The 138521-nt window shown below is 30.4% G+C and overlaps 8 protein-coding genes and 1 long non-coding RNA gene across 12 annotated transcripts; 3 read left to right on the forward strand and 6 right to left on the reverse strand.

The window, feature by feature from the left end:
• Nucleotides 1–17303: 17303 nt before the first annotated feature.
• On the reverse strand, nt 17304–21655 carry LOC114424678 (anaphase-promoting complex subunit 4-like). Of its 3 annotated transcripts, none has more exons than XM_028391537.1 (6): nt 20761–21655; nt 20423–20639; nt 20248–20342; nt 20095–20169; nt 19535–19655; nt 17304–18136 (listed from the first exon to the last, which is right to left on the reverse strand). In XM_028391537.1, the coding sequence occupies exons 2-6, from the start codon at nt 20472–20474 to the stop codon at nt 18120–18122; spliced, it is 360 nt and encodes a 119-aa protein (XP_028247338.1). In that variant the 5' UTR covers nt 20475–20639; nt 20761–21655; the 3' UTR covers nt 17304–18119. The 3 variants fall into 3 exon arrangements, with proteins under 3 accessions (XP_028247338.1, XP_028247337.1, XP_028247336.1); XM_028391536.1 differs by lacking the exon at nt 17304–18136 and adding an exon at nt 18243–18581; XM_028391535.1 differs by lacking the exon at nt 17304–18136 and having other exon boundaries at nt 18919–19655.
• On the reverse strand, nt 20481–21237 carry LOC114424165. The gene is made up of 2 exons (XM_028391019.1): nt 20794–21237; nt 20481–20639 (listed from the first exon to the last, which is right to left on the reverse strand). The coding sequence occupies exons 1-2, from the start codon at nt 21235–21237 to the stop codon at nt 20481–20483; spliced, it is 603 nt and encodes a 200-aa protein (XP_028246820.1).
• A 16882-nt stretch (nt 21656–38537) lies between the features above and the next one.
• Nucleotides 38538–48835, forward strand: LOC114423109 (protein DETOXIFICATION 29-like). The gene is made up of 7 exons (XM_028389733.1): nt 38538–38895; nt 39903–40444; nt 42505–42591; nt 45918–45974; nt 46637–46994; nt 48235–48321; nt 48582–48835. Exons 1-7 carry the CDS (start codon nt 38584–38586, stop codon nt 48633–48635), a joined length of 1497 nt encoding a protein of 498 aa, XP_028245534.1. The 5' UTR covers nt 38538–38583; the 3' UTR covers nt 48636–48835.
• A 15417-nt stretch (nt 48836–64252) lies between these two features.
• LOC114423112 (copper methylamine oxidase-like) lies at nt 64253–72615 on the forward strand. Of its 2 annotated transcripts, none has more exons than XM_028389735.1 (12): nt 64253–64713; nt 65988–66097; nt 66243–66548; nt 67480–67592; nt 67691–68021; nt 68112–68327; nt 68430–68666; nt 69081–69266; nt 70124–70264; nt 70982–71250; nt 71856–71937; nt 72284–72615. In XM_028389735.1, the coding sequence occupies exons 1-12, from the start codon at nt 64527–64529 to the stop codon at nt 72404–72406; spliced, it is 2301 nt and encodes a 766-aa protein (XP_028245536.1). In that variant the 5' UTR covers nt 64253–64526; the 3' UTR covers nt 72407–72615. The 2 variants fall into 2 exon arrangements, with proteins under 2 accessions (XP_028245536.1, XP_028245537.1); XM_028389736.1 differs by lacking the exon at nt 64253–64713 and adding an exon at nt 65041–65180 and having other exon boundaries at nt 72284–72406.
• Nucleotides 72616–89718: 17103 nt separating this feature from the next.
• LOC114423113 (cyclin-dependent protein kinase inhibitor SMR6-like) lies at nt 89719–91701 on the reverse strand. The gene is made up of 2 exons (XM_028389737.1): nt 90768–91701; nt 89719–90104 (listed from the first exon to the last, which is right to left on the reverse strand). The coding sequence occupies exon 1, from the start codon at nt 91186–91188 to the stop codon at nt 90790–90792; it is 399 nt and encodes a 132-aa protein (XP_028245538.1). The 5' UTR covers nt 91189–91701; the 3' UTR covers nt 89719–90104; nt 90768–90789.
• Nucleotides 91702–94320: 2619 nt separating this feature from the next.
• On the reverse strand, nt 94321–95364 carry LOC114423999. Its single transcript, XR_003668960.1, has 3 exons — nt 95229–95364; nt 95068–95143; nt 94321–94528 (listed from the first exon to the last, which is right to left on the reverse strand). It is a non-coding gene; the product is annotated as an uncharacterized LOC114423999 (long non-coding RNA).
• Nucleotides 95365–97850: 2486 nt separating this feature from the next.
• Nucleotides 97851–107117, reverse strand: LOC114423115 (anthranilate phosphoribosyltransferase). Its single transcript, XM_028389738.1, has 10 exons — nt 106537–107117; nt 104979–105461; nt 104730–104887; nt 104420–104503; nt 104259–104311; nt 102682–102763; nt 100189–100296; nt 99651–99774; nt 99358–99443; nt 97851–98362 (listed from the first exon to the last, which is right to left on the reverse strand). Exons 1-10 carry the CDS (start codon nt 106883–106885, stop codon nt 98141–98143), a joined length of 1749 nt encoding a protein of 582 aa, XP_028245539.1. The 5' UTR covers nt 106886–107117; the 3' UTR covers nt 97851–98140.
• Nucleotides 107118–124528: 17411 nt separating this feature from the next.
• LOC114424483 (WAT1-related protein At1g68170-like) lies at nt 124529–126496 on the reverse strand. Its single transcript, XM_028391338.1, has 3 exons — nt 125459–126496; nt 125221–125372; nt 124529–125071 (listed from the first exon to the last, which is right to left on the reverse strand). Exons 1-3 carry the CDS (start codon nt 125609–125611, stop codon nt 124885–124887), a joined length of 492 nt encoding a protein of 163 aa, XP_028247139.1. The 5' UTR covers nt 125612–126496; the 3' UTR covers nt 124529–124884.
• A 4050-nt stretch (nt 126497–130546) lies between these two features.
• Nucleotides 130547–133149, forward strand: LOC114424166 (DNA damage-repair/toleration protein DRT100-like). Its single transcript, XM_028391020.1, has 2 exons — nt 130547–130556; nt 132719–133149. Exons 1-2 carry the CDS (start codon nt 130547–130549, stop codon nt 133147–133149), a joined length of 441 nt encoding a protein of 146 aa, XP_028246821.1.
• The last annotated feature ends 5372 nt before the right edge of the window (nt 133150–138521 follow it).

Here is a 138521-nt window from a genome sequence, read left to right on the forward strand (position 1 = left end):
TATCCTAGAAATTCCACATGCACCTTAATTGGATATTCTAATTTAGACTTTGCCGGTTCTAAAATAGATAGAAAGAGCACAAGTGGAACTTGTCAATTCATTGGATCTGCTCTAGTTTCTTGGCATAGTAAGAAACAAAATAGTGTTGATTTATCCACTGTAGAAGCGGAATATATTTCTGTTGGCAGTTGTTGTGCACAAATCTTATGGATGAAGCAACAACTTTCTGACTATGAAATCCTTCTTAACCATATACCTATTAGATGTGATAATACAAGTGCAATTAATCTTTCCAAAAATCCAGTTCAACACTCTAGAACTAAACATATAGAAATTAGGCACCATTTTCTAAGAGATCATGTTCTAAAGGGAGATTGTGTATTAGAGTTTGTTGATACAAAGAATCAACTTGCTGATATTTTCACAAAACCTCTCCCCAAAGAAACATTCTTCTCTATTAGAAGGGAATTAGGCCTCTTAGATGTTAGTGATTTAGATAAATAAGAATTGATTGATTTATTTATTTTTATGATTGATTGTTTGTGTTAAGTACGTTACTTTGCTTGATTTTGTTTAAATTCTTGTTATTATGATAGGCTTTATGCATTATTGTGTGTTTGATGTTTGAATGATTGAATTAAATGCATTAGTAGTGATGATTGATAGTATTAGATGTATTTAGCATAGACATAGGTAATTTTTAGAGAAACTAGCCTAGTTTATGCTCTGGTAATCGATTACCATTCAGTGTAATCGATTACACAAGAACAGGCAGCCTGTAATCGATTACAACATCCTGTAATCGATTACCAGAAGGATTACTACTCCTGTAATCGATTACCATACCTTATAATTGATTACACCTCGTCCTTCTCTATAAACACCTTCGAAACCAGTCACGCTGCGCAGCCTCACTCTCGTTTTCATGCCTCCTTCATCCCTAATCTTCAAATTCTCATATCTTCCTCAATTCTTTACCAGAACACGTCCCGTAAAGCCCAGTCTTCCTCATTTTCACTCATCTTTCGATTCCACCGATTGAAATTCACTAAAACTTCCTCAAATGGCAGAATCATCGAAGAAGAGAAAGGGATCATCCTCCACCACCGCTGCTGCTGGCCATCGCCGCCACGGACCATCAGAAGCACCCACAACACCTATCCATCCTCCCTTATCATCTCCAAGATCATCCACTCTGTTTTCTTCCGATGATCAACGTCTACAGTACCTTTCTCAATTCTCTTCTAGGATCATCTTAGACCCTAAGTACCTAGACATAGATTTCTTCAATGATGAGACATTTGATTGTTATCAAGTGTTTCAAAATTCTGGCTTGGTTGATTTCATGTCTTTAAAATTGCCTTATTATCCTGAACTTTTCAAAATCTTTTACTGCAATTTAAAAATTCAGGATGGCATTATTTCTTCTGAGGTACATGGTATTTCCATGATCATTGATCAATCATTGTTCTTTTCTTTGACTAAATTACCCAGTCAAGGTGCACCTTTTGAGGGCACCATTGTTGATGACTGGAAATTTGATTATTCTAGTCATGATGCTCACCGTATGGTTTGTAATGACCAGGCTGAAATGACCGGTAGATTGCTAGTCGGATCATTGACCTTTGATAATCGCATCATGCACTACATTATTGTTAGAATTTTGCTTCCCCAGTCTTCAAATTTGGCTTAAGCCTCTGAGGAGGACTAGATTTTGATGTGGGCTTTCCTTACCGGTCGTCAGATCAACTGGGCTCACTTGGTTCGGTACCGAATGCATAAGGCATTATGGGCCAATGCACCTTTCCCTTACCCTCAATTGGTCACTCTGTTTCTCCGTCATTTTCAAATTTCTCTTGATGATGAACCATTTGTTCAAGTCAAGCGTTCCTTTGCTATTGGTGTTGGTGCAGTCACTTCTTTTGGATACCGTAAGGATCGGAATGGTCAATGGCTGAAGAAAGATGCACTTCCTCCACAAGATGAGCGTACTCCTTCTCCTCCTCCTTAGCGAGATGATTCAGCCCTCATGACTGAAGTTCTTTCCGAGTCACGGGGTCTTCGTACTTATGTTGGAGAATGTTTTGATTCATTGGATAATCGCTTTGCCAAAATAGATATCCATCTCACATAGCTTGAAGAAGATGTGGGTTATATTCGTCAGAGCTTCGATCTTCCACCACCACCTCCACCTTCTTAGAGTTTAGTTTATAATTTTCTTTTTAAGCCGTGTATTTTGGCTAAGGTATTTAAGTTATCATTTTCTGCACTTTATTTATCTTTTGGTATTTGGAGTTTAGTCTTTTATGATTGGATTTTATGTGTTTTTGAATTATGACTGTTTGGATTATATTTTGGTTATGACTTATTTATGATTTTGGTTGGTTATGACTTATGATTGATCTTTGTCCACTTTATTATATTATCTATATTGATTCCCATGAACTTTGGCTTTTTTATGTTGCCAAAGGGGGAGAAAAATGGGGTGGTAGAGAAGCTTAGAAATCAAGTGATCATCAATTCCAAAACATAGGGGGAGTGAACGCAATATATTATGCATATACATTGCTTGCTTGTATCTTGATTTCAGGACTTATATTGTCATCATCAAAAAGGGGAGATTGTAGAAGCAAATGACTTTGATGTTTTGATGATGATCATGATGATTTGATGCAAATGCGCTTTTCAAGTTTAATTCAAGACAATGATTCAAAAATATAAGACACAACATCAAGATGATCACTAGTATTTTAGGAAGGGAATTCCTAATTGAAATAGAAAAAAGTTTGGCCAAGTAATTTAAGTTAAAAAGTCTTTTTCAAGAGATTTACTTTCTGGTAATCGATTATCAGAGGATGTAATCGATTACCAGTGGCCAAAAATGGTTTACAACAGCTATTAAAAATTTGAATTCAAATTTTAGACTATGTAATCGATTACACAATATTGGTAATCGATTACCAGCAGTTAATAAATGTTTTAATTCAAATTTTAAAACCTGTAATCGATTACACAAATTCTGTAATCGATTACCAGAGGAGATTTTCAGAAAATTATTTTTAAGAGTCACATCTTTTCAAATGGTTTTTACATGGCCACCAAAGGTCTATATATATGTGACTTGAAACACGAATTTGCTCAGAGTTTTTCATAACAAAAAGTCTTATTCTCTCAAAGAGCAAAAGCATTTCATCCTCTTAAGAATTCCTTGGCCAATACACTTGCAATTCAATAAGGAATTAATTGAGTGCTCAGATTGTAAAATCTATCTCTTTCAAGAGAGATTTATTCTTCTATTCTCTCTAAATTCTCAAAGGGGATTGAGAGACTGAGGGTCTCTTGTTGTAAAGAAATCTGAACACAAAGGAAGGATTGTCCTTGTGTGTTCAGAACTTGTAAAAGGATTTTACAAGATAGTGGAACTCTCAAGCGGGTTGCTTGAGAACTGGATGTAGGCACAAGGGTGTGGCCGAACCAGTATAAATCCGAGTTTGCACTTTCTCTTCCCTTAAACTTGTTTATTTATTATTGATTTATATTTATATTCAGATTGTTCTATTTGAATCATTATTTCAAAGTTCATTTTTAAGGTAACTTGCAACTTGCATTGAAATTGAAATAGAATTTTTAATTGGGGAAATAGTTTGCAATATCTTAATTCAACCCCCCTTCTTAAGATATCTGAGGCCACTTGTCTAACACTTATATAACAAGGAACCACTGCGGTCTTCATCACTATCTAACATAACTAAGTCATAATGATCACCATTGTTACTTATACTTGATGACATAGCTCAAATATGGATAAGCGACATGAAAATAACATGTAATGTGATCTTACTCATGTTCATTTACAACTAGTCCAAACTTTATTCTTTATAGAGATCAATCCAAACACAACATAAATATTGCAAACAAAACAAGCTCAGAATGAAATGATAAACTTCAACTTTATTTCTACAGAAAATCCAAACAATACAAATATACGAAAAACATATAATATAGAACACAAATGAGACTCTCACTAAAATAAGGTACTATTAGGAATTACACCCATATGAATAATGTGCTCATGAAAAACTTTAGGTACCAACCCTTTAGTAAGTGGGTCAGTTAGCATGGAATCAGTCCTTATGTGTTCTATGAAAATTTGTCTATTCTGAACTCTTTCCTTAACAACCAAAAACTTGATATCAATGAATTTTGACTTGGTTGTACTCCTATTGCTATTGGAGTATTGAACTGTTGATTCATTATCACAATAAATCCTCAATGACCTTTCAATGCCATCGACTTCACACAAACCAGTGACAAAATTTCTCAGCCATATCCCATGGTTGGATGACTCAAAACAAGCCATGAACTTTGTGGCCATGGTCAAAGAAGCTACGAGAGTCTGTTTAGCATACTTCCAAGAGATAACTCTTCCAGCCAACATATGTATCCAGATGTGGAATGTTTGTTGTCCTTACATCCAGCAAAATCAAAACCTGAGTACCCAATGATCTCCAAATTCTTAGACTTCTGATAAGTGAGTGTGAATCCTTTTGTTCTCTTCATACGCATCACACATTTTGTTGCTTTCCAATGTTGTATTCTAGGATTACTCAAATATCTGCCCAGGACTCCTACCACAAATGCTATATCGGGATGAGTGCAAACTTGAGTGTACATTAGACTTCCTACTATTGACGCATAAGGAATCCTTTGCATATTTGTTCTTTCAAGGTCATTATTAGGGACATTGCTTAAGACTAAATTTGTCTCTTTTGGCTATCGGGGTATATCCTGGTTTACTATCTTTCATGCCGAATTTATCTAGGACTTTATCGATATAACTCTCTTGTGACAACCTTAGGATACCTTGAGAGCGATCTCTTAATATCTTAACACTTAACACAAAAGAGGCTTCCCCAAGATCTTTCATTTCAAAAATATTCGTCAGAAATTTTTTAGTCTTTTGTAAGAAGCCTATATTGCTGCTAGCAAGCATTATATCATTGACATATAATACTAAGAATAAGTATTTACTCCCAATGAACTTATGATATACACAATCGTCAATTGCATTTGCCAAAACCATACGAGGTAATGACTTGATGGAACTTGTGATACCGTTGATGGAAAGTTTGTTTCAGATCATAGATGGATTTATTTAGTTTGCAAACCATGGACTTTGAGTTGCCTGATTCAAAGTTTTCTGGTTGCACCATATAAATCGTTTCTTCAATGTCACCATTTAGAAACATAGTCTTAACATCCATATTATGTATCTCTAAATCATAATGAGCTACCAATGCCATTATTGTTCTAAAAGAATCCTTCGAAGATACTGGAGAAAATGTTTCTTTATAGTCAATGCCCTCATTTTGAGTAAAACCTTTAGCGACTAGATGAGTCTTATGTCTCTCGGCATTGCCCTTTGAATCCCTTTTGGTTTTAAATATCCATTTACAACCAATAGGTTTCATGCCTTTAGGCAATTCAACAAGATTCCAAACGTCATTTTCTTGCATAGATTTAATCTCATCCTTCATGGCATTAATCCAATTTTAAGAGTTAGAACTATGTATAGCTTGACAGAAGTTGATTGGATCATCTTCTGTTAAACCAATGTCATCCTTATGTTCTTGGAGAAAGATGATATAATCATCTGAGATTGAACTTCTCTTCTCTCTACAGATCTCCTTGATGACACTTCTTGAGGTTGTTAAAGTTGTTTGTATAGGTATTTGAAGGAGAACCTCATTGTTGTATTGTTCTTGAGCAATGTCATCAACAATAATTAGAACATTATTTTCTATTACTAGATTTATTTCTAGAACAGTATTAGGTATGAGGACTTGAGCACTGTCAATAACATGTTCTTCCCCAAAGACAATATTCCTTATGTTCTCTTCCTTCCCAAACTCCACTTACTCAAGAAATCTAGCATTTCCCGTTTCAAAAAAGGATCTTAAAGTGGGATCATAAAACTTATAGTCTCGAGAGTGTTCGTCATAGCCAACAAAATAACAACTAATTTTTCTTGAATCTAACTTTCTTTCATGCGGCCTATAAGGTCGTGCCTTAGTCAGACAACCCAAATATGAAAGTGTTTAATGCTTGGCCTTTTGCCAGTCCAAAGTTCATAAGGGATGTTGTTAACTGCTTTAGTTGGGACCCTATTAAGGATGTAAGTTGTGGTCTTCAAGGCTTCTCCCTAAAAAGACTCTAGCAAAGAAGAATGACTAACTATACTTCTCACCATATCCTTAAGAGTTCAGTTTTGTCATTCTGCTACACCATTCGTGCTAGGTTTGCCTGGCATAGTGTATTTTGGAATAATTCCACACTCTTTGAGAAAAAATGCAAAAGGTCTTGGACATTGTTCTCTTGATCCATCATATTTATCATAGTACTCACCACCACGATCAGATTTGACAGCCTTAATTTTCTTTCCAAGTTGAAGTTTAACTTCAGCCTTCAAACTCTTAAAAATGTGTAAGGATTGGAACTTCTCTTGAATCAAATATACGTAAATTTATCTAGAGTAGCCATCTATGAATGAGATAAAATATTGTTGTTCATTCTAAGAAGGTATTGGAAAAAGACCACAAATGCCCATATGTATTAGTTCCAAGACATCTTTAGCTTTTTCAACATCTAATTTCCTCATGTTTGTTCGTTTTCCCTCTATGCATACAACACAGACTTCAAAGTCTGATAAATCTAAAGGTTCAAGAATTTCATTTGACACAAGTCTCTGAACTCTCTATTTAGAGATATAACCTAAGTGTTTATGTCATAAGGTGACTAAATTCTCATTTAATTTTAGTTTTGTACCATGTGAGTTTGTTTATAGTATTTCATTATAGGAACAAATAACATCTAGCATATATAGATTATCAATTAAAGAATCAGAACCAATTAAATTTTAATTTAGGTAGAGACTAACTATGTTATTTCCAAATAAACAAGAAAAACCAAATTTGTCCAAAATAGAAATTAAAATCAAATTCCATCTAAAAGACAGTATAACAAAAGTCTCAAATAAATCCAAATAAAATCCAATTTTCAACTATAATCTAAAAGTTCCTATAGTTTCCACTGTAACCCTTTTTTCCTCACCCACAAATATGAATCTTTCATCATCATTCGGCAGTTGACTCCAGGCAACCTTGCATGGTTACACTTATATGAGTAATAGCATCAGAATCCACCCACCAAGTATCTTTAGGTACAAAAGCTAAATTAACTTCAGAACAAACAAGAATAAGAGATTTACCTTTCTTTACATGAGACTTACCTTTCTCTACATGTCATGCAGTGTACTTTGGACACTCTTCCTTCATGTGTCTAGACTTATTGTAGTAACAAGTAAATTCTTCATCTTTCTCTTCTTTTGCTGAGAATACCCTTCCGCAACACCCTTAGTTTTCTTTTTCTTTCTAATAGGTTAAGCTTAACTAAGCACTTTCATATTTGTCTTTCTGCCGCCTCTCTTCCTTCTGCATACAATGATACAATGAGATATAAGCTCATTAAGGGACTGACATACCCTAATTTCGTCCGGGGACTATCGTTCATTGATCTTTTGATCCTTGCTAGTCAGCTTACGGTGTTGAACGCTGATTATAGTGCGAAATAGAGGATCATTCTGTGTTTTAATCAAGAATGCAAAAATACCAAAAAAAAAAAGGGACCAAAAGGGTCTTTTCCTTGGTTTTCCTGGACCCTAGCTCGCCTGGGCCACCAAATAACTTCATGGTGAAGAAACCAGCTCACCTGGGCAAGCTGCCATAGTCCCAAATGCCTCCATTTCCTATAAATAGGCATGAGGGAGGCTGAGGAAGGGGTTGGACATTTAGTATTAAAAGGATTTTGAGAGAAATCAGAGAGAAGAAGAAGAAGAAAGAAGAGAAAAATGAGGCTAAGGCACTACCGAATTGTGATTGTAATCAACTTCTACATCGTTCTTCGTTCAATGTTCTTCGTTCGTCATCCAGATAGTTTGTGTTTTAAGGATTTGGATATGATCTATGCATCCTTAGGGGTCCTCTTTGTTGTTTTGTGCATCTTCATCTCCTTCTTTTATCATCAGTAATATCTTTTCTTCTTGTAAAATAAATTTCAACTGATCGTTTGTGCCGTAAATAATCTTTTTAAAGAGATTGAAAGTTAATGAATAAAACCAAGATAAAATCAACATACAACTGATTTTTCTCCATTAAAGTCACTTGAGATAGTTCAAGGTCCAACGCCTTAACAGTCTCTTTTGTTCTTGTTAGTTAAAAAATAAATCTTTCAAAAGCCTAAAATCAACTCGGCACACGACTTTCTCGCTTTAAAGAACTACATAGGTCTGAATTCCTCATCGCACCTGAGGATATGTAGGAGCAAGGACAACACCCTTGTCGATCCCAAAAAATAAAGAAACATAAAAAGGGAAAATAAATAATATTGAAGTCACGTTTTTACACACTCAATTAAAGGTTGTCGTCCCTGGGCGCATTGGATGCTAATACCTTTCCCATGCGTAAACAACTCCCGAAACCTTATTTTCAAAATTCGCAGACCTCTTTTTGGTTTTTTCTAACGTTTTCCTCGAATAAACATTGGTGGTGACTCCCACATGTTTTCCTTTTTGGAATACGCTCTTTTGGCTTTTTGCCTCGCCCTCCTGTCGAAGGGTAGGTTGCAACAGGGACCATTTGTCCTTTTGAGTGTTATAGCTCACTTTGAATTGTAGAAAGTGTGCAGGAAATGAGATCAAAACTAAATGCACGAGCATTTTTCAATTTCTTCAAGAAATTTCTTTGCATTTTCACCCTCAGAAATAACACTTATGACCATAATGCACATTCGATTGGAACGATCTTATTTCTCAATTTTTGCCTCATTAGAGGTTTCTGAAGTGAAAGTGAGTTCTTCCTTCAGTGCCAAATCCAAATCCATACCACAAAAATAATTTCTACGACTTCCTTCCGGACCTTAAAATTTGTCTCATTCAATATTGGGAGACAATTCACTTGAGCAGATAGACTTGCAGCACTAGCAATATATGCTCACAAAAAAAAGCAAGTAGTCATGTCATATATGATATATAACAAGACAAGACGTGTAAATATTTTGCAGAATAGACCAATCACAAGATACCTAGAACAACGTTAATTTCTAGTCTTTGGATAAAGAAATTAAGTTGTAATTGGTACTCTTAAGGCAATGATCAAATATTGACAATAGATTATGTCAAAGAATAGTCTTTCTTTGGACCAACTATTATTCACATAAAAACATCTCTTATAATTGTCACACATTTATCACATATACAATATTATTTGGCCAAATTGCGTCTTGGGCCAAACACAATTTACATAAATAATTTCATACTAATATTTATGTAATTTTAATAAAATCAATTTTCACAATAGGAGTTACTTTAGCAATATACTGCGTCAATTAATATAATAAAAAATATACTAGACATACAACTAAATGGGAATGATATGTTACAGCTAAATTTACACCCAATCATAATAGCAAAAAAAATATAAAACATTAATTACGACAAGTAAATATCATATCCTTAAATTATATTTAACGCTATTATTGATTTATACTTAAAATATAATAAGTAAAAATCACATCCATAAATATTATCACAAATTCATGAAAGGAATTAAAAAAAACAATAAATCGTGTATTAATTCCTGAAAGAAATCTTTACGGGTAATCAAAGAAAAGAAAAAAAATATGAAAAAGCAATAATATAATTCACGAAAAATTACATTATTTCCTTAATCCCATAAAGAAAGATGATTTACAAAATTATAATTGATTGACGTTGAACATGCATAAAAAAAAAGGATAGATCTACAATATGTAGCTTTGAACCAAAGACTACGGAGGGAATAAAAATTTTTTTTGTAAAACTCACAAAAAAGGTTACACACCGACACCACTGACCACTTTTTCAACCACTTATGTTTCTTTGACTTTGGCTAGCGTAAGAAAGTTAGAGTTTCTTTTGTAAAAAAAAATACAAATTTGCATTGGTTTCTTTATGTTTTATTTTTGGAAGGGGTTGAGGTATCATATCAATCATAATAATATCCCCAAAATAAAATTAAAATTCATATAATCAAAGAGATTCAAGCTAAGAACTTTAAATCCCAATAATCTAAGAGTAATGGTAGCTCTCATATCACTTGTTGGAATTTTAGGGGATCTTTTTAAAATACCAATAACTACTATGAACACATTACGTTAGATTATTAAGAAGAGTTTTAGGAATACATGAATCCATAATGATTGATCAAACAAACACATATGAATCTCGAGAACAATCATAAATAATTGATTTAATGACCTTCCTCAACCAAATTTCCATATTCCTTATGGGACCTTTATTTTCTCTTCAGATGGGGAGAGAAGAAAATTGTTTTTGATTTGGTGTATAGGGTGTTAGAGATAGGGGAGAAACATGAAGACTTTGCCTTGAAGCTTGAAGAAGTTTTATCTTTTACATGCCTACCTCACTTAAGTGGCATTTGTATTGATTGTTGTATTGTGTGTTGCATCTTAGTCTCTATCCTTTATGTCGCAAGCTACCCTTCGACAGGAGGGCGACGCGAGGCTCACGGGTGCATCTTCCAAGAAAGGAAAATGCGCGGAGTCGTCACCATCGTTTATTTGAGGAAAATGTTGGAAAAACCGAAAAAGTGTGGTCTACGAACTTTAAGTGTGAAAGGTTCGGGAGTTGTTTTTACGCACGGGGAAGGTATTAGCACCCCACGCGTCCGTCACAAAGGACGACAGCTTTTAACCAAGTGTGCAATATCATGTCTTCGATTTGTTTTATTTTCCCTTTTTTACGTTTTTATGTCTTTTTTATGCCTTTTGTATTTTTTATCTTTTTGTGGTCGACAAGGGTGTTTTCCTCGCTCCTACGTATCCTCAATTGCGATGAGGAAATCAGACCTATGTAGTTCTTTGAGAACTAAACGTTGGTTAAGTTGTTTTGATCTTTTTCCGCAAAATCGATTTTAACCGCACAAAAGTCGGTTAAGGCATTGGATCATTTAAACGATCTTTTGATTCTTTTGAAAGGAGAAAAACGTTAAGGTATTGGACCATTAACGATCTCTTTGTTTTTGAAAGGAGAGAAACGTTAAGGCATTGGACCATTAACGATCTCTTGGGGTGGTCGACAAAAGCGGAGCTTTTGCTCCTACATATCCTCAATTGCGATGAGGAAATCAGACCTACGTAATTCTTGCAAAAGTAGTAAAGTTACATGTTGATTTTATGCTTTTGAATGTCCATGTTAACCGATAAAAGCAAAGAGGACCGTTTAAGGCATTGGACCTTCAAATGGTTTTTAGTGATTTTTGCGGACAAAGCTTGATTTGTGAGTTAATTTTAGCTTTAGTTTCACTTTGGTTATTTAGTCAATTCATTCAAGGAAACTTCCAAAGAAAAACGTCCGATTGATTTTTTTTATTATTTTATTCAAAGATATTTTGATTATTTTATTATTATTTTGCCTTTTTTTGGTTTAACCGTGGCTACAGTGCGAACGATCGATTGGTTAGATTTTATTTTAATGGTGATTAAACGAGATTACAACACAAATGATTGGTTGAAATTCATTTTATCATTTATTAGGTGAGAAAATGACTTAAATAAACGGTTAAAAGCTCGTTAAAGCGGAAGAAAAGAAAACTGAAAGTAAGCGAAATTAAAGTGAAAGTACACAAAACAAGTAGAGACCACTAAGGGTGCATAGAATGAATTGAAAGATTCAATTTTGGGAACTTACCGGTTGAATACTGAAGAACGAACGAAGAACAGTGAAGAACGGAAGCAGATTTTGCTCACGAAAACGTCTCGGAAGCACTTCGACTCGATTTTTCTTCATGGAAACGTGTTTTTTTTACCCAAAATAGCCAAAATGCATAGCCTAGGGATCATGAACATTTTGAAATAGCCCCCTCCCCTCCCCTATTTATAGGGAAAAAGGGAGGTGCTTGCCACCCAGAAACTTCTTGAGGAAGATTTCTAAGCGCACCCCAATTACTAAGTTCACCCACCTTTTCGTACTTTACGGAAAAGTTACGGAAGCCTTACGGAAATGTTTTAGATTTGATTTTCATCTTTTTTTTCTCTTCCCTTTCACCAATGTTAAGTGAAATATGCTTACCCAATATTTTCGGAAATTTTACGGAAGCATTACGGAAGCCACGGAAGCCTCGAAAAGCATTTTTCAACAACGTGGAGGAGCTGGCCTCCCAGTTGCTTCCCCCTTAAGCAACCCAACTTCCAAAATGTTCCGGAAGGGCGTAGATTCGAATTTCTATTTACACCCTTATCTTGATAAGTTCACCCCCCCCCCCCAATTTTTGTGTTTTTAGCCATTTTCTTTCTGAAATCTCAGGAAACTTTTCGGATTCCACCGTGATGAGTGTTAAGCCTTCCGAAGCGATCAACAATGGTCCTCAGATGAAATTAGAGTGTAACAATTTATTTACACACACCCCACTTTGCTAAATACACTCCCGTTTTCGTGTTTTTGACCGGTTTCTTCTCGAAACATCTCGGAACTTTACGGATTCCACAACGATGGGTGTTAAACATTTTGAGGTGGTCAAACGAAGGTCGCATGCCGACAAACGATGGTCCCCGGACGAAACTAGGGTATGACACTTTCATATGTGCATCATGCATAATCATGTAGGAGTAAGAAGAAAGTCTCTATCTTCTTTAGTGTTTAAAACTCTTTATTTTAATCGATTACAAGCTAATCGTAATTGATTACACAAGTGTTTGTAGCTTGTAGAGAAGTTTCTCATATCAATTTAATCGATTACAAGGTAATCATAACCGATTACATAGTTTAGTTGAGGCAATGATTGGTTTTTCAGGAGTCTCTACTTTAATCAATTATCAGGTGATTGTAATCGATTACTTCTCTCTTAAAAGTGTTTCAAGAGTAATCAACAATACTTTAATCAATTACATCAAGAATCTAATGGATTACATTATTCTTGAAAGTTTGCTAGGTTTGGGAAGAACATTTTAATCAATTGAAATGATAATATAATCAATTACTTCTTCGAAATAATCGATTACATTGTATATTTAATAGATTACAGGCGATCGTAACTATTTTCTAAATAAATAACCACCTTGTGTTTTAACTTCTAAGTGCAAAAATAGTATGAAAAAGTGTGAGCTGAAGATGTGATACAAAGAGAGAAGATAACATGCTTAGATACAGTGTGACTCGCAACTTCTAAACTTTTTTTATGAAGATCTCATTGTGAAAAATGAGTTGTGAATTTATCTTGAGTTCAAGAAGGCACTCATTCATTCAAGCAAGGTTCTTGCATATGATTGATCAGGTTGTGTCTTACTTTGAATTTGTTTTTCGTGTACATTGTTAGTATATGCATGAATTTCCGAAGGCATGCTAGAATAGGTTTTTCTAGTTTAGGTTAAGGATAGATTTCTCTTAGGTTCTTATTCAGAAAAGACCCTAGGGTTGATACAGTCTCTTTTTCTGGTAGGAATTGAGATTGCTTGTGATCACTTGTAAGAATTTTATATGCATGGTAAAAATATAATTCAGGTTGGATTAGATAATTAGATTAGCTTCTCTAGAAATAGAGAGTGAACCAATATAAAAATTGATGTACATCTTCTCTTGATCTTATCTTTCTTTCTCATTCTGGTCTTGATCAATTTACTAAAAATTAGAGAAAATATCTTTTTAAGAAAGAGCTTTAACAAAAGATTTTGTGTAAATGGTGATTGATTAAATATTGGTTTATCAAAAGTTTGTGATACGATCCTTCAAAAAGAAGTTTTTTTGAACTCTGATTCTTTAAAAGTCTATTTTGATTTAGAAACCAATTCACTCTCCCTTGGTTTGTGAGTTCCATCATCTTTTGTCATGGAGACCATAACTGTGTCTCAAGTTTGTTTTAAACCTATTAGGATTTATATTATCCCCTAACGGGCTAAGCTGATTTCCGCTCATTAAGTCCATATTGATTTTCTGTTGATAGTCTAATAGGCTCACCAAATTATATAACTTATATTGTGCCCATAAAAAAATATAAATAACTAATATAAATGTTATGCTTAATTACTCATTTAGTCTCTATAGTTTTCAAATTTATCCATTTTAATTCATATAGTTAGTAAGTGGATTTTAATTAAAAAAATTTAACGGCAATAACCTTTTGAGAATTAAAATCTAAACTTTAAATACTAAAAAATTTACTTATTAACCACAAAAATTAAAATGAATAAATTTAAAAATTATAGAAATTAAATGAATAATTAAACTTAAATGCTATAATATAATACGGAGCCCACGTTAATTAATTAATTAACAATTATAAAATTCGTAACAGGGGAGGGATATGTATATCGGGATTTATGGAGTGTCAAAGGGAGACACTAGTTTCATGAGGGGAATGAATGGGATTTGCTGGTTAGTAAGTATTTTTGCTGCATTTTTGGAGTAAAAATATCACCTAACCAATATTCTATGGTAGTTGAATGTCAATCATGCAACTCATCCCAAGTAGGCACCGATATCTATCTGTATAATATCATACTTTTTTTGCGGATTTAAAAAAAAATTGTATGGACTAAAACGTATATTTTTATATATAAGAACTATAATATAAAAGTATCATGAGCAGGATGTAGGCTAGGAAATCATCAGGGGTGAATTTTTTTTAAAATTTAATCATTTAAATATTTAACTTCTAACAAACAAATATTTAATAAATAATAAATTTTATATATTTTATTTTATTTTTTATTAACAGTAGTATATATATATATATATATATATATATATATATATATATATTATTAATTGGTATATATTATTATGTACTAACTAGTATATATTATGTTATTTTTACTGAATAGTATATTTATTATTATGTATTATTAATAATATTTTTTGAGGGGGGCTAAAGCCCCAGAGTGCTCCCTGTCAATCGTGAGTATAAAGATTAAATAAGTAATTAAATTTAATAATAATAATAATTTTTTTAAAATAAATTACTCTCGGTGGCCCAAGAGTCATGGATCTGCCACTGGTTATTATGATTGATATCTTTTCTTTTTTCCCTCTAACTCACTTTATTTCTATTATTGTTATTATTATTAGGATGAGAATTGTAGATGGATTTTTCTACTGAACTTGAGATTCTTCATTCCAAGTTTCTTTACTTGTTTTAAGCATGTAGTGTCCTTGTTCCTTTGTCCAAGAGAAAAGGAATGAACATTTATTTTTGAAACTTTCCCTTGCCTTTTCTCTCAGTAGAAATAATTCATCTACAGTATATTAGTATGATATTTGGGCATACTCTGACTGTGTGGAAGGATTGTTATGCTAATTATTTGTTTGATTTACTATTTTCTTTTATTTCATAAACTTTTTTGGATTTAAGCTTTTATTCCTTAATTTAAATTTTGACTGGCTAATGGTTTTAAAATTTGTTTCGTTATTAGTTTTAGTCTTTATATTTAAGTAATAAATTGATAATATAATAGCGATAATTAATCTAAACATACAGGAAACTAAAAGCATGATTTACAAAAAAAAAAAAAAAAAAAAGTTAAACATGTACATAATTATCCGGTCACTCTTCTTAATGATAAGTTATTGGACTACCATTAATATTACAACATTGTTATTATTTCCTTCTGAGGTATAAGAAGAAAATTAATTCACGCCCATTAAAAAAATTAATTAACTTCATTAATGATAAAAAGAGAAAATTGTTGGAAATAAAACTCTAATTAATTTAAGATTTTTTAATATCATATCATTAAATAAGAGAGAGTTAATTAAAATTTATTTATATTTTAATCCATCATACATAAAAATTTTGTGCTTAGATTATAATTTGAAAGAATTATTTAACAAAAAAAACTAAAAATGATAAAAAAAAATATTCAGAGACTTTAACTGACCAAATTTTAAATTAGAGAGTAAATGTTGTAATCTATAAAAGTTTAGGAAAAACATTGGTTATGATTAGATAAAAATAAGAAAAGTATTTTTATGAATTTCAATGTGTATTTTTTAATTTTAATGCATCAAACGAATAAGGAAGATATTATTGTTTTGGAAACAAAAATAATTTTCAATTAACATAAAGTACCAATGATTTCATACGGTGCATTATGTTGAATAAAATTATTGGTTTTTAAAGAAATCATTGTCCATGCACCTGTAATGTGGTGGCTTCTATTTGTCAGGGTAATTTCAATGAGTGATTCCCTGTGTTTATACTTACTAGGTAAACAAATAGATGAATTCGTCTTTTCTTAAAGTATAATATGATGATAAATTGGTTTCTAAAATATGAAAAATATAAATTTAGTCTTTGAATATATAAAAAAATACGATATATTAATCTTATGATTAAATTTATGAGATTATGTTATCATTAAGTTATGATATTTAAGATCAATTTGACAATAAATTGAATTTTTTTAAGAATCAATTTGATATTAAATTAAAAATTTTAGGGATTAATTTATCATTAAATTATTTGTAGGACTAATTTATCATATTTTTTTATACATTTAGAGATTAAATTTAAATTTTTTATCTTTTATAAACTAATTTATTAGTATCTCAAGTTTTATAGACTAATTTGATTATTTAGCCATTTTTTTAACCATCTTCTTTATTTTTGGGCTTTGTTTGATGGATACATAGAATGATTGGACTCCGCTGTTGTTTTCTTCAAATGTTTTCATGAAATAATTTTATAAAGAATGGTTTTAGAAAATGTATTTTTAAGACGATTCTTAGTTGAAAATCGTTTTAAAATGATAGATTTTTTAAAATGATTTTTCAGAAAATCATCTTAAAATATTTTTTTTAATAAATAAATAAAATATATTTAGAATTCTAAGATGATTTTTTAGAAAAATCGTCTTAAAATGTCTACATTCTAAGACGGTTTTTTAGAGAACCGTCTTAGAATGTATTTTTAAAAAATAAAAAAAAAATACATTGTTGATTCTAAGACGATTTTTTAGAAAACCTTCTTAAAATGTAGAGATTCTAAGACGTTTTTCATAAAACCATCTTAAAATGTATTATATATATATATATATATATATATATATATATATATATATATTAAGGATTCTAGAAAACTGTCTTAAAATGTGATTGTTTTTAAAAAAAATTAAAAACCACTACAAATAAATAAAAAAATTAAACTTTGAGAACAACATGTCTAACTCCAAACTAAACCAAATAATTACACTAGTTTACAAAGTTCACAAACCCATAAAAATTTCTCCCATATGTACCACTCTTCTAGAGATATAATAGGAAAATTATTGCACTGAGCAGGGAACAACTCATCGATTTGAGCATGCAAGTGCTGCCAATAATCTTTACATGCGGGCAACTTTTGACAGTATATAGTGAACAAAAAAAAGAACAGTAACTATAGTTAACAAGAAATAAACATGTGCACCAATAAGAGAATAATATCATTTCATAGTGATTAAAATTTCATGAAAGAATAAAGGATAAAAAGACCAATAGTTCTGATTTTAGGGTAAATTACATTCCCTCAAGATATGTTTGGAAATGATGGAAGGAAAGAGAGAGGACAAATGTTTTATTTCCAATAAATACTTTCTAATTAAATAATTTGTTAAAATAAAAAAGAAAATGATAAATTAGCATAAATTTAATGGCCTAATATTTTATACTTATAAATATTATTGAACTCTCTTTAGTTAACAAAAAAAAGTGTCCTCCCTTTTAAAACACACTCTCCAACGTACCCTCATTTTGAGAAATTACACTCTCATCACCTGAGTAATTAATTTGTAATTAATATGTGCTACACTTGGTCAATTTTTTTTATATTTCAAGCAACTAGTGCATTCAATTGGAAACTAATGACTAAAATAATATTAAAGCAAACACAACACTTTATTCAAAGATTCTAGGTTCCCACACAAAAAAGGTACCTTAGCAGCCATGCTCCTAGCTCTTACCCATTTTGAAAGAGTTGTTCCTGATTTACCAGAGTCAAAATTTGACGTGGAACAACAACTAACGGCAGCAATGTCTAAAGCCTTCTTCCACCTATAATTAAGGTTTCAAAGAAAACACTCATTTAGGGACAGACCAGTTAATTGTAAACCTTGATGATTTTATAATAAAAATTACAGTTCATGTAGATTTTGTTTAAAAAGACAGTCCATTGAAAAATATAATTATTTTCACAATTAATACTATAAAAGGAAACAAAAAGATTTACTGAAAGAAAAAATAGCTAATATTTAAATAGATTGGGTCCTGACACTAATCAATGAATTTAAATTGGAGAAAATATTCTATATGTAAAAGTGTAATCTAATCAGAAATAGTTAGATATGATAAGATTATTACTATCTTCCAGTGACTGTATATAAAAATTAGTAAACTCAACACAAATCCCTTAGGCACTTAAAAAAATCATAAACATGGATATTGAACAAACCATAGTTCCTCACAAACAATAGCACAATCTACCAGATTTCTTCGAGTCCTGTATTGAAAGATATAAATGTGAAACTCGCAAAAGGATTTATTAAAATTATATTCCTATTTGAAACATTATAGAAATAATTGTATCTGGGTAAATGATATATGAATTATATTATTAATAATAATTCAAAGGCTTTATCATAGAACTTTTCAAAGGATTTATTAAAGCAATAATGGCAAACCAAGAGATCCTTGATACACGTGACCTTGCATGCTAACCTATATATAATGGGTAGTATAAAGAAAAAACTGAACAACATCATGTGTACTATCTATTATCACTAGTAAAATTTTAAGGAAAAAAATATAACAAACATGAAACAAAGAAGACACTCTTCAAATATCACACTGCTTGCATATTCAATGGTGGATTTCATAGCCATTGATTCATCTACAGTTACGATGATATCAGTAAATATCTATACCATGACACATGTTACTAGTAATAATCACTTTACTTGTATTGTAGCAATTACTTTTACTTTCATCCTATCACGTGTTACTTGCTGAGTTTAGCAATTAATGCCTTGGGTTTAAAGGCTCTGCTTTTAATTGGTTTCACTTTAGAAGCAAACACTTTGCATTCATACCCAAAAGGTAAATAGTGATGTATTTCATATCATTATCCTCTGTATTAATTTCCTAGTTTCTAAGATAGATCTTATACTTGTCTCATGTTTGTTTTCTTTGGAAGAATCCAAATGATATATTTTCCTTATTTCCTTCTTGTATGTCAAGCTAGCACTCAGGATTGATAAATAATTAACTTCAAAGGCTAGTGTTCAAGAAAAGAATAGAGCAACCTGTTTTTAAATGCTATATCATTTTACATTCCAAATTACAAATTGTTTGTCTGACAACAAAGCAAAAATTCTATAAACCTTGAAGATTTCATGATAAGTAATTTTGCTAGACAAGTAATTTTCTCTACTAGAATTTGTACAAGTAGCATACCAGCCTTTTCTGTTGCATTGTTAATAAGTGACTCATCCAAGCCAATGTCGTGATAATGTGCATGCCATCTTGAAAGCCCTCTTAGTTCTCCTATTCTGAATCCAATAACTTCTACAACATGCTGACAAAAAATTAAACTTTCCTATATGAGAGCTTGCAGTGAAGTTTGTTTAAATACTTTAAGTAGATTCAAAAGCAAATGAAGTTCTAATACCATGTCAAGAATGGAAGAGTAAAACTTCAATCGATTACCTGAATGCACATGAATGTTTTATATCTCATAAAAACTTATACAACACACTAGCATACCATAATGCCTACTTTGTTAACACATGATAGGAGTGCAAAAATGGCCTAGCTCAAGCCCACTAATGGGATTGGAATTCAACAAAAATTTATAGCAAAAAGCAAAAAGACCTTAACACAATCTTCATTGATCTAGGGAAAAAAACTAAGACGGGGTGCAATAAGAAGCTATTTGACATGAACATTTTTAAAATATTTGCTTTCAAACAATTACACATTTCTCCTTATCTGCAAATTAGTAAATATTGCTGCACCTGGAGGTGGTCCAAGACAATACATTCAAGTTCTTTGCCTGCATCGGAGAGAACATTTGAAATACGCTTAACACCCTGTAAAGCAACAAAGTTGCTGAATGAAACTGCATTCATATAGAAGGGGAATACACCTAGATAAGGTTGTATATATACCACTTCTCCAACAGTGTTAACGAGAAATTGATGAACTAGTGGGCTTGCACCACCTAAAAGGCTTAGAAACTCCTCTTGAGGTAACAAATCAAGTCCTAGTAATGGAAGATGGAAACAAATGAATTAAAGGGTAATAACCAAAAAATAAATAAACCCATAACTGTTATTGAGTTACCATGATTTATAATCAGAGTAGACAAAGTTGAAGGTTCAATACTTTTCTTCATTAATTCTTAAGCATCTGACATAGGCAATGTCGAGATGATTCGCAAGAATGTTTCTTCCAGTTCCAAGTACAATGATTTGTTGCTGGGTGATATTGGTGTTGCTGAACCATTATCTTTGTATACAACCAGTACCGGTAGCCAATCTTCTACGAGCTTCCCTCTCACCTGAACAGAGCAAAGAAAAAGGCATGAATTAACAAATGCATAGGGTGTTATGGTATTTGGACAAACCTTAAGTGTAGTTCCATAATAAAGCACTTGTAGAATAATAAAGTTCATTTATTACCTATCTAGAAGCAAGTATGGTGCTGGCAGAGACAACATTGGTGAGCCTAAATGTACACCTGAGAATAACAGCAGGAAGGCCAGGCACAATGTTCCTCCATGCATCATCACGAAACGCCCTTTGCAAATCAGCAGTGAAGACAACTTGCTCACTCCATTCTCTAACTGCGACATCAACAACCCTAAGCTCAATCATCCTCTCCACCAGCCATAGAAGATGTTTCCCATTTGTTGAAGCCTTATGCAGATTCAGCCTCTGAATAGCCTTCGTCTCGTTCAGATCCCCTCTGAACACTGGACTCAAATAATCCTCCAACAACTCCTTCACCGTCTTCAAGCTCATCCTAAACACCTTCTCCAACACTCTCTTCGTTGTCTCCCTCAATGACAGATCCCGAAGAATCTTCCCTATGAAAGCCTTCACAAATGTAATGTTGTCGTAACTGTTCATCACTGAGGAAATCAATCCTTGCAGCATCGCATCGCATGAGTCCTCTTTCTCGCTAAGGAAGGGGATTAATTTCACCACTTTCTTCTCTTCCTCCTCCGTCCACGGCACCGCCTCAAGGAAATCCACACACTAGCGCACACACTCCTCGAAGAGTTCCAGCGCCACCAGTAACAGACCTAGCGCCGTCGACGCCCTGTCCACCGCGATGGTGAAGTCGTTCGTGTAGAAAAGCTCCAGGACGATGAAATGCAACTGGATCGAGCCAACGGCGGGAGCCACGCCGAGGTTGAGGTGGAAGAGATCCCTGTTGAAATTTGAGGTTGCGCTGGCCCAGGGTGGTGAAGGAGAGGCCCACCATTACGTTGATCGTGAAGAGGGAGTTCACATTCACCAGGCCGCAACGGTGAAACGAACCCTAAAGGGGGGGATCCAAGAGAGAGAAACACGTACAAGAGAGTGGGACAGAAACCAAATATTTAGAAGAATAAAAAATATTCTAAGATAATTTTTACAAAATAGTCTTAGAATAACAATCTTTTAAGGCGGTTTTCGCGAAACCATCTTAGAAGGATCGTTTCTAAGATCTCATATTTACAAAAATGTCATCGTCTTACATACTAAGACGGTTCTTGAGGAACCGTCATCGTTTTGTTATCGTAAAAAATGCTTTTTTTATTAGTGCATGGACTACAAACATATTTTATTTGTCTCCCTTTCGCTAGAGATACAAATAGAACTTACCTCCAAAAATCAATACTTTTTTAATTTTATTTTAAACTTTGGAAGACTCATTAACCTTAGACCCAAAAATAGTTGAATAAGACACTCAATATATAGTTTCACAATTTAAAAGAAGAATGGAGCCATCATATATAATTAAAGTACATCAATCTTACAACAATGATATATACGTTAATCCAAGAGTTACTCTTCATTCTTATGATTCATTTTTGTTAAATCTAACGAACAAAATTTGATACAGATGATCTTGGTAATACATAAATACAATTCAACGGTTGGATCAATAAAAATTACATTTTGTATTAAGTTATAAAGATAGCGTAATAATTGTTAAAATTATACCAGTGTAATCTAATCTCTCCTTTGTGTTTGTGTTTGCACTTGTGTGTATTTAGTCCCTATAAATTATACTATTTTTTTATAATTTCAAATAATCTTTAACTAATAACAAAGTATTTGATATATATATATATATATATATATATATTGTTAGCACTCCAATTATCAAATACTACCTATGGTCCTTACAAGAAACAAATGAGGATTTTTTTTGTCTCATTATAAGAAACACATTGTCACTTTTAATGTATTAATTGTTAATTTTTTTAATATACTTAATTTATTGTGAAGTTTATTAATGAGATATTGCCTTATGTTTTTTAAAAGAGAAATTATTGGGATATTAACAATATAAATCATACTTATTGGTTGAAAAAATTATTCCTTGCATTATAAGTAATTTTATTAAATATAACTACTACTACTTAAATTATTTAATTCTATGGATATTTTTAGAATAAAATTTAAATTAATATTTTTAAATTTAGTTATTTTTTTATTAATTTTGATGAATCAGATATTTGTTTTGTTATATAGGATCAGAGATGATAACTTGTTATTAATGTTTTAACTATTTTCACTAAGTAACAAATCTTAAAAATGGGTGGACTGTTTGTTACAATATTGCTTTTCACTACTGTATCAAATTATACTTTCTTACATATTTTTCACTTTCAAAACTATATAATTTAAAACATTTTTTTATTGGCTACATGTACAAATTTCTGAAATAAGGTGTACAACTAAAAATATTTAACTCATTTGATACGATACTTTAGAATGTAAAATAATATAGTTTCAATATCATAGTATCTATTTGTATTTCTTACTTCTTTTATGTTTTCATCAAATTAATCCCCTTTGTTTCTTATCTTAAAAAAAAAAAAAAACCCTTTGATTGTCCGTTTGTTTCCTTGTTTGTTTCTTTAAAAATATTTCTTTTGTAACATGTTTTTTGAAAGTAATATTTCTTTTATAACCTGATCATCAGTTAGGTTACAATGTTTTGCTCCTTGAATAGGATTTATTTGTTGCCAACTAACGGTCAATTATATGTACAGTGCATTTTAGTTACTTCAATACAGCCTTAATTTGTCTATGCATCAGTATCACTCAAGTTATATAGAATAAAACTATTCTTAAAAGTTAGTAAAAAAACTTATTAAATTATAAGTATTTGATAAAATTAATTGTCGATATAGTTAAAAAATATAAAATAATATATTTAAAAAATATAATAAAAAAATTGAATAAATATTTTAAGAATAAAAAAGAAAATAAAACATGCAAAGCAGAAGCTAGCATTTTTTAAAAACGTTATTTTCAATTGTTTAAAAAAATGTGAAAAAATACTTAGAAAAAACTTATTCATCAAACATTTAAACAAACTTTTCATCTAATAAAAAAATTTAAAAACTAACTTAATGACTTGTCAAACATAATGGTAATAAATAAAAAGTTTTCGCCCTTAGTCAAATATACATTGTTGGTCATGATACATTAAAATTAACATGTGGAGTTATATATAATATTCACTTGGTGATGGAAGAAACAATGAAAAGAAATAATAATTTTGAATTCATCTCATTATAAAAATTATTAAATTAACATTTAATATTTATCTATACAAAAAATTAAAAGCAATATACATTAATTAATTATTAGACAATGATCAATTCTTTTCTTGTTTAGGGTGACAATTTTGTAATAAAATTATTTTAATCCGTCATCAATGTACTTCGCCAAACATAAGTCAGTATTCTTCGCATTTTGAAGTACGTGCTTTGTTGGATTAGAGTTCATTAACTTAAGTTTGTTAAAATGAATTTACACAATTTGATTTATGTTTTAAACATTTCTTTGTTCAAAAGTATATTCAATGAAATGAAACTTTTAGATAATATAGTAATTAAAAATACTTTTAAATGTGTAATCAATGAAAATGATATATGAAGTTCATTGTGTATTATTAAATATGATTATACTTCTGCAGCTTAAAAAAATAGGATTATATGAATTAGTAATATATTGTTAAAACTTAAAAATAATAAATAAATTATTGAAATATTAATAAACTTTATATGGTTACAAAAGAGTCCCAAAGACAAACATGACTCAAACCAAAAAGACCAAAGCAGCATCGATCTGCACAATACATCAAAATTCAAAAGCCCGTCGAAATTACTATCGCCCAACGTGACCAGCGGTTAAACCGAATACATAACATCATTCAAGCACCCATATCCTGATTACATAAAACCAAGATAAAACTATTTCTTATTGCAGATCAAGCAACTATATTTTATATATATATATATATATATATATATATATATATATATATATATATATATATATATATATATATATATATATATATTACACAATGATCCAATCACAATTTATAGCGTCCATTCTTTTACACACCAACTATTTGTGAATTTACATGTCTAAACAAAATTCAATTCCGCGTCAGTTTCTTCAACCTCTTTTCAAACCAACATGACTGAGGATAATTGAAACTGCAAATTGTTTTAAGCTGACTTCTATAACCAGGATAAGTTAAAGACTTCAATTAAGCTGCAAATACTAATTCAAAAACGAAGGAGACGTGCAGAACTTGGAGAGTTATGCTGAGTGAAGGATAGGGTTAAAATTGGAAGCATATTATCATAAAAAAAAACATGTCCTCACTTGCTTTTAAGATAAAACGTAAGAATGGAGTCAAAAGTAGGTACAATAATTACTTTTAGGGGTCCCAAACATCTGTCCAAACTCAATTTTTGTGCTTTAAAAGCATGTTTTAGGCTTTCCACTGGAGAACCAAGCATGCTCATTGATATCCCTATAATGATGCATTCATTAATTGTCAAGACCAAGTAGATGAAGTTTATAGCTCCAGATCACGTTGTAACGGGTTAGTCAATTTGATCTCACTTGCCAAAATTGTGAGAGGGATATATTTAAGAAACATGAAACATTAAGGTGGTGCTTGAATTCATTTTGAGTGTTTATTTTCTGTTTTTAATTTTTAATTTTTGAAAATATTTTTTTTTAAATTTCCAAGATTTAGAAAATATGTATGGAAAAGAAAATATTCTTAAATATTGATAACGTTGATTTATTATTTTTAATTTTGAGTCTGTTTTTTTAAAATATTTAAAGAAATTTTTTTCTAAATTTTAAACAAATATTTTTTTTTTCAAAAATAAAATTTCAAATTGGCGTGATTAATAGACTCATAATTAAAGTCATTTGGATAAGAGATAGGTTATGTGAGGTGGACTATTGCAAAAGGGGTCGAACAATGAACCTAAAAGTCTAACACCCACCATTAATAATTTTCTTTGAAGTGATAGCCTAATACAAGTAAAATCGACTGGGGGATAGGGGTGGAAATGATTCGAGTCAAACCAAGCTTTACTAGGCTTGAGCTCGGCTTAAGTTGAATACGTAAGGCTTGAGCTTGACTCATTACCTGTTATAGACTTTTTTTTTAAAGGCTCACTCGGCTTACATAAAAGTCTGGTTTGGCTTATGAGCCTATTTAAAAGTCTGCCTAAAGACGTCTTTAACCAATTAATTGTTTTAAAACCTAGTGAAATACTAACTAAAAAAAGAAACTTATAAAATTTCGTATAAGTAACGTACAAATCCAAAAATAATTGATAAACAAAATCATATTGAATTAAAGTTATTAAAATACAAAGTATATCAAAAGAAAATGAAAAAAGAGAGCATAATATTAAAAAATATATGGATTAGAGATGATTTATACTAATATAGCCAAATAAAAATATTTAAATTGTTTGAAAATGTCTTTACAAAATATTTTTTTCTTTGGAACTATTAACCTGGTTGCATTATCCTTTTAACTTGAGTCTTTTTCTTTTTGAAAATTTTCCACATGCAAGTAAACTCTCTAAGCACTTTATGTCACTTCATCCTGTCATTCATAATGACATAAAAATGCTATAGATAATAGTTATTATTATTATTATTATTTTAACAAGCCAGCTTTTCAAGCTTAATAAGATTTTTTTATAGTTTGGTTTTGGCCTTTTTATCTAAAAAAACTTTTTAAAAAGCTTGAGCTTGGCCTTTATAGTAAACAAGTCAAGCCGAGCCGAGCCTTAAATAGGCCGAGCCATAGACCCTTGACAAGCGGCTTGGCTCATTTCCATCCCTAGTGGGGGCATGCCATTGCCACATGAGAGGCGAATCTTTGCTTCAGAAGCTGCCATTCTGCCACTGATTGTGACCAAATTTTAGAACTCTCCAAAAGGTTGTTATTTAATTTAAATCTATTAAATAATGTCATATCGAACTTTTTTTTCTTTACATTAAAATAAGTTCGTTAGTTACAAAATGTAAGTGCGTATATTCAATTTAATTTAAGAAAATTGAGTTGGAATAAAATAAATACGATTTAATTATTGAGTTTAATTTGTAGGACCATTTCACTATTAAAAAAAATTGTTTTAAAGAGGATTTTCTGTGATTTTTTTACCACGATTATTAAACCGTCTTAGATCTTTTCTTTTTACATCAGTTTTTCACAAAATTGTCTTAGATTTTTTTAAAAAAAAAATTAAAACATTAATGTTTTTAAGATGATTTTTCAAAAAATCATATTAGAAAGTTTACTTTCTAAAATGATTTCTTGAAAAAACCATCATAAAAAATTAAAGACTTTCTAAGACGGTTTTTTCGACAACCATTATAGAAAGCATGTTTTTTTTTGTCATACAAGTAGTTTAAAATGAACCAAAATTTCATCAAATTGAAATCAAAATAGAAAAACAAGACATATGATCTTATTGCTTAGTCATATTGGCAAGCAACATGAAAATGTGTTTCAATTTCCAATTTTCCACCACCAATGACAAGCCTAAACAATAATTAAAAGCATTTTTATCTCCCTTTTCATACTCAGCTATTTGTTTCATCTCTCTATTTTCTATCATTTTCTACCAAGAATATCATATGCAATAAATTGTAATCGTATTTTCTACTTGATGGTTGCATTATAAATACGAAAATTGTATAAAACTATAAATTGAATGAATCAGATAAAAAGAAAAATAAAACAAAATAAAAACTCTCTAGAATGATGGATGAATATAAAGAAAATATCCATATGCAATATATGGTTCTGAATAGTGAGCATCTTCAAGATGTGGAGCATTATCATTTGATTGGAATATCAAACAAAATAAAATTAACTGTATAGGTTACAAGTTCAAACCAACAAATAGTTTGTGGAGTATAAGTGCATGTAAACCAATCTAGCTTTAGATAAAAACTGATGGTTAACATACTAATGACAAGCTTCCACACTTGCATGAATGCATTTATATCCGTCTAATGAAAAAGACAAACTATTTATAATTTTATATATAAAGTTGTATGTATAAAAAAAATCTCATTGACTTCAGATATACACGGATGACCAATATTCCCTGGCAAATCATCAAGAAATTAGAAGTTTGTCACTTTATCCCAATTTTGCAATCTTCCCACATAGACTGAAAATAAAAATAGACTAAATCCCTATGTTAAGGTTCTATAAATTTATAAAAGGAACATTCCACACAAAGGGTTCAAATCAATCAAAACAAAACAAAAGCAGTAAAGTATAATAAAAACAACTTTTTCGGTATTCATATCTACTTCACAATTTTTCAGATAAATTTCTACAAGTATGACATAATCAATTGCTAAACTATAGTGGAAACCATGATGATTTGCTTGCTTGGAGTTTAGAAGGAGATAGTTTCCCATGGCTGATGGAGAAAAGAGCATGACCCTACAACCTATATGTCACTCCATCAATACAACAAGATTGGTAATACTTTTTCTCATCTACTAGTTATACTACATCACCAATCCATTCTACTACATGTGAACTATCTGAAGATAATGCAGAGTGTTGTCTAGCTTAGAAATAGACTCAGATTCACACTTAGTTGGCTCAAATAATTTAGGAAGAGACTTAGATTCCAAAATTTCTTTACCAGTCAAAACCTTAGAATTTATTTGTTGAATAGAATTTTCACCTAGCAAGCAAGGGGAAGGACTAGAAGTATCACTAACAGATTTCATAGAGTTATTTGGATCAAGATTCTTATCAATAGCTTACCACATCTTTCTCAATAAGCCCATTCCTTTTCTTGAATTTTGTGAATCTTTTAGCCTGTGCTGAGGATATACTCTACAAAGAAAAATACATAACAAATTTATATTTTGAAAAAAGGCTTAGCTAATATCATATAGATATACAACAGAAAAACAATGTCAAAAGAGATGGTAATATCCATTATGAGAATTCATAATTACAAGGGTATTGATTGAAAAAGAAAACAAACTTTGGCAACAACAAATATAAATGAGTAAATTTGGTTCAGACTTTAGATCATCATATTTTAGTAACTAGTTAGGTTAAGGTATGCATTTAATCATTTATTAGCTCCATATTTTCTTTAGGGTCGCTAACTGATATCCATCACATAAGTTATATAGTAAGCAGCATAAAGACATGATAAAAATTGTGATGTTACAAACAAAAAATAAACTCCATTTCTTTTGACTATTTGAAACAATACCTTCTTGCATCCATTATGATTTCAGCAATTGATTGGTGTATTTTATTTTATATATTCATGAACCTGTTTGAAATAATTAGTTGTTAATTTTCATTTGAAGGAAAAAAAGGAGAAGAAGAAATCAATTTCAAATCTCTTCACTAATAAAAATTAAAAATTAACTACTAACATGCATTTGCCAATTAAAAAAAAATGAATCTCTTTGTCATATCTTACATTAGAATTCAGGAAGGAGGAGGTGACCCTTCAAGTTGATGGCTCCGATGACCATATAATTGTGAAAGGCGAAAGGCAAACAAATGAACAGAAACATGTTCACTTTGAGTTGGCCTTTCCATTCCCACCAGATTCAGATGTGGATAACATATCTGGAAACTTTAACAGGGAAATCCTTCACATGCATGTCCCCAAGCAAGCCTCCAACACACTTGTAAATAGAAATGAACCTTATAATAAATGAATACAATATACTTGATAAAAGAACCTCAAAACTCAATGAACACCAAAAAAGTTCCACCAATGACCTCACATACATCCCATGTAGCTTAGACTTGGTTGCAATTATACCATATCATATAGCTAGCTCCAAAACACAAACTTAACAGATTCAAACAACTAAAACCTCACCTGACATCAAAGCTTCTTTTAATATTCTTTTGTTTTCATCACCTCAAGTTCCTATATTCCTTTCACTTGAAGAATTGAAAACAAAAATGAAACAATGGAGAGAAGAAGTATCATGCTTACAAAGATAGTTAGGGTGAGAAGGCCAAAATGGTCAATTTGAATTTTGAAAACAAAAGGAGAGAAGAATACAAAGTCAATTAACAAGTGATTATAATGTTTACAATAAACATTAATACAAAATATAAATTCTTCCTATATCATCTAAACCTTTCTAAATCGCATGTTTTTAACTTCTAAAAAGTATGTTGCTCATTTCTTGCGAATTTTTTTTTATGGTCTCCATGTCTAATGGTGTTCCATCACCAAACCACTACAAAATATAAAATATACAAATTAGTCACGTATATGTAAAATGATTAAAAAGTGATAGTAAAATAATAATTGAAGCTTGTTAAAGTAAATATACCATGCTCCATTGTGTATGGACTGAGGCTCAAGGAATCCATACACAGAACCATGACCCAACCTTATACTCTGACTCATCCATAAACCTATTTTTAAGATTACAAATGAAAATTGTTAATCATATATATCATAAGGAATATTAATTATTAGTTAATGAAAGTAGACCTTGAAATAGAATTTACTTACATCATCCACAACTGTAGTATAGATATGTTCAAACATTTGACCCATGATATTATTTCATTTACATCAAAATATTTTATGAAAAATGATGCTTCTGCATTCGGAATCCCAAATTTAGCCCCATCCCACAACAACTTAGGAGGTTTCTCATAAAGATCATACAAATTTCTTATCAAATTAACTAAGGGATTAATTCCACCAACAAGAGTGGACATATGAACAGGTTCAACCTATTTCTTTGGACAAATATGTGAATTCTATTTAGTTAATAAACATAATAATTAACCTAATGTAAGTAAAGAGTTTTTAACAATATAAGAATGTCTTAATACTATCAAACAAATAAATACCCCATGTGAAACAGGTTTCACAAGATGTCTTGGCCATGCAATGAATGCGTCAAGGGCCTGCCTCACGTACTAAACCTTTGACGTGGGAAAAGGGACTTGAGCGTTACCATCATAAACTCTTCCAACACTCACCTTGACCACATCATCTGCATAAGGCACATTGTGTATTGTGGACGCCCCCTCATATACTTTTCCCAAGGCCACCAGGCGGGTAGAATGATCATCTTGGATGTACAACCCCATAGTACACATCACATCATCAACATTCCCTTCCCTTGATGGACTGATAGCAGTATTAGCACAGCTTCCCTTTGTGTTGGCATGTGCACCAAATACTTGTATATCAACCTCAATAGGGGGTGAGTGTTGGGATACCATTTGGCTAAAGTCCTTTTTTATGGCCTTCTTCAACTCTTCTTTCGTTTTCTCTAGACTGCGTTTATTATCCTTTTCTAGTTCTCTCTTCCACTCATCCTTAAGGTTTCCTATTATCTCAACCAATTATTGTGGGTTGATCGATGCAAAGGAACTGTTGGAGGCATATGATGTCTGTCCAAAGTGTTGGGTGATTGTCACACCACTTCCCGCAACAGGAACACGACCTGAGTGCTTCGGTCGCTCAATGATAGTATTAAGTATATCCTCATGACTATGGGGAACAAAGTTGCCATGTGTCGTTTGTTCTTGTAATGAATCTTGTAACAACCACGACATGTACATAGATCAAATGAGGTCGTTATTATACAAACCATAAAATACAAAAGAAGAATAAACCTAAGAGATCATCTAGGATACTCTAAAATATTCTTAGATGATATCATACGATATTTCTCATATTTTTAACTAGAAGATTTACAAAATTGGTAGATTAGGGCATTAAGGCTATGCATATTAAAAAAATATTAGAAGTTTCATCTATCATTATGTTTAATCTCTTAAAAATATTCAAATCATTCTGCATAAATCTTTGTCTTTAGATATGAGGGAGGGGGAGGGGGAGGGGGCTTAGTGTTGGTTAATCTTTGGTGTGATTGAAGTTTGAAAATTATGCTTAAAAACTAAGTTGATTTGTGTTTGCTTTTTATTTAGGCCATAGACCTTATTGTTGTTAATACATTTTTGCTCGAATCTCACCCATCTCTGACAAGATTTGATGGTAGAGAGTATGCTTTCTATTCACACACTTAAGTTTTCTTGTTATAGATTTTCCTTTTCTTTTTAACTCCTTATAGTGAACAACATAATTTTTCATCTCTTTTATTTTCCTTCTTTCTATTTTACCATTTTTTTTGGATAAAAGAAGAATGTATTGTTTTTTATGCATAGGAAGAATGTATTGTTAGTGTAATAAGAATATTTCTGAATTTTTTTATTGATTATATAGGGTACAATTACAACTATATATATACACCTAAGGAGACTAATTCAAAATAACCAATCCCTACAATGAAGGGATAGATAATCATTTCCTAATATAAACAGTCCTAATCCTAAATATATGCAAATACATGTTAACAATCAAAAAGGAAGAAGGCAATTACATTTTAGGCGAAAATGGGCAATACTTGAAGAACGCAAAAGAGAAAATAAAGAGGCAACCCTAAGTGTCTAAAAAATGCTACAAATTTGTCTAATCTGTTTGCATATTAGTCATAGAAACTAACCTAAAACAACTAACAACCATAAGCAGGGAATTAAAATAAGCCAAGAATACAGTTCTATCGTATAACAATTTCTGGGGGTTGAACATTGCCATATGTCATGAATCAACAACCAAAAGATTGAGTTATTATTAGTGAAGGAACATGAATGATTTTATATTACTTCTAGCACCATAAGATCACTGCCTAGTTTTACCAGCAAACACTTTTAATGTGTTTAATTAGAAACTGCTTGAAAGTGTAAGGATATACTTCCTTGTAGAACCCCAAACTAGACCCCAAATTCTAACATTATTTGACAATCTTGAAAATATGAAACAATTGAAGTGCCATGCAAACCTATGCCAATAAAGAAATTGATTGAAACAAGATGATGATGATGATGATGGCCACAATAGCACAATGAAAGGAAGACGAAGAAAATGAATAAGACCGAATAATTTAAGTCAAAAGTGCTACTCTATTTGAAACCTATTTTGTTAATACTCTACAAGACAATAGAAAGATCACAATCTCAACAAGTGTGGCTGAGAAATTCTACGAATCTAGTTATAAAAGTTAATACACTCGATATCATCACTATATACTCTCACACAACCATAAGAATTTGATAGAGTTATAAGTCAACAAAGCCCCAAGGAAAATGCAAGAGAGGGGTTCGTTCATACTTTCTAATGATGCTTCTATAGTGGTGGAGGGGTTCACACTTGGACATCGGCGACGACACAATGCTGATGAGAACATGATGGCGATGAAAGCACCACAACAACAACTGTAATAGAGGTAAAGAAAATGAGAAAGCAAGAGAGGTAAGGAGGGCAAGGCACGTGGAGGTTCTACGAGTAAGGGCAAGGCACGGGAGATCTCTAGTGAACTGGAACTGAGGTTTTAATTTTTAGATTGATCATTACAATGACGGTTATCCAAAATTGTCTTTAAACTCATCCTATCTATGACGATTTTCACCAAAATCGTCGTCGTATTGAATGTCTTTACAACAATTTTAGAAAAAACCATCATTCCATAAATTACATAATTGCCATCGGCCAAGATTTGAAGATGATTTTGGTACAATTGTCATTGTCCCAGCATCATTAAAAGCTTTATTTGTAGTAGTGTTTAAATTTAGAAAAATTATATATTTTTAGAATTTATGAAATAAGATTGTTTGTTGAAAATTTTATTCTGTAAAAAGTATATATCATTATTAAGAAACTTTTTTTTTTTACAGAAAACAGGCCTAGACCATTTCATTAATAATAATCAAAGATTGAATCCAATTTGGAACAACTACTAGAGATATAAGTATCAGATTTAGCAGACAGAGCAAGATTATGAGTTACCTATTGGATAAATGGCCTCAATAACTTAAGAGGGGAGGGGTGAATTAAGTTTCAAAATTCCCACTAACATACTTTTAACCCCCTCCCCCCCTTTTAAATTGATAGGCTTAGAATGTATAAGAAGAACAAGAAGTAATCAATTTAACAATGTTCTTTTAAACGTGCAAGGAAAAATTGATTACAATAACATAAATGAGATAAGGGAAAAGAGAAATGCAAATTCGATTTATACTGGTTCGGTCACGCCCTGTGTCTACGTCCAGTCCTCAAGCAACCCACTTGAGATTTTTTACTATCTTTGTAAAAATCCTTTTTACAACTTCCGAACATCCAAGGAATCCCTTTTCCTTGTGCTCAGGAAACTCACAATTCAAGAGACAACCAATCTCTTGATTACAATTGACTTTCTAAGAAGAACAGAAAGACTTCTCTCCTTTAGAGTGGATAAAACAATTCGAAGTTCTTGGATGAACTCTCAATAGATTTGTAAGTGTTTGCCTAAGAGTTGTTGAGAGAGCATTTGACAAAGAAGTTCTTTTAGAATATTTCTCTCTTGCTTTTTGAAGTCAGACACACATATATATGGGTCCTTCGTGCCTTTTCAAAATGGTTTGAAGAGATGTGTCTTTTCAAAAAGCTTTTTCTAAAAAATTTTCACTGGTAATCGATTACAGGTTTCTAGTAATCGATTACACAGTTATATTTTGAAGGATCATGACTTTTCAAATTGAATTTCAAGAGTTATGCTGCTGGTAATCGATTACACATCAGTGGTAATTTATTACACATTCAAAATTCAAATTTCAAACCCTTTTAAGAAGTTGCTTTGCAAACTTGTCTTCTGGTAATCGATTACACTGTCTGGTAATCAATTACCAGAGCCTTGACATGTTGGAAACAATGTGTTTTAAGGAAAAAGTTGATCTTGAATGAATCTTGAAGCAATGCTTGTTTGTTGAAGTAACCTTGTCTTAATCTTGAAGCAATATTTAAACTTTGAATGTTTGTTGAAGTGATCTTAAAAACAATCTTGTTTGATTATTCTTTGACATCATCAAAATCACGTATTCATACATTTACATTATCTCTATACAAACTTTACACTAAAGTTTGGTATATTACAAAAACCTTTTAAACACATTATTTGTTAAAATAAAATTCAACAATCTTATTTCATAATAACCAAATGAATATTTTTTCCTATTTTCTATTATCTAATTTGAAATTCAAAATAAGTTTTGAAACTGGTCTCATTTCAAAACTAATTTTGAACTTTAAACTAATTTTAATCCAAATAGCTAGTTTTAAAATTTGGTTTTAAAACATGAAGTAATTTTCAACCCAATTTAAAACCATAATCATGATATAGTGACTTTCCAAAATCATAGTTTCCAAATCTTTGGAAACCCTAATTTTTTTTATTTAATTTGATTTTTTTTTTTACAATTTGTTAACCCTGAAAATTGCAAACACTTCCGAAAAAGAGTTTATACCTATCCAAACAATAATTTTATTAAGAAATAAATTATTTTTTAAGTATGAGGCATAAAATTTGTATTAATTGTAAGTTCTTTTTTATCAATAAAATAATTATAATTTTAAAGTTAAAAGAATTGTCTAAGTATTAATTAAAATAGCTTTAGTCTCGCTCTTTTTGTTTTCTTATTGTACATCTCGGTTAGACTTTGTTGGTATAGCTTGTACCATTGGTTTCGTTATCAATAATATTGTTTTTGCCTTGTTCATAAAAAAAATATTCATGTTCATTATAATAGTTTTTGTATAAATGGTTTCTATAGTGATTTTAATGCTAACATTTCGGTAGTTATAATTTTTTATAACAATGATTTTAATAGTAATTTCAGTAGAAAGTGAGATTAGATAAAAGTAAAGTTTAGAGATAGAATAAATGGAGATTGAAAACAAATAAAAGTTTAGATAAATGCAGAAAATGTTTAAAGCATTTTAATCCTTATCAAAGTAAATTTTCGTTATTTTTAACTGTCAAAACAAAAAATAATAAATAAAATTAATATCACATCAATATTTAAGGGTGATTTTTAATGGCAAGGACTAAAAATTAACGGAATAAAAGTTAAATGAGTAAAAGTGAGAACTTAAAAAGTTTCAGTAACTAAAAATAAAATTAATCCTAAAGTTATATATATATAATTACTAAAAAATTAATGTACACAAATTATTAAATTCATATATGAATCAGTTATGTTAGTAAAATTATTAAAAATCATTTATTTAAATAATTAGTAAAATGTGAGTCCTTTTTTAACGCTACATATAAAAATTATAAAAAAAAAAGATGAATAAAATGATAAATAACAGTTACATTCCTTTCCCCATATATATCAAAGACAAAATTACAGTTAAATTTCTATTAATTAATAATTAACAATTTGGAGTATTAAATAAATAATATAAGTCCTAATTATTAATTAGTAATTAAATAAATATAAATGATTGCATTTAACTCATATATAAATGCTTTAATTGAGCAAAATAATATAAATTTTAAATTAAAGTATGATTAAATAATAATTAAAAATATTTAATTATTTAATTTATATTAACATATTTTCATAACCCTTAAATTATTTATTTATTTTACAATTAATTATTCAGAATGCTGTTCAATTAAAGTTTTAATTGTAAATTATCTTTAAATAATTAATGACATTTTTTAATTGTATTAAATATATATAATTATTTATTAATATATATTTTCTGATTTAAAAAAATATAATCATAAAATTATATATAATGCATAAAATTAAAAAGTAACCGTTAAAATTATAAGAAAAAATTAAAATCAATAAAAGCATAATATACCTTATACAATATGATCTTCGACAATATGATTAAATAATATTTAAGACAATATTTCCATTTAATTCATATTCAAATATTTTCATAAATTTTTACTTAATATTAATTATATTATTGTATTCCCCCATGAACAACCCAATTGAATGTTGAGTGAAATTATCCCTAGGGTTTGCACCTATAGAAGGCCAGCCCACTTGAAGCATTTCTTCAAAACTGAGTTAGCAAAATAACAAGTGTTTCGCTGATTCATCTTCTTCATGGCAGAAGGAGCAAGAAAAATTCAATCTCAGTAACCCCACATACCCTCTTCCTCAAGTTGCATTTAGATGTAAGTCTATCATGTAGCACCCTCCATGATAGAAATGCCACACTGGATGGAACCTTAATCTGCCACAGCTTCTTAAACAAGGGTACTACTTCCTCCTCCGCACTTCCATTCATGACCACTTAACAAGTTTGAGAGAGATAAACAGTCAAATGAAACGTTATTCGTTTTGGTTTTTTGTTTTTTTTTTTTTTTGCAATGCAAAAGGGTAATTATATTAATATATGTAACTGTAGGTAAACTGTCACAAGAAGTAGCAGCTACCATACATGAGATCAAACGTTATTCGTTATAGTGCTCTGGCGGCTTTTAAGTTTTAGTCCGATAGATTATGACATTTCACTTAACAACATAACATAATGACATTGCTAAATAGAATAACGTACAATCTCGTTTTATTCATCTCTTTAGAATAAGATAAATATAAAATTATTTTTCCAATTCGGCTAAAAAAAAGTAACTCTATCACACGTATTTAAATAATCTTAATAAGGTTTTCTTTTGGTAAATACATTTTTTCTCTCTTATTTTTTTCAATTTACAATTTAATTCTTAATATATACTATTTGGGACTTTCTCTCTTTTTTTAATTTAAAATATTATAAAATATAAGCATTATATTATATAATTTTTTTAATTGATTTTAAAATTACTTATTTATTAAATTAAATTTTATAATTTTGTTTTTTAATTTTTTTAAAGAAAAAATATACACAAGCTATAAAGTGAAAGGTTCGGGTTGTTACTAACATACACAAAATCAATCTTGTTAAAGGTGTGCTTATGAAATTCTAATCAACATATCGTGTATCAAGTCAGATCAAGTTCTAATTGTAGTCAAGTTTATATTTTCTCATGATTTTAAAGACTAAAATAGTAACTAACAAGCTCATAGAAATTAATGAATTAGAGAAGAATGAGATAGAAGAGAAAGAGGGGGAAAAATAGAACTTGAGAGAGAGAACAGACAGGGACGGAGAGAGAGAAAATGCAAAAGGGTAATAAAGATAAGGGGTAAGTTTGGAAGAAAAAACAACTTTAAAAATTTAAGCTCAAGTAAAATTTTTTTAGGACTGGTCTAATTAACCCAAGTCAAAATAAGATTAAATAATTCATCTTCGCCAATAGAATTTAGATCATTATCTTATATTAATTTTATAATTATCATATTTAATATGTTATTTTTTATTTTTTTTCATATCATTTATGTATAATTAAAATTTTAGAATCATTAATTAAATGGTTAATAATTGAAATTATACTAAAATACATAAATATATATAAAAAATTTAAAAAATATTAAAATATTGATAATTATTTTTCATTAATTATAGAATCTATATTCTTTATTCAATTTAGGGAAATATTTATCATAAAAAAATTTAGGTAAATATTTTTTATTTACTTTAACCTTAGAAAAATTAATTTTAATTGATTGAAATATATAAAAATTAAATTTAGGTAAATAGCTCTCATTTTTATAATTAATTAAAAAATATTAATTATTAAGATTTTAATATTTTATAATTTTATTACATATATTAATGTTTTTTGGTATAATTTTTAGTTATTAGTAACTTTAAGTAATTAATAATTATAAAATATTAATTTTATACCAAAATGATTTAAAAGATAATTAATGATATGAAAGAGAAATTAGAAATGACATATCAAATGCGATAATCTACTTCTTTCCGTGTCATTACTCGTAATAACTTCTTTTTTTTTTTTAGTTTTATCTCCTTTTCCGCACCAATGACGGAGGGTGACACTATTACCAATTCGGTAACAGTAAAACACTAAAAGCTGCTCTGAAGGCCCGAACTTTTTCTTTATAAAGAGTTCTAGAATTCTGAATTTCTATGTAGCTCCATTCATATCACGAAATTCACGATGGAGGACCATGACGACCAAACTCACCCACTTCTCACGCGGCGACACCACACACCAGACTCCTCCGCCGTCGTCTTCACGGCGACATCCGATGATATCGCTCCGATAGGCGGCGCCGGCGACTTCGCCAGAGAGTTCTTCGCCGAGTCGAAGAAGCTCTGGTACCTCGCCGGCCCTGCCATCTTCACCTCCGTCTGCCAGTACTCCCTCGGCGGCGTCACCCAAGTCTTCTCCGGCCACGTCAACACCCTCGCCCTCGCCGCCGTCTCTGTCGAAAACTCCGTCATCGCCGGCTTCTGCCTAGGCATCACGGTACGTAATGACACCGAGTTATTATTTACATATACTCATTTGGTCTCTTCACACGTACAATTTCTGCGTTTTAATTCGCCACATGCACTTCTGTAATTCATTGTAGTCTTTAATTTTAAAAGACAGATATTAAAACAGAATAAAAACTACTATATACATAAAAACTAAAACGAATAATTTTTTAGTTTAAAATGGTATAAGTATAGAGATCAAATTAATATAACCAACAAATGTTAAACTAGTTGATAAAAAACTGATTCATATAAAAAAAAAAAGAATGAGTTTAATCTTTGTCATTGATGTAAAAATTTTATTAGTTGATAATCTCTGTAATTACTCTTTTTTTTTTTAATCTTAAGGTTTGCTTGATGAACTATCAGACTTTAACTCATTTAAATTTTCTTTAATAAAAAAAGAGGTCAAATGAATATTGAATGTATTCTACAACATAAAATGTTTTTCTACTCATCATCAAGAATGATTCAAAATTCTGTACTTTACATATTTATACAATTGATTCTTGAGTTTTCAAAATAGTGTAAAGTGTTCCTAATCATTGATATTTGACTCACAGTGTCAACAATCGCAGCAAAATTAACCACAATTGTGATCATAACGGTCTGTAATTTAGAACCACAATAATAAACCTAAAGACTACTTGAATATAATTAAGGCTAAAAGTGTAGTTTTCTTGAGAATTTTTTTACTGAAACAGTAAAAAATTTCTCAAAAACATCTTGTATCCAAACAGGCCTAACACGTACAATTAAACTACTTACTCACTTTTGGATTATTGCAACAAAATTAATCGATCACAACGGTGATCATAAGTGTAATCTAGAACCATGATAATAAACTTTTGGATACAAGATTAAAAATATTTTTGAGAGCTATTCTATTAGAAAAAGTTCTATATTGTCTGTAAAAAAATTCTCAAAAACACCTTATATTCAAAGAGGCCTAACATGTGATTAAACTACTTACCCACTTGTGAACTTACCGCGCAGTTTGGAATGGGAAGCGCGTTGGAAACGCTATGTGGACAAGCTTACGGAGCAGGGCAAGTGCACATGCTGGGAGTGTACATGCAGCGCTCGTGGGTGATTCTGAACGCCACCGCGATCCTGCTGTCGCTCCTCTACATCTTCGCGGGGCATATGCTTAGAGCTATAGGGCAGACGGAGGCGATTTCGGCGGCGGCGGGGGAGTTCGCGTTGTGGATGATCCCGCAGCTGTTCGCGTACGCGGTGAACTACCCGGCGCAGAAGTTCCTGCAGGCGCAAAGCAGGATCATGGTGATGGCGTGGATCGCGGCGGCGGCGCTGGTGCTGCACACTTTGTTCAGCTGGTTGCTCATTCTGGAGTTCGGGTGGGGTCTCGTCGGCGCCGCCGTGGTGCTGAACGCGTCGTGGTGGTTCATCGACATTGCACAGCTCGTTTATATAGTGAGTGGGGCCTGTGGGGAGGCTTGGTCCGGATTTACCTTCAAAGCCTTTCACAATCTCTGGGGCTTCGTTCGTCTCTCTCTTGCCTCTGCTGTCATGCTCTGGTTTGTCAACATTTCTTTTCCCTTTTCTTATTTTCTTTTTCTTTATCGGTAAAAATATGGAATACATAATACTCATATAGTCTGAGTTGAGATGCCTGGTTATTTAAATTATTTTAAATTCTCTTAAACTCCTTTAATATTAATTTTTCATTTATTATATGATAACTATTTCAACATAGAGTATTATAATAGTAATTTTTTTATTTACTCAGAGGATGTTTGTTTTAAAATATAGGTTTAATTATCTATTTAGTTTGTATAGTAGTTTTTAAACTAATTCATTTTAATTCATACAGTTAATAAATATATTTTTTATTCCTAAAATTTATATTTTAATTTTCAAAAAAAATTTATAATTAAATTTTTTTAATCAACGGCAGGGATCTTTCAAAAAATTAAAATATAAATTTTAAAAATTAAAAATTTACTTATTAATTATAAAGACTAAAAAAATAAGTTTAGAAATTATGAGGATTAAATGGATAATTAAACTTAAAATATAATATTGTTATACTGTACTTATACAATTCATATTTTCAAAAAATATTGTGCATAAGAATATTATTTTTACAAAGATATTTGTTTAGTTTACATTTAGTGGTTTTTCTTAAAAATATTTAATTAAAAATTAAGAAAAATAGAAAATAAATGTAAAATAATAAAGTGTAAAGTGGTAGTATTATTCTAAAAAGTAACTTCAATCATAAGTAATAAGAATGTGAGATATATATACTCACGTGTCATCATGGAAATAAAATAAGTTAAATATAAAGATTTTATATTTATAAGAATAAAAATTCTTTTGGATTTCTTCAAAACTTGAATTGAATATGAAAATGTAATATTTTCATGCTCGGTTTTTCAAGAGTCTTTTATAATACTTTCAAACAAATGTCTCCTTAAAAATTAATAATGAATCATTATTTTTTTTTTTAGTGTAATATATGCAATGTTTTTCATAATTTTTATTTTCTTGATTAATATCTTAAGAACAATTAATAAGTTATCTTTTATAAATATCTTAAGAATAAAATCTGCGTAAGTAATACTTTTTTATTTATGAGACTTAAATTAGAAGTAGTGTCTTTTTTTTAAATTTTTGGTAAAGAATTAGAAGTAGTGTTTGTTTCTTAGAAGATTAAATTTATAATATTTCTTGTATTAATTATTTTTAGATTAAATATTTTTAAAAGAAATATTGAATTGATAAACATTCAAAGAGAGAAAAAAAACATTAGTATTTAGTAACAGTGATATTTTTTATAAAAAAAATATAAATTTACAATAAATTTATTGTCTAAAAAATTAAATTAATTATTTTTTTAATCTTTAATGCAGTATTATATTTGATATGATTATTCCTTTTCAATTTGCGCGTGATATGCATTGCTCTAAATGAAATATATTTATCATGTACTATTTATTATCTTCCCCTAAAAAAATCTCTTTATTCCTTACTGCATCATTTATTATTTTCTCTCTCCACTCCTTTATTTGTTGTCCTTATGTTTAGATCTCTATTCCACCCATCTCCCTGACCCTTGTCTTCATGTTTTGCTGCCACTACTCATTTATTCGTTTTATATTCCTCCTTTATTATCTATATTGCACGTCAACAACAATATAATACGTAAGAAAATATCTGTTTCTATCGTCTTTCATTTTTTTTTCTTAAAAAAATATTTTTAATTGTATTAAATGATGTCGTGTGATCTATCATCTATATAACCAATCTCACTTAATAAGGTTTGATTATTGTTGCTGAGAAACTATTTTTGGACTTGGTTAATATTAATCATATCCTACTAATATTGCGTTTACTTGAGTTTAAACTTATTGCATGAGATGTGAATGTTTAGAAGAATTTATGAAAATAAATTATAATTTATATAAAAATAAGTTTAGTTTATTTTTTAATTATAAAAATAAGTTATACACAAACATATATTACTTATATGATAAATACCTCTTTATTAAGTGTTAGGTTAAAGATTTTTATTTTTAATAACTTAAAGATTGATTTAATAAAATATTTTTTTTGGTTGAAAAATCATGTGCAGCCTTGAAGTGTGGTATTTTATGGCCCTGGTCCTCTTCGCTGGATATTTAAAGAATGCAGAAGTTTCGGTCGATGCCTTATCTATCTGGTTAGTAATTGATTATATAAGTAAATATAGCACAGATCTTAGTAAATGATGGCTCACCAGTCCCTCTTAACGTTAATATTGGTCGGTTTGGTTGGATTATGGAATATGAAAAAGGAAAAAAAATTAAGAGAAAATTGAAAAATAAAATATAAATTGGATTTTTGTTTGTTGAAGTCAATTTATTTTTTCTACTTTTTCTCTAATTAAATAAAAAATATTATTATTCATTTTTTTCTACACCCAACTAAGCATATTATCATAACGTACTGCAATTCAAACCCCCAGTTTCATTACCAATTATTAGATATTATATTCTTCGATCGATTTCCTCATGTCTTTCTTCATTTGATCCTTTTTCATACCTCTATTTTTACATTTATTTTATAGAATTTCTTTATATACTTTTCTCCTACATTTTCACTTTTTTCTCTTTTTATTGCCATATATTAAAGATTTCAGAAAATCCTTTATTTTTCATTACTAACTAAAAATCATTCATTCTAGAAAGCTCGATTGAGCGCACAGAACAGCAGAAGCGCTTTAATGACTAGTTGGTGGTGCAGCAGTATCTTAGTTACATATCAATATTTATAAAATACAAATATTTCACTTCACCTAACACTTTAACAAAATTAAAAAATGAATACATTTTAGTTTTTTAATGAAATGAATACATTTAATATATATATAATTTTATTTCAAAGTTACAAGTCAAAATGATGTGAAAAAATAACATGTAAATAAAATTGTAGCCTCAAACCAGCCCAATACTTCTCGATCTCTCACGAAATGTTCAAGTATTCGGAGATTATTTTCCCCAGTTGAATAAATAGCCCTTCATTTTCAGACCCAAAAAAATAAAATTTTGAAAGCCACTCTAGTTATATATTATTCATATAATATATTTTTATGACATTTTTTTTATATATATAACATTATCTATCTTACTTTACATTCTCCCTATTCAGACTCTTTTCCTCTCTCTCTTTTTTATAAATTAAAGTACAAAATTAGAGGACAGCTATTATTTATTTTTCTTGTTAGTTTACACCTACACTTTGTATTCAAAGATTAATCTTCTTATCATGGCTCTAACTTAATTAATTAAATAAAATATGTAAGTATTATAAATCCTTAGTGTTATATTCAATTTTTACATATAAAAAAAAATTAATCTCCTTTTAAGAGCGGAAGCTATAGGGGTTGCATTCCCTAGTAGGTAAATTTTCTTTTGCTTTCTTTTGTTTGTTTTCGCGAACTCTACAAAAAACCTCGAACACTTTCGTAGCACACAGTTAAAAATGAAATGGATAACATCCTTTTGATTTACTGATGTGTCTTTTTCAAACAGACAAATTGGAAAACGCTATTACTTTATTTTCTTATTAAGATATGTTTTGATATAAACTTTATAATTAAGAATAACTTATATATGTATATATATTAATTATATTTAATAATATAAAGTTAATTTTATTAAAATTAATTGTATTTAAATTTATTTTTTCATTTTTTATTTTATCTGTAATTAAAAAAAAATCCACTCTCAATGTTTATCACTTGGTATATAGAACGTCCTTCCTGATCCATATTTTAACGTCAATTTGCTGTCATCCCCTACAAGGCAGCGCCCATAAATGTAGATTTCCAACCAAGGACACGTGTCTAGCACAACTCGTGTCTATATATTATTGGAATTGGAAAGTTGTTTTTTCATCGACATTCGACATCTACATATAACGGCGTGCACATTCATTGTGTGTCAATTTACATTTAATACACCATGTTTGACGTAAATGGGAGTATTTTCTCTTTTTTATTTAAATGATTTAAGATTTGAATTTTAATTAATTTTTATATATGAAATAAATTATACTTGAAGAAAAGTATTTATATTGTGTGACTTAATATTTCTGAAAAAAGATTTATCATTATTTCTAGTGAGAATAATTTTTTATATACATCATGATTAATAAAATAAAATACAAATTACATATAATACAAAAATTCTATTTGACTTTAATTCCCCTTTGTATTTGTAAATTTTGTATGACTAGTCCACTTTAGAGTTTAGACAATAGAGTAGTTGGTACTATGACTTCACTGATTTAGATCAGTGATTCGTACTCCCCGATTTTTGTGGATATAATTCTTTATACACAAGTAAGTTGAATTTTCGTCAAAAGCGAGTCACACGTACGTATTTATAGGTTTTGTATAATTTTATTTTGAATAAACTTCTATCTATATTTTTATTTTCTTTTGAAAACCGAAAACTTAAATCAACCACGGTGCTGACGTTCATATATCAATTATCAACTTATATTATAGCACTAGCTAAAACAAACTACAACAGGCTCATATATATAATCCAAATTATAATAAACGTCTCTACCCTGGGTGGATTAGAGTCAAAATAATAGAGACAAAGATAAAAGATAGATAGAAGAAATAATAGATGTCTCTTAAAAAAAAAATAGATGTAATAAATGATACAATGAAAAAACATGTGATAGACATTAAGAAAATGATGTAGAAATGAGAAGAGAAAATGAGTCTGTATTTACAATTTTTCATTTTTGTTAAAGTTAAAATAAAGTCCTTTGTTATATTAAAAAAATGTTAATAATACTCTCTCTCTCTCTCTCTCTCTCTCTCTCTCTCTCTCTCTCTCTCTCTCTCTCTCTCTCTCTCTCTCTCTCTCTCTCTCTCTCTCTCTATATATATATATATATATATATATATATATATATATATATATATATATATATATATATATATATATATATATATATATACTCTTTTTTATTAAGTGAAATTTATGTGGATCTTATGTAAATCTTATTTTCAAATTAGTGAAATTCCTACATCAATTTCAACTGATGTAAAAGAATGCTTTAGAAATAAAGTGTGCGAAAATAAATTGCTAATTAACACTCCCAATAACATGTGCATGCAATTCACTTCCAAGGGGTTTATTTCTCACTTTATCTTCCACTCATCTCTTATCCCCTTCCTACTCCTAAATTATAATGTTGTGGGCTTGCGACTATGATTTCAGGAAAGATAATTTTTTTCAAGTAAAAAACACCCATTATTGTGTAATGAGTGTATGGTGGGTCTAGCTCTTCCAAGTAGAATTTTATTTCACACACAATTTATGTTTAAAGTCTTACTTAAGAAATCAAACATGTATAATGTATCATATGAACAAACCATTATATATATATATATATATATATATATATGATGCAAGAATTCCTAATGTAAATTTGATAAAAAAAAAAATCTTGTGCCTCATCTTGTGGTTTATATTGAATATGCAGCATGAACATATTGGGATGGACCATCATGGTATCCTTTGGAATGAACGCAGCCGTAAGGTTTGTTCTTGCAACACGCACCCTTCATCTGTACATGCTTCTAGCTAGCATTGCATATACATAAGTAACTGGAATAATATATATAGTTTAAGAGTTCATCTACTATACACTGTTAATGTAAAAAACAATTATACTATTAATTAGAAATTATTATTATGACTTTTAAGATAATTATTATAAAAATTAATAAAAAAAATTGATAATGACAAAAATTAATAAACTTATTATATATAATAGTGTGTGATTAAATGACAATATAAAATAATTTTTCATTATTAATTCATAGTTTATTTTCTCAAATTATTTTCCCTAGTTGTTTATAACATGAGAAATAGGCTATATGCATTGTATTAAGATAATAGATTGTGCATCATTCTCGTCTAATCATTGTGATAAATTTATTAATTTTTATAATAATTATCTTAAAATTATATTTATAATTATTCATTATTATTCTCATGGTCTTCTTATAATTATTGTGTAAGAAAAAAATGATTCTAAAATAATTATCATTTTATTTGTATAAAACAACTTAAAACAATTATTATTTTAGGATGGATGGAGTAACTGAAAGTATGGATTATTATACAGTATTAATGTATGACCATTAAAACTTAAATGATTTACCTAAATCAACAAGTGACCAAAAATTACATATGCAGTGTGAGGGTGTCAAATGAATTAGGAGCATCTCACCCAAGAACAGCAAAGTTTTCACTTCTTGTTGCTATGATCACTTCGACTCTGATCGGTGTCATGCTCTCCATGGTGCTGATCATCTTCCGGAACCATTACCCTTTCTTTTTCTCAAATGATTCAGAAGTGAGAGCGATGGTGGTGGAGCTCACACCCATGTTGGCCCTTTGCATTGTCATCAACAACGTGCAACCCGTTCTCTCAGGGGTTGCTGTTGGCGCAGGGTGGCAGGCTTTGGTTGCTTATGTGAACATTGCTTGTTACTACCTATTTGGTATTCCTCTGGGCCTTGTTTTGGGATACAAGCTTGACATGGGTGTCATGGTGAGTCATTTTCTCTTTATTTTTCTTCCTTTCAGTAATAATATTATTTATCCACTTGGTTTGCTTTCGTATAATTCTTTTTACTGCAGTATTTTGTAAAATAAGTATAATTAAATCTAAAATGACAATTCTAACAATTAACCGATAAAGAAAATAATATATATATATATATATATATATATATATATATATATATATTTAATGTGTTTTTTATCCTTACTGATAAGTAAATATCTGTTGAAAAAAATCCATCTCTTAAATTCATTTAAGTAATTTGAGGAATTAATCTTTATGTTTTAGTTAAGAAATACTTGATTTCCTCAAACAAAATATATTTAATACGTTGAAAATATAAACTACATTCAAAATCTTATATGAAAAAGGAATTAAAGAGATTAATCAGATGTGCATTTTTTTTTTTTTTACTTTTCTTTCGTTAAAGGATATAGAATTATTCTTCTTCCATTATTTACCTTTTCTTTCTCTTTCTTTAGTAGTATTAGGAAAATATCATTTGGCATTGGGAATGAAAAATATTTTATGAACACTCACAATACTATTAAACTAGGGAAAGAGAAAAAAAATGTTTAATAGAGTATATGATTGACAAAATAGATAAAATAAGAGATGTCAAGTGAGATATATATCCAAAATAAATAGTGATTCAATGTATGATTAATAATAGGGAAAAGTCAAAAGAAATAGAAAGTAGTACAAAACTTAAAACACGCCCAAAAAGTGCATCTGTACATAACATTTGTAACTAACAAACCCTAGAAGACAAGTAACTTTGGCACGCGGCAGAATTCACATGATTGAGCATATATTAACCTTTTGAAACGAGGTAAAACACTTACCATTTTAGCGTATGAAAGTAGTCCATAAAGTGTTATCGTATTAGCCTATTAGTATAAGAAATTAAAGAAATTTAAAATAATTTTTCAGGATGTTAAATAATTTTCTAAATTAATTATTTATTATATTTGAGTCTTTAAATATATGTTGTTATTATCATTTAAGTTACAATTTTTTGAATATTGGACTAGAATGATTAGCAAATTACACTTTCAGATTTTTTTTTTCTTTTTCTTTCTTTAATGTTGGACTAATGTTGGAGTACTTTAAACTTTTAGGGAGCGGAACAGTGTTTTACCCTTTTAAAATGTTTGCATTAAAGTTAAATAAAGGAGAATTGGTCTGATGGAGTACTAGTAATATTTTTATGATTGATAATTTTCAGGGGATTTGGTCTGGAATGCTGTCAGGAACTATCTTACAAACTTGTGTTCTATTCTTCCTTGTCTATAGAACAGATTGGAATAAAGAGGTAATTGTTTTTTCTTCTTACTTTTGCAAATTGCAATGAATATCTTTTGGATTAGTAAGAATCGAAAAAGGTATCAACCAGTTTATAATACTCATACATGATATTTAACCAATTGAGTTAGATTATTTTGTAATTGAAATGTAGATGTGTTGCTTGCAAAAACCAAACCATATAGATGATATATATGATTAAGGTTGTATATATACTATTAGTCTAGTAAATATGTTGATTACAGGCTAATTATATGTGTAAAATGGCAGGCATCCCTTGCGGAAGATAGAATAAAGCAGTGGGGTGGGCATGAAGATTCATAAACGCACGCTATAGGGAAGAATAATGGTCAATAAACATGAAATTCTGTTTCTCTTTCTTAGGATCAGGTGAACGATCCTGCATTCATTGTTTTTCCTTAAAAAGTAAATGAGCAATATTATGTTTTCTGAATAATTCTTCTAGTGTTTTATAATATTAGTATTGGAAAAAAAAAGTGGATAAATTTAATATCTTAAGAATATAAGAGACATCTAGTTCTTTCTTCATTTAATAAAAAGGAGAAATTTTATAAAGATGAAAGAAAATTAAGAATTATTCTTATATAGAAAGATATGTTTATAAACCCAATTTAAAAACTACCAAGCATGGTGATTTAAAATTATGGATTTAGCTTGCCTATAAAGAGAAATTGCATTTTAAGAGATAAAGTACTATGTATTTTGTGAGTATTTTAAAAGTTTAATGGAAATGAATCCTCATAATGACTAAACAAATAATATTTTAAATAAGTTCATGACTAATAAAAGAAGATTATAAGAAAGAATGGTCTTATCTAAGCCATTTTGTGGGATCAGTTTTGTAAAGACAAAAGAAAATAGAAGAAAGTTTAATTCTGTTTTCAAGTTTCTTTTTTGAAATATTTTTAAACACTTTGAAAATTAGACAACTATATGCTTCACAAAGATATTGTGCAGCATTGTAGAACAAAATTAATGTATAGTTTGTCAGATGATCCGTTTTTATAGAAACTTTTTAAGTTAAGGGACCCATTTATTTATGTTTGGCTTATGTGGAAAAATAAAGAACAGAACTACTCAGGACAATCCCTTAACTAGGGCTTCCAGAGTGGGGGAAGGAACAACTAAAAAACACCCATTTATTTATACTTAAAAGAAGTTATTTTTTTTAAAAAAAAATTGTTTTAAGAGATTCTTATTTTAGCATAAATTAAGTTGTGTTTGGTTACAATTATAAAATAAAATACTTCTTTTTTAAAAAATAAAAATGCTTTTTAACTAATTTTAATATGATAATCTAGAAGTGTTCCTTTTGTTACAAAATTACAATAAAAAAACCTTAAAATATATTCAAAAGTAACCTGTTTGTGAAAAAGAAACATTCTATAAAATCTAAAATAAATCAAATAAATTGTCAACATTTATAATTAAACATTTTTTTATTGAAGTAATTATATATAATAGCAAACCAACAAGAGTGATACGGTGCAATCCAATGAAGCCGTCTATTTGGGATTCAATTGAATTCCTTTAAGAGGTATTGAGAAGGAATTTTAAAATATAATAATATCAATTCATACAAATATAAAAGAGAGAATTATACAAAAAAAAAACAAAAAAAAAGAGATTCATAGAACGACAAAGACAAATAAAGCTTTTACATATTTTTGTTAATTCATAAACATAATTTATAAAAACACATACACTCATGAATTGATCAATATATCTCTTGAAAACGAAAACCAATCAACAAGAACGTCACGTGGCGTGATGAAGTCATAGAAAAACTGTTTCAATCATTTTTACAAACACCTTAGAGGAATGTATAACTTCTTAGGTCCAATTGTTCTATTGAAGACATTGTTCCCATGTAAATCATGTCCATGCATATTTTCATTTCATTGTTGCACATAATGTGTAACTTTAACCAACCATTATATCCTTCAATAATTTTTATTTTAATAATATTTTTTTAAAATTTATGATTAGATCAAAGGTTTCTTTTACATAACTTTTATATACAAAATTTTATATTAATCTAAAATTATTTGTTATCTCATTTTTACATATTAAAATTGACATAATATAAACTCTTTAAAATATACTAAAATATGAATCATTTGATTATCTTTTTATAATTGTTCAATTTTGACAAAAATTGATACAAACAATCTTGACAGTACATAGATATAATTCAACGATCAGATCAATAAAAATTATATTTTATATCAAGTTATAAAATAGTATAATAGTTGGTTAAATTATACCATTATAATTAGTGTAACTTGAAAAAAGTTACATCAAATCCTAATCGTTAATATGAAATAATCTTAGAGTTTATAATTCGATAATATATATATATATATATATATAGTAACTTTAATAGTTTTTATGATAATCAATCAATTAACTTCAATAATTCAATTATATTTTTTTTACTTTATATTTTTTTTTACTTCAATAATCTTACTCATGGTGCGTGACTGTCGCTAGTCCAAGGGAATTTTGCATACGATGAGAATCAAATACAAATTCTCCCGCTAAATAAATTATTCTCACTCATGTGAACGCAGTCGAGTTTTAAGCTACCGCCCCAACCTTGTGGATTTCTTATACTCAATTAATTAATTTTTAAAACTTAAATTAATTTATTAAATCATTTGAATTAGTTTCTTATTTGATTTTTTATTACAATTATTAACAAATTAGTTATTTTTACAAATCAATTATATGTAATGCCTCGTTTTAATATGTATTATATATGTTATTATACATATTTTTTAACTTTCATTTTTTTGTTTATTTTGATTTATATTTTAATTATTTAGTTTAAAACATTTGATTAGTTTATTTTATATATTGTTGCTAACAAATACCCGGTTTTCTCTCTCAAACTTGATAGAAAGAGCTATTTGTAAAAAGAAAAAAAATAAGGTTTAAAATAAAATAAAATCCAAGGTGTTTATTTGTAAAACAGTAAAATTTAAAGATTAATTAGAACAAAATTAAAACTCATGATATTTATTTAAAAAACCAATAATACTTATGTGTGTGTGAGCAAAAATTATAAGAATAAATGCAGACAAAATATGGTTGATTTTAATTGGTTAATTTATTTTAATGTTGAAGTACAACACCAATTTATACTTGAAGATCATAAATGTAACGATCCAATTTTCACTTTATAGGAATTTATCTTTTATATTGGTTGAGGTATTTTAAGAGATTTAATTAATTCATTATTTTAATTAAAAAATAAAAATAATAATAATTTCTTTAAATAAAATTGTTTAGTTTGAAGGAATTAAAACCCAAGAAATTGCGGTTAAATTCATTTGATTTTTTTATTTTTTTGTCTTAACATTGATGCTTATTAACTTTAATTTATTAAGTAATATTCATCTTTAGATTTATTAGCTTTAGTTTTTTAAAATTTTTTCTAATTAATATTATGTGTGAATTGCATAAAAAAATATTGTGTAAATATTCATGAATTATGTTGTTTATGACGCTGATGGATCATATGATGTATTGTTTGGGCTTACAGAAAAGATATTAAAGATAGATTAGTTTGGGCTTGACTAACAAAAATAAAAGACAGTTGTTATTTTCACTCCCCTATTACTAAGATACTCTCATTTGTAATTTTTTTCCCAAAGTACCGCCAGTGTTTCAGAACTAATACACTCCCCTTTTATCAAATGGTGATTTTGCACATAAGGGTTTGCTCAAGCGAGAGGACTGCTAGAAACCATTATGCCTAAAACCTTCATAGACGAAGAATGGGAAAATGAATTGATCAATGTGTTTTATTTAAAATAATACATTCCCCCTTATTTTAATTAAAACCAAAATAAGGGTTTTAGTTTTAGGGTTCGGTCATAGACGAAGATGTATTCAACAAGGAATATTCGGTCATACATGATATCTTATATTATACTTGGTCTTGGTTGAAAAGTTTTGCAGCCAATTTCAAATACTCATATAGCCAGTGGATGGTATGCCCATTGCCCAAGTGCGTGTCTAACTACTTCAATGTTCATGCGTGATGGATCTAATGATTTGAGGATGTCTGTGATGCAATATAATATGTTTTGAGCAAGTGAAATCTAACTTATCTTTTGGGGTATATATACACACACACACACTGTCGAGACATGTGTGGTCTAAGGAATATTGTATACCCATAGGCACAAAATAACTCCATGCTATCACTGATACTACCACTCTACCAAAACTAAGAGATAAACATAAAAATAGATATTTCCTTACACGATATTAAAAAGATATTTACAGAGAATATCAATCATACAAGTAACAGAATCTAGTATTTTAAATATAAAATAAAACTGAACATTAAAAGGATAATATCAAAACTATCTACTCTTAAAAACACCCTATTTATGCCTAAAAAGACCCATCCTATCATATACTTGTATATAACATGAGTAGGGAATGTTCCAAGCTTAGTCACCGTGTGAGTATTAGATAGCACATTTGTTAAAGTTTATTGTTTTTAGCTTACGGATGGGATGAATTAGGATAGTTAGAGGATATATTGCATGGGTTGGGTACCCCTTGTATCCATATCATGAGATTAATGAATTCCTTCTTTTGCTAGTCAAAAACCATTTGGTAAAAGGAGAGTGTATTAGTTTCTGGAACACAGGGTATTTTGGTAAAACAAAATAAAGGGGAGTGTATTAGTAATATTAAGGAGTGAAAATAGAAACTACCAAATAAAATCTATAAAGAAGGGGGGCTGAATGTACCAAGAAGGGAGTTGTGAGTAGTAATAGTGGGCTGCCACACTAGTTGGGCCACTGTCAACAAAAGTAACTAGTAATAGTTTGAGCATTTTGGAGAATTTTGACCCATTAAGCCAAAAATGCATAACGAGCTGCCTGAAACTATTTAACGCACCTCATTTTTTTCTTGGTGCACCTCATAATTATCTAATATCCCCTTTTTACCATTCTTCTTCCTCTCTCCCGCCACCTTCTCCGAGAACCTTCACCATGCGTGAGTGCCACCATCAATCGCGGGCTGCAGTAACCTCTATACCACTAGATCTGTGCACACTATCGCTTCCATGTCCCGCCATCGCCCACGCAAGCCCCCTACACCCCATGCTCGACTCCACCTCTGTGATATAATTATAGATTGTTCAATTTGTAATGCAAATACATTATGGATTGGTCAATCAGTAATACTCATAAGAAAATGCCACAAATTCATCAATCTATAAAGGTGGAGAAACATGTTCGAAACATTTCAATGGGCTAAGAAGTTCCCAAATGAATGTTCAATGGATGTCGTGTCGGATAAGCTCAAAGTCGAGGTTACCAAAATGGGACATCAAGTTTTCTTTCCTTCCCGTCTCCTTGAGCAATCAAGCGATCCACCAAGTGAGACCCGATGAACCCAGCCCCACCTATGACAATGATCTAGAGGGAGGAGGGGGCGTGTGGCACAAATGATCGGCATGTCCACCTTGTTGTAGTGGTTCTTAGGCAACAATTTCTTGATGGCGAGTGTGGTTGGGTGCTGCTGTTGGCACTCGATCATCGCACTGAGGGTTTTTGGACAATTGCGGTGTTGGGTGTGGTGGTTTTGGTTCTGGTCTTCATGATAGTGGTGAAGGGCATTTACGTCCGTTATGGTAAAAAATAGTTTAATTATGGGGTGCACCAAGTCAAAACTGAAGTGCGTAATTGTCCCAACGGCCGATTCATATTGGTTCAATGTAATGGTCGATCCAATGTCCCGTTTATCCTCTCAGCTGATTTTCAAAACTATGCTTTTGATACTAAAATAGTTTTAATTTAGTCTTTATATTTTAATATAATTATGTTCCAAATTCAACATTTTATAATCACTATATACAGCTGGAAAGGAGTAACAACTAATTTCCACTAAATTATATTTTTTTTTTCTTATAATAAATAATTTTAAAACAAAGAATGAGAATACGTCTAAAAATAAAAATTTTAATTTTTTGTTTTTATCCTTGTAGCCGAAATAGCCTACTTGGCAAGCTGTCCATGTCCCATAGTCCAGACCTCTAACCCCGTCCAATAGGAATGCTTATCAATCAAAAACTGTCAACTTGCTCCCCACCTTTTCCCTAACGGCCCACCTTGTTGCTATCATAAAAAGCAAAGAAAATCATTATGGATGCAGCTTTTTTTTTGAATAATAATACGGAACAAAATATTGTTTTTATAAAATTTAATTAAAATATACCTATAATATAATTTTTTTTCGTTGTTATCAAATTATAAATTATTATGTAGGATAAATTATTAATTTTTAATAAGTATTTTAAAAATCACGTTTAAAGTACTTCTTAACTACATGGAAGTATAAAAAATGGTTTCATCTATAATATATAAAATAATATCTCTATAAAATAGAATTTAATGATGAAGCACTCATAGTATAAAATAATTTTACAATAATTCAGAAAAAATATATTATATCATCATCCAATTGCATACTGTTGTTGATATGATTTTTAAGATAATTTTTTAAAAATCAAAAAACTTATTATAATCGATAAATTTGATTAGATGAGAACGAGTGCATGATTTTTTTCTATAAAAAAATATCATATATTAGGTTATATATCATCTTTTTATTGTATAAATAATAAAATTAAATAATTGTTGTTGAAACTTGAAACTATACATAACGAAGAAAGACGATAATTGTATTCGAGTAGTATCCATTTCACATCATAAACTAGTATTTTAGATTGTGTCTGGCATAGAATGAATATTTATTTATATAATTAAAATTTATTATTTGTAATAAAGAAATATTTTCAAATATAGAAATTATATTGTTATAACTAAAAATTGTTATAAATATGTATTTTTAACATATAAATTATATGTTAGATTTATGATAAATAATTTATATTGTGATATATTTTTAAAAAAAAATATTGATAATTTTTAAAAAAATCAAGTTAAAACATGTCTAAATTGAAAGAAATAAAATGTTAAGCTAAATCATTCAATTGGTATATATATATATATATATATATAAAAGATGATATATCATATACATGTTAATGTGTTTATATTTTGAAGATAAAATATATATTTGAAATTGACTTTTGATGTTCAATTATAAATTGTTAAATCATTCCGTTGATAAAAATAAAATAAGAAGAGAGTATTCAAATGAAAATGAATGAGATGGAAAGTTTGACTCGGTTAAAAAAAAATTTGAATATTAAGATGGTGAGAAGAAATGTTTCAATGTCTAGAATATAGTTTTATGTGATTAAGTTAAAGTAAAACTAGTAAGCGAGATCGCTTGAAGACACATTTGAGACATGAGATTGTTAACTATACAAAAATGCTTCAAAATGCTAATATATACATGGAAAAACTATGTGGCTTTCTTATGACAATTGAATTGTCGAAAGACAAATGAATTAACAACTTAAGGGTGTAAATACAAGAGAGATTTTCACGAACTATTAATGTCTAGTTTGTAATGTTTGAGTTTGACTTGTTTAATAATTAAGCCTAATCTCAAGCTTAAGTTTATTCATTTAATTAAATAAACAAACTTGATCGAGCATTTAACGAGTTAAGCTCAAGTATTTCTCAAATAGCTTGGCTCATATACAAAATGTTAAATAAACCATGATAGACATATGTACATGTGTCAAAATATTTTAATTCAACACTATTAGGTTAGAAATTCTATAAACATCTAATGCTATTTGTTTCAAAGAAATTATTGCCATTTTTGTTGATGAAACAATTACTATAAATCTCTATAACTAAAAAGTTTTCTTAGTGTAGCTGTGGACGTAACTATATACATTGTGTGCTGAATCATGTTAAAACTGTGTGTCTTCTCTCTTTTCTCCTTATTCCTTTCTTGTCTTCTTATTCACGGGATTTCCTTAGTTTAGAGGAATTAGTGGGAGTTTTCTCAGTTTAAAGGAAGCAGTGGGAGCAATGGCATTAGAAGAGGGGAAGGTGAAGATCGAGAAGTTCAATGGCAGAGATTTCGACTTTTGGAAGATGCAGATAGAGAATTATATATATCAGAAGAAGTTGTATCAACCCTTATCAGGGGATAAGCCAGATGACATGAAGCAAGAAGAATGGAACTTGCTAGATCGACAGGCTCTTGGCGTGATCAGATTGACATTAGCCAAGAATGTCACGTTCAACATCGTAAACAAGAAGACTACTGCAGGCTTAATGAAGGTGTTATCATATATGTACGAGAAGCCGTCGGCAAGCAACAAAGTATACTTGATGCATCGGTTGTTCAACCTCAAGATGGGAGAAGGTATCTCTGTAACTGATTATATTAATGAATTTAATACTATTCTTACCTAGTTGGAGTCAGTGCAGATTAAATTTAAGGATGAGATGAAGGCATTGATTCTATTGTCGTCACTACCGGATAGTTGGGCTACAATTGTTACTGCAGTTAGTAGTTCTACAAGGGAGAACACATTAAAGCTTAGTGACATCCGTGACTTGATCTTAAAAGAAGATGTTCGCAAGAGAGATTCAAGAGAATCTTCTAGTCATGTTTCCAATTCAACATTGAATTCTGAAGGCAGGGGAAGGACTACCCAGAAGGGTCAGAATGGTCGAGGCAGATCAAAGTCAAAAGGAAAAGGTCAGACATAATTTTGAAGTGACATTATCTGCTAGAATTGTGACAAGAGAGATCACTTTACCAATCAGTGCAAGGCACCAAAGAAGAACAAGACTCACAAAAACAAGAAGTGCGATTATGATGAATCCGCAAATGAAGCAACTGATGAATTTGATGATGCATTAATTTGCAGCTTGGATAGTCCTGTTGATTCATGGATTATGGACTCATGTGCGTCATTCCACACCACTCCCTCTAAAGATTTATTGTCTAACTATATTTCTGGAAGATTTGGGAAAGTTTACCTTGCACATGGAAAATCTCTGGACATTGTCGGAAGAGGTGATATTGACATCAAGACCTCTAGTGGATCCCTATGGACATTGCACAATGTCAGACATATTCCTGCCTTAAAGAGAAATTTAATGTCTATAGGGCAGTTGGATGATGAGGGGCATTACACCACTTTTGGAGATGGAGCTTGGAAGGTAACAAAAGGCAATCTCGTTGTGACTCATGGAAAGAAGCGAGGATCTCTTTACATGATTGTAGATAAGGATATGGTAGCAGTTACTGAGGCAGTCAACAATTCAACCCTATGGCATCAAAGACTTGGGCACATGAGTGAAAAAGGAATAAAGCTTATGGTGGCAAAGGGTAAGCTATCAAGCCTGAAGCATGTTGATGTTGGTGTTTGTGAACATTGTATCTTTGGAAAGCAGAAAAAGGTTAGCTTCTCAAGGGCAGGGAAGACTCTTAAAGTTGAAAAGCTAGAATTGGTGCACACAGATGTTTGGGGGACAACCCTAGTGAAATATGTTGGAAACTCACGCTACTATGTCACCATTATCGACGATTCTACCAGAAAGGTATGGGTTTATTTTCTTAAAAATAAACCTGATGTGTTTTCTGTGTTTAAAAGGTGGAAAATGGAAGTTGCAAATCAGACAGGTCTAAAGGTTAAAAGTCTGAAATCTGACAATGGCGGAGAGTATGATAGTCAAGAGTTTAAGGACTTCTGTTCAGAGCATGGGATCAGAATGATTAAGACAATATCAGAAACACCTGAGCAAAACAGTGTTGCAGAAATGATGAATAGAACCTTGAATGAGAGAGTGAGGTGTATGCGGATCCAATCTGGCTTGCCTAAAGCATTCTGGGCAGAAGCAATAAACACAACAGCATATCTCATCAATAGATAACCATCAATTCCTTTGAATTATCAGCTGCCCGAAGAAGTATGGTTTGAAAAGGAGGCAAAACTTTCACATTTAAGAATTTTTTGTTGTGTTTCATATATACTGATAGACTCTAATAGTAGAGATAAATTGGATCCGAAGGCGAGGAAGTGCTATTTTATTGGTTATGGATCTGACATGTATGGCTACAGGTTTTGGGGTGACCAAAACAAGAAAGTTATCAGAATTAGGAATGTCACTTTTAATGCGAACTTATTTTATAAGGACAAACTTTCTGTAGAATCTACATGTGCAGGTAAACTATCAGAAATTTTTGAGAAAGCAACACTTGAAGAAATTTTAGAAAGTGATGTAACCAATAGAAACCAGAGTACAGGCGTAGAGGTTGAGTTAGAACCAGAACCATTAACTCCTCCAAGAAAATTTAGCAGAATCTCAGTACCACCAGATAGGTATTCCCTTTCATTGCATTATTTGTTGTTAACTGATGTTGGTGAGCCAGAATGTTTTAGTGAGGCTACGTAGGGGAATGACACTATTGAGTGGGAGCTAGCAATGAAAGATGAGATGAAATCCCTTTAGAAGAATAAGACGTGGTCTTTAATTAAATTGCTAGAAGGAAAGAAAACTTTACAGAATAAGTGGGTCTATAGGCTAAAGGAAGAATCTGACGGTAGAAGAAGATACAAGGTGAGACTTGTGGTGAAAGGGTTTCAGCAGAAACAAGGAATTGATTTCACAGAGATCTTCTCTCCAGTTGTAAAGATGACTACCGTTAGAGTTATTCTGAGTATTGTAGCTGCAGAGAATATTCACTTGGAGCAGTTAGATGTTAAAACTGCATTCTTGCATGGGGATTTAGAGGAAGATATCTATATGACCCAACCAGAAGGTTTTGAAGTGTCAGGCAAGGAGAATCTTGTGTGCAAGCTTCATAAAAGTTTATATGGCTTGAAACATGCATCAAGGCAGTGGTACAAGAAGTTTAATAAGTTTATGAGCAACTCAGGATTCAATATATGTGACATGGACCATTGCTGCTAGGTTAAGAAATATACTAATAGCTATGTTATCCTTGCCATGTATATTGATGACATGTTGATTGCAGGATCTAGTATGGCAGAAATTAACAAGCTGAAGCAGCAGTTGGCAAAAAACTTTGAAATGAAGGATCTTGGTTTAGCTAAACAAATCCTTGGTATAAGAATTCTTAGAAACAGACCAGAAGGAATTTTGAAGATGTCTCAGGAGAAATATATACACAAGTTGCTTGACAGGTTTTACCTTGAAGATTCTAAGACAAGGAATACCCCTTTGGGATCTCATTTGAAGTTTTCAAAGAAGCAATCTTTGCGAACAGATGAAGAAAAATGTTACATGTGAAGAGTACCATATGCATCAGCAGTCGGGAGTTTGATGTATGCTATGGTGTGTACCAGACCTGACATAGCGCATGCAGTGGGAGTTGTCAGTAGGTTCTTATCAAATCCAGCAAAGGAGAATTGGGAAGGCGTAAAGTGGATACTCAGATATCTGAAGGGTACTTCAAGGATGTGTTTGTGCTTTAGAAAAAGCAATCTTACTTTACAGAAATTTTTAGATTCAGATTTGGGAGGATATTTTGATACCAAGAAAAGCACCACATGCTACATTTTTACTTTGAGAGGTATTGTTGTGAGTTGGAAGTCTAAACTTCAACATAGAGTTGCTTTCTCAACCACGGAAGTCGAGTACATAGTTATCTCAGAAGCAGCTAAGGAGATGATTTGGCTAAAGAATTTTCTCAATGAATTAGGTAAAGAACAAGATAATGCTTCAATATTTAGTGATATTCAAAGTGCTATAAGTCTTGCTAAGAATCCAGTTTTCCATTCTAGATGCAAGCATGTTCAATTAAGATACCATTTTATCAGGGAGTTGATAAATGATGGAGACTTATCTTTGCTGAAGATCTTAGGATCAGAGAATCCAGTAGATATGTTGACTAAAGTTGTTACAACTGACAAGTCGAGGCTTTGCATTGCCTCAGTTAGCTTTGCATTGCCTCAGTCGATGAACTCATTGCTTACAAGGAGCTGCTAGAGTTTGGAACTTATACCCCAAGTGGGAGGTTTGTTAGAGTTTTGTGGTCTTAGTTCTTTTGTCCCACATCACTTGATTTGTAAAACTTGTGTCTCATTAGTGCTATATATAGAAACACCTTGTAAGCTTTAAATGTGTGCAAAACTATGCAAGTAATAAAAAGTTCTCTTAGTGTAGCCGTGGACGTAGGTACATACATTGTGTGCTGAACCACGTTAAAACTTTCTGTCTTCTCTCTTTTCTTCTTATTATTTTCTCATCTTCTTATTGCTCTATACTAACAATAACACCATACACGTTGCATAAATGGCTATCGGTTTCAAAGAAGTGTGTATGCCATCATCCATATTTTAAAACTAGTCCTTTTCATTCTTGTCATTTTTACTTGATTGCAATTTATTATTTTCATCTACTTCTCCTTTGATTTCTTCTCCAAACTTCAATCTTATTTATGTAATACCCTAGAGGTTGTTACCTTAACTATGCTTAGTTGTCTAGGAACACAAAAATTATAAACTACAATAAACAACATGTGAAAAGTTACTCATAACTTAAAAAGATTATTACACAAAAACAAAACGGTATCATGCATATTTGATCCAACTATTTATCATTGTTATGCTTCTACAAGCATAAGGGAGAAATACAAAATATAAGCTATAGATACGTCTTCTTACATGCATCAACTTTAAGCTCCACCAACATGTACCTCCATGGATTTCTTGAAAAAAATGAGAACTTAGAGAGGTAAGACATAATGTCCCGATGAGTGATTTAAGGACTCTACGGGCAGTTAGACTCTTTTACTCAAACATCATTTTTGCTTATCTCTAATGACTTTTCTCTTATTAGTTTTATGGTAAATATCTCATACTTGAGGTTGGATCTACACCTTCCCATCAATAATTATTTTTGTTAACTTCTCTCTTATTCTCAGACTATTATACCAATTTAATCTCCTTATTAGTTTTATAATTTCGTCTCACCGATAATATCTTCCTACCAAACCTCTATATAGTTAACATCAACATTCCTTACTTAGTCTCTACCTTTTTTCATTTCATACTTTGAGTTGTCTACCAAAGTCAAGTCTAGGGTTATTATTACTTCAAGGTATTCCCAATATTCACCTTATACTATTATATCGTTAATCACATTACAAGTCACATTACATTATTCTAGATATAACCCTTATAAATTTTACCATGATTTCACATCAATTCACATTACAAGTCACATTATCAGCTTTCACATATAAACAAATATATAAACAATCCTAGATGAAATCACTCACACTTCATGACATTCACATCACAAAGCACATAAGTCAAACACATTCACAATCATGTACACTTGCAATGCAATGTCTTTTATTTCTTTCTATCCCATATGCAAGTAGTACCGTTAAAAACCTTTTGTGAAAGTAGCTTATGAGTACAAGCAAATTGAAAAATTCACTCTGGGAATCCGATACTAACATTGTCTACTAGGATGACACCTCTGACGACTTGTCAAGGTTATCCAACTTTGTAAGGATGTCCCAACCCATGAGATCAACATGGGCTTATAGAGGTTTCATATAAGGTATCACCACCCTCAAGGCCGAAGTTCAATAACCCTTCGCGACCTCCCCAATCACGCTCATATACATACTTTTGAAACCACATATATCTCACGTCATGATGCATTATTCACATAGATGCACATGCCCTTACTTAACAATTCACATGGAGGATCCTACCTCTCATAAGCTAGGTACTACTTGTTATAATTACATCACACATGCCATGCTCTCTTACCTCAAACACAAAGTATTATGCATAATATATCATACTCCTTAAAATTCTTATAGCTTATTGTCATATTTTTCTCCTACACAACTACAACCACCATAGAGTGTAAGCATAATATCTAGAGTTATAATATCCCCTTCAAGTTAATCTTTATATTGTTTGAAACCTAAGAAAATTACCTATAACTTTTGTGACCTCAAAATTTGGTATGCTTGTCTACTATGCATAAAGTTAGAAGGAACATGAAATTGTTCTCTAATCTTGAGAGCTCAATCTTTATCCACTAATTTGATCATACCTTGAGTTATAGACCTTTTTGGGGTGAATCAAATGTCATTAGTCACCTATCATCCAAAGCTACATTTCTTATGAAGACATTCAAATCTAATTCAGTCATTAATTTCTCTTAGCGAAGTCCTAAATTTCCTCACTCACCATTTTTTGTCCAAATTTTGCTTAGCAAATTTCTTCCAAGGACACTTTCATATCCTTATGCCTATTTTGCTCACTAAATCCCTAATTTTAAGATGAGTTGTGACTGAAATCTCTAATATCTTTTTGACTCTCTTCTCTTCTTTCTCATCCCTTCTATTTTATGACAACTAATCCTAATTTGTTTCTTTCTTCTCTTAATATAAAACATATAGCATACTTAATCTCTTGTTAGGTCATAGTTACTCTTTTAGAGTCTTATATATTATTCCTATTAATATTTAAAATTAGAGTGATAATAATAATAATAAGAACAACTTTTACTCAAATAATATAATAGTGGGGTCTTAATAAGAGTCTCATTTATTTTAATTATTCTATTTATTTCTTAATTTGCCAAAGAAGTACTACGTGAACTAGCAACAAGTGTTTACATAGAAACTACATCTCACAAAATTGTAACATGAGATGCAATCCATTTTAAGGAAAAAATAAAAAGGTCATATAGTACTAGAAATCCTCTACAACTTAACAAGTTTCAGATGCTGTTGTGACAAAACAAACCTATTTCAATAATTTATTTTAAAATTATCCATTTTAATATTTTTCTTATAATCTTATCCAACTATTAGTTCAATCACACAATTCACATGACAAATAAAAGGTAAAAGGAAAACTAAAATAATGTCTACAAAGGTTTATCTAATTAATAAGAAATAAATTTATATTTTATAATAGTCTGAATTTAAATTTAATTGTTGAGTGAGAATTTTGTTAGTAATAAATTAAATATTTAGTGAAAAGTAATCAGATTTAATTTAAAAGTGATTTTACCGTCTAGATGTAGATCGAAAGAATAAATCTGATGATAAAACTTGAATTAAAATCAACTCAACAAAATAAATTTGAATCACCAACAAGACTTCAACGCTCAAGTTAATCATGAGATAATAAGAGAGTTATAAAAAAGAACCACAGAAAAAATATATAAAAAATCAGCTTATATACCACTATCTTAGCAAAATATAAAAATATGTAAATATTTATCGATAAATTATCTCTCCGTCTAGAAATCTCACTTGCCACCTTTTGGTAGAATCTAGACTCTGACAAAGTTGAAAACTTTTTTAACTTTTAATTACAATTTTTGGAATTAATTTTCTTGCTAAACTTTTTTTTTAAAAAAAAAAAGTCATAAGTGGGTCCATCATCATGTAACTTTCAGTTACATGTTCCGTCTGAGTTTTGGTGTGTGTATGTTGTGTCACTTCCACTGGTGGCTGATCTGCTTACATGCCAACCTTGTCCCTTTCCTTGACGTGACTCCCGTCTCTTCCCCACCTCCGTCCATCCACCTACTACCTTCCCCCCTCTTGCCATTAATATATCCTTTTCTTTCCTTCATAGATGCATATGAATCAATCAATCATTATTTCATTAATTAAATTAATAAAATTGGTCTCTTAATTAAATCATTTAAAATTTGAATCTTCATTGATTTTGGTATCAAATAAATCATATTAAAAAAAATAATCATCTACTCAAAATTTTGGACAAAGATGAATTACGATTTCTACCAAAAACTACTTTATACCAAATGAGAATTTTTTTTTAACAAAATTGGATTCACCAAACTCCACTAACTTAATTAACCATTAACCCAGTTGAGTTCCCATCCCATCGCTTTCCTCTCTCATTGGAAAAAAAAAGCATTAAAGACAGATGCTACTTACATATCCGTCTTCTTCGAAATCTATCATTATTATTCTACATCTAAGATAAAAAAAAAAATAATAAATAAAGGAAAAAGAAAAAAACAAGCTACTGCTAATAATATTTGGTTTTGTTTTTCTTTATAATCAAAACACCACCTCGTGTGATTCCATTGAGTAGTTGTTGTTATTTCTGCAAGTAGTGGTGGTGGCGGCGGCGACAGCGGTGGTGGCGGCGAAGAGTGGAAACAACAACTGGCAGCATTATTGTTGCTGTATGTCAGTGGAATATTATTGCAGTGGGATTTACTACGCTGAGCTTGCTAACCCTCTCCAATGGCCACAGCTCAGGAAAAAACGACGCCATGTTGCGCCACCCAAAATAACAACAAGGTCGCACTCGCAGCACCTCCAACTTCTTCTTCTTCTGCGCCACAACAACAATCACAATCACAACAACGACCCTCTGTTGCCACCTTCATTTCCGCCATCGATTCTCCTCCCAAAACCGCTTCTGCCAAAGGTTTCTTTCTTTTTTAATATTTCATTTTTTTTATCAGTGAAAATCAAATACCCTGTCTGAGATTTCCAATAACTCATATATTTTACTCAACCAACTCAGCGACTCCGTTTTTATTGTTATTTGACTTGATCGTCTTTCTTGGTTGCTAATAGAATGATGTGAATAAACAAGTTAGTCATGTCAAAGTAGTTTATATTTTCATTCAGTCAATTTATTTATTTGTTTGACTTATCCTTTTCTTTATGATGATTTTCTGACTCCAATTTTTATTTGAATTTGACTATCAGTTATAAAAGTACACTTTACTCACTCCTTTTCTTTCTTCCATACCCATGATTGATCTAGCTCTATTCTAATTGTCTGATTCCAATTTCGTTTCTTTTCATTTTCACCATCATTTTCTCTATATACTCTCATCTACGGAACAGAGTAACGTACTCCTTTTCTTACTTGGACTTAGCTACATGGTAAAAACACACTGCGCTTCTCTTATACTGAGTTTTAATCTTTTTTTCCTTTTGGATTTTTTTGTTTTTTTGTATCAATTTCATGCTTTGTTCTTATTTTAGCTTCTCTTTATACTCGGTGGAAGAATTTTTAGAATTTTCAACTTGTCATGCAGGAGAACTTGAATGAATTGCCATGTTTCCTTTTAATTGCATAAAGAAAGAGAACATTTTTCTTTTTCCTCTCAAATAATCAGCCTATATTCTTAATATGGAGAGCAATGTATAGGTTCTTCTATGACAATCTTTAGTTTGTGCAGTCCTTTGATGTGTCTGCTTGGGGAGGTTAGGAGTCCTATCTTTAGGGGTTATTTTTAAGGACAAAAGTTAGATGTAGTTCATCAGGTGCTTTAGGTATTGTTCTCCAATCAAAATTGGAGTTTCATTCCAGTAGTCTATGTAATGAAAGTTTGTATTAAAGACCAGCATAAGTTATTTAAGTGAAGCTCCTAAATATTGATTAGAGAATAGTACTAAAATGTTGCATCTAAGTTTTGTCCTTTCTTTAATTCCCCCAATTTCAATGAGGATACAATTATGCTCTGCTGTATTTTGCTTCATGGGTGCTTCAACTTTGTTGCTCCCTCTGATTTGCAGGAAGATTGGGAACCTTCTTGTGTTTTGGGTTTTATACCCAGTTTTGCCATGCCATTTTTGTTGTCCTCGGTCTTTTCTGTTTTTCTTATCGTCTGCCTAGTTTATGTGCTCATTTCTCCTCAATGAAATTTCTTATCCAAAGTTGAAGAACTGTTCTTTTTGGCATAATAGGTATCACTGTCATGGTGAGAGCTCAAACCAGCCACCCTTTGGATCCACTAACTGCTGCTGAAATATCAGTAGCTGTAGCGACCGTTCGAGCAGCTGGGGCAACACCTGAGGTACATAACTCATTTTCCTCCTTGGTATACATTTTGCTTGGCTATACTACCAAGTAATGGCAAAACTGTGCTAGACATTGCCCATCAAGCTATAACCTCTATATTACTGTTTCTGCATGTTGATGAAGTTCTTTGATCATCTTAGGTGAGGGATGGCATGCGCTTTATTGAAGTAGACCTGGTAGAACCAGAAAAGCAAGTTGTTGCATTAGCAGATGCATATTTCTTCCCTCCTTTCCAACCATCACTGCTCCCTAGGACAAAAGGTGGACCTGTGATTCCAACTAAACTTCCTCCAAGGAAAGCAAGACTAGTTGTTTACAATAAAAAGTCGAATGAGACAAGCACATGGATTGTTGAACTTAGAGAAGTTCATGCAACAACTCGAGGTGGACACCATAGGGGCAAAGTGATTTCATCTACAGTTGTTCCTGATGTTCAGCCTCCAATGGTATACAAACTTACTCCAATTTTTATTCTTCCTTAAAATGGTGATGCTTATTAGGGTTTTTTTATTCTTCAACATCCCATGCTAATTGATTATTAAACTATTTATCTTTTTCTTTTCCAATTTTTCTATGTGGAAGTTTGTAATTTTCTTCCCTTTAGAATTTGAAAGGCTTTGCTATAACTTGCCCAAAGTGCTTAAAGAATGGAAGTCACACTGAGCATTAACTTAAGAAGCCATTGGTACTATCTTAATTTTATATTACTTTGTGCTGTGACTTTGTTTATCTCACAGAATTTAAATGACTTTGCCAATACTTGTACATGAACTTAGAGAGAATTGAAATCACTTCTTAAGTTCCTATAAGATTGTTCTTGGTCAATCCTAAGAAGTTGTTGGCACAATCATCTTTTTGTCTTCAATTGTATGACTACTTCAAGTAGAACTAATGTTAGCTTTTGGTGACAAAAATAGTGGGTAAATTCAGAAAGAACATGTTTGCGGACTTGAATTATATAGATTTACTTAGAATTTCATGCACGAAACGGGAAAAAATTATATCATTTACCCATTTCAAGCAATTCACTTAATCATGCTTTCATTGTAGGCCAATTGGTGTGAAACAAAGTAGTCAAACTCATTAACGGTTATGAACATTATTATTCTAATAATCAAGCAAAAAAGTCCCCCATTTGCAAAAAGAGGGATGTTTGTTGCCATCTACACAAACTATTTTCTACAATCAAGTAATATTGAAAGAAGAAACTGAGATAGGAATATCCCTTTCCAATCTATGGATAAAATCGAAACTCACAGGATTAAATGTATCCAAATTGAATACCCAAATTATGATAATTACAACTGCTACATTGACCTTCAAGTTTTTCAATTATTTTCAAATCGACATTTTTATGTTGTCTTTCTGCACCTATAGGATGCTGTGGAGTATGCTGAGTGTGAAGCTGTTGTAAAGGACTTTCCTCCCTTTCGTGAAGCAATGAAGAAGAGAGGGATTGAGGATATGGATCTCGTGATGGTAGATCCCTGGTTAGTTACTGCTTCAAGATTATTTGATTGGCATATTATGAGAATTTATTTCAGCTATGTCTTGTTCTATCTAATACTTGTGGTGTTGAAACTTGTAGGTGTGCTGGATATCACAGTGAAGCTGATGCTCCTAGCCGGAGACTTGCTAAACCACTAATCTTTTGTAGGACTGAAAGTGACTGCCCTATGGAAAATGGCTATGCCCGTCCAGTTGAGGGAATCCATGTACTTGTTGACATGCAAAATATGGTTGTTCTTGAATTTGAAGATCGTAAACTTGTCCCCCTTCCACCTGCTGATCCACTAAGAAATTATACTTCTGGTGAAACCCAAGGAGGAGTTGACCGAAGTGATGTGAAACCCTTGCAGATTATTCAGCCTGAAGGTCCAAGTTTTCGTGTTAATGGGCACTTCATTGAATGGCAGAAGGTGGTTGTTTGTCTAAGTATATTTTCCAAAACAACATCAATGTATCATCCTTATCATGAATTGCTATAACTGATTGACCATTTTTTGCAGTGGAATTTTCGTATTGGATTCACTCCTAGGGAGGGTTTGGTTATTCATTCAGTAGCCTATATTGATGGAAGTCGGGGACGGAGACCAGTGGCCCATAGATTGAGCTTTGTTGAGATGGTGGTCCCATATGGAGATCCTAATGATCCTCACTATAGGAAAAATGCTTTTGATGCTGGGGAAGATGGCTTGGGTAAAAATTCTCATTCTCTGAAGAAGGTAAAGGCATTTGCTTATATTCCATTCATTCTTGTCTTTATTTTTCCTCCTTTCTCAATGTAGATGAAATTGAATTTGTTTTGCATAATGTCATTATTTCAGGGCTGTGATTGTTTAGGCTATATCAAATACTTTGATGCGCATTTCACAAACTTCTATGGAGGTGTTGAAACAATTGAAAACTGTGTTTGTTTGCACGAAGAAGATCATGGTATTTTATGGAAGCATCAAGATTGGAGAACAGGTTTGGCTGAAGTTCGAAGGTCTAGAAGGCTGACAGTTTCTTTTATATGCACTGTGGCTAACTATGAGTATGGATTTTTCTGGCACTTTTATCAGGCAAGTTAAATATCCATGCATTTACCTGTGAGTCTTTTGAATGATATTGGTAGAACCATCAATTATTTTGAGGCCTAGTAATATATTCCTTTCCTTTAAATACATACTACTATCTCAGGTAGTATGGTTTGTCTATAGAGTACTGAGAGGGATTCAAGGGGAGTACCCTAGCAAGTAGCAACTAAATCAGAATGGGAGTAGGATTGGTAGCATTGCTTGCATCGATATTTTATATTGCAAAGAGATATTCCATTTATTTTGAATTTCATGTATATTAAATCTATGCATTTTTCTCATCTAATATTCCAAATTGCATTCCTTATTTATGGCTTTCTGCTGTATTTAAATGTTTAAACCTCAAACATATTAGTTTGTTGTCTCTATAATTCTTTGTTTGTATTTTCCTTCTTGCAGGATGGAAAAATAGAAGCAGAGGTCAAGCTCACAGGAATTCTCAGCTTAGGAGCATTGCAACCAGGTGAAACTCGAAAATATGGCACAACCATTGCACCTGGACTATACGCGCCTGTCCACCAACATTTTTTTGTTGCTCGTATGGACATGGCAGTAGATTGCAAGCCTGGTGAAGCATTTAATCAGGTTAGCGTGCAATTTCATTTTCAACTGGGCAGGTTCTTTCATGCAAAAGGAAATTTTTTCTTCTCCCCCACCTGGCCTAATCATATAATGGTAACAATAGAATAACTCATGCAATAGTTAGGTGTCTTGCATTCTATAGCTGGACAATGAGCTGTCTATAATTATTGTCTTTCAGAAGAGTACAATATATTAACAGTGATTTGTAGTTTGTCTTTTCATTGTGTCGTTTTGACTACTAACTACCATGATCTAAATCTTTGACATTGCTACCATGGCTGTATGAGGTTTCTGTTCTTTTACCTGTTTATACTTGATTTTCCATGTTGAACTCCTGATTTTATGACTCAATAGTTCATTTTTACAGTTCCTTTTTGTTAGGAAGGTTGATCAGATTCGGTCATGGCATGAGCCAAAAGCCTTGCCAGTGTACCAAAGGAGGAATAAGGCCCATCAGGCCCATAATTGTAGCTAGAATAATAAAGAGTTGGTTATTCTACTGTAATGACAGTTGGGATCATTCTGTTAGAACAGTTATGTCAGTTAGGGGTAATGAGGATAAATAGACCCTTTTGTCAATAGCTGGAGTTAGTGACAGTTTACCTTTGGTATTTGACAAGGCTAGTCCTTGTGGAAAGGAGAGTGCTCCTTTGTAAACACTTACTGTTCTTACATAATAGAAAACTATTTCCCTGTTCTCTCTGAATCACCACTCTCATATATCTTCTTTCTATCCCAAAATCCCTATTATCTGCATAATCATCTAGGATTCCTAACACTTTTTGATATAAATGTCTTCATCTTCCATCATAAAGCTAGAACTCATCAAGTATAAGCTCATATCTTCCCTCTCTGCCCAGGTTGTTGAGGTGAATGTCAAAGTTGAAAAGCCAGGAGACAATAATGTTCATAACAATGCATTTTATGCTGAAGAAAAACTGCTTAAATCAGAAATGGAAGCAATGCGTGATTGTGACCCTTTATCTGCTCGTCACTGGATTGTAAGTTCTTACTGATTTTGAAACCCCCTCTCCCCAGGAAAAAAAATATTCAGATATTAATTTTTTTCCCTGGGTGAATATTTCTGCTGTCACTGTCCACTTTAGATGTTGTAGCAGGGGCAATCTAAAATTTTCTGATCTGGCTGCTGTTTTATGCTGCTTCTGATCTGTAAGTTATGAAGGATATTGCACAGTACTACTTATGCTACATATGTGAAAATTTATTTACATAATTTGAAAAAAAGTTTTTTTTTTGAGATTGCATGATTCAAGTAGTCATTGATTTAAGATGTCCATAGGCAATTAATTGTACCAAATTTTTCTTATAGACATAGTGTGTGTTTGGAAATCATTTGTTAATATAGATCAACAATCTCTCATTGTGTCTGACACAGAAGCTACCCTCAGTGGCTTCTGCGTCTCTTAATTTGACATGAAAAATAACACGGCGTGAGTAAAAAAAACGTGTCCAAACACTGATACTATTCCAGGATGCTTATATTTTTGAAAATCATGAATCTGTATTGACACATGAATGTGTTTTTGTTAGCTGTTTCATTGTTTTTTTTTTATATACGAATTTCTCTCTTTTCCAAATTTCCAAGTTCATATATTTCCTACAGGCATATTCACTGTGTCAGTAGTTATATTTTTTAAATGTTGGGATTATTTGCTAGTTTGAACAAACTATATATCTTACAATATATTACATTTTAGGTTAGGAACACTAGGACTGTAAACCGAACTGGGCATCTAACTGGTTACAAGCTAGTACCTGGCTCAAATTGTTTACCTTTAGCTGGCTCAGAGGCCAAGTTTTTGAGAAGGGCAGCTTTCTTGAAACACAACCTTTGGGTTACTCCTTATGCACGCGATGAAATGCATCCTGGAGGAGAGTTCCCTAATCAAAATCCACGTGTTGGAGAGGGTTTGGCTACTTGGGTTAAGCAAAATCGATCACTGGAGGAAGCTGATATAGTTCTTTGGTTAGTTCACTCAATTCTTGTGAGATGATGATACCTGCTACTTGACCAGTTTAATGTTAAAAGTTTTATAAAAATAATATTGAAAAAAACACTTTTATCTATTTGGGGTTGATTTGTTTATATAGCAAATAAGTTATGCACGGACAGTGTAAAACGTTTGTCGAATTTTACAATAATTCTGTTAAAAGTCATACTAATGGTGATTATTTATTGGCTGAGAGTAAAACTATACACTAACAGTACATGGTCATTAAACTGTTGTTTATATATATTGCAAATTTCTTTTACCCAGATGAAGTTGCTCTTTGAACAAGTAATCAAAATCAAAACAACTCTAAATCGGTAAAACGTTTTATTCATATGACTTTAATTTATTAATTTGATATTAATATGGTAAAAAAAAACTTTTAATATTGTGTGTACTATTATACTTGCTTTATGCATGCTCCTTCTCAAATAACCTTTTCCATTGCAAACTTGAATATGCAGCTGCGCTAATAATGAGTAGCTAAGGCCTGAGGTGCCATCAATGACTGATAATTGTTGTTTTAGACTCAGTTCTGATGTTGTGGTTATTTATTTTTACACATGTCGAAATGTTGCAGGTACGTATTTGGAGTGACACACATTCCTAGATTGGAAGACTGGCCTGTTATGCCCGTGGAACGCATTGGTTTCATGCTTATGGTATGCTATTCACCATTAGTTTGTGCCTTTACCACTCTTTGCGATTTTCAAATGAGATTCATACTGAAACACTTTTCACTCAAATGTACAATATTGAAGAAATTCTAGCGACACACCATTTTGAATACACGTTTTCTTATTGGCTGAAATTGATAGGAAATGCCATTTTTGTGGGTCTCACTTTTGTAGTTAATATTTTAACCAATAGTTGATAGTGTGTTACAAATAATACTTGTTAGAAGGAATGTGTTAATGAGTGTCATGCTAACACTCATCTGTTCCACCAAATATTTACCTGGAAACAAGCTAATACTAGTTTTGTGTTCATGCATTTTATGATATGCAGCCGCATGGGTTTTTCAATTGCTCGCCTGCTGTTGATGTTCCACCAAACCAAAGTGATTTGGATGACAAAGAGAATGGCCTGCCAGCCAAGCCTATTCAGAATGGGCTAATTGCCAAGCTTTGAAAGGATAAAAAATGAGGAGGATCTGCCTCTCTACGTGGTTATGTTCAAATTATTAAATAAAATATTCAATACAACTGTTTGTGCTGGTTTCAACCTGGCTGGATATTTAAGAAACGCCTATTACTGTAATTTGTACTGTATAACTTGTATGTACGTTTGTTGCATGGTAATGCTTGGTAACTTAAATGTTCATTTGATTTGATGTGGAATCTGTGCTGCTGAAGTACTTAATTAGGCGCCTCATTGTGCGAAGTTTAAAATAAAACTGGATGATAAAAGTATTTTTTTGGGATAAAAATCTGAACGTTAGAAAACTCCACTATCCCAAGTTTAATTAAAGTTGTGATTTTTTATAGAAGAACTAGGGCAATTGTGTCCTGCACCACACGTTTTGCTTCATGCACACTCAAAATTTTCAATATCCCAAACTTACCCTCCTCTTGCTACACTCAAAACCCTAACACCTCCCCTTCCTTTTCCCTTGCCCATTGCAGCTTCGAAGTAGGTTCTTTTTTATGTGTAGCTTGTGCCATTGACGCCATTTAAGGTGAGCTTTGCTTCGACTCTTTCCTTTTCAGACATAATCTTCTGGGTTGGAAATATATTCTAAAAACCTTTGCCAGAAGTAAACATTCAGGAATAGTACTCTGAAACAAGATATGAGATGGAAAAATAATCTGGAATAAATATGTTTGTAATAGTCCAGAATAGCTATTTCGATTCTTAAATTGATTTCGTAACCTTCTGGGTTATTTGTTCTGGAAGTGGAGCACCCTAATACAGGAGTCGCGCAAGGTGATGGTTTGGTTGTTTGGATCATGCAAGGTGGTGGGTTTGGTTGGTTAGGTCGCACAAGGTGGTGGTCGTGCACGTAAATGTGGGTGATGGTAGGTCTGGTCACAGTTGGGTTAGGGTGATGGATGGCACACAATTTTGATAGATCAGCTAGAATATGAAATTAACGAACTATGGTGGAGAAGGGGAATAGATGTCTTGCTTCCATTACCTATCTATTTAAGGAAACTAAAAATTGAAAACTTTTTGACTTTTAAGTAACAGTAATCATCTCTGTCTAGTGGTGGGATTTGATATAAGCACGGTTTAAAGGTTCGACCTTCAATATTAAAATTATACACTTGTTTTAGACCATAGTTTTTGCAAGATTTTTTACCCAGAAATTGCATTTATGCTCGATCACTAATGTTGGATAGGCACGGGAATTAGGTATTGATATGAGTGAATCATCTCTTTAAAATTGTTGTAATTTTTAACTTATAAAATTATTATTTCCAGAAATTTTTTAGGAATCTGGTTCAGGTACGAGTACAACATCAATTTTGAAATACATCTGTAAATTAATCCCGCCACACAGAAACACAAATGGTTACTCTATCACATTCTTTGTGTATTGCAGAAGACATAGCAAATCTAGCATCTCTTGACTGATAAGTTCATATATGTTAGCATATGTGAGTCTGAAAGTGAGGTCAGTTCAAAGGATCATTCACGTGACTGCAGAAAAACACACACAATCATAAAAATCAAAACATTCCCCTGGTGCAACATATATTGTCCAACCGTCCAAGAGTCTAATATGGTCATCTTTTAGGCAATTGTGCTACCGAAACTCTCATCTATAAATGGAAATACAGAATTAGAATTTAACTTTAATGGTATACATATCTTAGTTACTTTATTTCTTTAATATAGTATAGACAATTTTAACTTCAACTTTATTTTTAATGATGCAGCTTTAAAATATTTATTGACAGATTATTTGCATGTGATAAATAAAGAGATTGAATTAGAGACAAGAGGAATATTCTCCTTATTTAGATAAATGAATGAAATTAAATATGTACAGATGAACCTCACCAAAATAATTTTCTACACCAAAGACAAGAAGTGTGAGGGAAATGGTTGGTGGTGTTTTATTTTTGGATGAAATTTTTAAAAATCAAATAATTGTTTGATAACAAAGAATAGATAAAAAAAATAGGGTAAAAAGTCTTGTTTTGGTGGGCTCCAAGTCTTTTTTTCTATTTGTATAATTTTTTGGGATTTTTTTCACTCTATTTTCTACCAATCTAAGTAAGTGAAGAGAAAAAATTTATATTTTTTTTATCCCTAGGAATTGGGTACCGAAATTCAAAATTTTTGGTAACCATAATCGTTAGGCGCAAAATGATTGGAAAATGGGCTGAAAATTAATTCGAATCCCATCTGATAATTCTTAGTGAATTGAAGGATTAATTAAATTATTTATTTAATCTAATAAGGTTGTTGAAATTATAAAGGAGTTAGTTAAAGTAAATAATGGAGTGGTAGTTTGTGGAGGCAAAAATGTAAGAGGTATGAAGATAATGGAGATAATGTTGAATTCACATCCCAAGATTTCAATTATCACAAATTGCATATTATGTATGCTTTGGAAGATGTAGAATAATCAAGAAATATAGCTTTGTCTGATTTCTCATCAAATTTTCCAAGATTGTTTTTGTTGTTTAGACTATAACATTTAAAGACATGAAAGTATGATATCCTTGGTTTTCTAACCTTTCCATAATTCATATGAAGTCTTGTTTATAACCTTTATATAGACATTGTTCAAAATGTAACAAGTTGTGTTGAGAGTTTTTGCCCAAAAATAATTTTGTATGTTAGACTCTCTTATAAGAGTTCTAGTAATCTCTTATAAGGTTCTATTTTTACTTTCCACAACAACATTATGTTGAGGTGTTCTTGGACATTAAAGATTTAAATTGAAATTAAAAAACCTTTTGTAGAAGCAAGGCTTCAAGAAGATTTTGATGATGCCAACAATCAAGCATATCCAAGATAACTCAAGAAGATTTTGATTTCAAGAATGTCTTCATGGATAATTCAAGCAAACATCAAGCAATCCAAGATATTCAAGTTAGATTGACTAGATAAGTTCTTAAGTTAGAATTATAAGTTAAAATTGAAAGCACAAAAATTTAGCCAAGTTATTTTCCTTTCCAAGCATTTGATTTTAAGATTTTCTAACTGTGTAATCGATTACCAGAGGTTGTAATCGATTACCAGTGGTCACAAAGCTTTTTGAAAATGTTTTTAAAGTTATTTTCAAAGTTTTCAAAGATGTAATTGATTACCAAAACTATGTAATCGATTATCAGTAGTTTAAAACATTTAAAAACAGCTTTCAAGGGTTTTAAATTAAATTTTGAAAATATGTAATCGATTACCAATACATGTTATCGATTACTCATGCTTCAAAACGTTTAAAAATGATTTTGAAAGTGTGTAATTGATTACACATAATATGTAATCGATTGATTACCAGAGCTTCTGAACGTTGGACATTTAAATTTTGAATAAAAATAATTGTGTAATCTATTACACCAAAGCTGTAATCAATTACCAATGAGGATTTTCGAAAAATATTCCCAACAGTCACAACTTTTCATTTGAATTTTGAAAGGCTATCAAAGGCCTATAAATTAGTGACTTGGGAACGAAATTGGTTGAGAGTTTTGCTTGTCCAAAATGTCTTATCCTCTCAAAAAGATTAAGAGAGTTTTTCATTGCCCAAAATGTCTTATCCTCTCAAAAGATTAAGAGAGTTTTTGATTGCCCAAAAAGTTTTATCCTCTCAAATGATTAAGAGAGTTTTCCCTGTTCACAAAGGCATGATCCTCTCAAACACAAATCTCTTATCATCCAACATTCCTTGGCCAAACACTTGTGTCATTTAATAAGGAATTGAGTGCTTCATTGTAAACATCTATCTCTTTCAAGAAAGATCATCTTCTTCTTCCTCTCTTTCTAATCAAATGACTAAGAGACTGAGAGTCTCTTGTTGTAAAGCATCTAAACACAAAGGAAGGATTGCCCTTGTGTGTTTCAGAAATTGTAAAGGATTTGCGAGATAGTGGAACTCCCAAGAGGGTTTCTTGGGGACTGGACGTAGGCAACAGACTTTGTCGAACCAGTATAAAACTGTGTTTGCATTCTCTCTTTCCTCAAACTCTTTTATTTATTGTTGCTTATTATTTTTATTCAATAAGTTTAATTTGAATTATTATTTAGAAATTCATTTTAAAAGGAATCTTGGAACTTGGGTTAAAATCTGTATAAAAATTTTAATTGGGGAATAGTTTGTAAAATCTTAATTCAACCCCCCTTCTTAAGATTTCTGAGGTCACTTGTCCAACATCTTTTTCAGAAGAGATTAAAGAGACCAAACACTTTATACTGGTTTGATTGAGCTTGATCTACTTCTAGTTTTTCTCAACAACCTTAGTTGAGAATTCAACTATGTATTTTAGGTTACAAACATTATGCACATACAAAAATTCAAATAACCTTTTCTATCTTGAACACCTCAAAAGAGAAATTCAAAACCCTTATAGAACCCTACTGTAAGGAACTAAAAAACCTTATTTTAGTTTTTCACTAATCTAAGAATCAGCAAAAGAATTTATGAAATGAATTCACCTAATTCATGAAAAACTAAAAGTCATAGCACAAATTGACCATATAAGATTCTAGATCTTCGATCTTCTAGAGAAAGATTTGAATCTTAGTAAACAAAGATCACCTTAGGTCAAAAACCCTTTCCTAATCTCTTTCTTCGTGAGTCTTTAGAATTGAAATGTTTTTGGAAGCATGAAGACTCAAGATAAGGTGAGACTATTTATGAACTTTACCATTTTAATGACTTGTAATCGATTAAAGTGTTCATCACAATCTTGGGTTTTGCTTCAAGAATAATGTAATTTCTTACGAATACCTTGTATTCGATTAAATCACTCTTCATGCAACTTTAGTTTTTGGGTTTCATTTAATCTATTAAAATTTTTTGTAATCAATTAAATCGATGAGTTTCTTCTTTCTGCAAGAATTTCAACTCATGGTAATCGATTAACTCGTTAGGTAATCAATTAAAACTAGAGGAGTCGATTCTTTCATAAGTAAGTCTTTTAAACTACCACTTACCTTATGTAATTGATTAACCTATAGTGTAATCGATTATCAAGTGTTTCAAGTTCAATATAAACCAAAAACAGAATTGTAGGGACTTGGCTTTTCTTTTGATAAGCATGATCAAGTGAGATAAGAAAAAGCTTATCTAAGCTATACATGCCTAAGCTACAATAATCAATACAATGCTACACTTGTGAATGTGTTTGCCATATAAAACATGCAAATTAAAAACCAAAACTATGTACTAATGGAAGGTCTTCAATCTTCTAGCATCAACCTTTAGATCCTCAACTAACCCTTGCTCACCTAGTTGGAGTCAGTCTATAGAGCATCTATTTGATTAAGAAGGATATTGATTTTAGTGTGTAGAGAAGTTGCTAGGTTATATAGATGAATTATTTAGTCGACAAAGATATGGAATTTTTCATAGACATTTTTTATCTTGGGATTTAGTTCGGTTAATTCTTTCTGCATTTTCTCTAAGGTGACATTTAATTCAACAACCCTTTGATTCAGCAAAGCATGTTTTTTCTTGATGGACTTTCCTTTTAGCATCCACTTCCTTGAAGGTAGCAAAATAGTAGCTTTTTGGCCTTGTAGTTTTCTGAGTTGATTCAAATTAAAGGAAGTCAAAACCTATATTTATGCTTGGTCTAATTAAACATCACTATGGTTATTTGTCTAGCCATTGAAGCAAAGGTAGCCCTTTGGAAGGTGGAAAACTTAGGCGATTGAGATAATCTCAGCAAATACTTTCTAAGAGTCTTGGCTTCATCATTAGTGACAAGAATGTCTTACTCAATCACCTTCTTTACATGGTCCAAGTGAACTTGGATTGGTGAGGAATCCATAGGTGTTGAAATGATAGTTGAAGGAGACATAAATATTGAGTTCTTGTTTATAAAATATTTTAAGAATAGTCATAAGAGAACACTTAAAATCGCCTTGAAAACAAGTGTAAAAAGAAAAGAACTTGACCCTAACCACGACCTACCAGTAGAACCAACACTATTGAATTCTTAACCTAAAAACAAAGGAAAAACTCTCACAATAGAGAAACTCTCAAATTTCATTAATCTTCAAATTCTGCCTTTGGAAAATGCAAGAGTTCCCTATTTATAGGCTAATCTTGAAATGCTATACTAAATTCTCACTAATATGCATTTACCAAATTCATTGATAATTGCATGCCACTAAATGAAAATAAATGACAATAAACATGAAAATAAAATTCCACTAGCCACTAAATGACCTGGAGTGTTCTAGAAAACATTTATTAAGGCTAAAAGAAAATGAAAAGTCACTAGAAATTTCAGTAAAAAAAAATACGAAAATTATAAATAAAATGATAGAAATTGGACTTAGTTTTTATCTAATCGACCCAATATTAATAGTCCATCAAAATTGATCAACTCAGCCCATGGATGCTTCCTGTCCTATAAATTAGGCTTCCAAAAGTGATTCTTTAAGTTGACCTAAAAGCATATTTATTAATTTGTAGGAAAGTGATCCAATTAGGTGCAACCCTTAATTCTCATTGGTCTTCTTTCTCTTTGATCTTTAGAATTAGGCCTTGCAATGTTTGCTTCATCCTCTTAGTCTTGGACCTTGTCATAAGACCTTTAATCTCATATAAAGGATCGTTAGACGGGATGGTTACACTTCTATCATTCCAAATGAGAAGGTGTAACAAAAGGCATGGCAAAACCTCCACTCACTTAGTCTTTGTCCAAGGAGATTTATGAAAAAAATCAGTTACTTCAAATGTATCCATTATATGGGAAATTAGTTGTTTTGGTTACATCAACAACGAAAAAAGGAAAAATCTATGTACCTTTTTATTTTGTTGCGTCTTCTTCTTCCTCAAGGATCATCTTTTTTATTTTTGGCTTGGAAGGAGAATCAATATCTTCTTTCTACAGAAGTAGCAACAATGAATACATGTTGATAATGTCATAGGAGTAGCCAAAATATTTAAATAAGCTAACCTCAGGAGAAACAACAACTTGGCAGGTGGATGATCTTGTTTTTCTCCTAGAGGTGGTCATTATTGTGGAGTTAGGAATATCATTGGCGTCAATCGGTTCCTTGTGCTTGCCTTTCTGGCTTGTAGAAATAATAAAAGAGATTGTTAATAAATAAAAAATCCAAAAAGAAAGTAGGAAAATAGATGAAAGCATGTACCTGAAGGAGTTGATGGAGCTAATTTTGGAGGTTTGATAGTTAGAGGAGTTGTGGCAAGGAATTTTAGCCGAGATTACTATTTTGTAAAAGGTATTCATCCACAGTTTGAGGAAACATTTTTGTTGAACCAATTGTCAAAGCTAAAGCAACTTAAGTTTTTACAGGTTTGAAATAAAAATGTTGCATTTAGTATGTGGAGATGTTTAAATTTGAATTAGTCTTAAGTTGAATTGGTGAATGCATGAATTCTAGATAAAGAGGTGCCAGCGAAGCAATATCCCTTAAGGGTTGATAATGATTCAAAGGATGAAAGTGCTAATTGAATATAATGGATTTTGTTTCCCATTTTAGATTCAATGGTATCAGTATGTATACTATACATTGGCTGTATAATTAAATGTTCATAGGTAGCTCAGAAAAAAATAAAGGACTTGATGCAATAATCATTTTAATAACTCAAGGTAATATATTATCAAGCATATTGTATACAACTTTACTCTAAAAAGCCTATCAACAACTTTTTGGTTCAAAGTAGGAAGGAAAAGCTTAGAGAATAGGGTTTTGGTTTTACTCCTTGGTATTTTTAATGATTCTATTTTAATAATGTTCTTTTAAATGCGTAAGATAAAATTGATTGCAATAAAATAAATGAGATAAGGGAAGAGAGAAATGCAAACTCGATTTATACTAGTTCAACCACTTCCCGTGCATACGTCCAGTCCTCAAGCAACCCACTTGAGATTTTTCACTAACTTTGTAAAAATCCTTTTTATAACTTTTGAACACCTGAGGAATCTCTTTTCCTTGTATTCAGGAAACTTCACAATTCAAGAGACAATCAGTCTCTTGATTACAACTAACTTTCTGAGATTAACAGAAAGATTTCTCTCCTTTAGAGTGGATGATACAACTTGAAGTTCCTAGAGGAATTTTTCTCTTTTAGAGATGATAATACAATTTGAAATTCCAGGATAAACTCTCAATAGATTTGCAAGTGTTTGCCCAAGAGTTGTTGAGAGAACATTTGACAATGAAATTCTCTTAGAATATCTCTCTCTTACTTTTTGAAGTCAGACACACACATATATATAGGCCCTTCGTGCCTTTTCAAAATGGTTTGAAGAGATGTGTCTTTTCAAAAAGTTTTTTCTAAAATTTTTCACTGGTAATCGATTACAAGTTTTTGGTAATTGATTACACAATTATATTTTGAAGGGTCATGACTTTTCAAATTGAATTTCAAGAGTTTCGTTGCTGGTAATCAATTACACATCAATGAATGTTTTCTTTTTTTGTCATTTTTCGTCTTTATTTAATGAACTCAACTTCATCTCATTTGTCAATACAACTTTTAAATTCAAATTTCAAAACCCTTCTAAAAGTTGTTTTTTCAAAATTGTTTTCTGGTAATAGATTACACTGTCTGGTAATCGATTACCAGAGCCTTGGATGTCTTGGAAACACTTTGTTTTGAGGCAAAGTTTGATCTTTAATTAATCTTGAAGCAATGCTTATTTGTTGAAGCAACCTTGTATTAGTCTTGAAGCAATGCTTAACCTTTGAATGCTTGTTGAAGTAATCTTGAAAGCAACCTTGTTTGATTATTCTTTGGCATCATCAAAATCATGTATTCATACATTCACAGTTTTTTGGTTGCAGCTACTTTGAATACCTTTTTTACATTGATTTTGAAGCTTCTATGACAGACCCTCATGCCCAATACACTTTAGAAAATTTGCAGGTCAACCCATCATATCCTAAAAAATATCATATTAATTTGTTATCATAACTCTCAATCTATAATTCTGTTTGTTTATCGTCCTTGGTTGCCATGGAATACATTAATGTGAATACAAAGTCAATGATGCCTTTTCATGCTCTAAACCCGATTTTTGTTTATAATCATTCTAGTATTCTTTCCAAGTCATAGTCTCACATATGCTTTACTAATTTCTCTTACTTAAACTAGTTTAACATTCTACAATGTTGTATTGATGATGAGGTTTCTTAATTGACTGATGATGTATATAAGGCAAACTAATATAAGGAAGTAAGAGAAAATAGTGAAGCAGATGTGAGACTAGGAATTGAAATAAATACTAGAATTATTATAAACAAAAATTAGGTTTAGAACATGAAAAGGCATCATTGACTATGTATTCATAAAAATGTATTTCATTACAATCAAGGATGACAAACAAATAAAATTATAGATTGGGAGTAATGATAAAAAAATTAATATGATGTTTTTATGATATGATGGGTTGACTTGTAAATTTTCTAAAGCATATTGGGCAAAATGGTATGCCATAAAAGCTTCAAAACCAATGTAGAAAAGGTGCTCAAAGTAGTTATCACCAAAAAACTAAATGCCTAAGTCACAAATTCATGACACATTTTCATATAAAATAGAAGAATCACTAAATCATACCAATGAGTAATTAAAACCAAACCTTATTCCCAAAGATTTTCCTTCCTACTTTGAACCACAAAGTTGCAAATATGATTTTCAAAGTAAAGCTATATTTAATATGTTTGATAATCTATCATCTTAAATGATTAAAATGATTGTAACATTAAGCCCTCAAATTTTTTTCTTTGACTATCTATGAACATTTAAATATATAGTCAATGTATAGTTTATATATTGATACCATTGCAAATCTCAAATGGAAAACAAAGTCCATTTTACTCACTTAGCACTCCCATCATTTGAATCAACATCGACCTTTAATGGACACTACTTCACTAGTGACTCTTTATCTAAAATTATAGCATTCACCTATTCAACTTAAGCCTAATTAAAATTAAAATAGCACCACATATTAAATGCATCATTGTTCTTTCAAACTTACAAAAAAAATTAAGTTTCTTTAGTTTTGACAAGGACAAAAAGTTTTTTAATCCCACTAAATACTTTGGTGTATTATGTGGCAACTTGATCTGGGATTTTTCCATCTTTAAATGTAAACATTTGTAATCAATTAGTCTAGTGTCATTAACTTATTATAGGAGATAAAACACATAAATTATCCATTGAACAATTTAAATTTCTCAAGTTATTACAAGGCTAATCCTGGTAATGATAATCACAAGATTTTAAGTACCATGACACAAGGTCATAATAATCTCTTTTGAAAAATAATTTGAGTTCCTAAGTTAAAGGCTAATTCAATAATCATCGTTCAAGATGCATGTTCGTATTATATCTGAAACATCACACATGATTGGTTAAATACAAATATGAATCTTGGCACATGAAGCAATTTGACGCCTTTAAACATAACAAGAAAGAAAGGCATGCCCTACCTAAACATAGCAATTTGTTCCTTAAGTAGTTTGATGGGTAAACTTGCTTGGAACATAAACCTGAAATATGAAATTCATGTTAGATTGAACTATGCAATATTGGATTAGTGGATAAACCACTAATCAATTTATTCAAACTAAAAAGTTTCATTGATGTTTTTCCTTTATTTTGCCTCATTTAGAATTTCTACAAATAAAGGCCTTTGAATTTTAAAAAATTTGTTAAGTTTAAAATAACATTTTAGATAAACTAACTCCCAAATTTTCATTTTTTTTAGTGTCACTCTTCTCATCATGGATCTTGACTTGGTCCCCCCTCATGTGATTTCTTGTATGAACTTTTATCTTTTTTAATAATATGAAGGTGTTGCAGATGATTGGTAGTTGTTAGGGTGCCAACCTCATTGGAATTCTTGCCTTTCTATGGTGATGTCTTCCACTCTTGGTCTTTATTAAAAAAATGAGCTATAAATAATTAACTAACTTTAAAATAAATTACATTCTACATTGATTTATGAAAATGACTTTCAAATCTAAAAATAGTAAGCTGGTACAATTTCTCATATATGCAAATGACATTTACCTAGTTATTGTGAGTCTAAGATATTATGATAGCTTTTTTTTAGAGAACATATTATGATAGCTTTAAGCAGATTCAATGAAGTTTCATTTAATAAGGTTATTTCTTCAATTCTAACAGTTTTAAGGAAAATATTATGTTCTCAACACTAGCTATGAACATAAAATATTGAAAATGTATAATGAGAACAATAGAGAAAGTAAGCGAATTTTCCTTCAAACTTATTATGTATTTTAATTTATAGTACAAGAGTATATGTTAGGTCTTGTTAATAATTGTTGCAAATGATACGACATGTATACTTTTCACTAACCTTGTTGTAATGTTTAAATCAATGTCCTTATTGTATATTTTTTTCCTCTTTGAAATTGAAATGGTATAATGTTTAGAGGGAAAATTATGAGTTTCCTAATCAGGTATCATTTATGCTTTGCTTAATAATCTACAAATCCAAAATATTACATTTGTTCCAAAGTATATTAAGATCCATATTTGTTGAGAATGTGAACAACTAGACATGGAAACGATCTCATTCTCAACAAAGTTTCGATAACAATTTTGAATATGCACAACTAGTTCATGAAGATAAGAACAGATGAAGAGAAGATCTACCTATTACTTGTGGAACATTTAAACCTAACAATAGTAATGAGGCACCTGATATGTCACAATTCTCACATTTAGTCAACAATGTTCAAGGTATAGCTAGGCGACTTTATGTGATTTATCGCTAAAAAATCATGTTTGGGTAATGGACAAGAATTGGAGCAAAAAATGGGAGCACACTAATTATGAAAAGGTGTCAATATTGGATTGTAGAAATTATAAAAAAATTCAAGAACTTAGATTACTTTATCACGGTCCTCTTCTCAAGGTTAAACAAAGGAAAACAACAAGTTGAGAGAAAATTCTCATAGACATTGGTTCCCTTTACATTGTCCTACCTTCAAAATTAGATATGTAAGCCAAAAACTTAATTGTTAATAAACAATACCATTTAAGTGCATAAATTATACCATTTTAATCACGCTTTCATAGATTTTGTTTACAAACTAAAATCATGTTCAATAGGACCGAAATAACTTCCAAAATTGAACACATTAACAAGATTAACTATTAATAATAACATCTATAGAATTTATATTTGCATAAAATAAAAATATATAAAAGAAAAACCTAAAACTAAAAAATTGCTTCTTCCAATTAAAATGAATAAAAAGTTATGAGGCAAATTTTAGCACCTTCATTTTTGGATGGCAACCTTACTCAGATGTATATTGTAATTCTTCACAATAAAAATTGTTCAAGTGACGCTTGCTCTGCTCCAAACACTTCAAACTTGAATCAAACATATATTAGGGATTCAAAAGAAATTAAAAAGGGATAAATAAAAATAAATAACAATAGGGTTTTGAATGTTACTTTGGGCAATCAAGTAATGTGACGAAGTCAGACTCAGGTTGAAGATTGGAATAGCATGGAATGGGGAAGCAACACCACAATGAAAAAATTGGGATTGAAGATTAGCTTCAAGATTGGAATGGAGAAATGAGGTTTACATTGGGGTTGAAGCTTATATTCAAGATGGTATCGAGAAAATTGTGGATTACACCAAGCTTTACAACGTGCAGAGAAAATCGTGGGGGTGGAAAATGTTGTATGATTTATGAAAAAGGAAAAAGGTGTGTCTCACATTCACGCGAAAAGGGTTGAAGCTTATGTTCAAGATGGTGTCGAGAAAACTGTGGGTTACACTAAGGTTTACAACGTGCAGAGAAAACCATGGGTGTGGACGTGGAAAAAGTTGTATGATTTACGAAAAAGGAAAAAGATGTGTCTTGCATTCACACGAAAAGGGTTAAAACTTATGTTCAAGATGGTATTGAGAAAACTGAGTTACAATGAGGTTTACAACATGTAGAGAAAACCGTGGGCATGAAAAATGTTGTATGATTTACTAAAAAGGAAAAAGCTTGTCTAGCATTTCACACAAAAGTAAAAATAGGCAAGTATTTGTTGTCAATTCAAGATTGATGGAAAATATTAATGTGATTCAACTCTTTTAAACCTTAACGCCTATAATAGCTCCTAAATCATACTCTTTTTGTAGTGTTTAATTGTACCTTAAATGGATATGTTAAGTTTAGATTTAATTGGATCAAAATAAATAAAAAATGTATTCAAACCTAAGGATATCATCAAAGTTGTGGATTTTCTATCGTCTAAAGACTAAAATCTTAGAAAAAATGAAACAAAATCATGAATCACGAATTAAAAAATATTAAATTATAATTTAGCTTTAAAAAAGAGAAAATAGTGATTTGTAATTAGAACTTTTTTATATTATGAGTGTGTAATCATTAAACTCTTAAAAAAATAGTTTTAAATCAATTTTTAGAAGTTAATTTTAGAATCACTAGTAAAATTCACCCTTCCACACACACACACATATATATATATATATATATATATATATATATATATATATATATATATATATATATATATATATATATAAACCCTTTGTGGTAAATCTAAATGGTTAACAAGTACGTGTATGCTTCCTAGCATTGTGGTTTGAAAAAATAGAGTGATATTTGTACATCCAAAAAATATACACCTAACATTCATCCCACGCGTGTGATTAATCATGTATATAAGTATGGTCAATTTTGTTTTGCAGGTGATTAACTTGTATTAGACATTTCAATAACCTCTTAATAAGGTTAGCCACTTGTGAAATAAAATTAATCCCAATAACTAATACTATTTTTCTTTGCAATAAAAATATAAAAAGAAAAAAGAAAAGAAAAACAAAAAAATGAAGTAAAACTACATATAAACACTAGAGTCATACTTTTATAATCATTGGGAGGAGTGCTTAGTTATCGTCTAAAATGATTTTGATAACATCAACTTAACTTATTAAAAAATACATTTATTAAATAAAAATGTTAAATATTGTTTGAAATATTTATTAAATAAAAATATAAAAGATAAATATATCTCAGTATAATTTTTTTTTTACTTTTCTTTTGAAGAAAAAACTTTTCCACTTTTAATTGTTTAAAATGAACATAAGGACAAATTTAACGTTTTCTTATATAAAAAAAAAGTTTAAGTTTATGTTTTTACTAAAAATATTTTTTTCTTGTAAGTATGAAAATGAGTAAAATTTATTTATGTAAAATTTTAAGTATGTTTTTCACTAAAAAAAATTAAATGTATCATTTTTATTTATACTTAGAATCAATAAATTTGAATTTATAATAATAACTTTCTGTATCGGTTATATATATATATATAATTGATATAAATATAATATTTGTTACATTGGTTGTATATAATATGATATAAAAAAATCATAAGGCTCGTTCAAATATGTTTGAATCTTATTCTGAATTAAAAAAATATATTAAAAATTTTACAAAAAAATTCTAAATATTTTTTCAAAAGATATATTTTAGTTTTTTTTAACCCGTATATATCCACTTGATATTTATTCCTGCTGCCGTGACAGACGAAGCACGAAGACCTATCACATACTCAACGCAGCTATTATTGTCGACTGTGTTTGTGGCATGAATAACTGACAACATCAAAATTCGTTAAAATAAAATAAAATATTAACTGTATTTGACATTTTTCTTGTAGTACTTTTAGATAATCCAAAATCTATGAAACTACCTTGCAAAAATGGGAGCTTCCAGCCCTACTATTGATCTTGCTGTTTGCGAAATTGATTTTTATTTTTTAGGGTCCTTTGTGGCTCACTCTATGCCTATGGGTATCTTTTTTTAGTAGGCTTCAGTTTTATCCTCTTTTCAAATATATAAAAAATAAATATTAATTTCTCACAGCAGACGTACTGAAATATTAATTTAGTTTTTAATGGACAAGTATTATTTTTAATTAATATTGCAGGTTGTGGTTCGTAGTTGATAGTTCTAGAACCACCAACCAATCCATATGTTTTATAGTATGCTTAAAAAAACAGTTAATATACATGCGTGGGGTACGAGCTAATAAGCTTTGCTCATGTGGTCTCCAATAATGAGACTCAAATTCAGGATTAGTATATGTTAATATAATCAACAAATAACATACCAGAAGTCAAGGAAAATCTTTATTCTTCCTATGAATTTTTTTATAGTTATACCTTGTTTATAGTCGTGTAGACTAAACCAAATTAAATTATCATTATTTTATAGTAAATGACTATATAAATACTTGAGGTACGCAATTGATGATATGTTAATTACTAAATTGATTTGTTAATGTGGATTGACACAGTAATTAAAGATCCGGAATGAATTTTCATCTTTTTCATAGGTGCAATTTCAAATCCTCCTAACACTATTTTCTTTATTTAGTGGGCAACATTCCTTAGGAAGATATTCTCTAACATCTAGAGATTAATTTTATAGTTCGAACATGTCTACTAGTCATTTAGATGAACCTTTGTTAATAGTCATAATATGTCATTAACATCTTGCCCGATAATATTAGAAGTCTCTTCCCATTCTATCATTCTTTCCTCACTCATTTCAGCAAAAATTGTTAATTAATTTAATTTAAAGAAACTTTATACTAAAAGAGTTTTCTACACCAATTAATCTTTCATTTTCTTTAGACATGTGTGAATGCTAGCTATTCCCCGAATCAAAGATCCGATCCCGAGAGACCATATTGTTTAATTAGTTCACAATATTCGATGAACTTTCTCTAACGCATTCCCTACTTGGTAAACTAATGAGGTTTTCTCTACATTCATGATAAACATTTCATAATTAATAGCAGTATAAGAACGAGACAGATAGGATCATAGGATAACCATGACTTTAATTTATGTATATTGTATGATATAGTGTTCTATCTGCCAATTATTGGCCATCACAACATAACTTTATAAGTGTAAAAAATAGAGGGTCATTCAACTAGCATAGGATTCTAATTTTTTCTCTCCACATGTGACTTGTCGCTTTACCATATGAATCCATTAGCTAGTATCACAAAAAAGCATTACGGAGAACCTTCCCACTATCAATACAAGCCAGGGGTGGGTGGGGTACATTTGGAGGGAGATATGGCAATTTAGTTCTATTTATGTCCATCACTTATATTAGTATTAGTACTAAAAATGACTTCACTCTCACTTCTGCAAGTTACACTCAATTGATTCATTAACATTTTAATAAGTTAAAATTTAAATGTAAATAACAAAACTGCGCAAAAAAACATTTGTTAAATAAATTAGACTTAATTTCATATATGAGATTTATTCATAAAGTTTAATTTTTAACACACTATCACTAAAAATATTTTTACGATATTAATAAATTAAAATTTTATTTTAAAAAATAAAATTTTAATTATATGACAATCTCGATAATTGAATAACAGCGTGAAAACACTTTATATATAAGACGACAATGTATTCCAATGTTTTTTTTTAATTAAAACATACAAAAATTTGTTAATATATGAATTTTTGGTTAGCTTATCATGTTGGAACAGCCCACAATATTGAACCGTAATTGCATTAAGAAAATAAGGAATTATATACTGAGAATTTTGTTTTCTTTTAGTTTTAATTACAAAATATCACATTGTTTTTACTTCATATTTTGTATAAAATAAAAGTAACTTATTAGTTTTACTGCTTTTATACAAACTTCTGAAAAAAATGGTTAAAAAATATTTTTAATTAAAAACAAATAAAAATAAAGATAAAAATTGTCTCTTTTTAAAACAAGGAAAACTCAAACTTTCTAATGAACGAAAAGTATTTTTTTTCAACAAAAAAAAATGAACTAAATTGACTTTGCCCCTCCCATAATTAAGTTTAATATCAATATAGTATCAACATACAAATGAGAGAATTTAAACCATTCTACTAATTAAGTTCTACCTAAACCTACGCAAACCATGCTCTTTTTCTAAAATCTGAATCAAGACCTTACATACTAATCTGCATTGAATATTGTGCCACAAAGAACTAATTATTTATTATCCTTTGACGCGTATTGAGGCGTTCTATATGTGTAACCATGTATGACCCTAAACTCTGAATAGTGAAGACAACATATAGCTTATATGACCAGACCTTGTTTTTAATTTATAATTAAAAATACAGTTTTCACATTACATTTACATCAATACTTAGGATAAGGAGGTGTAACTTGGTTGTTCAAATATAATATACTAATTATTATAAATTTCTTAATATATATATATATATATATATATATATATATATAATTTTTACGTATAAAAAAAATACACCCTCTTCAATGACATTAATTCAACGGTTGAAGATAAATTTCATTAAATTTATTCAAACTTAAAAACATACATGCACCGTAAAGGTGATGGTACTTGGCTTGGCTATGAGTACTTATGTGGGGCTTTGGTCTCCAGTCAATTTAAGAATGTGCCATGCCCCTCTCTTCTGCCTACATCTTTGAAAAGGATTTGCATTCCTCCTCCATTCGCGCTTGGCAACTCAACTATTGGGCTACTTAATCACCTTTGATTTTGACTTCAAATATCAAATATCAAATATCTGGCGTGTTTATGAACAGTGTTACATGTACCCGGTTTTGGAATTGCACCAGTTCTTAAGATAAGGAAAATAGTTCTTTTATTAGCCATATCCTAAAAAAGCACAAACACCCAGAGTTTAATCAGAAAAATGTTAATTCACTTTCGAGAACAGACTCGTTATCAAAATCACAAAACTTTAAAAAATAAACTAATATATTTTTTTTATATAATTGATGAATAATTTTATATATATACCTCTTTGAAAATTCCGGAAATTATTCTCTAGTTCACACAACCAAATATTGAAAGATATAAAACAAATGTGCTATAAAAAAAGATATAAAACAAATGATAAGATCATGAATTAAAATAATTTAACTCAATTAATTAAATAAGAGTTATTATTTTTTATTGGTAGAAGTTCAACATAATATCAAAAAATTTATAACCCTAAAACATAACATGTTTAATCAATTCAACTAAATTTCCTTGATAAACAATGAGTTGCTGTACATGTTTTTGATTCTTACCTAAAAAAAGTGAGGGAGATCATGCAAGCTAATTAAGATGAGATTTTATTTATTTAATTTCTAGCTGCTCTATACAAAATAGTCCTAAATCCTAATAATAATCTCTGAACTACCGAAGCTCTAGCAATTCAATGAAAACAGAAAACACTTACACTAAAGAAAAACTAAGATACACGAACTGAACCAAAAGCTAGCTAGCTATCTCTAAAGAACAAAGTAGCTACTTAATTATTATTTTTCTTACTTTTTTTCCTTCTTCCGTGCGATCAAATAGCTTTTTCAACGTGGCGTATGAACACAGTTTCCAAGTCTGGTGGCGTGAAGAACTCTCTAACAACACCACCACCGCCACCGCAATAATTATAGCACTTCTTCAACGCGGGTTTTCGCTTCCTAGGAGCAGGTGGGCACGTCAACGGTGTTGGGATCTTCGATTCCACGCTTGTTGGTGTCGTTGTCGAACTCGAACATGATGAACACTCCTCTGTCGTTTCAATTTCAACCTCTTCCTTTTGTTCCTTCTCCGTAGGGATCATAGTAGTGTATATCGGCTTCAATGGTGCACGCAACGCGATTCCAGCGATGACCCATTTTCGATTATTGTTATTGTTGCTGGTATCTGAATCAAACGCTCCTTCTACTTGCGCCTTCTCGGAGAATCCCATATCGATTAAAAAGCAAAAAACTTTCTCAGCGTCGTACTATATAAAAAAAAATAAGAATACGGGGTAAAGAGGGGAATAAATAAAGAGGGTTTCTTTTTATTCCTTCTTTGTTTTGATCCTTTTTTTTTTTCTTTTTCTTTAGGTGATGAGGAATCGGGTGAAAGTGTTGACTGATGAAAAGGGTTGGAAGTGGGAAATAAAAAGAGAGAAAAGTTTATGGGAAGAAAGAAGGAAGAGAAATAGAGGGAATTTGAAGTTTATTTGGTTGGTAGAATGCGTGACCGTGAGGGGACAGAGGGAGAGGGAAGAGAAAGAGAGAGTTTTTTGAGGGAGGGGAGAGTGAGATACGGTATTAAATGTGGAAGAAAGTGTGAGGATGATGAATATGAAGTGTTAGAAGAAGAGCTTAGAAAACCAATTGGTGAAGAGAGAACCCAAGAAAACTCGTGACATAAGCAGTGACCATTAAATAAACAACACCAATTATAAGAGGGAAAGAGAGAAAGCCGGGGAAGCCCGTGAAATTTGGTGAACATCGGACAGGGTATGTAAATAAATATTTAATATTTAATAATAAAAAATATTATTATGCCCTCTCTTTGACTTTATATTTTTTTTTTCTTTTCTTGTTCTCTTTCATTTCAATCTTTACACTTGTATTTCTAGTTTTTGATACTTTTAGTGCCGGTAAAATTAGTCAATTTAACCTAACTTAATCAATCTCATAAACAGTTAGGAATCTATCTCAATTAATTAGACATAGTTTATAAATATTATAAAATTGTCATCAATTTCTATAGATAAAACAAAAATTAATCTATAAAAAAGACAAAACCAAGATATAGTTTTATAAATGTTTTTAACCAAAATTAGAATTTCACTAATATATATTACTTCAAAAAAAGTTGCACTATATAAGTTTTGTCCAAAACAAAAAAAGATTAAGTTGAATTGAATGCATCTTAGTATTTCTTTCATCCCAAAATAAATGATATTTAAAGTTTTACTTATAGATTAAGAAAAGTAAAAATTTAAAAAGAATAACATTTATTAGGGAACAACTTTACTAAAGTATTCTTATTATCTTTCTTAATTTCAATAAATATATTATTAAGTCTTCCAAAACTAAAACTTTGGTCATTTTAAGATGGAGAAAGTAGTACATTGGAAATTGCAAAATAACTTAACTCTAGGTGCATTGTGAATTGAGTTGGGTTTATAAGCTATAACCTTTAAAAAGAAAATATATATATAAAAGTGTTATATGAGGATGATTAATGACTTAACCCACAAAAAAAAATAAAAAATTTTAAACATAACCATAATAACTATTAATTGGTTCATCAAAATATCTAAATGTTTGAAATATCAAATAAATTTACCAATGACTTCAAAAACTAAAAGGATAAATTATATTTTTGGTTGCATCACAATTATGTGATTTTGGTATCTCTATTAATGGTTTGTAAAATTCATAGCAAATTTTACTAATGTGACATTTGATGATGATATATCACTTGATGTGTTGCTTGAATCATATGCTGATATAGTTTAATTGTATAATTAGTTTCTCAAAATGTTGATACCTAAGGAACAAAAAATGTAATTAATTAAGTCATGTTACCATGTATCGACCAACATATTAATGATAGTGATGTCATTAACATTCATCATCTATTGCTAAAATAGCAAAATCTATTAAATATTTAATAAAGGATTGACATAGGAATCAAAATCATTCAATTATAATTCTTAAAAGGCTCAACTTTTGCACAATTGAAAATCAAAAAACCAAAATCACCCAATTAGAATATTAGAGGACCAAAAATGCTATGAGTAAGTCAAACTAAAACTAGAAATATTAATACTTTAACTCATTAACACTAACAAGTTCACAATCCCAAGTCTAAATATGTTATGATAAATAATAAAAAAAGATCAGTCCACTTTACTAAACATTGACGATTCACTACTAACATTTTCAATGTATGATTCATAAGAGTCTATTTGTTTAAACTAAAGAAGAAAACATTTTTTTAAAAAATAATAATTTAAATAAACACATTAAAACAATAAAAAAATTTCTAATTTTGTTAAAAATCATTTTAAAAAAATAAAAGCTTAAACAAACATGTCCATTATTACAAATTGCCATTTCCTATGTTTAAATAAATAATTTCCGTTTGTCTAAAATTTGGCTTAACTAGTTACCAATAGGTCAATACAATAAAGTAAAATATACATATAGCTTAAAAGAGATCATGAGTTGGATTTGGGCGCCAATATTTTTGTTGAAAGAATTAGAAAGAGAGAGAGAGAGAGAGGATTGAAATTTGGCGCCAAATGTTTAGGGTATTGTGGATGAACAACAGTCCCAAGTTATTCCCCCTATGCTAAAAGCCATATGCAATACAAAGCACCTTTCTCTTTTGGCCAAACTTTTTAAAGATGCGGCTTACAGGGAATCATATCACCAGCAATCAATACTATATCTTGTTTTGTGAATATTTTTTGTATTTCCTACTCTCACTGTTAATCATTGAAGTTTCTGCATCTCCATGACAATTTGTCCCTTATCCTCACCCAAATTTGAATTTCGACTAAAGCTTTTCTAACTCTAAATTTAACGTAACATGCATACATACATACATAGGTGGTGATGGCTCGAGGCCCACGTTTTGATAGTATAATAAATTTAAAGATGTTCCCTGCTGATGCTTATCTTTTTTCTCTAACTTTTACTTCCAGAAAATAATGATAAAACAAATTAAATTTCTGTCAAGCCCTGATGAATATAACTTAGTTGGTTAAATAGGATGTGTTATTATTGTAAATTTCTAATACCTATTTAATTCTTACCGTTAAAAAATATATTTGTCAAGCATTACTGTTTCTTCGTAGAAATTCAGTTTTATTGTCAATTTATCTTGTAATAATATAAAATGTTATAAAAAAAATGGATAAAGAAGAGTGGCTAAGCACCAAGCTTAAAACAAAAATTAACAAGAAATTAATATTACCCATAAAAGGAAACACCTAAAAAAGATCCTTGAAAAGAAGGTGACCACAAACTAGCTAGAAGAGACTTCAGATATATGAAAACTCAAGCCTTTGAGAATGTCAGCATGGGAATCAATTCAAAAAACGTAAAGTTAATTTCAGAATCATCATTTCAATCCATCACCCTATTAATTTCACGTTCAGTATATATGAGAAAAACGAAAAGACCAATTTTTATCCAAGTTATAATAATAGCACCAAGAATAAGGGAAGCACAAGGATGGGATGGGATAAAGTGCGGTCCTTCAAAATCAGCTGTAAAGTGTTGTCATTTTGGTTCCTAAAAAATGTTAACATCAATATAATTATTTAATAACGCAAAGTATAATCCATTTAGCTTATTAATCGTACAAATATCAACAATTTAACATCTGAATTAGAATTTGTCAAACTTATTTTCTCAATCCAAAAAGACGATCAAATTAATAATATTTTTCCCAATTTAAAGACCAAATTTATGACTAAAACTCTTTGTGGATATAAAGTAATTAATGATAATTGTATTTTTAATTTAAAAGAATAGAATTTTCTCATAAAATAAAATTTTACAAATAAAGGGTCGCAAGAAAAGACAATACATACATATATATATATATATATATATATATATATATATAATTTTTCTAGCGTACATATACATGATATGCACTTGTTTAAATAAAAAATAGTATTTTAATAAATTATATATATCTTCAATTTTCTTAAACACCTAAGACATAACTTAGTAAAATATTTCCTAAAAACAAGTGGGTATAATGTAACAAATTTTTATGAAATTTGCTTATAATTTTAATTTTCTTAAAATATACTTATTCTTACCAAAATTAACAGAACCTCCTTTCTCTGCAGTTGCTCCTCCTGTGTCTCTTCCTACCTAGCACAGCAATAAATGTATCTGCAAAAATATTCTGACATTCAAGTTAACGGCACAGGTAAAAAGACAGATATGAAGATTAAGGTTAGAAAATAGATTGGATTACCTCGTGTCCCTCTTTTCTTATCTGTAGGGGTATGAGGATAAACGTTCCTCCTTTTCTTTTTTACTTTAGCTGAGTTCATGTTCGGTCGGTTTAGCTCTCTACTTGGCCGGATACCCTTCTAGGCGCAGCAGCGTGCATAGTCTGAGTAGTAAAATACTATTATTTATTTTTTTAACAGCAGTACAATACTTAATTATTTAAAATATATATCCATTAAAAAATGAGTGTACATTAGTAAATCTTTTATATAACATCCACATGCATACTTTCGTCTTATAACTTCACTAAAGGTTTTCAAATTTATATATTACACTTCTTTTTGTAATCCCTAATCTGTCCTCTTAAACTCATATTTCGTTAGTATTATTATCTTCCATGGGAAAATATCACATACTTGTTCTTTAACTTAGCAATTACTGCATATACACACATGCTATTTGAATGCCAAATAAATACGTAAGATTGAAAACATATATCCTGTGTTGCATTGTTTTGACCATTTTCACCCCCCTTTAAGGGTTAGGGTTCATGCTATCCGTTGTGTCATTGTTATAAGTTAATATGGAAGAGAAAAAAAAATCTCATATTTTGGAACAATTGTATCAGAAAATAATGCCATTATCATTGGAAGCCACTAGCCAACTAGCCATGAAGGCAAGAACCAATTTCATAATTATAATTTAAACAATACTTGGATTATTTTCCTCATAAAAAGTATATAAATAAATCCTAAACTGAGATGAACCCATTGAAACAAACTAGAATGGTTTGATATGATTTTTTTTTATTCTAATAGTACGTCAAAATCATATCAATTGAGTTTAGTTTAATTGATTGAACAGAGAGAGTGTGAATTGTTATAAACTTTTTGATATTATCTTCAATTTTTAGATAATAAAAAATAAAAAATCATAATATCAAACAAGAATTAGATTTAATTTTTAAAAATAATTATTATAAAATTCAACAAAATTTTATGTATATTATATAGAGAGAGCTCCATGAGTAATTCTTGCTAAACTTACTTTGTTTAATAACTATTTGTACATATAAAATTTACTGATCAAATCATTAAATTAAAAGTTCTTAATTATTATTTATAAAAATTCAAAATTATTTGATACTTCGTCAAATAAATTTCATTTAAAATATAACATGGTTTTTAGAAATACCAAAAAAAAGTTTATATAAAATTTGATATACGTAAGAAAAAATAATATCAAACTTTTAACAGCTAGATTAGTTAATTTTATATTATACACAAAACTCTTAATAGAAAAGTTTGACGCCTAATATGAATTAATCTTCTCCTATATCTTTAACTAAAAACAAAATAGAGAAACATTTATACCTTATATATGTATGGGGGTCGATCCCAGAGTGGTGGCCCTGTGCCCCTGTCACGATTGAAATCGAGTTTTTCTGTTTTATCACTTTTTTTTACATGATTTAATTTTTAATAAATATTAAATAAAAGATTTTTTTATGATAAAATTAATTTGATTAGAGAGATAATAAATCCAAAAGATTAACAAAATCGTGTAAAACATTATTATTGCATTCACATAAGTAAAAATAATTTATTTGTAAAATTCTTTTTGATTAATGACAATCACCTAACACCCTTATTTCTATACATAAATTTAATTAAAAGTATTCTAAAAATGACTGGACTTGTAGGTTTATTGGGCCCATTGCAAGCTAACCCACTAGAACTAGGTCCAATTAAATCGGAACCAGAAAAAGTTTGTCACCTTATTTATTGTACAGATTCTGACACACTATGGTTTGGCATGCTGTTTGACATTAAGATGAATGTGGTGTCAGTATGGCAAGGGAAACCGCCAAAGCCAACTTAACAAGTGGCTTCAAGTACAGTTCTTAATATCTATATGCATTCAACTTGGCAAAGGTGTCCGTGTCCCACGCAGACGATTTTCCTTGTCCTAAGGTGACTAAAGTTTAGGATGGTTTAAATTAAGAAAAATGTTAAATCAATACTTTAGAATATTGATTAAAGAATTAAAAAAATATTAAAATACATAAAATTATATTATTTATAACTTTTTTATACTCTTTTATAATCTTCTCTAAATATATTTTTCTTTATAATTTTTTAACTAATACTTAAAGACATTAATTAGATAAACCCTTAAATTTATCCACTATGGATCCATGAACTTTTATAAATAACTTTTGGATTATAAAAATAACATTATCAAGTATAGTAACTTCAAATTTTAAGCTTTATTTTTTTTTTAACTTAGTAACTTACATTTCAAAAAAATTAAGTCAAAACACAAATGAAAATTTAAGTGCTAATTTGAAAGTGAGGGTAGGTATGAGACTACCTTTGTATCGCACATATCCATTAACCAGGTAAACATGCCAACACAGCACATCCATTAACAACGTACATGACAAATGCAAAGTTGTGATTCCGATGGCCTTCATACGTTTTTCTTTCAACTTTTTAGTGGGAAGTTCGAGGTGATTTACTGAATGTTATACTTTCAACTTGCACACCATGATCGAACACAATTAAAAAAAAAATGATCTGGAACACATTAGTGATTAAAGCTTCAAGTTCTCTAATTAGCAAATAGGAAAAATGTATGAGTGTTACGTCCAAAAAAGCAATGCACAAACTTTTTTAACATTGACTATCAGTATGCCACCTTAATTACAAAAGCAGCAGCTATCTGCGGTTTCTAAGCGAGTTGGAGATTGTTATACAGACGTAGTCAAATCCTCAAAACTGATGTGTATAAAGAAAAAAAAAAACTCTCAAGTATCTCCATTTTTTTTCTTTCATTACTTGGGAAAAAGAAGGGGGGACCCATCTTAGGTTTTTTCTTCCCTTTATGTCCAACACATTGTATAAGAAAGGTATTTTGCAATGCTCAAATAATTCAACCTATTTTGTGGGAGACCTTAATGTAGTTTAGGAGTCGTTTCAGAGCATTACCACTGTCAATGGCCTCTCTGGCTCTATCCAGGGCTGCAGATATATCTTCTGCACCACCAACTCCAAGCAAGTGATCCACAACTCCGGCATTCAAGACAATTCGGTCATATGCTGGTCCTTTTTCTCCATAGAGAGCAGCTAAACCCAATTCAATGTTCTTCGAGACCTGAATTTTCCAAAGGGCAAAAATGATAATGATTTAGTGATACTTTAACATTTAACATTTGAATACATCACCAAAGAATAAACTTAAAGACAAAGTAAAAAAAATGATGGGAACAAAGCATACAATTCATAAAAGATGGTCATCCATTTATTCATTTGATAAAAGAACACACATGCAAGAAGTAAAGATAGTTTACGTAATATATTATTCAAACATTGGGCTGGAAAGTTGGGTAGATAGAGCTATCTACAAAAAGCATCATCAGAACCCATTATGAGATAATTAATACTAGAATGACTTGCACATAGACCGATCTGATGGTTCACAAATTGGAACAGTTTTATTTTTGTCAGAGTTTTCCCAAGTTCGACTTCAGTCTATTCCTTACATCTATTAATACTCCCTTACTTAATTTATTGATTACACATAATTTAAGCAGAGGAAAAGGGACACCTTGAGCAGAAAGTATAAGCAAATGTTGCCTATGATGGACAATAATTTAAAGCATTCAACTGATCTACAGACCAGAAAGGTATCCATTAATCTACCACAGCATGACCAAAGAAGAACAAGTAATGCAAAATTAAATCACAACAAGGATAACAACTAGCAGCAAGTGGCTTCTAAATTTTCAGAGAAATTGCATTGGATGGATGGCACAAAGATTTTCTTTTTAGAGGATGTAATTAAAAGTTAGGTTGTTAGAATTAGTATATCTTAGGAGTTGATAGTAGATATTTTAAGAAGTGATCCAAACTTTTATTTTGGTAAGGCTTTTTCCAATACTTGGAAACATCTCATCCTATATAGGGATCAAAAAACTCTTCAGATTTGCATACATACACTGTTTAATGAAAATCAACCTTTACAACAGCAACAAAAAATTTTAAACATATTATTAGGAATAGTTTAATTGCAACAAATTGCTAATAAGTTTCAGATATAGGATAGAATAAGATTAAAAGGAGGAAAAGCCAAAATCTAGAGAACTTTACAGATCTATCAGTTCTTGGTGTGTCTGTGGGTTGGAAACCGTAATCCTTGGCATTGACTTCAAGACTAAAACCATGACGTGCCACTCCTGCAATACAAAACAAAAATATTTGATAAGTATCAATCTAAGATATGATATGGTGCAGAAGCATCAGTTTGCTGATCAGAAACTGGCATAGTGACTGTTGCCAATTCGCTTTGAAAAGTAAAACAATAATTTTTATAGACTTGGTCATTACAATGATGTAATTATTTAAGTGTGTAAATAAAGTAAACAAGGAAACCGAATACATACCACCCACTTCAGATGTGGATGAAATGTCAAGTGCACGGAAACCTGAACAGTAGTTCACAGGAAGTCCCCTGGTTGTGTTAGCTGATCGCAATCTTGTAGTCAATGAGAGGCCCCCTTCCTCTCCCTACAATATGAGCATAATCAACATGAAGTGGCTTCTTTTGCTAAGGTGTTACGCAACTTTCAGTATTATCATATAATATTAGTACGGTATTATTTAACCAATTTTAATGAGAAGAAACAAAAGTTTATAATACAAACAAATAAATATTTTTAGAGGAGTGCTAGCAATACACTTTTTTTAACACATTCTCTGTTATTAATTGAAAACTGTTGAAAACTACAATATCATAAGTGGAACTCATTAAATAAGAAGTGGGGCCTATCAAATGTTGTGTTTTTTTTCAATAAACTTCAACCAATAATAAAGTGTGCCCAGAAAAGTGTATTGCTAGCATTTCTCATATTTGTATGTTAAAAAAGAATGATAGTTAGAAAAAGTTCATAGACTGAGATGCATCAAAAGTGGAATACCAACCTTCACTACCAAACCTGAATGCACTCCCCTTCTTTTCATGAGCATTAACAATGGCTCTTCGTAACCTTCATGATAAAATCCAGCAACAATAGCTTCCTTACCATTTGCCTGTTGAAAAATATACATTTTTAACTATTTAAGAAAATGTTGACTTTTATGAATGAAAAAAAGGAAATCATGCTTAGTATCCCCATTGCATGGGCCAGTTCAATTAGTCCACCTCACGTTAATAACAAAAACACATTCCTTCCAACTCATGGTCACTTCTATTCAGTTCAGTTCAAATTTACAATCAAAATACAGAACTTCATATACTACAACAGCAACAACAATAACAATAACCTTGTCCCACTAGGTGAGTCAGCTATATGAATCATAAAACGCCATTGAACTTAGTTAAAAACCATATTCTTAGGGATATTATTCACCATCGGCGTTGTCAATAGCAGATCACGGAAAATTGCGAAAAGCTGAAAATCCACTATAGAATATAGCGGATAGCGTCATGGCCAAATAGTGGAAGCCATATAGCAGTTAAAATAGAGTATACGTAACAATTAAATATGTATAAAAAAAAAGCATGCTATATGCAAATAAAAATAAGCTGGACAAACATTAACATAATATTATCTCAAAAGTTAAATTGTTCAAGACAAAATATGTTCATTCTCCTTTGCCCCATCCCCAATATAATAAAAAAAAGCTAAAAACAACTAAAAGCTAATCAGAATAATAAGAAGGTCGGGTATAAGACATATGACATGGCCGAAGAAGAAGGGGGAGTATTAAACAAAAGAAAGAAAAAAAAGTTGTTACATGTAAAAATACAAAGGCACTGAATGAAGAAGGCTGGAAAATTTTGGTAGGGAAGGGTTTACGTGGTGACCAAGAATAAGAGGAGGAAAGGATTTACATGATGACTATAGAATGATCCTGAAAACTGAAAAGTTGCATGAAGTAGAAGTCAAAATGCTACTGTTGGGTCTATTAGAAGAAAACCCAAGTCCATAAGTAAAAAGTAAAAAGAATAGAATAAAAACAAAATTTGACTCTAATGTTTTAAAAACCAATAGAGTAAACTTTTAAACCACGTGACTACTGCATGTGAGTTTTAACAAAGCCAAAAACCTTGTCCGCAAGCCCAAAACAACTCTGAAGTGCCGTGCAGATGTGACCCCGAATCCGCAGTCCACACCTGACTCGGTTTCCTTTCTTTCAGAATGATGAACCAATGAACCGTAAACGTCATTGATGCAATTTTTCTCCAGATTCAACATTGTCGGAAACTGATGACCCAACAGCCGCGCCCGTGATTGCGTTTTCCCTAAAACCTGCTATGCTATAGCATATGATAGCACCACAATAGCCACTATTTGACAACACTGTTCACCATGAGATCCCTTTTAATAATTTCCCCAAATGTCCTTGGGTCTCTGATATGTAAATATAAATAAGAGAAGAAAGTTAGTTAGTTAGTCAGTTACTATTAGTTAGGCATTTATTACGGTAAGTTGTTCGGTAGCTGCCTATAAATAAAGCAGGGATGTTGTATATTTTAGACCGAGTGAAATCATAAACAAGAATTGCAGTGTACAGTTTCCCTGTTACTCTTTTCTCTTTCTCGCTATCCTCTCTGTTTTGTTATTCTTCTCTCTTTCCCTCTTTCTTTCTCTGTCTTTTTGTTTCTTTCTCTTTCCCACCTAAATTCTATATCAGTCTCCTTCTAACCCCTTTCACAAGGACAAAATTTCAGATCATTCAACTAAAATTTTCTTTCCTCGTTTTATTTTCGGAATAGTTGCAAGTCATGGTTCCAATACTCATAGGCTTTTTTAGCTAATAGTGGATAAACCAACATTAATCTTTTTCATACAAGACTAATGTGTGTGGTGGCATAGAAGAAAAATATGTATACCCAGCACCTTCATTTCCTTTGAGCAACCAGAAGTTTTTAATTAATTTTAGGATTTTACAAAGAACTCCCTTTTGGAATTTTCAAAATCAACGAGGAGCTAAGTTCATATATTAACTCGTTACTTATTCCTTAGGTTGAAATCTTCATTACTCAATTAAGTAATTCTTCAACATAAAATTATTCTTCTAAAAAACTCAAATTGCACTAGAATTACCACAAAATTATTTTATTGATTTCTTTAGCAATTTCCATGCACAATTTTTTTCGGTAAGACCATGCACAAAAATCTATTAACTAGTTAATATGATATATTAGTGTGCAACTAAATGCCCTATGTTATTAATGAATTGTAGTGTGATAGTAAAATCATTTATGAATACAAAATTTTAACAAATAATGGGTTATGAAACATCTAAAGACTAAAATTAAAAATAGACTATCAGGTGGTGAATTAAAATTTGTTAACAGAGAATCAAGTATTCTGTTTGATGGTGGCTTTACAAATTCAAATAAAGACTTGTCATAAACTAAGATAGATCAATAAAATTAACAAATGATAAACTAAGTCTGAATCACACCTTTACATATTGCTGAACCTTTTCAGTTGTTGCAAGCGGAGGGCGTTTCTTTATGTGCTCCCTTATCTTAATTAAAGAGTAGCTGCAGGGAAAAAATGGGAAACAAATAGTTTAGCCTATACTCCATTCAAATAGTAGTGTTATACAGATAGATATCAACATCATACTAAATGTTGACCTCCCGTGTTTAGCATTGAATACACTTGGTCCCTGAACACAACTCCCCTATATTATTAACAGACATTACACTTTCACCCTGTATTGCTAACGTGTTAGTCTCTGTTAGTATGAGTTATAAAACAACTTATATACCCTTTTAAACAACACTCCCCCATATTAATCAGCCCCATTCCATCTCACGGCTGTTCTCATAGTTTTTTCCTAAACTCACTAACAGGGACTTCAGTATTATAAGGTACCCAAGTCCCACATTGAGTAGTATGATATGCTTGGTGGAGTGGAGTACTTAAGTGGCTTGGTTCTTCCCCCTTGAAAGCTAGTTTTTAAGGAGGGGGTTCCCCAGCAACTTGGGTGCTTATCAATTGGTAGACCTAGTTGTCGATGTCTCAAAAGGACTACATACAGAAGGACTGATCAGAAAGACCGAGTGAAGCAACATAGAGTGCATCTACAGGGATAATGTTGGAGTATTTAACTGGCTTGGTTATTCCCTCCTGAAAGCTAGCTTCTAAGGGAGGGTTCCCTGAGTGCTTTATAACACTCACAGTTCTCTTTCAGTGAAATAAAAAAGCAGTGTGAGTTTAGGAGAGAGAGAGAGAGAAATGAGATTAAATGGAACTGACTAATACAGGGAGTATTGATAAAACAGGTATATTGGTCATGTTATAACCAACAGACTAACCACCCCATGAGTGAGAAGGGGTGAAAGTGTAATGTCAGGTGTAATTTCCAAATGAAACAAGATCAAAGTGTACTTAACACTAATTTCAGGAGAGGTCAGTGCAAGTATCCCTATATGTTAAAATATTCATTTATATTACCTACTGTTTGGATAGAGAGAAAACAAAAATATAAAGATTTTCCTTCCTTGTTTAGGTAAAAAAAAAAGGGTTGAAGTGGAAAAAAATATGGACCGGACCAACTAAAAAGTTTCTCAATGTTGGAGAAAAAATGAAAAATTTTACATTCTCACATTTCAAAACAGATTTTCACCTTTACTTTTTATCTCTTTTCCTCTCCATTTTTTCTCCTTATCCAAACATTGGATTGGTCCATATAGTTTTATTACCACAATTTAGTCCCTAAGTTTTCATACTTCATAGATAGCAAAAATAGTCCCTACAATTTTCAAACCTGGTAATATCCCCATTTGGTCCTTAGTTTAACTCCAAAGAGGAAGCAAACTTAACTAACAGGGAGCAATATGCAGTATTCCAAAACTATATAGGAAATTTTTTCAATGATTGTGTTATTGAACAGGGACTGACTATGTAATTGAATCTTTAATTTAGTATATTCCACATGTCTACAAGTAGATGAGTATACCAGACAGGACTTCTATACAAACTCGTCTTTCAAAATTTTAGAATTCAAAATTTTCAGTGAGATGTTCATACAGAGATGGGCGAGCTTCACGCTGACTTACATAAGCAAAACCAACTTCATCATCCTGGAAAGAATAAAGAACACAGATATTATTTATATATAGTGGCTGAAAGAAGAAAGTGAAAAAACCATTATGATGGTGCTACAAAATATTTTCTAGAAACAAAAGGACCTCAAGAAGTTTTTTGGCCTTGGAAGGGGATATATTTATATTTGCCCCCATAAACTTCAACATCTGCTCTTCAGTTACACCCCCCTAAGAAATAAACAAAATTAGTTTATTCAAGAAATAGAACATGATTTTATATGAAATATGAAAGCAGATAAAATATCAAAGGATACAAATTCAGAGACGAAAAATGACTTTGGTAGTATACTTAGTCAGCTCCAAGGATAGAATTTCAAAAATTTTATAATCATTAAGCATCTTAGTTTGCTTCTTAAACAACCAAAACACCCAACACTGGGAAAAATTCACACACCTTAGGTGCCATCCAATCTACACCATGAAGCAAGCAAGACTCTCCATAGCAAGATCTAACAGCAGCAACGAATAGCGTACTCCTGAAGAAGCGTGTGTTACCATCATAAGGTTCACCATAATGAGTCAATGATCTGACATCAGCAACAGGAGGGGGGCCTGAGAATCAACTCATAATAATATTAACAGAGAGATTTCAATTGTGACAATTAAAAAGAACAAAATGAAATAATCAGGTTTAAATTCATACCAATTTCATCATCAAATGCAAGGCAGTATGCTTTTAATTCGCGGTCAGTTTCACGGTTCATGCGTTGACCTATTAAAAATGCAGAAAGCAAAGCCTCACTTACTCCCTGAGGCTTTTCATCACCCTCTTTGATGGGAAGGACATCCTTTAACACACCTTGCACTTCCTCAAATCCAAGATGACCACCAGCCAACACCTCCCTAAGAGCACCAACCAATCGCATCTCACTGGTTCCATTGCCAACATATTGCGGCCCAATTGAACTTCCCACACCCATCATTAACCCTTCCGGGTCTGCAATGAATATAACCTCAGGTGGAAGAACTCTAACCAGAAGTGGCCAGAATGTCTTCATTGCACGTGTTTCCCCTTCACTCCATTGCGTCGCCTCAGGAAATGCATTTGCACGGATTGTCATCCCCGCGAAAAATGCCCCAAGTTGTGCTTTAGAAACTTCATCTTCATCTTTCATTCCTCCCCTAGCTAAGATTAAATACAAAGTAATCAGATCTTAGAACAATTTCTTTCTTTGGTTTTCAAAGACTATCAAAAGGCTCGTAAAGAAAAGCAATTATTTCAACAAAATAATCTATAACATATGTTTTAAGGCATTCACTCTTAAAGTCTTAACTAGTTCTAACAAAACCAACATGGTTATTGGTGACATATCCATAGCATACTCGTAAAGAAAAGCAATTATTTCATCAAATACTACTAATTATACAATAATGATGACAAATCAAAATCAATATTAATTATATTATGAAAAAATGAGGAAATACATAAAAATAAATTAATAAAATATAAGAAATGTATAAATTTAGTAATTTTTTATTTAATATATATAGTGCATTTTAAATTTATTAAAAAATCATCGTATTATGCCGGATGCATGTCAATAAAATCCAATGGATATCAAAAAATTTAATCTGTCTCTTTTATACATTATGCCGGATGCATGTCAAGTTCAACACTTTATTCATGAAAGTAGAATGTGAGGAATACTGGGGAGAGTAGAGGTCCGAATTATAGGGATAAGTACAGCAAATTGTTAAAATTGCAACCGTACATTTTCCAATCAAACAGATGTTACTACACTTTGTTCATAGAGTATATTCTCCTCTCACTTTAGAAAAGTCAAAACTACCAAGAACGTATTCATGTGACATCATCACGGAGATATAGGTTGATTTTGTTAACACATTAAAATAAGTGTTAAGTGTTTTGTTTTTAAGAAATAGATTTATTTCTTAAAATAAGAAAAAAAAAATTAAAGAGAAACAGATTAAATAAATACACTGAAAATAAAAAAAGATTCTTATTTTATTAAAATAAATATTTATTTTAACAAATTTGAACAAATAGACATTAAGAATGTTCTAGAGGTTGGGAAAATGAGAAGGGATGGGGAATAGGTCGCAGATGTACGATTTCCTCAATTTACATTTCTAAAAAATTAACATTTCTAACCAAACGTAAACTAACATTTGTAATTAAAAAAAAATGTAACATCATCCTAACAAAAAATATTAATGTGAGATGAAGGAGAGAGAGGAACCTGATCTGAGGATAAGGTCGAAGACCTTGAAGGCCTGTTGTTCGTCGAGGGGGCGGGTCTGGGTCGGGCCGGTGCAAACCCTAGCCTGGGCCTCCAGCACCGTCTGGTTGGGCCTGGGCAACTCCGAACGGCGATACGACGACGACAGCGCCGGGTTCCGGACGTCGAACTCGGGAAGCCCGAATTGCTCGATGGTGGCCCAATCCAACGCGGCCCTCGCCAAACAGAGCCTTGGCCCGATCCATTGGCGTTTGGGGAATGGGCGAAGATGAAAGCGAGGGTTGTTGTTGGGGAAAATGGAGTTTGGTGATGAGAGAAATGGTTTCGGATTGTTAATCAGAACTTTCATGGTGTTCTTTCAAGTATTTTTTGTCTTTTAGCAATTTCTCTCTCTCTCTCTCGTTGAGGGTGCTGTGTTTGGTTGGTTGGTTTGTTCTTCTTGGGTAATCCGCGAAGCGCGAGAAGACCGCGTATTAAAGAAGACGACTATGGGCGGAGTGATAAGCTCAAAGCTGGTTCAGAGCTGAATCAGCTTATCTCACTGTGCAATATTTTTCAATTTTAAAATAAATGGAGAATCCAGCGCTATTGAGCTGAAGTATGAAAAATAGTAAAATATAATGAAAATGAAAATGAAAAGTCAAAAGGATGTTGACGGTTTTAAAATTAAAAATTAAGAATAATACGTGTAATTATTTAAAGATGAATTTAATTTTTGTGCGTTATTAATATAACGTTAAATTATTTATTTCAATGATTCTTATCTTTTTGGTTTTTATAATTTAAAAATATTTTTTTAGTTTCTATATTTTACATTTTAATTCTATTTTAGTTTTTATAGTTTTGAAATTGATTTTTTAGTCCTTATAATTTATATGTTAATTATTTTTTAGTTCTTATAGTTTGAAAGTGGTCTTTTTTATTCCTATACTTTATATTTTAATTTTATTTTAGTTCTTACTATCAAAATATAAGTAATATTATCAATTACAATTAACTACAAAAATATTAACAAGTAATTCGTAATTAATTTATCATAAGATAATTTGTAATAAAAAAATTAATAATTTATAACTAATTTGTAGCTAAATATTTTTTTTTTGTAATAATAACTAAAAGGTAATTAAAATATAAATTATAAAAACTAAAAATATGACTTTCAAACTATAAGGACTAAAAGAGAATTAAATACAAACTATAAAGACTAAAAAGAACACTTTTAAATTACAATGACTAAAAGAGAATTAAGATGTAAACTATAGGGACTAAAAAAACCACTTTGAGACTAAAAAGATAAGAATGATGAAACTATAAAGATCAAATGAGTAATTTAACCTTAATATAAAAACATTTATATTGTGAACCATTTCACATATTAAATGCTGGTTTTTTTATTAATAAAAATTTATGAGACAAAATTTACAATAAATCAAACACACACTTATCAACCTAGACTCCGTTAATCTACCTTTGGTTTATATATAATGAATAAATACTTAATTTATCATCACCAGAGAGTAATTAAATTAGTTAATTTTAAATGCTTAAAGGTGATAATGTATTTTCTTTTTGGCGAAGATGTGCTTCCTATTTCTAACTATCTTCTAAAATTAGGATAAGGATCAATAAAAGTTAAATGTTAGACATTGATTTTTAGTAAATTGTGTAGTGTGTTAGACATCATTATTTGGATGATTGTTTGAAAAATTAGGAAGAGAGTAATTAAAAGAGTCACTACTCGAAATGTGTTAAGATTAGGGATATGACTCCAATCATCATCCATAATAGGTCACAATAAAAATCACGCCAATGTGAAAGTATGATTGAAGTTTGATGGTCTATAATTTTAAATTTCTTTTAAATGAATCACGTCCGAAAGAATCTCATCACATTGATTATGTATTATGACATTTGTAGCATGCTTTCAACCATGAGATTGTTTTTTTATCACCAAGTGCCAAAGAAGATGACACCTCTACTCAATCCACATAAGCAAAATATTAGAGGGGTCTCAATGTTAACTTAGGACAAGTGATTTAGAGAGAGCTCACAAAACTAATATGTTTTTCTCGTTTTGAGGTCTACACCTCTTTATATATATAAAACATGAATATTTGATTAGATCAAATCAAATATAATATCTTATCAATCAATTTTCTTTTAATCAAATTGAATTTTATCTTATCATATCAAATCATATTTGATCAAATGAAGCATTGATTAGATCTTTTCTAATCAAATATTTTAATAATTAATTAAATCATATTTAATTAATTAATCTCTTACTTGATTTAATTAGTTGTTCCATTATTTATTCTATGTGTGTGATTTTATAAATTCTCATTGGACTAACAATAATATTATATATTATCTTTATAACATTAAACATAATAGATAATAATTGACATCTAATAATGTATCATTACTATCCAGACCACAAAATAAATAGTGATTTGATTTCAATTTTACTGTAACCAAGGATGAATCCAGGAATCCAACGAGGGGTGGCTAAATTTTTTTTCTTCTTTTACAATTATTTTTTTGACAAAGACATGAATATGTTTTATAATAGACAATTCAAATTAGATAAAACTATTATGAACTCAAACCCAAAATCACTAATTAAAGTAAAATAATTGAGTTACATGTTCGATTGTTTTTTTTAATTATTTAAATATATAACTTCTAACGTAATTATTTCAAGTTATTGACTTGTACAAAAATATTTACTAGTTTTACACCTAAAACTAAAACTAATCTTTATTTCAAATGATAAAAATAAGAAAAAATAGTAAAAATTTCTCTCATTGAAAAAATCATATAAATGAGAGAATGTCAATTTGTTTTTTTCAAATAAAGATAACGTAATGTGATATCTACTTCTTTAAAAAATTATTAAGTAGTTAAAATTACACACGTAAAATAAGGATGACATAATTTATAATTGAATATAAAATTACAATAATGTTAAAACTGAGGATTACTTTACATCAGTTAAAAATAATTGATCTAAGAAACCAAACACAACCATATATGTGATTATTAACTTGATTTGTTAACCCTGATTAATGAAATAATTTCACGTGTTTAGACTCTACTCTCTAACATACAAAATTAATATTAAAGTATTTTACTCTAATTGTTGATTCACTATGTTGGCATTTAAATTTTTGTCTAGCTAATAGATATTCATCAATCCAAATGGTTTTCTTTTTTCTTAGAACCAACAAAGTGGCCGTGAAAGCTTAAACGGGAAGGTAAGGCAGGTGATGTGAGCAAGTTAGATGCCCGCGTTAAATTCATCTCTAATTGCAATCATATTCAGTATGTATTTTTTGTCCTTTGTCTAAATGTCTCATTGAAGATGAAGCATAAGAGTGTCATTAGCGTTAAATTCAATCATTATTCTTTGATATCTAAGTAGACATCTAATTACAAATGGATTCAATATCTCTTATTATTCCATTTACATATGGGCACCCATATTATAGGTCTCACTATATCAAGTAACATAGAGACAAAATTCTTATTATGTAGGAAGAATGAATCATATATACATCACTTACATCATTCAACATGATTCATTATCGGTCCAATTACTACCTTAACAATTACTCTATGGATGTTGTTCGATAGCATTAAAGCATACAACTCTTATATATAAGAATCATAATGACTTCAAGTCGAAGGACTAATATACCCTTAAATTTGTCATGAGAAACTCTCGTGACACTTATATAACTATTATGAAATCTTCACATAATGGGTTTATCCAGTATAAATACTATTCTTAATATTTATACATGTGTGCCAACTTGTCATTTCATATATGAGATGTGGTCACCAGCCTACTTACAATCTCACCCAATAGTCTCAATGCATTTTTGTCGCCCTAAGTAACAATAATACTTGACTATGGATATTTTCATAATAATATTTCATTGTTTAATGAATCTAATAATCCTATTTCATTTGATTTGCCAACGAACGAACCACCTATTCTAAGGGCATTATTATGATATATACACTTAATAACGTAATAATTGATATAATGTATTTTATATATAAATTAAAATAACTTAATTGCAAAATTTGTTCCCCTATTTTGTCTATTTCATCAAATCGGTCTCTTTATTTTTTTTAATTCAGTGTTCAAGTCTCCCTATATTTCAAAATTCACTATCTTAGTCTCATTTTAATCGTTGAAGTAATAAACGCATTCCTTTATCATTACATCACATGATCATTTGAATATTCGGTACAAAATATAGTATTAATATAAGTTTTATATGAAAATAATTCAAAATTCAAACTTTATTCTTTTTTAATTTATTATATTTTTATAATATTATATATTATCTTTTAAAATATAATATATAAGATTAAATTCTATTTTCACATAAATTAGAATATGTATATTTATAAAAGCTTTATTTTTATTTTATATATTATATTTATCTTTTAAAAAATAGTATATAAGATTATAAAAATATAATAAATTAAAAAAAAATTTGAGTTTTGAACTATTTTCACATAAAATTTATATTAATATTATATTTTGAACTATTTTCTTACTTCAAGTATCATGGTTTTAGTCCTTCTTCAAGTATTTTTTTTAAGTTCTTATTTTTTTTAAGAAAATATTGGTCAACTTTCTAATCTAGTCAATATTTAGAATTTAACAGTTAACGACTAAAATTAACTCTGAGACTAAGATAATGAATTTTGAAATAAATTAAAAAATAAGGAGATCAATTTGATGAAATAAGCAAAATAGGAAGACAAATTTTACAATTATGCCAAACTAAAATAATGATACAAATGCAACCTAAAATGGATTGACCACTAGGACTCACTTCAATATTTAGGGATCATAAGGCCAATCACCCTCAATACTAGGTTACAATGAAAGTCACATCATAGGATATTTTACCATTGATGTTGATTATCCTCTAAAGAGTCACCAAACATAGATTCAACAAGAAGAAGAAAAAATGAATGATGTTTTGTCATCACTACATTTAATGCCAAAGAATGAAACATCTGAGTTTTCACACAAGTAGACTAATCACTTGTTACTGACCATTTGTGGTATACAATGCATAGGGAGTCTTATTATTTTTTGTAATTTATTGTTTACTCATGCGTATGAGCCCAAATCCTCAATATCAAAAGTCCTATAGTTTTTTTTTCTTTTTCTCTAGGGGTAATTATGAGTACATATTCCTTCAATGGTAATATCGTCATCAATGTATATAAATCTAGTTCATGCACATATTTTATGTCTCGAAGGAATACTCTCAACCAATCTTGGTAAGACTCAATAGTTGTTGGGGTTATCGAGCTAATTTATGTGATTTTCCTAGTTCAAATAGTTATGAACCCAACCATTAGAATTTCACACTCGGTCACCTTTAACCTCTAAGATCCAAGAGAAGTCTTGCCTACCATCCACAGGTATCATTCTGTCACCCTCTCATTTCCACACAATTACATAGGGCACATAACGAATGATTTAATTATTACATATACTTAACTCAAGGATTCATAATCTCTATAAAATTTGTTAGAGTTTAATTTGTTTTTGGTACATGCCCTCATGCCTCTTCATAAGCATGATCAATTGATCAACATAGATAAATGTGCCCACTATTTTTTCCTCATATCCAACACAACAACACTGACAAGTAATTACAACATCAACATATCATACACTTCTCAAGATGGCACATTGGGCTAGAGCATAAAACCTTTAGGCTCATCATCAAATCATGTTGTTTCATTTCACTTCTCTTCTTAAAATAATTCAATAGAACAAGCACACAATCATCAATCAAGTCATATAATGATTATCACAAGCATCCTTGGAATCACACCAAGGCTAAATTTAAAATTCACAAAACAAGCACACATCATCCTTTGGTTGGTTATATTCAAATATTATACTTCACTTAATAAATAAAAAGTCCACATTTTTGTTATTACAAAACAACTAAATTCTTCGAACTCTACTTAAGATATGATAGTCTTTAGCTTACAAATTCCATTTATCATATCATCTATACACGTACATTAATACTCACTAAATATATATGACATTATAAAGTGGGAAAAACTTATTTTTATCATTCTTCCAAGTTCCTACTCTTCCATCAAGTTCCAAATACTCTAAACTCAATCCCTCAATCTTAATCATTATAGAAATGGATACAAAATATAAATAGGGCAGGAACTTATTTTTTCACAAACTTACCATTCATGTTAGTATTACAACCTCTATTCAAAGGTTCATGCACTAGAATGATCCTTATTGCTTATATAATCATTGGACAACATTATTATATAAAGTTAAATCAACATAACTACTTCATTTAAAACATGGTTTAGGACCATTCATAATAAAGAGGCAATAGTTACATTGTCCTTTTGAAAAAAGTTCAAAAAAATTCAACTAGAAATGGAGTTCCAAATCGTTAAGATTTTGTCCCACAATATTTCTTATATAACAACACTACAAGGAAAAAGGTTACTGCATTGGTAATTTAACGACATCAATAGATACTTATCATCAGATCCTAAATTGCACTACTAGAAAAAAGATTTTTTACGACGGTTAATAAGTGCTTTTAACGACAATTGTAAACCGTCGTTGTATATAACGTCGTTAAAACCAAATTGTTTTTTACGACGATTATTTTAATAACCGTCTTTGAAAGTAAGAATTATTCAAAGACGGTTATTAGCTAATAACCGTCTTTGAACGTTGTGTCTGCTTCGACATTCAAAGAAGATTATTAGTTAATAATCATCTTTGAATGTCAAATGAAGAAACCTTTCAAAGACGGTTATTTCGTAATAAAACCAAAAATCTTTCAAAGATGGTTATTATGAAATAGTCGTCTTTGAATGTCAAATGAAGAAACCTTTCAAAGACGGTTATTTTGTAATAACCGTCTTGACATCGAAAGTGACAAATTATCAGACATTAAAATTGATATTCAACTTAGTACGTACTAAAATTATCAGACATTAAAATACAATTATGGATTTGATGACAAGTCATAATTTAAATATCAAGCAACTATTAGACTAATATATAAAATAGAGATCAAATGCTTAAATACAGGGCACACAATGAAGATCATGCTCATTTTGGTTGTCAATTAATTGAAAGAATAACAAAGAGGCAAAGAAAATAAAAGGACATAAATTTCATAATTACTTTGGCAATACCAGGTGGTGAACTGTACGAGATATGCCGGTCACATATGAAGCTAATGATCATGTAGAAAGCATAAGGATGAGATTAGTGATACTTATCATTTAGCAAGAGTATCCATAAGAACTAAGAAAACAAATAGAACATTCATTTTGGAAATAGAACCTATAATAGTTTAAACATACTTTAATATGAAGAGGCACTATGGTAAATTAGTACATTATGTCCGGAAGATAGACAATAGTAAGTATAATATAATATGTCCACTTTCACAATGCATGGCGGAGGAATTAACATAACAAATAACGATAAGTGAAACTTCCTAGCTATGACAACCTTATACATAAGTTTCCCCATAGTCCAATACATGATGTAAGATTATCTTTCACATTACAGTTATTCTATTAATTTCCTAGGGAGAAATATGACAATATAACTGCCCAAAATTGACAAAATTTCATCCCAGTCACAACATGCAAAATGAAGCAACTAAGGTACAATTAATTAAGCAAAATGGGGAAAGTACATATATATCTTGAGGTTTCTGTCAAAGGCAATCACATATTATAATGTTGTATGATTATGGTAACTACTAAGTCAAATGAATGAATTTCTTTAGGTAAGAGAAATATAAAGAAAATAAAGAGCACCCGATTCGGAAATTCGATCGGTGTGACAATCCCACTTGCCAATAAGATATAAATGATAATACTATATGAATGTAATAATTATTCAATCGAATAAATGAATTTATTTTATTTGGGGAAGAGAAATACAAAGAAAAGAACATCCAATTTGGAAATTTTAATCAGTGATCACCACATGTAAGATCTTAAAAAAAAGAAAGTGGTTTAGTCAAACCCCGGCTTGGGTTAGAAAAGTGTGTATCAAAATCAAAGGGAGAGGATATAGTTTTTCTTTTCTTTCTTATTTTTTAATAGGGGGGACCTAAGCCCAACTAAAAGATAACAATGAGAAAGAAATTGAGCTAGCTAGCAAGCCTAACGAAAATAAAATGAACGTAACAAAAAAAATGAAGAGTAGCATCAAAATACGAACATATTGACTTGGGCTCTTGACAATCTAAACTGAAAGCTCTTCAATTTTTGCAACAGAATCTATGACAACTACTTCCTCCTCATCCTCACTGATCCATAAAGGGAGAGGAGTCCCCCAAAACCTACTACGACTAAAGATGAGTCTCTTTCAACCTTAATTATAATTTGTGAATGGTGTTAAAAAGTTCTATGTATAGATGTCAGTCAAATAATCAAATCAAGTAGTGAATCAAACAGTCAAACAGGCACATAAAGCACAAACACTAAACAATAATAACATATTATTATTTTAAAATTCAAGTAGTGAATCAAGTAGAGAATTCAAGCAGACCAGACAAAGGGATAACATGATCAAAGTTATATTATTATTTTAAAATTTAATGATAATTTGAAAAATAATATTTTTAAAAAATTGCTAATAAAATAAAGGTATGCCAGCTAACATAATAACAAGAAATAACAAGAAACGCGATAAAACAACAAATAAAAAAAGTGATAAAAAATTTGTAATTTTAAAATTTAAAATTTCGTAAAATACAAATACTTAAAAAAAAAAGATAAGAATGAAATTAAAAATTTTAAAATGATATATTTTTTTATTACTATTCGATTATATAGATACATAGAAAAGAAAAATATATAATAATAGTAGTAGGAATTATTGATAGAAATTAATTAAAAATGAATTATTAATTAATAGTAATATAAAATATTTTATTTAAAATATACTAATAATTCATAAGTCCAAACTTACAGTGGCGTAAGGCCATTTAGAATATGACCGCCACCAAACTTACAGGTAATTTGAAATATTGTATTGAAAACCTTAATTGCAAATATGTCTTTTCCTTGAGATATTGTACTGATTAAGCAATTACAATAGTAGTGCTCAGAAAGACAAGAAGAAAAACAAGGCAAAACTCCTTTATTTGACTTAGTTGTCTATTTTTTATACCATCATTTTTAATCAACGCTATAAATGTTTTTGACTTTTCAAGTAGTAAAGTAACTTGTGCTCATAAGAAGTTGGCAAACATGCAATTGTTAGTTAAAAAATGTTGACTTTGTTGTGTATATGTAGGAAAATTAATTAGAGTTTTAAAAATGGTCGTGTGTATATGTATATTTACTATATTAACAGTAGAAGGTCTGAAAATGGTTTTGTGTATATGCAAGAAAGCATGATAGATTTATCACTTATACCAAGACATTTTATCACAACATTTTACCATAACATCAAATCAGCAACAGTAAACCAATGTGAAGTGGCTCTCTTACCTTTGAAAAATTAACATATATTCCAGAAAAAGCAAAAATAATGTTTATATTCCAGGTAAATACTGCTGAAGAATATATGCTGGCCCAAGTAATCACAGAGCTAGCTAATATTTTCAAAAACTAACAAGTCTAAGATAAGGTATTTCGTCGATCCAAAACAAAAAAATAACTATAAAATAAATCAAGTGATGGGTAGAGTTGTAGAAACAAGATCAAGCATGAACTGAGTCTGACTAAGGTAGTAGATTCTAATTTTGAACACATTTCCTCAAGAACAAGTTGAAGATAAGAAGCAGAAGTCTAAAAACAAAAGGTCATGTAGGAGTGATAAGGACATAGTGAAATCTAGGGAGACAGCAAAAATATATTGATAAAAAGTCATAGCCATGGAAACAGTGGCAACAAATATCTCGAAATGGAAAGGGAACTTGTGAGTGAGTGATTCAGATTATCAGAAGAATGTTTCTTGTGTCACTTAGGGTGTCCCTTCTTTATATTCAAAGTATCTTAGCCAAAGTTCAATAGGAGACATTTTTATTTTGTTGATCAAAACTTGCATAAGCGGATTAATTAATTGGGTGCCTTTTATAAATACACCTTTCAACTTGGAAATTGAATCAGGGAGAAAAGTACTACTACATTCATATTTCACTGGGTCAATGTACAAAACCGGGAATTTGAAACATTGGATACACAATTTTCGACCTCATCAACACAATTTGGGCCTTGAAAGCAAAGTAACAGACATCTCACCTATCTTTATGCTAGATTTTTCCAAAAAAATGTGAAGCCACAAAATTACCCCTTCCCCCTTCACATTTAGCTGTCACAGTTGATAGTTGACAGTTGAGTCATTGCAGCTAGAGGTTGGTTTGATGAAGGCATATGTGCCATGTCATTTAAGGGTGAAGAAGGATCACTGGAATGAGATCATAATCATGATGAAATCCCACAGAGGGATGTCGTGGTGTACACGTATAGCAAAGTAGAGGATTTTGACTTAATAATAGGCCTTCATGAAAGGAAATGGGCAATCTCAAACAAAAGACAAGAGGAAATAGAGGTGTTCAATGCATTTATTCATCAATCAAATAGAAAAAAATGAACAATTATAACATATAAAGTTTGCTAAACTACATATCATTGTCAAATAAAAAAGCAAACTAACATGAAGACATGAATCACACAAAATTAAAAAATACCCACTGACCCGTTTGCAGCCAAGTCAAACAAGGTAGCAGTTGTTGTTCACCAACAACTGATTGATGATCTGTGTCTTCCTTGCAACAAGCATTGTTAAACATCAGCACTAAAAGAACGTTATATCGAACCCGCAACCTCTGTTCAACAATACACCAAATCACGTAAAACAAGCTTAACCTAACTAAGTAAGTAACTCACTTACCCGGTTTCTTCGAAGTGAAACCAATCTCTTTGTTGCCGATGTAAATGCGAAAGCCCCGCTGTCAATCCTTGATTCGAAAGTTCTAGCTAGCTGGGAAGGTCCAACTCGTTGGAACGAACTTGACGAAGAGTCTGCTTCAATGTGGAAGAGATTCAAGAAGAGGTGTTGTGTGCGCACAACTAAGGTTCAAGAAGAAGCAAGAGGTCCCGCGTGCGCACGATTAGGGTTCAAGAAGAAGCAAGAGGTCCTGCGTGTGTGAGACTAGGGTTAGAAAAAGGAAGGTTCAGTGCGAAAGGAGAGAAGTTGGGACGAGCGAGGGTCTGCTGCGTTTAGTTTTTGTTTTCCTGATGCTGCGTTTAGTTTTTGTTTTCCTGAATTAAGACGATTTTTTTTTATAAAACCCGTCGTAAATTTATTTATGTATAACATTCTAAGGCAGTTTTTATTAACCGTCTTAGAATGTGTGTCGTAAAATGCTCTTGTTCTTACAATAATTACAAAATTGTCACCGCACCACTTTCTAAGCCGGTTCCCGTTACAACCGTCGTAGATTAGGTGTCGTAAAATGCTATTTTTGTAGTAGTGTCGTCAGTAATTTAAATTTATTGACAGATTTTATCCTTGGTAATTTGTTAAACTTACCAATGGAGATTATTCATCGATAATTTATAAATTATAAGACGAATTATATTTTGTCTATAAGTATTTAAACTTACATATGGATATTACTGACACATTTATGTCTGCCAGTAATGTTTTTTTTTTCGACAAATTTTTCTGTAGGTAATAAATTCAAGGGTAATATGTAAAAATTCGTAGATATCTTTAATTTATATTTATATATATAAAAGGAGGTAGGTCTCGGACAGTTTTGGAAATATAATTTGATGCATAAAGGCAAACTAATTAGTAATTGAATGGTAAAAAAGGTTTCAAATTAATATTAACTTAATTACGTTTGCATTAATTGCTATTTTCGTATGTTATGAAATATTTTTTTTCACCCATAAATGCAGACTAATTAGTAATTCAATGGAAAAAAAAGTTAATATGTTAAGTGAGGATATATTTGTCTTATTTACATTTGCAATAACTGCTAATTTCATGTGTTTAACGTTCTACTATGGATAACCATTATTTGTATTAATTGTGTGAAGTCAATAGGCACCGTTTGGAAAAATGAATAGGTAGATCCTAAAGCCAATTATCATCTTATTTAATTATTTTCTTCTTTTATTTAAGCAAGATTAAAATTTATTTTTCATCCTTATAAAATTTTAAATATATTTTTCATCTTCATAAAATTAAAATATTTTTTTTTCAAAATTAGACTTAACGAATCTGAACCTAAGTATATGAGGTGTGTTTACTAAAATCTAGACACTTGTCCTACATTTTTCTTTCCTTTTCTTTTTCTCTATAGTCTGGTCATGGTCTCTCTTCCTTCCCTCCCTCTGTCCTCTCCGTTTCTTCTCCATCGAACCCTTTCATCCCCTCCTCCTCCCACCTCCATGACAACCTTCGATGGCAAATTCATCATCATTGAGGCCGTTGGCTCAACCCTGACATCGAACAACATCCTTGCCCCTTTGGACTTAGTTAACCATGTCGTGTAAAACTCCACACTCGCGTCCTTTGAAAGATGTATACCCACCCAGCTTGGCTCCTCTTTGGTGACATGGAGCAACACAAAGTGGTTCGGCTAATGTCAACAGAAAGTCTCCTTCTCCACATCACTCTCCATAACCACACCATCCTTCCCCACACATACTTCACAATCTTTTTTTTTTTTATTATAGTTGATTTGGGTATTAGGGATTTCAGATTTGGGGGTTGGATGTTGAGAAAATCCAAGTCTCACATCGGCTAAAAATAAAGTCAAGTTAGAATATATAAGTGAGGGACAATCCTCATTCCTTGAACTAGTTTTTGGGGTTGAATTAGGCCTAAATTCACATTCTTAATATTCTAAGATTGAAGATGGTGGTTGTTTGGTTGAGGTGTAGTGGTGGTGGCTGAGGTGCACTTTAATTTGATGGTTTTGATGGTGGTGTTTGGTGATGGAGGTGGGCTTGTGCTTTTGAAAAGAAAGGTTTTTTTTTTTTTTTGTAAAAATAAATAAATAAATCTTATTTGTGGTGGTTTTAATTGTCAAAAACTGTGATTTGATTTTTTTTTAATATTTTTGTAATTTATGGTGATTTTTAATCCTCAAAAATTGTATTTTAAAATTTAAATTAAGAAAAATATTACCTCTGCTTGGATTCATTCCAGCCTAGGTCCAAAAATAACATATTTCAATTTTACAAGAATAAAAAACATCAAAAAATTTATAGGAATGAATTTTAAAAATTTTGATATTTATAAGGAAGAAAAACATATTTTAGCCTTTGTTACAACCTTTAAAACACTTTTCATTTACTATAAAAGGAATGTCAAGTCTCAATAGTTTTTCAGATACAAATTTCTAATGAGAAACTGTAGGTAAACAGATTTATGATTTTTTGAATATGTTTCTATTTCTTTTCCATCCCAATCTCTTCTTTTGCGGCTTTTAGACATTTTAATATTTTATTTCATTCTCCGAACACAACCATTTAAGGCGGATATCATGCAAGGAGTTCAAGAAGAAGAATTCTTGAAGATTGTCCATCAATGAACAAAGCAATTTCCATTATTTTATCCATATATGGTTGTTTGCATTATTAGGTATATGTTTTTGTCTTTTTGTTTCCTATTTTTCACATCTCAACGAATATTTTGGATTCAAATTATGATTCGCTGCATTTTTATTATAATATAGCTTTTTATTCATCTTCATATGTTATTTAACCGGGTATATTTTCCATTTGGGGTTAAAGGGTTTTCAGTTGTATTTTTTTTTTTTTCGTTTTGTGTGAAAGATTTAATTATCGTTGTTTGCTATCTTATTTTACTCTGTTCAGATTTTTGGGTTATCTCCAAGTATAGATAGAAATCTTTCCGGAATTATCTCCAATTCAAGAAAGGTATGTTTTAATTTTATTCTATTTTGGTATTTTTTTTGTCCAATTTTTTGTTACCTAATTGTTTTATAATTTTTGGGTTTTTTCTTTTGATTAATAAAACTTATTTGAAGTGTTTGATTTGGATTTTGGAATTTTTTTTTATCACATAACCCTTCAACTATGCACAAGTTTGGGAAAACAATTGCAAAAAGGGGCTATGGCCTTTTTTTTCACCGTCTCATCTAAAATTAATGGTGGTGTACTCATTGTAGGATTATATTCCATTCGTTTGTAGTATTTATTTTATTCTCTTTGATTTCATTTTCTTTTATTATTTTATTAGGAAGACTATATATATATATATATAGGGACTGATCCAGAAGTCTATTAATGGAGATTGAATTTCTTTTTTGTCACTTTACAATTATTTAAATATTATTTTCTAAAGACTCTACTAATTTCTTGTTAGAAGGTTATGATTTTATATATTAACATAATAACAATTAATTTTTTTTGTTCTTAGAAATGAAACTCAAGTATCAATGAGATTATAACTACTTGAGTTAGACTTTCTTATATACAATAACAATAAATAAAACTGACATTAATATGGTCTCACAATCTAAAAAAAAAAACAAAATCATTCTATATACTAATAATAATTGAAACTCATCAAATCCTATAACAATGATACATAATAATATGATATCTATATGAATTATATTTATTTTATATATATAATAAGAAATATAACTTATGTTCACCATGACAGAAATGAAAAAGTTTTATCACGAGAGCTTTAAATCCTTAACTTAAAAAAATCCAGTAAGAAATTAATTTTTGTTCTAAATTTTATGTCTCTTATAATGTTTCATGATTAATATTCTATACAGTTATTTTAAGTTATTGTCAGCAATTGATCGGGATCCAAAAATTCTAGGAGTGTAGACAATATGCAATTTTTAGAATTATTGTGCAAGACGTACTATATCAAGTATGAGTCTAAGAATTCCATTTTGCAAGTATGTCAAATTTGAATTGTTTTTTTTTATATCTAACTTATGTTATTGTCTCTCTTTTTATTTTATTTTTTTGTTTTTGTCCTACTAATATATTTTGCAGTGAGACAATGAAGTTTTTTGTTTCCCTCACTACTACAAAGATGATTCTACATCGATTATATGACCCTTTTAAGGACGATTTTGAACTGTCTTTATAATAAACGACGTTAAAAATCAAAATTTTTTATGACAATTTTTAAATAATTGTTTAAAAAAAAAACTACACATTTCAAGACAGTTCTCAGAAAAAATAATTTAAAATGATGACATTCTAAGACGGTTCTCTTCTTAATGTAATTTTTTTATAAAAAAAAATTAAAAATCCCGACAACATATTGAAATCCTCTCTCCATTTGTTTCTTTTGTTTCATAACTTATTTTATAAAGCAATTTGTTTCTTTTTTCTTCTTCCTTTATTTATATATCTTCTCATATTATAAATTAATTCATTATAAGATATTATAATTAAGATATAAATATAAAATAACAAAAACTAATAGAATATAAAACTACTATTATGTAATTTAATTTATACAAAATCAATTAATTTATTGTATTAATTATTTGAGTTCCAATATATTTTAGCATGTACATAATATTAAATTTCTATTATCTCATGATATTCACAAGTTGTGTCTTGTGGACAATACATTATTACGTTATCTACATAAATATAATCGGCTTCAACTTAAGGAAAAAGAAAATAGCACATATTACTCTAAATAACGAGAGTTATCATCATGTAACTTTTCACTTTGACACACAATCCTATATGTAAGCTAGATTTTTTAAATATAGCTGCCACCTATATATAATTAGGCAAGGTCACATCATATTAACTGTGTTGATAAATAAAATAATAAAATAAATTGGGATAAACCAACTTATTTAGGACCAAAAAAACCAAGTATATATGTTTCGAACAGTCTAAGAATATGGACTCCGAAGAATAATATCACCAACCTTGAGTTTCGAACAGTCTAAGAAAAAAACTCACTTTTTGACATAATTTCTATTCTTACGTCTTCAAAAACTCCAGTGATCCCAGCCTTCCATGTTTCAAAATCAAATCCAACATTCTAGGGGAAAAAAAGAACAAAATCAATCAATGTTTGTACAAACTGCCAAGCATACATATTGAAACATTCAAGCAGTGCAAAGGGGTAATCAAGTCCAAATTTGAGTACTAAAGCAACACTAAGAAGTGTTATTTTATTAGTTCCTTCATGTAGGTTGCTAGGGCCATTAAATGTGCAACTTCTGTCTTCACTTGTCCCAAAAGCGGAGCTTGTAAAAGGAAATAGGAATCATATCATGTTAAGTTGAACTTTGATTGCAAACATAGTAACTAAGAAGAGGATAAGAACTGTGGCATGCAAACTAGAAAATAGTTAGATTTCAACTGCTAGAACTAAGAAGAGAATAAGAACTTATGTCTTAATTAAATTTAAATGGGAACATAACTAATATATAAAACAAAAAAGATTAAAAAATGTGTTCAATTGCCCCTATGAGCACTTCAATCTTTTTGCATCATTTACACAATATGGATTTAATTAACAACGAAGAAAGTGTATTTGTACATTTGCATTGCATTGATCCCTATGTGAGATCAGTTACAGTGTAAGAATGTATTTGGAGATCTAAGTTCACATTAATTTATAAACTATAGTTGATAACTTGAAATTGCTAAGAAAAGTAATGATTTGTGATGATTTAATTAATTCCAAAAGTACAAAAATTGCAACAAAAAAAATCAATAATCTGTTTTTTTGTTTAGGTTGGGAATGTAATTAAAAAAATTCAAATGATCGAGGGACCTGCTAATATATTAAAACATAATGAAAGTTTTTACATTATTAATTAATAAAATAATTATTTTTTTCATCATTTACGGTGCCTTTGGATCATTTGACATAAAACAAAAAAAAATGTTTGCCATAAAACAAAACTATAATCTCACGCAAAAAAAAAAACAATAAAATGACATCAATTGACATATCATACTAATAAATAAGATAATGCGGCAATACAGGGAATTTCTTTTAAATGTCTACATAAAAAATGAGAAAAAAATATATGAAATGATTGTGTAATCACTCAAAAGTTCAATTTAATTAGTTGAATATGATCCATAAATTATTGTAATTCCCAAGAATTTGTTTTTGACTATTATTAATAAAAAAATCAAAAAACAATTATACTATAAGTCATATAAATTAATTTCTTTAATAATTTGAGATCAATTATTATCGCAAAATCATACATTTTAATTGAATATTTATTTTCCCTTCTTACCACTTTGTCTTTAGCGATGTACATGTGTCCACGCACAAAATCAGCAACTAAAGGATAAACGAAGTAAAAACCAAGGAAATACAGGTATTTCTTGTTTTCCTCCGCTCCAACCTTAACAGAAACAAGGACAATATCAACTTTACACACAAGATGAACACATGATCTAAGTTAATTAAATGATGCAAAAAAGATTGAAGTGCCTTTGGATCTTTGAATTCTGCTACCTATGTGATGATTTAATTAATTCCAAAAGTACAAAAATTGCAACAATAAAAAACAACAATCTGTTTTTTTTTTGTTTAGGTTGGGAATGTAATTAAAAAAATTCAAATGATCAAGGGATATGCTAATATATTAAAACATAATGAAAGTAAAATATGCCTTTGGCTCACTTTTAATCAACATTTAAATATAAATCATATTGCTTAATATCATCTCGTAAGCACAAATGTGAACCGTGCACCCTATATGAGCACAGGTTGAGATGAATCCATAACTATATAACATATTCAAGAATGGATGTAACTAACCATTTGTAGACACACCTGAATTTCTGGATCAGCAACAACATACTGCTTCAGGAGTCTATCACCAAACGCATGAGAAACAACAAGAACACCTCCAACTCTTCATGGTGGTACCCATGTGTTGCTTCCTTTTACTGCTAACAATTAACCTGACTTTGATATATACTATATGTTAACTCAGCTTTAAGAATACTGTGTAATGACTGAAAAGCTAGATTTCACCATCTTATTCTAGAAAATGAAAATGGCCAAGTTTATAGTCTTAGTTCCTAGAAAATAGCTAGTTATCTGATCCCACGGACTAACAATATCATCCTAAGACATAGGTAACTAAATTGCAATAGTAAAAAAATACATATAATTAAAGATAAATAAAAACTTACAAATGCATATTATCTAATTAAAAATCTATGACTCGATCAACAATGTATAGATGTCTTCTTTCCCTCTATTCAGTCAATGATGTTCACTTCAGAAGATTCATCATGAACCATTGTAACAATATTGGTATTTCTTCATGTGTGGTTATTGTTGTCATAGTCACTATTGTCATAATCCAGTGTGGCAATGACTACAGCCACAGTACTGGGTTCAAAATTTTCTTTGTTTGATGACACCAATTGAGGGGTCATTTTCATTTCTTTGCTTTTACCCCACAACACCATGTACAAGCCACACACAATTAGCACCGCTCCAATTACACTAAAAATGTTTCAAAAAACCAAATCATAAAATAGTAAGCTGAACATGATTTCGAGATAAGCTACAGGTACAAGCTATTTGTAGAGAATTATAATGTCAACTGAATTAAATAATGGTGCACAAAAATATGAAATGATCTTAGCGTATACCTTCCTACATATAGGTTTTCATCCAACATCAAGGAAGCAAAAATAGCCACTATAACAAGTGACAAAAGGCTGAAAACTAATGCATACAATGGACCTCTAAGCCTTACACACCAAGCAGTGACAATTACAACTAATCCAGAGACCACAATTCCCTGCCACAATATTTTAGTTTATTAATAATTAATTATTGGTATACTAATTCACCATCCATTGTTATATAATTATGAAATTAGCATACCGAAAAAGCTGAAGTTAGAAGCCTAATATTCCAGCCCAACTTCCATTGGCTCCAATCCTTCTCAATACAGAGTGCAAAGATTGTGGCTTGCATTGCCCCCATTGAGGTCATCAACGTTGTACACGAGTGAGGCCTTGGGTATTCTTTACTCATCTTAGTCTACAACCACCAAAGAAAAAATCACAATAACTTCATCAAGTAATTCGTACACAAGCACAAAGTTTTTCTGTAATAGAGCAAGAAAGGAAACTCACAATAACTTCATTAAGTAATAATTATTAATAATGTTCCAATGTTCCATACTCTTTCAAGCTTAAAGCACATTATAATATGCTATGCCTGGATATTAGTTTTTATACAAATATTATAATCTTAACCACAGGAAGCTGTATGCGTTGTACATGGATAAAGATTACCCCAAAAAGAATATGAGATAAAACTACTACATTCCAATCAGGATTTTTTGTATCCAAGAGAACAAGGAAAATATCAAACCTGCTTAATAAAGGACTAGAGATAGAGGAAGTATATATCAATTATTAATCCCTCACTTCATTATTCAATTTTTAATAACCCGTTAGAACAAGAATCCCCCCTTTTCATAGAGAGAAAAAGAAATAACCCCATCGGGCGAAAATTACTGAACGTGCTGAAACTGCAAACAATTTTTTGATAAAAATTGAGATGAGAAATGATTGTGGTACTAGGTGAGAGTATTGGAGAATCCGTCGGCGACAAAAGCAGAGAGAACCTTGACGTTAGAGATTCAAATTGATGGAAGCTAGCTAGCTAGGAATTTCAACTGCGGAAAGTTTGTTCCTTAATTAGAAGTGAGATGAACGAACAAGATGAAAAAACAAGATCTCTAACGTCAAAGTAAAGAAAAAAAGAAAAAATAAAATTTGAAATGGAAAAAAGGATAAGAAGAAAGAAAGAAGTAGTAGTAAGAACTGGTGATGAGGGCTTTAATCAAAGTAGCTTTGTGACCCTTGAAATCCCTTAAGACCTCTTCGACGGGGAGGGAAAGAACTGAGTTGTATTAACTGGATTTGATAAAAGTCCATCGAGCCCATTACAAACTCAACACTTAAATAAAAATAATTGCAAAAAACACAATCTAAAATCACGTTTTCAACAGTTTATTTTTATTTTACTGTTTACGAAAATAAAATCACAATAAGAACGAATTACAATTTTAAAAAAAAAAACAGAATCATTGAAATATGAAACAAACATTAAGAGCTTCACTGACAGGAACCAAACCTCCATTTGCAAGCTCGATGTAGCAACTTGGAGAAACACAATCCAAAAAATAAAATTCAAAAACCACAAAGTTAGAACTCCAATCTCATGTCAAAAATAGAGAAAATAATACAACAAAAACTACAGCAGAAAAAAATGAAAATCAAAGAGGAAAAATAATCAAAAACAAGGTTCTAACATTTCTCAGGTTCTTGGTATTTCTCACTGCCATCTTTAGCTTCACCAGAGGATAAAGGTCATCTGGATGTTTCGAAAGAGGATAAGCTCTTCTGAAAGCTTCTAAAAGTTAGTGGAGGCGCTCCACATCCGCCATCCTCTCCTTTGTGTCCTTCGCACATGACATTTCCAGCGCTTCATCCATTTCTTTCTTCGATTAGATTTGAAGAAGAGTGAACCACCTTCTTCAGAGCCCGTTGCTCGAGTCGAGTTCAATGTTCCTAAGGTCAAGGTCTTCACTGTCGTCAATGCATGTTCATTGCAGCGATGGAATTTTAGGGTTCTTTCTCTACTGCGAGTGTGAGCCTGAGCGTGAATGAGTGTGTGAATGAATGAGACGCAAGTAGTTTCGTTGGAAGAGAAATGAAACTACGACGGTCTTAGGAAAAATCGTCGTGGAACACAAGTTTTTAATACGGTTTTTATATACCCGTCTTTGTTAAAGTCATATATATTACAAAATTGTCACCGCAATCAACTTTAAGACGATTCAATGGAGACCCTCATCGTTTTCGCATTGTAAAATGCAGCATTTTTAGTAGTGACTAATATATTCATCAATATTAATTCTTTTTTCATTTAAGTTTGATGATAGAAATTGACACTTTTATTATGATGATGTTCACATTTCTTTTTTTACGTTAAATTATGGTTGTAGATGTATCAAAAGTTAATAGATTTTTTTTCTTCAAATTTCTTTCTCTTTTCTATTTTCTTTTCAATATTTTTTCATTGTTTACAAATATATAAGCACCATGAAAATGTATAATTGATTGTAGTATCATTCATAAGTTTATGCATTATTAGAGACTTCAAGTGAGCATCAAATTTTTTTATCATCAAAATAAAATTACTAAATTGAAATAGAAAATAAAAAAAATTATTCTCATGTGCTTGATCATCTTCATGTTATGCAAAAAAACAAAACAAAAAAACCCTAAAATAATTGTTGCAACATTGCTATTCTCAATCTAACTTTATCTGAAAATTCTTTCTCCTTATGCTTTCAACATGATTTCTCTCTCATTCTCTTGCCCTTTGCATCATGATTTTGATATTTTCTTATGTCTTGTTTTGCTTTGCTTTGGATACAAATAGAATTTAGAATAATTAGAGGCCAAATATTATTCCTTTAAAAATACATGTTATGAAATATTTAATAGAATCTTGTTAATTAGCTGAAGTTTCTGTCATAATATTATATATAATGAACAATGTTTCATAGAAATTAGAGGAGTTATAGACGTATAGTATATAATAATGAATAATATTTGGCATATAGTATATATAATAAAAACATACTAAATGTAATATGCTTGCATAGATTTATTTAAATATAACAATATAATTTCAATATATACAAATATTTTAATTTGTTTTATTAATTTATGATTAATTATAAACAATTCATTGTAAATTATTATAGCAATCAATTTTTTTATGAGGTTATCATTATAAGATAGAACATATTAAATATTATAAAAAGTAACTTATCAAATATTCTCCTATAATTCTTTAAAAAAATATTCCCTTATAAAAATATTCCCTTATAGATTATATATTTCATATTTATTAACATGTAAAAAAGATTAAAAAAATAGAAAATAATTAACCTAACTCTATGATCATTAAATTATAGCATATAATAATAATTATATTGTGAATGATGATAATATTGTGAGTGGTTTTATATTCATACAATCAATATGAATAAAGAAAAAGCCTGATCAAACACTTCTTTTCATATTATTATATGCTATTTTTATTTATCAATAATGTTTATTATACATTTTTATGTTAGCATAGACAACTATTCTTACCACAAAAAAAAAAAAGCATGATGTAGCGACTGGCATATTTGGTCACTAAAATTTTTAGCAACTGAAATGACAACCGAATCCTTTGTGTTGCAAAGAACTTAGCGACCAAATTTAATTTTGGCTACTATTTAGTAACCGAAATATTCGATCACTAAATCTTTAAATTTGGTCGTTGTTTATTTGGTTGCTGTTTTGCTTGGGACCAAATCAGCAACAGAATATTCAGTCGTTAACAAATCATTTAATTTTCAATATAAAATGAATTAAAAAAACTTCGATTTCTAATTTGGTCTCTACTGAACAATTAATTTTTAAAGAATTAAAAATGAATACATTCGGTTGCTAGTTTTATAATAGAAAATGATTTAAAAAACTCGGTCGCTATTTAATTATTAATTTGAAATTTGAAATATTTTAAAATGCAATTCAGTTGCTATTTAATATTTAATTTTTTAATATAGAAAAAATTAAAAAATATGCTGTATTTTTTAATTTTTTATTTTTTACATTTTGATATGCTTAATAATTATCAACTATAAATATAATTTTACTTAAATTGTATAATCAAACTTATAAATAAAAGTGGACATTCATAATGTGTAAATATATCTAATAAAAAAATTCTAATTGAAAGATTGATAAATTACAAATTCAAAGTTTTTAAAGTTTAATAAAATACAATGTCAAAGTTTAATAAAGTTCTAATTCCTAGGGGTCCTTTCACATGTCATGAGGGCAACCAAACTCAGCATTGTCAACATGGAACTCGGTTTCATTTGTTGTAGTAACCTTACATCATTTATCTACAAGAAGATTTAAGAAATTATCATTTTGATATCCAAAAAAAAATTATTCAAATTTTATAATAATAAAGTATTATAGTCCAACAAATTGAAAAAAAAAATCCAACACATTCAAATAAGTTAACTCTAGTTATAACCATAACTAACAATTTAATACTAGTCAATATAAGAAATAATTTTAAAACCAAACGTTAATGTTAATGAAATTGAAACTTTTTAAAAAAATTATGTTGTAGGAACAATAATTATGTACATAAATTTTTATTCTTAAATTTATGAAAATAATGATTGTTTTATAAATTTTGACATTAATTTTTATTGTATAGTATTTTTATATTTGATTCATACAATACAAAATTAAACATAAAAAAAATATGTTTGATAATAAACATGTTTTATATAAGAAAAATAATTTATTAAAAGGCTTTTTTTGTCTAATTAAATATAAGTTTATGAATATATCTAAAACTTCTTACGTTTATCTGTTTTAATTTAGTCACTTTAATTTAGGATGTTAATTTTCAATATATTAGTAGTTGTTTCTTTAAGTTGTTTATTACATTGGAATTAAATTATTTTAATTTATGGTAACATTTTTTTTTTCTTTTTCAATGTTTTTTTATCTCCATGTAACATGGTTAATTAATTTAGTTTTTCCAGGAAAACTTAATGCCTTGTCACACACTTGCATACTATTAGTTAATCTTTTTAATGTTATTCACATATAAGTTATGATGGGTTTAGCCTAGTATTTTTTTTATGTTATTTTTTTAAATAAATTATGAATTTTGGTTGCTTATTATTTATCAAATTTTTTTAAATTTTAATGTCACTGTCTTAGTCATCACACGATTGACTACATGGAAAAAAACTCCTTACATAAATGTGCTTTTGTTATAACCCGCAGATGAAAAAAATCCTTACATAAATGTGTTTGATTTGGAATTATACTATACTTATTGTTAATAGTATGACTCGTGATTGAAATGGAAGAGTGTATGAAGTGTGAAATTGAATTCAATCAGATTTTCATACTAGTGTGTTTGGATGGAGTAATTCAGCAAGGAAATTCATTTTTTCAAGGAATTTGAAAATATTCATGATAAAATAGTTTGTTTGGATAGAATATTTAAAAGGAGATTCAATTTTTTGTATTTTTATGAATCATTTTGATGGACTAAAACAATGGAATTTCAAATTCTCTCAAAAAATAAAAAGTTTGAAATTCTTTTTTTGGAGATGCTCACTCTAACTCACATTCTTACTCGTGACTCTTTCTTGCTCAACACTTGCAACTACGGGTGACTAAAGTTTTTACGGCCGACATTGACATAAGTTGTTTTTCACTGACGTTGGTCGAGGTTTTTCAGTTAGAATTTTTCGTATGATGTCAACAAAAACTATTTTTTGCCGATATCGGTTAAATTTTTTTTTAGATGATATTGGTTAGGGTTATTTTCTCACTGACGTCAATTATGAGAATTTTTTTGCTAACATCAGCCAAGGATATTTTTTAGCTGTTGTCGTCGAAGTTTTTTCAGTTGATGTTGACCAATGATTTCTTTGGCCGACATCGGCTAAATTTTTTCTACTGATATCGGTCATGACTAACTTTTGAGTAGACACCTGCTAGGGTTTTTCAGCCGACATCAGCTAGGTTTTTCCAGCCAACATCAGCCAAAGTTATTTTTTAGTCAACATCAGTTAGGGTTATTTTTCAGCTAATGTTAGCTAGGATATTTTGGCTGATGTCAACAAAATATTCTTAGCCGACGTTGGTTAGGATTTTTTTTGCTGACATCGACTAGGGTTTTCTACTAACATCAACCAGAGCTATTTCTTAACCACATTAGCTAGGATTTTTTGGTTGATGTTGACTACGATTTTTTCTGCTAACACCAGCTAGGCATTTTTTGACTGACATCAGGCATGACTGTTTTTAGTTGATATCGACTAGGTTCTTTTAGTCGACATCCACTAGAATTTTTTTGGTCGACATCGGTTAGAGCTATTTTTAGTCAACATCAACCAAGGCTATTTTATAGTCGATGTTGGCTAGGTTTTTTCGTCCAACATTGATTAGGACTATTTTCTAGCCAACTTAGACTAGGGATTTTTCGGCCAACGTTGACCAATGATGTTTTTCAGCTGAGGTCGGGTAGGTTCTATTGGTCGACATCGACCAAGCTATTTTTTAGCCGATATTGGATAGAGTTTTTTTTGTCAAGGCATGCTAGGGTTTTTAAGGCCGATGTTGGTTAGTAAGGGCTATTTATTGACTGAAAAATCCCCAAAAGACATCGACCAAAAAATCCTAAGCTGACGTTAGCTAAAAATAGTCTTGGTCAATGTCGTTCGAAAAGGCCTTAGTCGGTGTCGGCCAAACAAACCCTAGGTGACATTGGTAAAAAAACCTAGCCAACATAGGCAGAAAAATAGACTTAACCAACGCTAGCCAAAAAATAGCCTCGACTGACGTTAGCTGACAAATATTCCCGACGTACTTTAACAAAATGAACACTATTTGATGTCAACCGAAAAATAGCCTTGGTTAATGTCGGTTGAAAAACATCACTAGTTGTGGTCAGGAAAAACAACCCTAGTTAAAATTATCAATATTTCGTATTTTTAAATTATTAAAAATTGAAAAATATTTTTTAATTAATATTTTAAAATTAGATCATGTTTGTTTTCTGTAAAGTTTAATATTGAAATTTCATCTATTTAAAATATAAAATTGAAATTTTGCATATGGAGAAAATTGAATTGCCTTATCCAAACAGAATTTAAAATTGAAGAAATTTGAATTGATTTATCCAAACATGTGTTTGGATGGAGGATTTAGAAATTTTTAGGAAATTCAAATGCACAACATTTTAATTGCCTTGATTTAAATTCCTTTCATTTTGTAAATATTTTGTTTGCATAAGGCAATTCAATTTCTTGTCTTTTAATTTCCTTGTTTGGATAAAGTAATTCAATTTCAATGAAATTCAAATTTTCATTTTTAAATATTTATTTAAAAATTAAAATTTCAATATTGAATGAAAATAAATATGAATCATTTTTAAATAATTAAATATTCAAAATAAATTTAATGCTATACAATATTTAATAATCAATTTTTTAATATTTAATAATTAAATAATCAAAATAAGCATTGAACGAGCCCTACCTTGGCCTCTTCAACTCGTGGACGGGTTCCAATTGTTGCCTCAACTTCGGCATCGACACCCTCACCACCCTTGTCGTCGCTGAATGGAAAGACATTGTCGGGGAGATCCCTGCCTGCGAGATCCCCGTCGATGTCGGCAAACTCTCACGTCTGACAGTCCTAAACCTCACCGACAACGCCCTCAACGGAAAAATTCCAGCGTCCATCACCCGACTAGACTCACTCAAACACCTCGACCTCGGCAATAATCAGCTCTGCAGCGAGATTCCAAAAGACTTCGGGAATCTGGTCATGCTGAGTTGCATGTTGCTGAGTCAGAACCAGCTAACCGGTATGCTGCTGAGAGAGAGTTACGGAGAGTACGTGTGGCTAAGAGAGGGGGAGAGAGAGCTGGTGTGCGCTGAGGAATTTTAATTCTTTTGTGTTTGGTGAGAACTTGAAATGTTGTTAAGTTAGTATATTAAAATGTTTTTAAAAAATGATAGCATTTTAATTAGTTTTAAAATATCTCATTCAAACAGATTACATTATAGGAAGACATTTTAATATCTCTGTTGAAATACTTTACTTGCTTTAATTTCTCCATCCAAACACATTGTTAGGCTTAGAGAAATTTCTTATTTGCTTTAATATCTCTCTTAATATGCTATTTTAAAATTTTGATTTTAATTTCTAAAATTATATATGATTAATATAAATTTTATTTAAGACCAAACTAAATTACACAATTCTATAGTTTATTATCTACTGATATTATTTACAATTTACCGTTAGATCGAACTTTTTTACTATATATATTGTATTTGCAAAATCTTATATTAATCTAAACTTATTTGATATTTTATTGATACATGTCAGAATTTACATAATAATTAATTTTAAAATATATAAAAATAAGAATTATTTTAAAATATAATTTAATCATCCATCGTTTCAATTAGTATGCAAGAAACTAAACTCAGCTTAGGCCTGCCATATATATATATATCACCTTGCAAGATTTGTATTATTTCCACCTCACAAAAAAAGGAAAAAATTATAAACAACATGAGTTTTTGTTTTTTAAGATCAACGACAATTGGTTTTTTTCTCTTGAGTCAGTCATCACGGGTTTGAAAGGATATGTCTGAATCTGAAGTCAGTGCTATGTTTTTATATTTGATCTTTGTTTAATAATAGTTTTGATAAGATAGAAAAGGATGGTCATTGAGTTTGCCTCATTGTCATTGCCTATGCCTAGTGGGTTTGGTTAGTCGTGACTCGTGAAAATATATTACGGAGAAGTTGGTGCCTTTGGTGGTGGGGAATCAGTTTTTTCAGAACTTTATATGTTTATAACAAAATCAAACACATTTTATATAATAAAAAAATATTAAAATGATTTTTTTTGTATAATTAAATAAGAAATGTGACCTACAAAATTGTGATTTCCTAACAATTTCAGCTAATAAGTGTCTTTAAAAGAGTGTTAGTACTCAAGAAACAAAGAAACAATTATCACAAGAAACGAAATACACTAACCTTGGCACTTCCCCTAGACTTGCTTCCACTATCCGCAGTTGGCTTGTCCTTAACTGGTTTCCTGTCAGTCACAACTTCAAAAACAAATGGAATATCATTGATCAAACTAAATAATTGTTTCTGCAATAAAGAATTGAGGTAACCATCAATAAAAGGAACCATATGCTAGCAGATGCTGAGCAATACCACAATAAAGAAATTCAGTATAAGTTTTATATATAGACATCTCTTCTGATCATCAATTGCATAAATTTCTATTTGAAGAGAAAGCCACACGGGAAAAAGCATATTAGTCAATATTGGATGCTTAGCAAAGCAACCAACCCCAAAAGTGCTACAACAGTATTGCAATTCCTAGAGCAGCTATTATTTTCAAAATACTAGATTGCCAAACACCCACTATACCAAAGATAGCATAAATTTATGAAAGAACTCTGAGACAACCAGGGGCTGCTTTGGCGTGATAAATGTGCTATCACATGAAATTGACTACATTGGGAAAAATTATAAGAAACCAAAGCAATAGTGTAAACATATAAACATATACAAACAAATCATTACAAATGAAACTTAATTGCATATATTTCCCTCAAGAATCCCTTGAGTACTATACCTAATCCTAAGAAAGGAAAAAAAAAAAATGAGACAAGGCATTAAAAATATAGACTAACCACAAGTTTTTTTATAAGCCAAGAATATTTTTTTTTGTATTAAATGTAATATTGAAGTTTTCAAATACTTGTAACTTTATAGGGCACTTAGAAGACATGTCAGCTGCAATGGCCTAAATGTGCATATATCATTTAGATAATCTAAGATAGCTAACAACAAACGAAAAAAGTGAGAATGAAAAGAAGCGATAGTTGGGGTTATTATGATAGAATTTTCTTTTAGTAAAGCTAGTTGGAACACGTGTAATACTAATCATGATTAGCACTACTAAGCCCCTCTCGAGAGCAATGATTCATTTCATCTTAGTCTCCCCCATATAGACATCTTCAACACACAGACACACTATAACTTTTTCATAAAGGTAGTTGGTGAGAGAGAATTATTAAGGAAAAAAGGTTTATTACATGTGAACTAAGCAAGGTTCCCACCACCAAAAGCCATTCACATTCAATACCTTTGCTAACAAAAAAGTTTATATATGGAAATTAGGAAATGAAGCTACACAAGAATAAATTATAGAACTATAGTAATGCCATACAAACACCGAATAAATTTGGAATATCCTCTGAATAAGGGACACAATTCTAGAACTATAGTAATGCCATACATACATATCATATCATATTCAAATCAAATCAATGCTTTAGCTTCTACACTAAATGGCAAGCGACTTACCTTCCCAATAAATAGAGAATCTAAGACAATTTTTTTACCAAGCAGTCAATGATGTTCAAGCCCAAGGTGAATGGCTTGTAGTGCAAAGAAGGAAGAAAACTAATAAAAAAATTCAGTTTAGTGATTCCCGACTGAGGCTTGGACTCACAAAGCTCATCCTTTCTCCACCTCGGGACCAGGGAAGCAAATGGACAACTATATGGCTGCTCAAAAAGGGACTGATACCCCTAGAAAGTATGTGCAAGACCCTAAACACAATATACTAAGAAAGGACTCTACTAAGGTTGTTTCTGTGGGTCCTAAGATTTAGACAAAATACCCCAATCCTTTAGGGAAGAACCTGGATATAGCCTGTAAAGATGAAAAGTTAGAAGCCATCCCTCCCAATGGCTTTTTATTGGTGCCCACTACAAAACCAGAAAAGGAAATTTTTATGCTTCCTAAATAGGATAATACCACTAGTCTAATTTCCCAATCATGCAATAGCATGAATGTTGACTAGAATATGGATGTTCATCTTACCTCAGAAAAGGGTAGAGATTGAGCAATCGATAAAGACTTATTCACATCATGATCCTGACCCAAGATTGAACAAAATTAGAGGTGAAATTAAAGGTGAGAAATACCTGAGGTTAGGAATTTTTTAGAACTTGCTTTGCTATAAAAAAATTGTTGCGTTGAATGCAAATCGAAGGCTTATGCGAAATGGAAACAAGAGAAAAGCGTACGGTGTTCAAAGAAAATGCGTTCTGATAATTGCTATGCTTATGTAATTTGAATATTTAAATCACATAGCAATTATCTAATTTTCCTCTCTTTTATTGCTTCTTTTGTGTTAAAATATTAGGATTTTAGCTTCTTTCTTATTTTTTGTCTAGTAGATGCTAAAGTTAGTTAATTTACAATGTTTTTGGGTGTATTTTTTTGTAAATTACAAAGCAGGAGCCAACTTGGAGGCTAGGCTTAGCCTGCATCTGGCGGCTTAACACTCATCTGGTGGCTTAGCGCGCGGTTACTTATGTCAGCTGGACTTTGCATATGCGCTTAGCGCGCACATGCAAGCTTAGCGCACAATCAATGTCGAAAAAAATATGACTGTGCTATGTTTTAAAGGGAAAAAAAGGAGAAATGAGAGAGTTCTTTTTGGGGGACGAAAATAAGAAGTTAGGGCACGAGAGAAGATAGTAGATCCACTCACTTGGGGATCCTTTCCTCCATTTTCTTCCACACGTCTTGTTTCCTTTTTGTATTAGTAAGCCTCTCATTATCATGAGAGGCTAAACCACTCATTGTTGGGAGCTCAGCAACCAAACACTCTTGATGTAATGATTCTAACTATCAATTCAATGTTAGATATTATTGTCTCTTTTATGTGCTTAATATCATGTTTATGGCTTGATCACCCATGCTCATGTAGTGTTATAGGGTTTATGTATTGGAAAATGTTTATCTCCTAAGAACTTGAAAAGAACATCTAGGTAATCCATGTCTAGGGATATAGTTGTGTTATTTAGCCTTATGTATGCATATTTATTCTTAAAGAAAATTATTTGATGTAGCTCTTAAGGGATTAAGAGAGAAATTAGGTAATTTAGACTCTTCACATGAGGGATCATGGTTAGGGTAGGTTAGTGGATGAAGGTAATAATCGGAATAACATTAAATAGTGAAAAATCGTTAATGTTGCATCAAGAGTAGTTTCGGTGGGATGAGTTCCAACACATTCTGTAATTTTGCTTCAACCGACAACTCACCCTCCGAGTGTTTGTCTATCTCTTTAATGTGTTGTACTTAATTATCTTTGTTTATGTTGAATTTTACATTCTGTATCATTATTCAACCAATATCGAATTTAAATTTAATTCATTAATCGCTTAAAATTGGACATATACAAACTCTGAATACAGTCAAAGTCCATGTGGACGCGACACTCGGTCTTACCATTTGAAAATACTACTTGGACAAATTAGTGCACTTGCCAATAAGTTAACACGTTCAAATCTAAAAGCGAGTTCAAATCTTGATTCAAATCTAAAAGCGAGTTCAAATCCTGATTCATACCTATGAGAACTCTACGAGAGAGAACGAGAGAGATGGAGAGCAATCAAAGAGAGAGATAGAGAGCAAGCGAGAAGATAGAAAGATTGAAATTAATCTCTTTCTCTCTATTTCTATCTTTGATCCCCAGTGATGTATCGAAGGTGAGAGTTTTCCTTCACTAAGAACAGAGGCAAGAGTTTCTCTATGTGAGAACTCTATGAGAGATGAACTATAGAGCTTCACTTACCACAATTTTTTATTTTGATAAGTCAAAACACACTTAGTGCGAATTGAAAAAGTTTAAGTTGTATATTATAATTTTTTTATAATTTAATTATAGAAATTAAGGTGTGTATCAATTAATTTCTTAATTTTTTTTATAATTAATGATATTTTTAATTTGTATATTATAATTTATAGAGAAGGATTATGTGTCTAAGTTGTATATTATAATTTATAATATTAGGAATTTGAGATTTGAAAAAAAAATTAACTTATAATGTGTTACCATTGTTTTGTGAGTAATAGTATAATAATAATAATTACTCGTGCAAAAAAAATAATTATTAGTTTTTTAATTTTAATATACATATATATATATATATATAATATTAATAATAAATTAATCAACACTAATTGAGACAAATGGTAACAACTTGTGAGTAAAATTTAATTATTTTTATTAATTTTTGCTAACTTAATTATAACTCAATTATCTTTATTAATTTTTCTTAAATTATTTTATAACTTTATCAATATAATATTTAATAATTATTTTTATACAAGATAATTAAAAAAGGAGGTTAACATGCATTATATGAAATAAAAAAAATAAAAAACTTGAACTTGACTCTTTTACATAACCAAGTGAGAGTGGT

The sequence above is a fragment of the Glycine soja genome, chromosome 8 (assembly GCF_004193775.1).
Source record: "Glycine soja cultivar W05 chromosome 8, ASM419377v2, whole genome shotgun sequence".
NCBI classification, from domain to species: domain Eukaryota; kingdom Viridiplantae; phylum Streptophyta; class Magnoliopsida; order Fabales; family Fabaceae; genus Glycine; species Glycine soja.

What these genes read in the sequence shown, in the direction of transcription:
- LOC114424678 (XM_028391535.1), bottom strand. Translation starts at nt 20,474, where the DNA reads ATGAAGAAAAGTATTGAACCTTCAACTTTGTCTACTCTGATTATAAAT. An exon ending in TTAACACTGTTGGAGAAGTG is followed by an intron (nt 20,170 to 20,247) that starts GTATATATACAA and finishes GTTGCTTTACAG; the next exon opens with GGTGTTAAGCGTATTTCAAA. An exon ending in TTGTCTTGGACCACCTCCAG is followed by an intron (nt 19,656 to 20,094) that starts GTGCAGCAATAT and finishes ATTTTTTGTCAG; the next exon opens with CATGTTGTAGAAGTTATTGG.
- LOC114424165 (XM_028391019.1), bottom strand. Translation starts at nt 21,237, where the DNA reads ATGCTGCAAGGATTGATTTCCTCAGTGATGAACAGTTACGACAACATT. An exon ending in CATTTAGGCTCACCAATGTT is followed by an intron (nt 20,640 to 20,793) that starts GTCTCTGCCAGC and finishes TGCTCTGTTCAG; the next exon opens with GTGAGAGGGAAGCTCGTAGA.
- LOC114423109 (XM_028389733.1), top strand. Translation starts at nt 38,584, where the DNA reads ATGGAGGACCATGACGACCAAACTCACCCACTTCTCACGCGGCGACAC. An exon ending in GCTTCTGCCTAGGCATCACG is followed by an intron (nt 38,896 to 39,902) that starts GTACGTAATGAC and finishes CTTACCGCGCAG; the next exon opens with TTTGGAATGGGAAGCGCGTT. An exon ending in AGCTTGACATGGGTGTCATG is followed by an intron (nt 46,995 to 48,234) that starts GTGAGTCATTTT and finishes GATAATTTTCAG; the next exon opens with GGGATTTGGTCTGGAATGCT.
- LOC114423112 (XM_028389735.1), top strand. Translation starts at nt 64,527, where the DNA reads ATGGCCACAGCTCAGGAAAAAACGACGCCATGTTGCGCCACCCAAAAT. An exon ending in CAGCTGGGGCAACACCTGAG is followed by an intron (nt 66,098 to 66,242) that starts GTACATAACTCA and finishes TGATCATCTTAG; the next exon opens with GTGAGGGATGGCATGCGCTT. An exon ending in GAAGCTGATATAGTTCTTTG is followed by an intron (nt 71,251 to 71,855) that starts GTTAGTTCACTC and finishes GAAATGTTGCAG; the next exon opens with GTACGTATTTGGAGTGACAC.
- LOC114423113 (XM_028389737.1), bottom strand. Translation starts at nt 91,188, where the DNA reads ATGGGATTCTCCGAGAAGGCGCAAGTAGAAGGAGCGTTTGATTCAGAT.
- LOC114423115 (XM_028389738.1), bottom strand. Translation starts at nt 106,885, where the DNA reads ATGAAAGTTCTGATTAACAATCCGAAACCATTTCTCTCATCACCAAAC. An exon ending in ATTCAGGTTTGGTAGTGAAG is followed by an intron (nt 99,775 to 100,188) that starts GTTGGTATTCCA and finishes CTCATATTGTAG; the next exon opens with GGAGAGGAAGGGGGCCTCTC. An exon ending in CACCAAGAACTGATAGATCT is followed by an intron (nt 98,363 to 99,357) that starts GTAAAGTTCTCT and finishes TGGAAAATTCAG; the next exon opens with GTCTCGAAGAACATTGAATT.
- LOC114424483 (XM_028391338.1), bottom strand. Translation starts at nt 125,611, where the DNA reads ATGAGTAAAGAATACCCAAGGCCTCACTCGTGTACAACGTTGATGACC. An exon ending in TTCTAACTTCAGCTTTTTCG is followed by an intron (nt 125,373 to 125,458) that starts GTATGCTAATTT and finishes ATATTGTGGCAG; the next exon opens with GGAATTGTGGTCTCTGGATT. An exon ending in GAAAACCTATATGTAGGAAG is followed by an intron (nt 125,072 to 125,220) that starts GTATACGCTAAG and finishes AAACATTTTTAG; the next exon opens with TGTAATTGGAGCGGTGCTAA.